The 121,792-nt window shown below is 45.7% G+C and overlaps 1 protein-coding gene across 2 annotated transcripts; it reads left to right on the top strand.

Moving 5' to 3' along the window:
• The first annotated feature begins 234 nt into the window (after positions 1–234).
• CLNS1A (chloride nucleotide-sensitive channel 1A) lies at positions 235–102,229 on the top strand. 2 transcript variants are annotated; one of them, XM_029602186.1, is made up of 7 exons: positions 235–420; positions 20,909–21,045; positions 22,570–22,665; positions 46,484–46,594; positions 85,195–85,368; positions 94,901–94,988; positions 95,223–96,745. In XM_029602186.1, the coding sequence occupies exons 1-6, from the start codon at positions 296–298 to the stop codon at positions 94,966–94,968; spliced, it is 711 nt and encodes a 236-aa protein (XP_029458046.1). In that variant the 5' UTR covers positions 235–295; the 3' UTR covers positions 94,969–94,988; positions 95,223–96,745. The 2 variants fall into 2 exon arrangements, with proteins under 2 accessions (XP_029458046.1, XP_029458044.1); XM_029602184.1 differs by lacking the exon at positions 95,223–96,745 and adding an exon at positions 101,649–102,229 and having other exon boundaries at positions 236–420.
• Positions 102,230–121,792: the final 19,563 nt, after the last annotated feature.

Raw genomic sequence — 121,792 nt, 5'->3', positions numbered from 1 at the left:
CCTTCCTGCTACCTATTTTTATTTTGTTATTAGACACGCTCGTAGCTGACGTTTATGAATACTAATGAGAAAGCTCCACCTTTCCCATACCCACCCTCCCCCCCTGCCCCTGCCCCTGCCCCTGCCCCTGCATTTTGTGCTCGCCCCGTTATCTGCAGCGGGGCGGGGCGGGGCGGGGCGGGGCGGGGGAGGGCTGGCCTTGTCATGCGTCAGAAAACGCTGCGGCTGGCGCGTGGCGTCGGCCTGGCGTCTGCGCATTGTGCACGGCGGGAGAGGTCTAGCGCGAGAGGCCGTGATGGCGCTCAGTCTCCTCAGCAGTTTCCCCCCGCCGAGCGAGGGTGTGCGGCAGCAGCAACCCGACACCGAAGCAGTGGTAGACGGGCGGGGGCTGGGCAACGGCACCCTCTACATAGCCGAAAGGTGAGACTGAGAGCGAGCAGTGGGCGCTTGACCTTACCCCCACCCCCCCCCCGCCTCCAATTTCTTCCTCCTCCGCCTTAGAAGGGGGGCTGTCCTGCCCTTTCCGTCTCTCGCACTGCTGCTTCTACGGGTTTCTCTTTCATTAGATTGGAAAGAGCTCGGTTCCCTTTGCTCGGGCCTGTAGGTGTCGGCCAGCCCTTCCCTGTTGCTTTCCCCATCCTTTCCCCGGGACAGAATTATAGAGCCGCATGCGCTAAAGAGTTTTTTTTTTTTTATTTTGTATCCTCGGGGGGAGGTGGTGGACGCTGAGTGTATCTGATGCGTAGAGAAGGAAGCTCCCATCCTAGCATTCCGCTCCACCCCGTCTCCGGTTATTGTTTATTCGTATTTATGAACAGCAGCATCCTCAATGCAATCGTCAACGTTCAGATCATTAATTACATCCTGGTTGCTAGACCCAGCCTCCCGATTAGGAGCAGCTCTGGCAAAACTTTGATTTGTGCAGAAGATACTAAAAAAAAAACAAAACAGCAGCAACAATAGTATTTCATTTTTTAAACTGTGGTAAAATAGCATATTTTATCCTGAATGACTGGGAAGTAGGGTTGGCACCCCCTATTCATTCTATTCTCCTAATCTGCTTCTGCACGTTTTTTTGTGCAAAGTATTAAAGTACAGACACATTCGGATACTTGTGTTTTTGGAACAAGAAAATATCTTATGTAACACATAATCGAATTTGCTCAGAATGAAATGGGATCCTTTGTGTGTTAAATTTTGGGGCTGATGCAATAAAAGTGCGCCGAAAGCGGGTGCTCAGTGTTCAGCATCCGCTTTCCTAACACGCATCCAGGTACCTCTCCTGGGGGTGCCATGCAATATTTAAATTAGGGGTCACACTGCCAAGGAGGCGCTAGGATCGGTTATGCACCGCTATCACCTACTTGGCAGTGGGCGCCCAGGAGAGGGCAGCTGTCAGTGGGTTGAGAAAATAGACACTGAATTTATCCGTGTCTTAACCGGTGCACAGCCATGGGTTTGGAAAACGGATGCTGGTTAATTGAGCGTCCGTTTCCCTAACCTGACCACCAGCACACACTTTTTTTTTTTGCATCTGGGGAGCGTAGCTAATAGTCTCATCAATATGCATTTTGCATGTGATGAGTGCTATTGTTGTGGGCATGCTGATCCCCTTATGCGTGTCCAACCATGGGCAAACCAGTGCACTCGGCTGAGCACACTAAGAACATGCTAGATCAGACCAAGGGTCCATCAAGCCCAGCATCCTGTCTCCAACAGAGGCCAAACCAAGCCACAAGAACCTGGCAAGTACCCAAACACCAAGAAGATCCCATGTTACTGATACCAGTACAGCAGAGGCCATTCCCTAAGTCAATTTCATTAATAGCAGTTAGTGGATTCTCCTCCAAGAACTTATCCAAAGCTTTTTTAAACCCAGCTACACTAACTGCAATAACCACATCCTCTAGCAACAAATTCCAGAGCTTAATTGTGCGTTGAGTGAAAAATAATTTTCTCCGATTAAATGAGCTACTTGCTAATTTCATAGAGTGCCCCCTTGTCCTTCTAAAAAGTGTAAATAACCGATTCACTTCTAGTTCAAGACCTCTCATGATTTTAAAGACCTCTATCATATCCCCCTCAGCCGTCTCTTCTCCAAGCTGAACAGCCCTAACCTCTTCAGCCTTTCCTCATAGGAGAGCTGTTCCATCCCCTTTTTCATTTAGGGTTGCCCTTCTCTATACTTTCTCCATCGTAACTATATCTTTTTTGAGATGCGGTGACCAGAATTGTTCACAGTATTCAAGGTGCGGTCTCACCATGGAGCGATAGAGGCATTATGACATTTTCCGTTTTATTAACCATTCCCTTCCTAATAATTTCTAACTTTGTTTGCTTTTTTTGACTGCAGCACACTGAGCTGACGATTTCAAAGTTTCCACTATGATGCCTAAATCTTTTTCCTGGGTGGTAGCTCCTAATATGGAACCTAACATCGTGTAACTACAGCAAGGGTTATTTTTCCCTATATGCAACACCTTGACCTTGTCCACATTAAATTTCATCTGCCATTTGGATGCCCAATCTTCCAGTCTCGCAAGGTCCTCCTGTAATGTATCACAATCCGCTTGTGATTTAACTACTCTGAATAATTTTGTATCATCTGCAAATTTGATAACCTCACTCGTATTCCTTTCCAGATCATTGAAAAGCACCGTTCCAAGTACAGATCCCTGAGGCACTCCACTGTTTACCCTTTTTCACTGAGAAAATTGACCATTTAATCCTACTCTGTTTCCTGTCTTTTAACCAGTTTGTAATCTACGAAAGGACCTTGCCTCCTATCCCATGACTTTTTTTAGTTTTCTTAGAAGCCTCTCATGAAGGACTTTGTCAAACGCCTTCTGAAAATCCAAATACACTACATTAACCGGTTCACTTTTATCCACATGTTTATTAACCTGTTCAAAAAAAATGAAGCAGATTTGTTAGGCAAGACTTCCCTTGGGTAAATCCATATTGACTGTGTTCCATTAAAGCATGTCTTTCTATATGCTCTATGATTCTGATCTTTAGAATAGTTTCCACTATTTTTCCCGGTATTGAAGTCAGGCTCACTGGTTTATATAGTTTCCCGGATCGCCCCTGGAGCCCTTTTTAAATATTGGTTTCATTGGCCACAAATTTTAACTAAAAGATCAGAAATTTCATTTTTGAGTTCCTTCAGTACCCTAGGATGCATACTATCCGGTCCAGGTGATTTGCTACTCTTTAGTTTAATCTGACCTACTACATCTTCCAGGTTCACAGTGATTTGGTTTAGTTCATCTGACACATCACCCTTGAAAACCATCTCCGGAACTGGTATCTCCCCCAACATCCCCATTAGTAAACACGGAAGCAAACAATTCATTTAGTCTTTCTGCAATGGTCTTACCTTCCCTAAGAGTCCTTTTAACCCCTTGGTCATCTAACGGTCCAACTGACTCTCTCACAGGTTTCTTGCTTCGGATAGATTTTAAAAAGTTTTTATGAGTTTTTGCCTCCACCGCCAATTTCAATTCAAATTCTTTCTTCGCCTGTCTTATCAATGTTTTACACTTAACTTGACAATGCTTATGGTTTATCCTATTTTCTTCAGATGGATCCTTCTTCCAATTTTTGAAGGATGTTTTTTTGGGCTAAATTAGCCTCTTTCACCTCATCTTTTAACCATGCTGGTAATTGTTTTGCCTTCCTTCCACCTTTCTTAATGCGTGGAATACATCTGGACTGCGCGTCTAGAATTGTATTTTTAAACTATGCCCATGCCTGTTGAACACTTTTTCCTGTCGATAGCAGGGCTGAATTAGCTATGCTGTCATGGGAACTGTCAATTAGGGCCTGGGAGGCGGAGCTTCCAAAGAAGAAGTCAGAGCTTTACTCTGTGCAGCTGCACATGAGTTCCCGCGCAGGAAACAAAATCTCCTCGGTCTGTTTCCGGGTGCGGGAACGCACGCGGAGCTTCTCTCCTCGCCTGTTTTTTATTACGTGAAGAAGGTGATGTCAAAAAGAGCAAACCCGAGGCCATCCGGCTTCAAACCCTGTCGCTGCGGCAAAATCATGTCCGTTACTGATGGACATGAGAGCTGCTACTGCTGCCTGGGCCCCGAGCACAATCAGGGCGTGTGCGAGCATTGCGGCCGCATGTCGCCCAGAGACAGAGTACAGAAGATCGAAGACCTGAAGGCCCGAGCTGGGCCTCTTATGCCCCACCGTCTGAGGCCCAGTCTTCGCCAGGCCCGGTAAAGCCACAGGGCCCGAAGGTAAAGTGGGCCTCGTCAATGGATCCATCGTCCTCCAGGCCTGGAGAACAAGGTCATATTAAAGAGGTCTCCAGGGGCCGAGAACATCACAAATCAAAATCAAAACCCCATCGGGACCGATCGGAGTCTACGCGTCGCTCATCTCTGGAGCAGGCGGTGCAGAGTGCAAAACACCACCCCTCTGGAGTGCTGAAGCAGAGCACGAGTCGACCAGTTGACACCAACGCAGTATCAGTCGACGCCAAAGCAGACAGCTGCGCCGACGCACAAATCAAAGCATTGCGCCAAACCAACTCCGAAGTCGACGTACGGCACGGGGCCGAAATCGGCACACAAGACATCATGCTAGACTCCTGTGATGTCACTCTCGACGCACAGGTCTAAAGAATCGAAGCACTCAACTACTGTTTCAGGACATCAAGTACCTGGACCGAAGTTCTCGGAGACGGGGACCAGTCTACCGAAAAAACATAAGTCCGATTCAAAAGCCAGAGAACCAACAAAGCACTCGGTATGAGACCGCTCGACCATATCGAGCCCTCAGTTTTCTAGGCCTTTGACCTCATCGCTAGGACAGTAAACACCAGGTCAAAGGTCTACCTCGGAAGATAATTGGATTAATGTTTCAACGCAATCCTCCTCTTCCTCTTCAGCCTCTCAGGTGTACTCGGATCTGTCTTCCGTCTCGAGGCGCAGGGAGCGAAGCCAGGTTCTTCAGGAACCGCTGGCAAAAAAGGGAATTCAGCGATGACTCACGCCCGCAACTTCAACTCGTGGGAAGGCCTCACTCAGAGATTTTAGCGGCAGCTGTGTCCCCACGACCTCATCTGGGATCATCGAAGCCTCGCATGCCACCTAAAACACAGAAAGCCTTTTTGCAACTATCAGAAGCTCTTTCGGGATTCTTTGAAACAATACAATCTAGTTTCACTCTCCCTCCTTCCCCGACAGCGAGTTTGCCACGCTCTACCCCACCATCATGGAAACAGACTCCAGAGCCCCCCACAAGAACCCCACCACTCAGTCCGCCACTACCTATGCAGGTGCTTCTGTCACCTGTCCGACCGGACTGGTCTCAGTTGTCACCAGAGACGACGGGGTACCCCTCGGACCCACCGGAGGATCTTCCAGAGCCATATTCACCACCAGAGGACTTGTCCTACCCCAAATTCTTGGAGAAGGTGGGGTCCATCCTCCAGTTAGACGTATAAAAAGTACCCGATCCATGAGCGGAGACAATAGGCCTCCTCAAGATTTTTGACTTGCTGGCTGAGCCTACTTCCTTACCATCTCACAAAGTCCTCTATGCTGTTTTAGAGAAATCGTGGGAGACCCCATTCACCACTGCTCCAGTGTCTCGCAAAGAGGACTTGAAGTTTCGGATGAAGCAATCGCCCTATTACACGCTACTGCAGCTTCCCCACACATCTATAGTGGTTGAGTCGGCAATGTAGAGGGCCAAAAAATCCAAACTGCATGCATTGGCGCCCCCGGGGAAGGACATTCGCTGCTTGGACGAATTTGCTAGAAAAACATTCCAAGCGGTGATGTCACCATGTATACATGAACACCAGTTTTACATCGTGCCATACTTGTATGAATGCATGCAGGCAGTCAAAGGGATGCTCTTTACATCAGAGCTTACTACTCTAACCACACCACAACCAATACAAGACATAGAGGAAGGCATTAGACATTTACTTCGGATGGTCTACGAAGCCTTTGAGACCTCTTTCAGATCTTCAGCAACAGCCATTGCTGCTCATTGTATGCCGTGGCTCTGAGAGGACGTGCACAGTAAATTAGCAAATCTGCCGTGTAAAGGCGAGAACCTCTTCGGTGATCGTTTTCAAGAGATGGTAGCGAGTTTGAAGGAACAGTTCGTTGCTGTGCGGTTTCTGGCTGCCCCATCCGTATATACTTCACAGCGGGACGTAGACAATCGTTCCAACGAGGACCTTTCCGGCCTTACACCTCGTACCGGCCTCCCTCCTACCAGCCGCAGCAACACACAGCAACAGTCGTCGCAGAGAGGAAGGGGATGGGCTAGATCACAGCGCAACCAGGGTCAACAACCTTCCGCCCCTACCAAAACATCTCAATCTTTTTAGGGATTCCATTGCTGCCACCACCACAACTCACACCACCAGGCAGGATAACATCACGCTTGGCGGCGTGGTCTGCAATAACGTCTGATCGTTGGGTTCTGGACATTGTACAGAATGGTTATCCACTCCCCTTCTCGACAATACCCTCGCTCCCTCACCTTACAGCAAGGAGCCCCAAAGGACACCAAACCCAGCTAGTGATGGAAATCAAGTCGCTACAACAGCAACGGGCTATTCGCCGTTTTCTCCTTTATGCCCACAAAAGGGGTTTCTATTCTCCATACTTCCTAATTCCCAAGAAATCCGGAGGCATTCGGCCGATCCTAGACCTCAGAGAATTGAACAAGTATTTGGTGAAAGAGAAATTCAAAATGTTGTTAAAAACCATATTACCTCTACTTCAACCCAATGATTGGATGTGCTCAATAGATCTGAAAGATGCTTACATGCACATTCCTATCCACAGTCTTCATGGCATTACCTTCTTTCCAATTCAAGGACAAGCATTACCAGTATGTGGTCCTTCCATTCGGCCTATTAGTGGCCCTCAGAGTATTCACAAAGTGCATGGCGGTGGTGATGACTTCCCTCTGGCAGCGAGGGATGAGGATTTTCCCATTCCTCGACGACTGGCTTCTGGTGGCATCGGCACCCTTGATTCTCTTAAATCAACTGCATCAGTTAATTGAGTGCTTGGACAAGTTGGGATTAGTAATCAACTACCAAAAGTCAAAGTTAACCCCAACTCAAATTCTGCAGTTTATAGGAGCTTGATTAGATACTACTCAGAGCAGAGCCTTCCTGCTGGAGGACAAATGGTTGGAGATGCTGCGTCTGCTACGTTCCCTCAGAGCAACGCAACAACCTTCAGCACGTCTGATGCTTACGGTGCCTGGGACACATGGCAGCAGCCATTTACACGGTACCCAACACACGATTACATATGCAACAGCTACAGTGGGGGTTAAAGAGTCAGTGGAAACAACACTCACAGCCCTTGACACACAAAGTGATCCTCACTCTGGAGATGTTAAGCGACATAGATTGGTGGCTCAACAAGACTACGCTAACCAAAGGTGCCTTTGTCAACACTTCCCCCTCACAACACAGTCCTTACAACCGATGCCTCTCGCAAGGGTTGGGGAGTGCATTTGAACCAGTTGCAAACGCAAGGTCAATGGTCTCAGCACGAACAAAATCTGCAGATCAATTTGTTGGAACTCTGGGCAATTTGACATGCGATACAAGCCTTTCTCCCTCAACTTCAAGGTTGCAGCGTGATAGTATACACCGACAACCAAATAGCGATGTTCTACATCAAGCAAGGAAGGTCAGGTTATGGTCCCTCTGCAAGGAAACACTCCTCATCTTCGATCATGCACACCGCCACTCCATCCAACTCCAAGCGACCTACTTACCGGGAATAATCAATACCTGGGCAGACAGACTCAGCAGGATATTCTACTCTCACGAATGGGCTCTCAACCATCAGGTGACTCAACATTTTTGCTCAGTGGGGAGAACCGTCCTTGGATCTCTTCGCCACGGAATACAATGCTAAGGTTCCTCGGTTCTGTTCGGTCTGGCCCAGTCATCGACGAATAGCGCAGGATGCCTTCCTACTCCGTTGGACAGAAAAGCTACTGTTTGCATTTCCCCCAATCCCTCTCATCACCAGGACCATTCAAAAGTGTATACAAGATGCAACGCAACTCACATTCGGGCCGATACAGTAAAAGTCGTGGGAGAGCGGGCGAGCACACAGGCCACTCTCCTGTGCACGTGATTTAATATTCAAATGAGGGCCCGCGGTAAAAAGAGGCGTTAGGGACAGTAGTGCATCCCTAGCGCCTCTTTTTTTGACAGGAGCGGCGGCTGTCAGCGAGTTTGACAGCCGACGCTCAATTTTGCCGGCGTCGGTTCTCAAACCTGCTGTCAGCCACGGGTTTGGAAACCGGACACCCGCAAAATTGAGCGTCCGGTTTTCGAGCCGCGGGCTGATTTTACTTTTTTTTTTTTTTTTTTTAATTTTTAATTATTTTTTACTTTTGGGACCTCCAACTTAATAGTGCCATGATATTAAGTCGGAGGGTGTACAGAAAAGCAGTTTTTACTACTTTTCTGTACACTTTCCCGATGTCGGCAGAAATTAACGCCTACCTTTGGGCAGGCGCTAATTTCTGAAAGTAAAATGTGCGGCTTGGCTGCACATTTTACTTACTGAATCGCGCGGGAATAACTAATAGGGCCATCAACGTGCATTTGCATGTTGCGGGTGCTATTAGTTTCGGGGGGCTTGGCTGCGCATTTTCAACGTGCTATTACCCCTTACTGAATAAGGGGTAAAGCTATCGCATCGAAAACGTGCGTCCAAATGCGGGTTAACAGTGTGCTCCGCCGGAGCGCACTGTACTGTATCGGCCCGATTGATAGCACCGGCTTGGCCTCATCAGCCATGGTACACTTATCTGCTAGACTTCTCCATCGAGAAACCCATCAGATTACCGGATTGACCAGATCTCTTAACTCAGGAAGAAGGCACTCTTCTACACCTGATGCACTCCTTCCTTCACTTAACAGCATGGAGGTTGAGTGGATCCTCCTGATCGAGCAGGGCATATCCTTGGAGGCACAGCAGATCATTGTGGAATCAAGGAAACCATCCACTAGAAGAAATTATCGATTCAAGTAGAATAGGTACTCGGCTTGGTGTACTTCTAAAGATCTACATCCCTTAAGACTGTTAGCCGAATCACTACTGGACTACCTTCACACATTATACAAGGCAGGCCTCGCAACTTCATCAGTAAGAGTTCATATTTATTTTTATTATTATTAATTAATTTATTTAAAATCTTTTCTATACCGTCGTTAAGTTAGATAGTCACAATGGTTTGCAATGAGGCACATAAATTAATATTGCTAACTTGATTAAATTATATCAACTAAACAGGTGCCATTAAGTTACGGTAACATAGTTTCGTAAAAAAATACTAATTGGGTGTGATAAATCATGTCCATTCCTATCTGTATCAGCTTTAAAATAGATTAATAATTGTATCTTAGCCTTTGGTGGTGAGTGAAAATAAAAATAAAATACACACATTGATTAAGGTGATGTGTGTGGGTGTTCTACTGACTGCATCCTACACTTCCCTGGAATCTACTCTCCATTCTTTTTGTGATACACTTGTTTGAATAGCCATGTTTTTAAACTTTACCTGAAGGTTTTGATGTCTCTTTGTAATCTGATTTCTAATGGCATGGTGTTCCATAGTATAGGTCCTGCTAAGGACAGTGCCCTTTCCCTTACTTGGGTTAGTCTTGCTGTTTTGACTGAAGGAATAGTTAGTAGTGCTTTGTTTGCTGATCTCAGTTTTCTGTGAGGTACATGTATGCGAAGGGCTGTATTCAGCCATTCTGTTTTTTCGTTATGTATTAATTTATGTATGGTACATAGTGTTTTGTATTGTATTCTTTGCTCAATGGGTAACCACTGTAGTTCAGCTAGGGTTTCGATGATATGGTCTCTCTTACTTTTACCGGTCAGAATTCTTGCAGCAGTGTTTTGAAGTATCTGGAGTGGTCTTAGCGTGGTGTATGGTAAACCCAGTAGAAGGGCATTACAATAGTCAGTGCTTGCAAAAATTAAAGCTTGTAACACTGATTGGAAGTTGAAGTTGTTAGTTGTGGTTTGTCTTCTAAGAGTCATGAGTTTGGTGTATCCTTCCCTTACTTTTAAAGCTATATGTTGTTTCATACTTAGTTCTTACTAATATATTAGTGTCATAGCGGCATATCATAGACCGCATCGGGGCCAACCTATTTCATTTCATCCATTGATATCCGTTTCATCAAAGGCCTAGCTCGACTTAGGCCACCTAATTCCAAACCTCCAGTACCGTGGCACCTCAACCTTATTTTGGAACAGCTTATGCTTTCGCCCTTTGAACCTCTGGACTCAGCCCACATGAAATACCTCACATGGAAGGTGGTATTTCTTGTAGCAGTGACCTCGGCATGCCGAGTTAGTGAACTACAAGCCTTGGTCCATTATAGTCCCTATCTTCAATTTTATCATCATAAGGCTGTACTTCATACTCGCCCATCGTTCCTCCCAAAGGTGGTTTCACATTTCCACTTAAATCAGTCAATAGAACTTCCAACGTGGCAAAGCCACATCTAAATGATAGGGAACGTTCACTGCACACATTGGACTGTAAACATGCCTACTACAAGAAAAGAACACATTCACAAACACGAGCATCGGAGTTATTTGTCTCCTTCAATCCAGAAACACCGGGAATCCCGGTAGTTAAGCGTACCATCTCCAGCTGGATAAGTGTATTCAATTCTGTTACAACAAACAAACTATCTCTTCCTTCACAGCCAAACGCTCATCAAGTGAGGGCGGTGATAACCTTGATAGCTCATCTGAGAAATATACAACCCATTGACACTTGCAAGGCGGCCACCTGGTCATCCCTCCATACGTTCACATCACACTACCACCTAGATCAGACTTCTGATGACGCCAAGATGGGAAAAGCGATACTTCAATCTTTAACAACTTAATGCCTTAGTCGACTTTCCACTACGGATTGATCACGCAAAAAAACCCCCCCAAAAACCATACAGAACCGTAGCGTGATTGGGAGCTACGGACTCCAATGACAGCATGGCTAATTCATCCATGCTATCGACGGGAAAAAACAAGATTGCTTACCGTAAACGGTGTTTTCGTCATAGGGTGAATTAGCCATGCTGACCCACCCGCCTCCCTGGATAATTGACAAGTCGTACCTATATTCATATACTGCTTAATTACAGACTGAGGAGATTCTGTTTCCTTCACGGGAACTCCCGCACAGAGCAAAGCTCTGACTTCTTCTTTGAAAGCTCTGCCTCCCAGGCCCTGATTGACAGTGCCTATGGCAGCATGACTAATTCATCCTGCTATCTACGGAAACACCGTTTATGGTAAGCAAACTTGCTTTTACCCTTTGCAGCTGCACCTTTCATTTTTTTTCTAACTATTTTCCTCATTTTATCAAAGTTTCCCATTTGAAAATTTAGTGTTAGAGCTATAGATTTACTTTTTGTCCCCCTTTCAGTTGTTAGTTTAAATTTGATCATGTTATGATCACTGTTGACAAGTGACCTCACCACCGTTACCTCTCTCACCAAATCCTGCGTTCCACTAAGAATTGAATCTAAAATAGCTCCCTCTCTTGTTGGTTCCTGAACCAATTGTTCCATGAAGCAGTCGTTTATTACATCCAGGAGCTTTGTCTCTAGCATGTCCTGATGTTATATTTACCCAGTCAATATTGGGGTAAATGAAATCTGCTTAATCAAAGAGACAGCGGTTACCCACAATTGAATCACAAACAAAGTGGAAACCAAAAATATATTTCAATATTAGCCTTAGAAGGTATAAGCAAGCCTGACGTTGTGTAACTTCAAAAGAAACAAACCGGTCTTCTAATCATTCACCTTAAAAAAAATCTTTAATTCAAAAAAACATTTTTATATTTTGTATTAATGTAAAAAAAAGTCCTCTGTCATTAGAGTGTATCAAAAAGACTCTTTAGTGTTATTGACACAGTTTTTTGAATTAAAAATATTTTTTGAAGGTGAATGATTAGAAGACCGGTTTGTTTCTTTTGAAGTTACATAACGTCAGGCTTGCTTATACCTTCTAAGGCTAATATTGAAATATATTTTTGGTTTCCACTTTGATTGTGGTAATTGAAATCTCCCTTTATTACTGCACTGCCAAATTGGTTAGCTTCCCTGATTTCTCTTAGCATTTCATCATCTGTCTGACCATTTTGTCCAGGTTAACTGTAGTATACTCCTGTCACTATACTCTTACCCAACACAAATGGGATTTCTACCCAAATAGGTTCTACTGAGTATTTAGTTTCTTGTATGATCTTTATCCTGTTGGATTCTATACCCTCCCGGATATAAAGTGCCACACACCCACCAAGTTGATCCTCCCTATCATTGCAATATAATTTGTACCCTGATATAGTACTGTCCTATTGGTTATCTCCTTCCACCAGGTCTCTGAGATACCAGTTATGTCAATCTCATCATTCACTGCCATATACTCTAACTCTCCCATCTTACTTCTTAGACTTCTGGCATTGGCATACAGACATTTCAAAGTGTTATTTTTTTGTGTGTATTAACAACCTGCTTTTCAGTTGATAGGGATAATTTGGAAATCTTTAGCTCAGGTGATTTTTTACATATTAGCGCATGCACTGCATTTGCTTTTATTGGAACCTCTCTGTTGGGATGCCCTAATTCTCCTGTTCCATTAGTATCCTTCAAGGATACTAATGGAACAGGAGAATTACAGACAGTCACTGCTGAGTGACTGTCTGCTTTCTCCCTTGTTCTAGTTCAAAAGGTGCTCTTTTCTCCTTTTTAAAAGCTAGTGCCAGTATTTCATCGGCCTGATTGAGTGTGGGGCAGCCATGTATGAGTTTAGCATTGCCTCTTCACAGTGTTATGACAGAGGAGTACTGTTAGTTTGAAGGGAGAGAGCCTCTGGCAGAGTGGGATGCTGTCAGAATGAATTGCTGTGAGTTGGTCTACCATCGCCAGAGGTAAAATTGCTTGAATTATCCCTTATTTATATTTCCTTATTCTATGTCTTATTGTTGGTAATTGAGTCTTCCTACCTGGAAATACAAACTAGTTTTCTTTTAAGCTTTAAATCTAAAGCTAGGGTTAAAAATAAGTTAAGTTTTTCTCTAGAGGAAGATTTAAGGTCCTCTAACTTGCTATTTAAAGGCAAGGTTTTGTTTTTCTAGCATTGGGTTTAAAAGCTAGGGTTAAAGAGAGATGGGGGCTCTCTTTAAGCCACCCTCAGTAGGCCTTATTGAACTCTACCTATCCTAAGGGGGCCAGACTGCTTCAGCAATTTATTAAACTAGTGGCCACTTCGGCTCGCTGTGAAATTGCTCTCCACTGGAAAGATAAGGCCTTACCTACACTGGTTAAGATCCAATCTCGTGTTTCTAAGCTTTTCATTTTCAGTAAGATAACAGCTCATAGACGGAAACAACTGGGGGCATGTTGATCGTATTTGGAATCCTTATTTACTCTGGAGGCAAACTCAGACAATTGCTTGAATTGCTTTTGTACTCTTATATGCTGTATCAACTTACCTTTATAGAACCTGGCATGATTTTGATACTGATTTTCCTTTTCTTTTTGCAAGATCCCAAGGGAATAGGGAGGGATTGGGGGGGGGGGGGGGGGGGAGTTAAATAAGATACACAGAGTACGATTGGTTTTATCAGTTTACTCATTTTATTGCTTTTGATTATTTGTACAATGACAGTTACATACTGTTCTTCATTGCGTTGTATATCTTGCATACTCATGTTCTAATAAAATTTAAATTACAAATAAACAAAACAAAAAAAAAAGCCAGGGCTAAAATAAAAGGTTAAACTTTGGTAGCTTGAACTAAAAAGTGGGGCTTGCTAGTTTTGAATAAAAGCTAGGGTTGAAACAAAAGCCAGACAATATACCCAACTAGGATTCTGTTTGGCTGGTTGCTGTGTGAGCTGTCTGAGGCTTCATAGGGATTGCTTAATCCCATTTAAAGAATAGGTTATTGGAGGGACTGAGTCTTAACTGGTAGTATAAATTGAGATCTTCTACAAGAGCTGCTGCTTAAGCAAAGAGCATTTGCCAAACGGCTCAATGTAATAAGGAGTGCTTTAAAACTTTGCACTGAAATTCTGTGCAAACTTTTTTTTTTATCTGCATGGAAAAACATGTATTTGTTTTATTGTATTTATTTCCCGTCCCACCATAGTTTGGATTAGGGTACAGTTTACATACACACATAATAAAACATGAAAAACAGCAATGTATACACAATCAACGTTGATCAAATAAAATAAACCACATAAAAATATCTTGGATTTTCTTAATGACTGTTGGTACAGGGATAAAAAAAAACTTGAAAACATTTTAATTGGGAGGGTTGAACTCTAGTTTGAATAAGTGTGTTTTCAGAGTTCTCTTAAAGATTTTGTGAACTTTAATGGAATGAATGGTTATTGGTAGGGAGTGTCAAACACTATGTGACTCTATAAGAGAAATCTAATCGGTGGTAGTTGGACCAGTGAATATTTCAATCGAAGTTTGACAATTTACACACCACAATTATATCTTTCTTATTATGAAGATATGACCATCATACAGGGCATATGTCATTTTGTGTGAGGACACATTCCAAATTATGCCAATGTTTAAACATAGGTCGTTTTTTGTTTTTTTGAAAATCTTTTGCTGATATAACCTTCACCAAATAAAATATTGCACCATGATATTTCAGATGTTCATTTAAATCACAAAAATGTGGAGATTCGAACGAAATCAACTACTTAGCCGGATGTCCTGCCGAAGTTGTTCGAATGGTACTTATTTTGTATTCCAACTGCAAATTTCATGAAGTTAAATCATGCCCAAACCAACGTTAGTTACTACACCCGACAAAGTTACGTAACCGAGACATGAGACTCGTAAGCTGAAGAAACGGCGCTGCTGCAAAGAATTGCCCCTTGAGGAAGGACAGCACTCCAAAACACAGGCCAGGGATTGAAAGACTGTCTGCAAAAGTGTGAGGTCAAGGATAGGTTTTAGGTGATGCAAGAGGTGCCTTTGATTCAATAAGCAAACGGTATGCTAATGCATCCAGAGTTAAGCGTGCAAACTTGAATTAAAATGTGTGTTAAGTCTTTTGCATGAGCTGAGTACACACTTTAATTCTGGTGGGGAAAAGGAACCTCTTGGATTCATGATTTATACACACAGAAAATAAGCACTTTTGTGTGTAGAAAAGTCTTTTATATGTGCAACACACAAAACATGATTATGCACACAAAAATGCTTTCAGCACAGAAAACATATTTTCTGTGTAAATCATATTTTATATGCAGAAAATCTTGACTGTAGATCCTGGCACCAGAACTCCTGTTTCTAGCCATAAACTAATATTAGGCCTAGAAACCTTACTCCACCTCTGACTAGAAGTTAAGTTTCCAGCACTAAGAAAACACGAGTTAAGCCAGTGCAGTTCTCTGCATTGGGGTAATAGCTAATGCCATCATTAGCAGGGATTTGCATGAGATGGCGCTAATCTATATGCACATTGTTGTAGACATTTTTTTTAATGTGTAAAACACTTTGCTGCATCACTAATAACATTTATGAACAAAAAATGAGCACACAACTGAGTTACTGTATGCTCTGCTTAGTGAACTTTGTTACATCAGCTCCAGAGTGAGTCACTGAAATGGATTGCTATGAGTTGAGTTACAGGGGGAGGATGCTCAGGAGCTAAGCTCTAGATGTAAAGCCCTAACAGTACCACCGTCTTGGAAGGCTAGTAGTATTAAATGCCTATTAATAAATTCCTTATCTGTAAGATCCCACAGTTTTGATGTTACAGGGATATCAAACTTAGTTTAAGCACCCAATCCCCTTTTAGAAAAAAATTAAATGGCATAACAGTCCAGCAGTTGTTCAGTTTTTTGCACTGACTGACACGTACAGATTTTTTCCAGTTTGGGAGAAATCATATATGTACAACCTGTATAAAGAGCTACTACGTTTCCTAGAGCAATAGATGTGGATCAGTTGAAGCAAAGATATACAGGGGTGGTCATTTATCTTCTTTGAAGCTTTAGAGGAGCAAGGACTCCAGGAAGGAGGATTTTGGCATGGAATAGTACAAAATAATTCTAGAGCTGAGATCTGCCTTCAAAGCAGTGTTATCTTCTCACACGAAAGACATCTTCAGGAAATTGGAAGAAGGATCCAACAGAAGAAAATATGATAAAGCATAAGCATTGGCAAGTTAAATGTGAGACATTGATAGACAGGTTAAGAGAGAATTTGAAAAGAAGTTGGCCGTAGAGGCAAAAACTCAGTAAAAACTTTTTAAAATATATCCGAAGCAGCCTGCAAGGGAGTCAGTTGGACCGTTAGATGGTAGAGGGGTTAAAGGGGCACTTAGAGAAGATAAGGCCATCACGGAAAGATTAAATGATTTATTTGCTTCAGTGTTTACTCAAGAGGATGTTTAATGGGTAATGATTCAGATGGACTGAACCAAATCACGGTAAACCTAGAAGATGTGGTAGGCCTGATCGATGAACTGAAGAGTAGTAAATCACCTGGACTGGATGGTATACACCCCAGGGTTCTGAAGGAACTAAAAAATGACATTTCTGATCTATTAGTAAAAATTTCTAACCTATCATTAAAATCATCCATTGTACCTGAAGATGGGAGGATAGCTAATGTAACCCCAATATTTAAAAAGGGCTCCAGGGGCGATCCGGGAAACTACAACCAGTTAGCCTGACTTCAGTGCCAGGAAAAATAGTGAAAAGTGTTCTAAAGATCAAAATCACAGAACATATAGAAAGACATGGTTTAATGGAACAAAGTCAGTATGGTTTTACCCAAGGCAAATCTTTTCTCACAAATCTTCACTTTTTTGAAGGAGTTAATAAACATGTGGATAAAGGTGAACCGGTAGATGTAGTGTACTTGGATTTTCAGAAGGCGTTTGACAAAGTTCCTTATGAAGAGGCTTCTAGGAAAAGTAAAAAGTCATGGGATAGGTGGCAATGTCCTTTCGTGGATTATAAACTGGCTAAAAGACAGGAAACAGAGAGTAGGATTAAATGAAACATTTTCTCAGTGGGTGTGGGCAGTGGAGTGCCTCGGGGATCTGTATTGGGACCCTTACTTTTCAGTATATTTATAAATGATCTGGAAAGAAATACGACGAGTGAGGTAGTCAAATTTGCAGATGATACAAAATTGTTCAGTGTAGTTAAATCACAAGCAGATTGTGATAAATTGCAGGAAGACCTTGTAAGACTGGAAAATTGGGCATCCAAATGGCAGATGAAATTTAATGTGGATAAGTGCAAGGTGATGCATCTAGGGAAAAATAACCCATGCTATAGTTACACAATGTTAGGTTCCATATTAGGTGCTACTACCCATGAAAGAGATCTATGCGTCATAGTGGATAACACATGAAATCGTCAGTTCAGTGTGCTGCAGCAGTCAAAAAAAAAGCAAACAGAATGTTGGGAATTATTAGGAAGGGAATGGTGAATAAAACGGAAAATGTCATAATGCCTCTGTATTGCTCCATGGTGAGACTGCACCTTGAATACTGTGTACAGTTCTGGTCACTGCATCTCAAAATAGATATAATTGAGATGGAGAAGGTACAGAGAAGGGTGACCAAAATGTCTAACTTCAGTTAGTCAGCCAGAGTGACTCACTGCTCTCTTGATTAACAAATGTTGGTACCAAATCACACTACCTCCCACTGGCATTATCTGCATTTTATAGTGGAATCATCCCACTAAAGCAGGGGTCGGGAACCCATGGCTCGCGAGCCAGATATGGCTCTTTTGAGGGCTGCATCTGGCTCGCAGACAGTCGCCACACTTTCCCGCTGACCCAGCTGCTCCCCGGTCCTCCTCCGCCCGGGCGGAACGCGGCAGGACAGCTGGAGTCAGCGGCACCGGCGTGCTCTCTTCTTCCCGCCCCCCCCCCCCCCGCGGCCCGGAAGAGGAAGTGGAGAGTATCGGGTGCGTGCGCGGCAAGAAGAGGCCACGCTGGTGCGCTCGGCATCAGCCCGAAGAAAAGAAGACTGCAGCGCGGCTCGGAGGAAAATGAAGAGGTTCAACCGCGGCCGATGGGACTCCGCCTCCGCGAGGGCTGAAAATGAAGAGGTTAGCGTTGGGAGGAGGCTGCTGCTGCCGCGAGTTCCCGGGGTGGGGGAGAGAGAGAGTGAATGAGCAAGCAAGCTGTGTTTGCTCGCTCATTCACTCTCCCCCACCCCGGGAACTCGCGGCAGCAGCAGCCTCCTCCCAACGCTAACCTCTTCATTTTCAGCCCTCGCGGAGGCGGAGTCCCATCGGCCGCGGTTGAACCTCTTCATTTTCCTCCGAGCCGCGCTGCAGTCTTCTTTTCTTCGGGCCGATGCCGAGCGCACCAGCGTGGCCTCTTCTTGCCGCGCAGGCACCCGATACTCTCCACTTCCTCTTCCGGGCCGCGGGGGGGGGGGGGGGTGCGTGTGTGTGTGTGTGTGTGTGAGAGATTGCATGTATGTGAATGATTGAGAGCCTGTACATGTGAAAGAGAGTATGTCTGTGATTGAGAGCCTGCCTGTGAGAGAGAGAGCATGAATGTAAGTTTACGATTGGGAACCTGTATGTGTAAGTTTGTGATTGAAAATCTGTTTGTGTGAAAGAGTATGTGTGTATGATTGAGATCCTTTGTGTGTGAGAGATCATGTATGATTAAGAGCCTGTGTGTATAAGTAAGGGAGAGAGCATGTGTGTCTGTGTGTGATTGAGAGCTGGTTTAGGTGATGGAGCATGTGAGTATGTGATTGAGAGCCTGTGTTTAAATGAGAGAGAGAGACCATGTGTGTCTGTGTGTGATTGAGAGCTGATTTAGGTGAGGGAGCATGTGAGTATGTGAGAGCCTGTGTGTAAAAGAGAAAGAGAGGACATGTTTGTAAGCATGTGAATGAGAGTCTGTGTGTGAGAGAAAAAGACAGCATGTATGTGTGTGATTGAAAGCCTGTGTGTGTAAGCGTGAAAAGATAGACAGCATGTGTGTAAATGTGTAATTAAGAGCCTATATAAGTGAGAGAGAAAAAGCATGTGTATATGTGAGTACTGAGAGCATGTGTGTGTATAGGTGTGTCATTGAGAGCCAGTGTGAGAGAGAGCGCTGGTATGTGACTGAGAGAGGAGAAAGTTCCAAGTAAACCACCCCACCTCCTGCTAATTCAGAACAATCTCGGGACACCTGGATATCAAACGTTCCCAGGTATGCAGAGCAAATAAATGTTTGTATCCTTATTATTTTTCATTACTGGGTCTTTGTGTCTGCTATTTTGAAATATTTTGTTGGTATCTGGAAATGTTTTATATGAGTTTTTAATTATTGGATATTCCACTCATCAGCTGTTTCAAAATATGTTCTTTTTGTTAGTACAGTTTTACTGCTGATGATTTTATATTTCTTGATTTGTTTTATAAGGATGGGTGATGTTTCTTTTTTCCTTTGTTACACTGCATACAGAGACTCTGCGTTGTTGCAGTTTCCAATTCAGTTTTTTCTGCATGCTTCTTGTTATGCGTTTTGGTCTCTTTATTCTATGTTAGGTGAGGGACAGCATGTGATTCAGGTGAGGTTTTCTGCTGGCGTGTAGTTTCTGTGTAGGACTCTATAGCAGCCTGACTTGGTCCGTTTTCCTAATAGGAGATGTATTGGTGTCTTAAGGCCTGGTGTAATATTTTCAGAGACTTATTGTACTTTAAAAGTGTGATCTTACATAAAATGCACACATTTACTTGTATTTAGTTTTAAACATATTGTATGGCTCTCATGGAATTACATTTTAAAATATGTGGCGTTTATGGCTCTCTCAGCCAAAAAGGTTCCTGACCCCTGCACTAAAGTATAGCCCTTCAGACTATCAGCAGAACAGAAGGTCTTCACCAAGTGCCCTACTGTAGTAGCAGTGCATCTGCATTGACAATTGAGCAGCAATTATGGGGTAGCGGACATTGGAGTGGGCCTCATGGCCTGATTTTCCCCCCCCCCCCACCCTCCCCTGCTGTGAAAAAATTGCTGGTCCAGCTAGCTGACTCTCTCACCCTCCAAGTATGAAATATTGCAGGCCTTTTGGGGTAGGGAAAGATAGGCTTTTCAGACCTAAAGTTGAAATATAGACCCACTCCATCAAATCCATCATAACTTCCTACTTATCCACGGCCCCAGATCTCATATGAGGATCGGAAGCTCAGAAGTAGCATCCAACTCCCGGTGTATCCAGTACTGCTGTTAAAATAATACTTGACGGTAATGCTGTCAGTGCTGGACACATTTGGAGTCAGATGCTAGTTCCGAGCTCCTGGTCTCCATATGAAGTTTGGGGGGGAGGTGCAGTTCAGGAGGGGATTAGGATGGACTTGACAAGGGTGGGCTTATGCTGCATGTCTTTCCTTTATTAATATTTGGACTTTGTTTTTGGGAGGGGAGTCAAAAGCTTTTTGGACCTAAAGACCCATAACATTTCATACTCATATTTTTTTAAGGGAGGATAACTCAATCTGCTAAACCAGCATTTTTTCACTGCAGTGGGAGATTGGGCCCTGAGGCCCACACCTGAGGTTTTTTTGTTCCCCCTGCAGTCACTGCTTTAAATATCGCTGGTTAAGTGAAAGTTATCCAGGTAAACCTACTCTGATAACTTTGCAGAGATAGCCAGTTAGGTTTCAAAGTTATCCAGGAATATTCAGCGGGATGTTTATCCCGCTGAATATTCAGGATAACTTATCTAGCTAATTTTAGCCAGATAAGTTATCCACTGACCTTCTTTTTTTTTTTTTTTAATTTTTAAATTGTTCTGCATATTCCTGTGCTCTTTAGTGAGCCCCTCAGTTTTACTTATGTTTGTTATTTCAGTCGATTGTCCTGGCTGGATGGCTCTGGAATGGGCTTCTCCTTGGAATATCCATCCATCAGTTTACATGCGGTTTCTAAGGATGTCGCTGCATATCCCCGCGAACATCTGTATGTCATGGTGAATGCTAAGCTTGGAGGTGAGAGACTTTTCTCTGCTGTTCTCAGTTTCCTCTTCTTCCCTTATACTGGCTGGTTAAAAGGCAGAAAAGAAACACTCTGAGATTCTGTAGTTGTCTCTTTTTTCCCTGCTACTCTGAAAGACAAGCATGTAGTGGTCCCATGCAGTGAAAAGAGGGGGTACAACAGCCCAGGAGACTGATTTAAAATAAGCAACATGAGAGCTGTCCTCAAAGAAACAGAGTTTGGGGAAATTCAACTCCTTTGGTTGTTGCTTTATCCTTTATTTACTTATTCATGCCTTTCTTTCTTTTGCCACCCACAGCACCGCCAATGCCTCTTTCTGTAAAGGTCAGGGTGGAGTCGTCTTCCCACTGCTGGATTTCTGGCATAGCTTTCCTCAACAAGGCCATTTTGATTACTTTAAATATTCTATTGGCAGTCAGCTACTTTGAGAAAACATGCAGTATGCTTTACATTAGAAAGGTTTGGTTAAGGGGGACAGATTGCTTTAGTCAAATTAAATAAAAGGGAGCACATTTTTGCCATGCATGTATGTGTTGCGGTTTGCTCCTTACTAAAGGAGCAAATCCTGCTAGCAAAAAAATGATTAAGCATTGTTTGGATGGAGGCTTGTCTGTTAGCCCTCAGCCAGTTGGCAATCTTAATTTGCTGAGCACAAGCAAGGGAAAATATATATATATTCCTCCCCTTCCTCTGGCACAGTGTATAGAGCTAGAAAATAGTAAGTTGAAAAAGGGAAAGGCACACCGAAGTTATTTATAAGTATAACCCTCCAAACAGAAGGCATCCCCCAGAGATAATTGCCTTTCCATCTACTGTCTCAAAGCTAGCAACCATGAAAGCTTTTATGTTTGCAATTGTCCATGCAAACTAGTGGTTTTCTGTCAGTGTTATTTTCCTGGGGAAGGGAAGCAACAATAACCACACAAGGAGTAATTAGTTGTCTTCCTGCTTTTCAAACAGCAGTTTCATTAGGGGTGTGTGTGTTTAAAAAAAAAATAAATCCCTAAAATGTTTTGTTAATTTACAGTGGACAGTGGGAATCCTGGGGTTGGTTCTTGATTCTGCACTGTTGAAATCCTAAGATTTGAGTCTAGTTCAGATCTCTGAGGAAATCTGAAATATACACACAAACACAGAAAATGATGGCAGATAAGGATTAAAAAGATTAATCTAGTTTGCTCAGCAACAATGTTTTGTTCTCTCTTGCTCCTTGTCCCACCACCCCCATAGCTGGATTTCTACTCTGAAAGACATCAAGCCAGGCAATATTGGATGTAATTTGGCCCCATTCACAATTAAACTTGCAAAAAGTATAATTCTTGGTGTTTCCTTAACCCACTGAGGATCATCTGTGTTGTACAGGATCAAGAGGTGATGCTTAGTAAAACCTGCGTTACAGCTATGGTGTAAAGTCAAGGAACTTATCCTGCTGTGTTTCAGCTCATTGTAAATTTCAAATAGTGCTAGAACTCTGTTAATAAATGTCATCCTTCTCTTTTTCTGGTGATTGAAAATAGAGAGATCCCAAGAATCCAGTATGATAGAAGATGAAGATGATGAAGATGAAGAACCAATCACTGAAATCAGATTTGTACCAAGTGATAAGTCAGCCTGTGAGTATTTCTTTTTCAAACCCTTTGTTATCTTCTGTTAATGGATAAAACTGTGGAGTTGTAGAATTTGAGTAGACATTTTCCTTCATTAATCACTTTGCAGTGAAGCCATTATTTTCTAACAGTTATTGTATTTTACTGTTAACTTATTTTTTGGGAGGGGGAGGGGAAGAGAACATTTATTTAGGGAGTCCATTGAGCCCCTGTCCAGTATTTGTGGGTTGACAGAAAAATCGCCAAAAGTGTTTTGGTGTTTTACGGTGGACAATGGGAGTCCTGAAGTTGGTTCACAACTCAGCATCATGGCTGGCGCCTTAGGGTGGACAGTGGGATTCCTGGAGTTGGTTCACAACTCAGCATCATGGCTGGCGCTTTAGGGTGGACAGTGGGATTCCTGGAGTTGGTTCACAACTCAGCATCATGGCTGGTGCTTTAGGTGGACAGTGGGAGTCCTGGAGTTGGTTCACAACTCAGCATCATGGCTGGCGCTTTAGGGTGGACAGTGGGATTCCTGGAGTTGGTTCACAACTCAGCATCATGGCTGGTGCTTTAGGTGGACAGTGGGAGTCCTGGAGTTGGTTCACAACTCAGCATCATGGCTGGCGCTTTAGGGTGGACAGTGGGATTCCTGGAGTTGGTTCACAACTCAGCATCATGGCTGGTGCTTTAGGTGGACAGTGGGAGTCCTGGAGTTGGTTCACAACTCAGCATCATGGCTGGCGCTTTAGGGTGGACAGTGGGAGTCCTGGCGTTTGTTCTAGATTCTGCTCCATGGTTAGCATTCTATACCGTAGGAATCTGATCTTGTACTGGTCTATTATGTGGTGGTGGTTGTGAAAACAGTTAACATAGACTGGTTTGTTTTTAAAAAGTTTATATCTCGCTCTCTACAAAGTTTGAGGCAGGTCACAATTTAAAACATCCATAAAAATATGAAACTAATTTATGTAAACAAAACACAAAAATATCTAATGTGCCAACAGATGAATATACCAGCAGGCAGCACCTGTGCAAAAAAATCTCTACTGAATATCTTTGAGCAACATTGCGGAAGGGATAGAAGATAAAGTTTGACTATTTGCAGATGACACTAAGATCTGCAGCAGAGTGCACAAGCCTGAAGGAGAAGAGAGAATGAAAAGTGATTTAAGAAAGCTTGAAGAGTGGTCAAACTTGGCAGCTGGGATTTAATGCCAAGACATGCAGAGTCCTGCATCTGGGGTGTGGTATGCCAAAAGAGCAGTATGTGATGGGGAGTGAAAGACTAATGTGCACGGACTGGGAGAGGGACCTTGGGGTGATAGTGTCTGGCAATGTGACAAGGCAATAGCTAAAGCCAGAAGAATGATGGGCTGCATAGAGAGAGGAATAACCAGTAGGAAAAAGGAGATAATGCCCTTGTACAGGTCCTTGGTGAGGCTTCACCTGGAATACCATGTTCTGTTCTGGAGACCGTATCTTAAAAAGGGTAGAGATAGGATGGAAACGGTCCAGAGAAGGGGACCAAAATGGTGTGGGATCTGTATCGGAAGACTTGTGAGGAGAGGCTGAAGGATCTAAATATATATACCTTAGAAGAGAGGATGTGCAGGGTTGGGGCAATATCATACAGACCTTCAGACACCTGAAACGTTTTAATGATGACTAACTTCGAATCTGTTCAGTTGGAAAGGAAACTAGAATTAGGGGGATGACTCAGAATCAACATCAGGAAATATTTCTTTATGGAGAGGGTGGTGGATGCCTGGAATGCTCTTCTGGAGCAGGTGGGGAGGACGAAAACAGTAAATAAATTCAAAAGGGCACGGGATAAACACTGGATCCCTAAAGGCTAGAGGTTAAAAGTGAAGAAAAGGGTGCATGGGGGGTAACCTGCACAGAGAGGAAAATACTACTCTTAAGAGAGCATGTGGATTACTGCGCTTAATCAATTAGCCTTGATGTTTGTGAAGCAACTACACATTGTTCTATGCTTCAGCAGGAGCAAAACACAAAAAGGGGAATTGGATTCAGACAGCCAAAGCTGAGCCCAGCTTTTACAGTCCAGGGTACAGATATGCAGACATTTAGACAAAAAGCACAGGACGACTACTTTGGCCAAGTCCAAAAGCAAAATACAGTCAAGCAGTATTATCTGAATTATCAAGAAGGCTGCTCACCCTGTAAAAATTTTGCTAGCAGTAATTTTGTTATGGGTTTGATAGTTCTTGGTTTTGATTGAAAGTATACTGTCAATGTAAGGCTTGGGGGTAACTTGCACAGAGCAGCAGTTACTACCATATGAAACTCGCTGAGTAAACTAGTTGGACCATTTGGTCTTTTTTTATTTTTATTTTTTTGCTGTTGCTATTATGCTACTATGTTTATGTTTGTGCACTAAATGTCTCCTGAAACAATTAAGTGTTCAAAGCTGCCCTACAGCTAACTTTATCTGCTGTTGAATATGTTCCAGAAGCAAATTCCAGAACAATTGTTCGGCAACTGAAAGTCGACTCTCTAGTTTCCACTAAATGGGCAAGCTTTACAGAAGATGTCTCAAGTAGGCCGCGATTTGTGGAGCGCTATGCACGTGCAGGATTGAGCCCTTCCAGGGATTACTAGGATTGTTTAATATCTTGTAAATCATAAATGCCACTTTATACACTTTATATTTCATATGCCAATAGATGGGAAGCCAGTGTGAAGAATATAGCACAAGTGTGATATAATCATGCTTGCTTACAGCAGTTAAAATATGAGTAGTAGAGTTTTGAACAATTTTCATTGCTCGGATGGAGTTACCTAGTAAACTGAGAAACAGAGTAACTTACAGTAGTCAAACATGGGAAAATCAAAGATTGTAAATCAAAGAAAGGCCAGAGTTTGAATAGTGGTTTTAATCTTCGCAGCAGGTGTAATTTTAAAGAAGGTTGACTTCACTGTGGCTCTAGTGTGATCACATAAAAAAGAGGGATCCAAGAGAACACCTAGATTGCAGATGTGTGATTTAATGGGTAAGAAATGCCCTTCAAACACTGGGACCTTGGGAATATCTATAGAGAATTGTCATGATGATATAATTCAATTTTGTTAACATTCACAACTTGTTGTGCTACATTCAGCATTTAAATGTTGACATGCAAGAGAAAACTGTAGTGAAGTATAGCTTTCCATGATTTCATGGGGACAAAAAACTGAATATCTGCATACAGTTTATAATTTACACCGAGTGTCGCCAAAAGCTTTTTAGTGGTGCAGGATAAATATTACAAAGTAGCGGGAAAACATTAAACCTTGTGGCATGCTGATAGATACTACATGCCATTCTGATGTAAATTGGCCGGTTCATACTACATGTGAACGATCTGTCAAATAAGATTTAAAGCAGGCCAGGATGATAACACCAATTCCTATTTCCACAAGTTGGGAAATCAAGATATTGTGATTTACCAAATCAGATATATATATATATATATATATATATATCTCAAGTAACACCATGATGTATAGTGTTGATATCAAGGTTTTGCCATATTGTATCAGTACAGGATAACAATACAGTTTTCATATATAGTTTTGTGCAGACACAAAATTGATTATCTAAGACAGTGCTCATCAAAAAAATCTGAGAGTTGCTGGAAAACTTTTTTAAAAAGGCAGTAACAAAATTGGGTGATAATCTAAATCCTACAGTATTATCAAGTTATCTTTTTGGAGCAATGGATAGATAGAGGCTTGTTTTAAGTAATGGTGGAAGAACAGCAGTTTGAGACAAATTGACCAAGTTTGTAATAAATGGATTGTCATCCTTTTTTGGTAATAGTTGGACAAGGATTTAGTAGACAAGATGAAGAGTACATTTTGCCAATGATCTGAACAATTTCAAAAGATGACATGGGCAAGAAATCTTTCCATCTGTGATCGACTCATTAGAGGACAACGTGTTAAATACAGTTAAAGAATTTGAAAATTGGTTACAGATGGTAATGGCCCTGTCTGAAAAAAAAAAAATTTGCAAATCTTTCACATGTCAGAATTAGGTTCTGTGACAGCTCTGGTATCCATAGTAGAGGAGGAATTTGTCAAATGCTTCACAGTACAAAACAACGCACTAGTTGTTTTAGAGTTGCTTGAATATGGGAAGAAAAATAAGCCTCCTTGGTAGTTATCACAAGAAAGCAGTATACAGTGAAAAAGGCCCTAAATGCTTTGAGATTGGAGGGTGAAGGAGGAGTCCTCCAATCTCTTCAGTTTTCAGAACTTCCTCTTGGCATTGACTAGCTGAGAATTGAACCAGGGCATAAAGTTAGATCTTCAAATTTGAATGGACTTTAATGGAGCAACAAGATCAGTGGTGGCTTGCACTGAAGCATTCCAAACATAAAGTTCTTCTTGCAGGTTTCTTGCACCAAAGTTCAAAAGGACTCACCACTTCATTTATTGTCTTAAAAACATAGAATACAAATTTGGGGTCAACTCAAGGAACTTTAAAAATGACTTTCTAACACTTTTATAATAGATTTGAATTTCTGCTTTCTTAGCATTCAGACAGCATAATCTACACAGTGGGTTATGCACCTCTACCAGTAGATGGAAACAGAGCAAAGCTGATGTCACAGGGTGTGTGTGGTGGGGGGGGGGCAACTTGATGGGATAATCAGCTTTTTGGCTAGTCCCCACTCTCAGGCTTTACTTAGATGCCGCATAGTAGGCCATAGTGGCCTTCGCGCACTTTTCTGCACAGACGTTTGCCGAGAAAGTCAGACATCGGTTCACAGGTGTGCGCTGGGATGGGCGCCTATATTTTGGATACTTATTGGACAGGCCTTTTTTTTTTTTTGGCACCCTGTCCACACTTGCTTGTGTGGACGTGCAGCTGGGCACACAATGGTCAGACGCTTTGGGAGAGTGCTGCTAGCAGGTGTTTTCCTTTGTGCTGCTTGCCATATTCAGGCATTTCGGCTTGGTGTCCCCCCACCCCACTCCCCAATTTGTGTCTGCGCTGCTTGGAGGCTCAGGGAGAGTTTTTTTTCTCTGGCTGCTTTTGCTGAGTTTGGCCTTCCCAGTATGATGTGGGAATGGAACTGGAAGGGAGGAACTGTCTGAGGTTTCATTTGGTTTTGGTGCTCCCCTAACTAGATTGTCAGCAGCAAAAGGCTTCTTAGTGGATGCAGGACTGACGCCTCCTGGTTTTGGTATGGACTGTGGTAACACTTGTGCAGTTTTCTGTGTGCAAGATAGCCTTGAAATAGCTTGACGGATTGAGCAGCCGTTTGGCTGGTCCCACTCACAGGTTTTTCTCAGTCGCCGACATGGTAGGCCTAAGAGTTCAGTATCGCAAACTGCGGATCCCCACATACCTGGTGCTGCACGTAAGTGTCAGCGTACATCTATACCTGCTGCGGGTCACGCTGATAGGAGCCCAGGTGGCATGGATGGTGAAAGCTGCCCTTATTCCCTGGAGGATGGGAAATTCTGGGGTTGGAGTTTTATAGCAGAATGTTGCATTTCTTTCATAGAAATGAGTTGCTGGCTTGGATCACCCAGGCACTGAAGATGCTGGGAGTACTGGGTCCTGAAGCCAAACAATCCCATTTAGATTCTTTTATGTAAAGTATTATGGATTATATTCAAGAAATGATTGATCTTGAATGGGACGCCTTGGAAGCTAATTTTAGAGGGGGACAAGCCTTGGTGCTGTACCTCCTGGGTTTGACAGAGAAGAGGGAGCAATTGTGCTTTCTGAAAGTGCATGTACTGGTGTGTACAGTCACCAAGTGGGCGACTATCCCTGTGGAAGGGGGAGCAGCGTGAAGAAGGTGCAGAATAGGAGAAATGAGGCTGTCCTTAAGCAGACACTCAAGGCAGTGGCAATGAATTGCAGATGACCTCTTGCTGCTCCCTTGTGAATCTCTCTTCCTTGCTCTCTCTCAGCAAGTCGATGAGTCTGGTTTGAATTCAGGGCAGTGCCCTATGGCTTCACACCTGGATGAGCCTGATCGCGTTTGATCTCTGAAGCTAAGCAGGATTGAGCGTCAGCTATGGCTGACTAATTGGTGACGAGACAATCCAAAGCTTAATCTTACAAAATGACCTTTTAATGATCACTCTGGTTTGGGAGTGGGGAAAAAAAAAGGCCAATAAGAGGGGCAAGTTCCTCAGTTACCAGAGGATTAAAAGCAGGCACCACGCTCATCCTGGATCTCAAGGGAGTCAATCGGCTTTTGCAAGTGACTCGTTCCCGCTTGGAAACCTTATGCTTGCTGATAAAGGCAGTACAGTTAGGAGAGTTTAAGTCTCTGGATTGTCCAAGGCATATCTATATATTCCCATCTGGCTGGAGTATCAATGGTTTTCTGCATTTTGCTGTTTTGGGGCGACATCAGTTTTTGAGTTCTACCCTTTGGTTTGGACACTGTGCCCAGAACAGGCTATGGTGCTGGTAGCGGCAATGTTGAGAGAGGATGGCATTCTGATCCACCCATACTTCAGTGATTCGCTAATTCACTTCCTTAGCCTACGTTCACGTTCGGCGAGTGTTTGGCTTTGGTGTGAGGAACAAGGGGTTCATCCTTGTTCGGTTAAAATCCAGCTCAGTTTGGGTTTTTGCAGGATGGATTGTTTAAGGACTTGGCTCTTAATTCCTTGAAGGTACAGGTGGCGGCTCTTGCCTTTTTCTGAGGTTACGTGAATGGTGAACCCTTGTCAGCCCATCTGGTTCTGGCCTAGTTCTTGAAAGGGTTGATGCATCCTCGCCCCCTTGCGGTTGCTGGCACCCTTGTAGAATCTTAATCTGGTTCTGGATTTCTGGTGGGTCCCACTTTTCGACCACTATGTATCCTTTTCCTAAGGCTACTTACTAGAGGACTATGTTCTGCACATAGAGTTTCTGAATTGCAGGCAATGTGTTGTCGGAAACAGCCTCTATGAGTGACTCTGGGAGCGGTCCAGATGCAACCTGTTCCATCCTTTAGGCCAAAAGTGGTCTTGGATTTTCACTTGAATCAATCTATTCCCTGCTCACTCTGGGCAGGAAGAGAGAGAGAGGTGGATGAATATAGCCTGTTACGAACCTTGGGTGTCAAGTGGCATATCATGAGGTATTGGGGATTTCGAAATCTCTCAGGAAGACAGATGGGCTGTTTATACTCCACAGTGGGAGTAAACAGGGTGAGCCAGTGTCATGGATTATGATAACCTTTTTTTAATCCAGCGGGCTATTACGGACATGTATGTGGATGCCGAGCAGCTGTTGCCTAGTAAGGCTAGCGCTCATTCCACTAGGGCTCAGGCAGTGACATGGGCGGAGATTAGGTGTTTTGTCTCCCATCGAGATTTGTCAAGCTGCAATGTGCTTTTTCTTATACAATTTTCAGGTATTATCGCCTGGATGTGCAAGCCCGGAAGGATGCAGCCTTTACGTGTGTGGTGGTGTTTGGACCTTGGACAGCCTCCCACCCTGTTCGGGAGTAGCTTTGGTACAATCCCACTGGTGTTGATTAACCTGTCTGAATGCTAAGAGAGGAGAAATAACTACCTTTACCTGATAATTTATTTTCTTTTTTTATATATCTTTATTTAAACACACAGAAAAAACATGTTCAACAATAACAATATACATAGCAGCCAAAGCAGTCTCCGGCAGAAAAACATCCATAAGAACATAAATTGCCATACTGGTTCAGACCAAAGGTCCATCAAGCCCAGCATCCTGTTTCCGAAAGTGGCCAAGCCAGGCTTCATGTACCTGGCAAGTACCCAAAAACTAAGTATATCCCATGCTACTGATGCTAGTAATAGCAGTGGCTATTTTCTAAGTCAACTTGATTAATAGTAGGTAATGGATTTCTCCAAGAACTTATCCAAACCTTTTTTAAACCCAGCTACACTAACTGCACTAACCACATCCCCTGGCAACAAATTCCAGAGTTTAATTGTGTGTTGAGTGAAAGAATTTTCTCAGATTAGTTCATGGAGTGCTCTCTAGTCCTTCTATTATCTGAAAGAATAAATAACCGATTCACATTTACCTGTTCTAGACTTCTCATGATTTTAAACACCTCTTTCCTGTATGTACCCGGATCGGTCCAGACAGTGGGTTGAGCCTCCTTTCCAGCAGGTGGAGACAGACTAAACTTGAAGGATGCCCTATATCAGGACAGAGCCTACTCTCTAACCCTTCAGTATTCGTCTGTCTCCAGCAGGTGTAGCATCTTCCCTTCGGTTCTCTGCTGTAGGCTAGTCGGCCTTTTCTTCTGTCGTCTTTTAGGCTCAAGCAAGTACTTCTAGTAGTTCTCTCGTAAAAAAAAAAAAAAAAAGTGACACTTTTACTTTTTTCCTGGTTTTTCCTTTTCCTGTGTGGGAGACGGCTCAGTCTCCCAGCTCTTGCTGGGCTCAGGGGGGCTTTGCCCCTTTTGCGCTGCATAGCCTGAGTCTGTGTACGCTTCCAGGTGTGGGGACCGAGGCTCTCGGGGTCTCGTTCCCCCCTCTGGCTGCCGAGAGGGTTTTTGACCCCGCTGCTGCGCTCAGTAAAAAAAAAAAAAAAAGAGAGAGAGAGAAAAGTTTAAACTTCAAATAAGTTGCAGGTACTCACCTACCTCTAACTTATTTGCAGCAGTTAACCAGCATTTTTTAAATTTTTCTGGTCATAGCAGGCCTAGAACCGGCAGCCAGACAGGCAGGAGGCAGCAGGTTTCCCTCCTGCTCTCTCCGGCCCTGCAGGCTGTCAATCAAAGCTTTTTTTCTACTTTTTTTTCTTCAGCCTTGGCTCTGCTATGCCCCGGCAGGCAGCCTGCCTCTTTTCTGCAGCCCCCTTCGAGTTTTTATCGAAGGGGCTCTTTCTATGCCTCCCTGCCGGGTGGGGAAGGTCCCTCCTCGGCAGGGAAGGCAAATTTAGCTTGGGGATAGAGTCCCCAGAGCTTGGCTAGGCCTTTCCCGGGTCGGGAAAGCCCGGGAACAGCCGCCATCTTGGATTTTTTAACGGCTCCGTTTTCGGAGCTCCCTGGGCTGGGGGGCCGATTTTTTGACTGCTACCCCCCAATTTGAGCCCCCCTAACCCCCAGGAAGGGATTTTTGCCACCCTCTCGCCTCCCCCTTCCCCACCCGGGTTTTTTTCTTGGCTCGTTTTGAGGTGCTGCTCCCTCCCCCTGCGTAAATACTTAGCGTGCAGGCAGGGGAAAGTGGAAGGTTCCCCCCCCCTCCCCCGGGACAAAATAGTGTTTACAAAAAAAAAAAAAGGAGAATTTATTTTCTCTGGGTAACTATTCATATATTTTAATTCTCCGCTACATGCCATTGCTAGGGTGGCCGGCTATGGAGCCCCCGGAGTCTCTTGGGGCGCGGGTGGTCGCGGGTGCTCCCCCCCCCCCCTTCCTGACTTTCCGGCGGTTCCGGTATTACCGGATCCTGCCGCTAGTCCGGTTGCATCAGTTACCCTTCCCCTCCTGGTACCGCCTTGTTGCCCACGGATATGACCCCGGTCCTGGTGGGATCCCGTGATTTTTTTTTTTAAGCGCTTTCCCCTCCTCCCACGCCCACACGTTTGTCTCTGTGGTGCTAGCAGGCTCCCCGGACGGACTGTACCCTGAACAAGTTCCTCTCCCAGGGGTATGCTTTGTTTTTTGTTTGTTTTTTTTGAAAACGAACGGTCCTCCCTCCGTGGATTATTACGCGGTCCCGTTTCAGGAGGTTTACCTGGCTTTCAAGCGGCCCTGGTACGCCTCCTCGAGGCTCATGTGCGGTGTATTTTGTTGTCCTAGGGCTGGAGGTGTGTACCACTATTTGCAGCAGTCGCCGGCTGCGGGCAGCTCTCCAGTGGGGTCCATGTTAACTTTGCCCTGTGCCCGGGACCCCCCGTGGCCAGAGGCTACGCCTGCGACCCTTCTCCACCCCCAGACAACAGCCATAGTCTCGGCTATGTCCGTCACTCGGCCCTCTAGCTGCACCACTGGTCGGCTGTCTTGCCCTCCACAGCCCGATGGAGTACATTGCAGCCCAAAGGTAAACGGTTCCTTGGCAAGGATCTTGTATAAGTAGTGCTTCCTTAGGGGAACGTAAAGCCCATCAGCTTCCGGAAGACTGTCCGAACATCTCGGTCCTTATACCTTCTTGTCCACGTTTTGGGGCCAGCAACGGTATACCCCATGCGGGCACGATGACTCCTCAGGGGGTCTTGTTTCCTCTTGATCGCGGCTTTTTTGTCACAGCCTTCTCATGGGCGCCATTCCTCTCGCAAGGATGGCCTATGCACGCAATCCTCACGCCTGCACACTCACCGGAGTTTTCCATGCCTCATTCCTCGGTCTCCTTCTTAGGCGATCGCTCTCCTTGTTTTTCGTGCTCTGGGGCCAGTTCTCCGACTTCCTCACAGACGGGTACGTCCTCGTTTTGTTCCATAATTGTCGGGATTGTTTCTGTGTTCCCCAGGGGTTCGTTTCATGCTGCGCTCGGTGGAGCATACTCCACCAAGCTCTTGTGTCTGAGCGCGGAAGCCCCGGTTCCAGTTCTCGCGGGCCAGTATCCTAGTTTTCTTATTGGTTCCTTGTCTCGCCAGAGTCATCCAGGCTCTCCAGATCCCGCTTCTCCGCACGGACACCCTGGGAGTGGTCCTCGTTCCGTTTTGCCCCAGACCGTTCCTCGTCCCACTCGTCTTTGTTGGTGGCATTTTCCATTCTTCGGTTCATCGTGGTTGCCAAAGTCTCTTCGTGTTCACGTCCTCTGGTATTTCTAGGTCTGGGCACTTCCTTTTGCTCTCGTGACAGCACCGTGCACCTTCACCATTGCCTAGGTGTTGGTGGCGGCAGTTCTTCGCCGGGAAGGACTCCTTATCTATTCTTTCTAGATGTCTGGCGCGTCAGGGCCATGGTGGAAGTTCTTGGCGGGCGGGCGGTGTGTCGCGTGCTAGCTCTTTTCGCGTTTCTCGGGTGGATACTGTTTTCCTCAGAGCAGTCCTTAACCCTTCTTGGACTTAGAGTGCTTGGGGGGTCCTCTTGTTACCCCGGTGGGCAAGGACTCCTTGCCTCCTGTGAGGGTCCTCAGGTTGTTCGACCAGTCTTTTTTGTCTGCTCTTGCTGCCTTCTTCGGCTTATGAATGCTTACAGTTCTCGGGCTCCTTGGCTCCTCCCTTGCCTGGTCCCTTGGGTTTTTGCGCATATACGTCCGTTCCAGACAACTTGCTGTCCCGTTCGATGGCGCTGGCGGCTCGGTCTCACACAGTTCTCCCGTTTCAGGCTCGGCCGTCGCAGACTTCCAGGGGTGGTTCTCCCTCCCTCACTTGCTTCCGGAAATGCCTCCCAGATCCTCAGTGGACAGTTGTAACCTCGGACGCCGGTCCCTTAGGCTGGGGGTTGGTCTGCCTTTCCCAGCATACCCGGGGGATCTGGCCAGCGGCTGTCTTGCTGTCTCAAGCGGTTGGCGGCTCGGACGTATTCCTAGTCCTTTTGGAGTTTCTCTCCCTTCTCCGCGGCTAGGCGCTCCGGCCCTTGCCCGACAACTCTACCATTGTGACTTGCATCACTCGCCCAGCTGGCGCTCGCAGCCCGCGGGTGACACTGGACATCTGTCTTCCCTCTGCCCGGGCAGGGAGATGTCTTCAGTGCCCGGCATCCTCCCGCTCCACGGGCTAGGGGCATATGCAGGCCGAATTCCAGTCGGCAGTCATTCGATCCCGGGGAGTGGGAACTCGCTGATACAGCCATGGCGCTATCTCTCATAGACAGGAGGTCTCTTACCACCTGGGTTGCCTGACAACTATTCGCGATCCCACTGGCCTATTGGTCCTTCCGCTGGAAGCTCGACGGACGTAGGTACTCTGGCTTTATCCTGGCCGGCGGATGTTCTCCCCCCCCCCCCCCCCCCCCGTGGTCCCTGGGCGGGAAAGCCTCAGAACGATAGATCTCCACCGGAGTCCCGTGGTTCTGGTAGCACCCGAGTGGTCGCGCCGTCCCGTGGTTTTGCTAACTCGAGAGGCCGCTCAGGCTCTGCTTCGCGGTTCTCTACCCTAGCGACGGCCTGACCTGCGGCTCAGGTGCCGGTATTCTTCGACTAGTCCAATCGCGCTTGTCTTGCGCCCTGTTTTTCTATGTGGCAACGTCTCCGGCGCGAGGGTTATTAGGAGTAGGTCTTCTCCGCCTTACTGCGGACCCGGCATGGTCGACTTCCTGGCATACGGCGTCTCTGGTTGTGAGTCTGTTTGTCTGGCGTTGGTTGTCTCGGCATTCTCCGCTCCAACTTATTGGTCTTTTCGTCTTCAAGTCAGTCTCCTAGGGTTCTTCCCTTTCGTGTTCGGCGCGTACAGGTCCACCCGCTCGTCTTCTCCTGGGTTGGTTGGGTGGTCATCTCTGAGCGGTCACCCATCTGCGATTCGGTGTTTCAGGGGCATTAGGCATCCATGTTCCTCTCTCGCCCACTTGCCCGTCGTAGATTTTTAATCTGGTTTTCCCTGTACGTACCAGGATCAGTCCAGACGGTGGGTTATGTCCCCCGTCCAGCAGATGGAGTCAGAACAGAGCTCGAGGGCTCCGCCTCCTATACTAGCTCACCCTCTGCTAGAGCTCAATATCTTTCTGACTCCAGCAGATGTGAGTTGGGGAAACAGTGCTTCCCCAGTCTGACAGGTTTTTGAGTCTCTTTCTACTTTGCTTTGAGTTCTACCTGTCTTTTGTTTGCTAGCTAACTATTTGGATCAAGTTAATTGAAAAAAAAAAAAAGTTTTTATTCTGTCAGTGATTTGAGGAGGCGTGCTTCTCTGTTCGGCCTCCTCCTGCAGTGTCACTTTCCTACGTTTGGGGTAAGTGTTTATTTCTGTGTGGTTTTTCTTGCAGCTTTTCTCTTCACTTGTCGGCGTTTGCCGGTACACCCGGCTCTCTCACGCGGTCCTTGACGGTCCTGTGGCCCGGCGAACGCTATCTCGGGCCTGGGCGCGCCGCTAGCGGTTTTTCCCGCCGGCGCCTACGGATCTGTCAGGCGGGTTGTGTCGGCCTTTCGGCCCCCCCCCGCGGTGTGCTTCCTTTTTGGCCCCCCCCCCCCCCCCCCCCCCCCCGAGGCGATTTCTCATAGCGGCTTCTTCATGCCGCGCTTTTCCCACTGCGAGACCTGCGGTGAGGCAGGGTCTCGTTTTTCAAAGGAGGGAGTTTGCCCGCGCTGCCTCCCTGAAGGGGAAGGTGGTTTGCGTGGCTCGGGTTCGCGCCCAGTGCCCTCCTCACCACAGCCAGGGATGAGCGGGCCGGCCACGTCCTCGCCAATGGCGGGAACGGCGGCCATTTTGGAGCGGGATTTTCCTTCAGAACACGCTCCGGAGGAAACAGACGCAGTTCGGGGTGCCCCCCGCCTGCACCGAAGCCCAGAGGAAGCTCTACCGGCCCGACCACCGCAAGGGGCCCCTGCGGCTGCGACTTCAGCCAGCCTGCCGTTTTTTCCCCCGGACTTCATTTTAAAGATGCACACGGCTTACCTGCAGGGCCTGACAGAGCCGGGGGGAGCCCCCTCGGGGCCTCCTGCTCCCAAAGATCCCAAGCTCTCGTTTCCGGCCTCCGGGCCCCTGTCCTCGGCTGGGCCAGCCACAAGCTCCTCGGCTTTGCCATCCCAGCCTCGAGTGGCGGGAGCGGCTCCCCCTTTGGGCCCTGACCCTTCGGACCCTCCGGATCCGGCGCAATTGGAGGGGCAAACGGAGGGCGACGACCCGTGAGCCTTGCGGATCTTCCATAAGGAGGAACTAGAAGACCTGCTCCACCAGACCCTTCAAGAGCTAGATCTGGATCCTCCACCGGACCCCCCGGCGCCTGTGGCTCCGGCGGTCGAAACGTGCTCCAAGAAAGGGGACCCGGTCCTGGCCGCCCTTAGGCCTAGGGCTAAAGTTTTCCCGGTCCATGAGTCTTTTCTCCAGCTCCTCACGGGGAAATGGAACGTCCCTGAAGCGGCATTGAGGGTCACCCGGGCCATGAAAAAATTATATCCCTTGCCTGAGGATTTCTTAGATCTCATCCGTTTCCCTAAGGTAGACTCGGCGGTCTCAGCGGTGACTAAGCGAACTACGATCCCGGTGACGGGCGGGACGGCCCTACGGGACACACAGGACCGCAAATTGGAGACATTTCTCAAGAGGGTGTTTGAGGTTTCGGCCCTAGGGATGCGAGCTGTCATGTGCAGTTCTTTGACCCAGAGGGCTAGTCTGCTCTGGGTCCAGCAACTCCTGACGTCGCAACAGTTGCCTCCGGAAGAAGCAGCTCAGGCCGACAGCCTGGAATCTGCCATCGCTTACGGGGCGGATGCTCTGTATGACCTTTTTCGCGTTCTGGCCCGCTCCTTGGTGTCGGTGGTGGCGGCTCGTCGCCTCCTGTGGCTCCGGAATTGGTCTGCGGACGCCTCCTCCAAATCGAGCCTGGGATCCCTTCCTTTTCGTGGGAAGTTTCTTTTTGGGAACGACCTGGATCAGATCATGAAGTCACTGGGGGAAAATGCAATGCATCGTCTACCCGAAGATCGGCAGAGGCCTTATAGGCCGTTTGCCTCCACCAGAACCAGGGCTCGAGCACAGCGACGCTATAGATCCTACCGGCAGTCCAATCCTCGCACTGCTCCCAGTAGATCCCAACCGTGGTCGCGGTCCTTTTGTGGGCGGAGGCCCGCGAGAGAGGGCTCGGGCCAGGGGAACCCCCCCGGCAAATCTACCCAATGATGCCAGACCGACCCACTCCTCCTGTCCGCCCATCGGGGGCCGACTCACAGATTTCGTCGAGGAGTGGGTGAAGATTACTTCAGATCAGTGGGTCCTGGACACCATCCAATACGGTTACGCCTTGGAATTTGTCCGTCTTCCTCGGGACAGATTTCTCTTCTCTCCGTGCGGCTCCGACCTCAAACGGATGGCGGTTCAACAGACACTAGACCGTCTGCAAGCCATAGAGGCTATCGTTCCCGTTCCTTTCGCCGAGGTGGGCTCGGGCCATTATTCCATCTACTTCGTGGTTCCCAAAAAGGACGGCTCGTTCCGGCCCATACTGGATCTGAAGGAAGTGAACCGCTCTCTGCGGGTCAACCGATTCCGCATGGAGACGCTGCGTTCAGTGATTGCTGCGGTACACCAGGGGGAGTTTCTGGCTTCCCTGGATCTGACTGAGGCGTATCTGCACATTCCGATACGTCCGGACCACAGACGCTACCTAAGTTTCAAGATCCTCGGTCAGCACTTTCAGTTTCAGGCCCTACCCTTCGGGCTCGCAACGGCTCCGCGGACCTTCACCAAGATCATGTTGGTGGTGGCGGTGGCCCTCCGGCGGGAGGGGATCTTAGTGCACCCCTACCTGGACGACTGGCTGATGCGGGCGAAGTCCTTCTCGCATGGACAGGCCTCTGTGGCCAGAGTCTTGGAGATGCTTCGCTCTCTGGGCTGGGTTGTGAATCTCCCCAAGAGTTCCCTCGTCCCATCCCAACGCTTGGATTTTCTGGGGGCGACCTTCGACACTCAGCAAGGCATGGTCTTCCTGCGGGCGGACAAGGCACTCTCCTTGAGGGAGCACGTCCGTCAGTTCGCGTCTTTGTCGGAACCCACTGCTTGGAATTATCTACAGCTTCTGGGAGTGATGGCGTCCACCATCGACATGGTGCCCTGGGCGTTTGCTCATCTACGTCCACTGCAGGCGTCCCTGCTGTCGCGATGGAAACCGGTGTCACAGGAGTATCAGGTGGTTCTACCCCTCCCCTAGTCAGCTCGAGACAGTCTGGAGTGGTGGCTGGTCCCGGCTCACCTGGCCCGAGGCGTCTCCCTCGACGTTCCCTCTTGGGTAATCGTGACCACCGACGCCAGCCTCGTGGGGTGGGGCGCGGTCTGCGAACGAAGCGCCACACGGGGACGTGGTCCCCGGAGGAGGCGAGGTGGCCGATCAATCGTCTGGAGACCAGAGCAGTACCCCTCGCACTTCGACGTTTCCTCCCCCTGATTCGGAACCGAGAGGTACGGGTTCTTTCGGACAACGCCACCACGGTGGCGTACATCAATCGTCAAGGCGGGACGAGGAGCGAACAGGTCTCCGCCGAAACCACGCTCCTGATGGACTGGGCGGAACTTCATCTGGTTCGGCTCCCGGCCTCCCACATCGCCGGCGTGGACAACGTGCAAGCGAATTACCTGAGTAGTCAGCGGTTGGACCCCGGCGAATGGTCCCTTTCCGACGAGGCGATGATGCTCCTGGTTCGCCGTTGGGGAACGCCGCGACTGGACTTGATGGCGACCGCCCTCAACGCCAAGGCCCCTCGCTTCTTCAGTCGCAGAAGGGAGCGCGGCGCGGAGGGGGTGGATGCTCTAGCGCTGCCGTGGCCGGCAGATCAACTGCTCTATGTTTTTCCTCTCTGGCCCTTAGTGGGCAAGATACTCCGCAGGATAGAAACTCACAGCGGTCCCGTGATTCTGGTAGCTCCGGAGTGGCCGCGTCGTCCTTGGTTTGCAGACCTGCTTCACATGGCAGTGGACGGACCGTTACACCTGAGTCATCTTCCTCGGCTCCTGCAGCAGGGACTGGTATTTTTTCGAGCAGGCGGCACTCTTTTGTCTTGCGGCTTGGCTTTTGAACGGCGCCGCCTCCGCCGACGAGGCTACCCGGAGGCGGTAATCTCTAAGATGCTCCGGGCCTGCAAACCTTCTACCTCTGTTGCTTATGTGCGAGTGTGGAAGGTCTTCGAGGCCTGGTGTACCGATCATGGGGCCCGACCCACGGAGGCGTCGGTACCTCTGATAGAAACATAGAAACATAGAAATGACGGCAGAAGAAGACCAAACGGCCCATCCAGTCTGCCCAGCAAGCTTCACATTTTTTTCTCATACTTATCTGTTTCTCTTAGCTCTTTGGTTCTATTTCTCTTCCACCCCCACCATGAATGTAGAGAGCAGTGATGGAGCTGCAACCAAGTGAAATATCAAGCTTGATTAGTTAGGGGTGGTAGGGGTAGTAACCGCCGCAATAAGCAAGCTACACCCATGTTTATTTGTTTTACCCAGACTGTGTTATTCAGCCCTTATTGGTTGTTTTTCTTCTCCCCTGCCGTTGAAGCAGGGAGCTATGCTGGATATGCGTGTAGTATCAGTTTTTCTTCTCCCCTGCGGTTGAAGCAGAGAGCTATGCTGGATATGCGTGAAGTATCAGTTTTTCTTCTCCCCTGCGGTTGAAGCAGGATATGCATTGAAAGTGAAGTATCAGGCTTATTTGGTTTGGGGTAGTAACCGCCGTAACAAGCCAGCTACTCCCCGCTTTGTGAGTGCGAATCCTTTTTTCTTCTCCCCTGCCGTTGAAGCAGAGAGCTATGCTGGATATGCGTGAAGTATCAGTTTTTCTTCTCCCCTGCCATTGAAGCAGAGAGCTATGCTGGATATGCGTGAAGTATCAGTTTTTCTTCTCCCCTACCGTTGAAGCAGAGAGCTATGCTGGATATGCATTGAAAGTGAAGTATCAGGCTTATTTGGTTTGGGGTAGTAACCGCCGTAACAAGCCAGCTACTCCCCACTTTGTGAGTGCGAATCCTTTTTTCCACATTTCCTCTTGCTGTTGTAGCTTAGAGTGATGTTGGAGTCACAGTAACCATGTGTATGTTTATTGAATAAGGGTATTATCTCCAGGCAGTAGCCGTCATTCTGGCGAGCCACCCACTCTTTATTGACGGCCTCTTGATTTTATGGATCCGCAGTGTTTATCCCACGCCCCTTTGAAGTCCTTCACAGTTCTGGTCTTCACCACTTCCTTCGGAAGGGCATTCCAGGCATCCACCACCCTCTCCGTGAAGAAATACTTCCTGACATTGGTTCTGAATCTTCCTCCCTGGAGCTTCAAATCGTGACCCCTGGTTCTGCTGATTTTTTTCCTATGGAAAAGGTTTGTCGTCATTGGATCATTAAAACCTTTCAAGTATCTGAAAGTCTGTATCATATCACCTCTGCTCCTCCTTTCCTCCAGGGTGTACATATTTAGATTCTTCAATCTCTCCTCATAAGTCATTTGATGAAGACCTTCCACCTTTTTGGTCACCCTTCTCTGGACCGCCTCCATCTTGTCTCTGTCTCTTCGGAGATACGGTCTCCAGAACTGAACACAATACTCCAGGTGAGGTCTCACCAAGGACCTGTACAAGGGGATAATGATCCCCTTGTACAGGTCCCCTTCCTTCAATTTTTGCAGGACGGGCTGGATAAGGGTCTTGCATACAATTCCCTACGTGTGCAGGTAGCGGCCCTGAATGTTCTGGTACAGACACCGGTCGCCCTGCCTCTCCAGGCGGATATCGCCCGATTCCTGAAGGGGGCCAAACATCTACGGCCGCCGGTCAGGGACCCTTGTCCGTCGTGGAGTCTTAACCTGGTTCTCCGGGCCCTAGCGGGCGCTTCTTTCGAACCTCTACAGGAGTCTTCGCTTAAAGATCTTACTATGAAGACAGTTTTTCTCGTGGCAATATGCTCTGCCCGTCGAATCTCGGAGCTGCAGGCTCTTTCCTGCAGGAAACCCTACCTTCGCATTTCGGAGGCGGGGATCTCGCTGCGTACAGTACCTTCCTTCCTCCCGAAGGTGGTCTCTTCGTTTCACGTGAATCAGACGGTGGAACTCCCGGCATTCTCTCCAGAGGAGTCTAGGTCTCTTCGTCACTTGGATGTCAAGCGAGTCTTACTCCACTACCTAGAGGTTACCAATGCCTTTCGGGTTTCCGATCATTTGTTTGTGCTCTGGTCGGGACCTAAGAAGGGCTCCTCGGCTTCAAAGACGACCATCGCCCGCTGGATCAAGGATGCCATCTCGTCGTCTTATATCGGGGCCGGTCGGGATCCGCCCAGGGGCGTTCGAGCTCATTCTACACGCTCTCACGCAGCGTCTTGGGCGGAGTCTCGTGCCGTCTCCCCACAGGAAATTTGCCGGGCGGCGACGTGGAAGTCGCTGCATACCTTCGCTAAGCATTATCGCCTACACCTGGCGCCCTCGGCTCATGGGCAATTTGGCGATCAGGTTCTCCGAGCAGGGCTCTCAGGGGCCCACCCATAGTAGGGAAGCTTTGGTACATCCCACCGTCTGGACTGATCCTGGTACGTACAGGGAAAAGAAAATTATTCCTTACCTGCTAATTTTCGTTCCTGTAGTACCATGGATCAGTCCAGACGCCCACCACGCTGGGATCTTGCGACCTGCTCGGATTCATTGTTATCTACTGTCTCTTCTTTCTTCTCTCTGGTTCTCTATCAGAGTTGTACAGCTCCTCACAAGTTGACGTTGGCGACCTCTTTTTGTTAGGTCATGCCTGTTTTATTGTTCTTGATGTTGACTTTCGTCAGGGTTTTGATCCAAATTGTTTTGTTATTGCTCTTTTGGGCTTTGTTATTCACGTTACTGAGCTCCAGCAGAGGGTGAGCTAGTATAGGAGGCGGAGCCCTCGAGCTCTGTTCTGACTCCATCTGCTGGACGGGGGACATAACCCACCGTCTGGACTGATCCATGGTACTGCAGGAACGAAAATTAGCAGGTAAGGAATAATTTTCTTTTTCGGGCCCTCTATGCGGCTCTGCCTGACCCCCTCCATCGCGTTCCCTTACAGGCTCTTATGCTGCAGACTTTCTTTCTGGCCTCTAGCTCCTAGGCTCGGGGTTCCAAGTGCTGTCCTGTCGGGACCCTTCTGCATCCTCCCGACTCCGGGGTATCTCCCGTACGGGCTCTTTTTTCTTGGTGACGGTTCTTCTACCTTCCCTGTCCACCAGTCGGCTGATCTCCCCGTATTCCCCTGCGACCGGTGGCGGTCTCTGTTACCTTGAGGCCATATGTGCTCCTTCTCGTCCCTCCTGGTTACCAATGACCTTCGTGTATCGGTCCATCCTTGTCCCTTGAGGGGGTCCGCTTGGTGTATGCCAGCCTCTGTATCCACTTTAGCACGCTGTGGACGGACGCATTCTCCTCTGTTTTTCTTTGTCATGGTTGGATGGTTCCCGAGGGTCTGATACCTCACTCACTGCGTTCTTGAGCTACTCCCTGGGCTCACAGTCACTGGATCTGTCCGTGGGGGATTTGCAGTGCCGACACACTTTGGACATCCTTCCTTTTCTTTGATCGACGCTATCGCCCGCATGTGCTAGCTCCGCTTTGGTTCTGTTGGGCTACGAGTGCTTCGAGCGGGTCTGTCTTGGTCCCACCCGGTTTAGGGAAGCTTTGGTACATCCCACTATCTGGACTGATCCGGGTACATACAGGAAAGGAAAATTAGTTCTTACCTGTTAATTTTCGTTCCTGTAGTACCACGGATCAGTCCAGACGCCCTTCCCTGTATGTTGTCTTTTTCTGTCCTCTCGAAGCTTGTTTCTCTTACAGACTCCTTGATTTCCACGTATCTTTTGGGCATAAATACTGAGCAAATACACCGGAAGCCTTGGTTGCAAGAGCGGTTAGTCATACCATATACCTTACATTGTTCTCCTGCTCCATTGAGCTTTCTGGTTGCTTGCTTGATCCTAATTGGTTTTGTTGTTTTCTGCTTTGACATGCGTTATACTGAAGGGTTAGAGAGTAGGCTCTGTCCTGATATAGGGCATCCTTCAAGTTTTAGTCTGTCTCCACCTGCTGGAAAGGAGGCTCAACCCACTGTCTGGACTGATCAGTGGTACTACAGGAACTAAAATTCAGGTAAGAACTAATTTTCCTATCACATCCCCCTTCAGTCATCCCTTCTCCAAATTGAACAGCCCTAACTCCTTTAGCCTTTCCTCATAGTGCAGCTGTTCCATGCCCCTTATCATTTTGGTCTCCCTTCTCTGCACTTTCTCCAGTGCAGCTATATCCCTTTTGGGATGTGGTGACCAGAATTGTACACCATATTCAAGGCACGGTCTCACCGTGGAGCGATAGAGGCATTATGACATTTTCTATTTTATTCACCATTCCCTTCCTAATAGTTCCTAACATTCAGTTTGCTTTTCTAACTGCCACAACACACTGAGCTGACAATTTCAATGTATTATCCACTATGACGCCTAGATATCTCTCCTGGGTGGTAGCTCCTAATATGGAACCTAACATGGTGTAACTACAGCAAAGGGTTATTTTTCCCTATATGCATCACCTTGCACTTATCCACATTAAATTTCATCTACCATTTGGTTGCAAAATTTTCCAGTCTCACAAGGTCCTCCTGCAATTTATCACCGTCTGCTTGTGGTTTAACTACTCTGAATAATTTTGTATCATCTGCAAATTTGATTACCTTGCTCGTCGTATTCCTTTCCAGATCATTTATAAATATGTTGAAAAGCACGGGTCCCAGTACAGATCCCTGAAGCATGCCACTACCCACCCACCTCCTCTGAGAAAATTGTCCATTTAATCCTAATCTCTGTTTCATGTTTTTAACCAATTTGTTATCCATGAAAGGACATTGCCACCTATCCCATGACTTTTTACTTTTCTTAGAAGCCTCTTATGAGGAACTTTGTCAAATGCCTTCTGAAAATCCAAGTACACTACATCTACCGGTTCACCTTTATCCATATGTTTATTAACTCCTTTGAAAAAAGTGAAGCAGATTTGTGAGGCAAGACTTGCCTTGGGTAAAGCCATGCTGACTTTTATTCCATTAAACCATGTCTTTCTATATGTTCTGTGATTTTGATCTTTAGAACACTTTTCACAATTTTTCCTGGCACTGAAGTCAGGCTTACCGGTCTATAGTTTCCCGGATCGCCCCAGGAGCCCTTTTTAAATATTGGGGTTATATTAGCCACCCTCCAGTCTTCAGGTACAATGGATAACTTTAATGATAGGTTACAAATTTTAACTAATATCTGAAATTTCATTTTTGAGTTCCTTCAGAACCCTGGGGTGTATACTATCCGGTCCAGGTGATTTACTACTCTTCAGTTTCAGTCAAGCCTACCACATCTTCTAGGTTCACTGTGATTGGTTCATCTCATCTGAATTATTACCCATGAAAACTTTCTCCGGAATGTGTATCTGTCCAACATCCTCCACCAAAGCAAAGAAATTGTTTAATCTTTCCGCCATAGCCGATCTTCTCTAACGGTCCAACTGACTCCCTCGCAGCCTTTCTGCTTCAGATATATTTTAAAAAGTTTATAGTGTGAGTTTTTGCCTCTACGGCCAACTTCTTTTCAAATTCTCTTAGCCTGTCTTATCAATGTCTTACATTTAACTTGCCAACACTTATGCTTTATTCTATTTTCTTCTGTTGGATTCTTTTTCCCATTTTTGAATGAAGATCTTTTGGTTAAAATAGCCTCTCACCTCACCTTTTAACCCTGCCGATAATCGCTTTGCCTTCTTTCCACCTTTCTTAATGTGTGGAATACATCTGGGTTGTGCTTCTAGGATGGTATTTTTTTTAACAATGTCCACGCCTTTTGCACACTTCTTACCTTTGTAGCTGCTCCTTTCAGTTTTTTCTAACTATTTTTCTCATTTTATCAGTTTCTCTTTTGAAAGTTTAGCGCTTTAGCCATGTCCCCCTTCCAGTCATTTCAAATTTGATCATCGGCCCTGGCGGCGTCATTCTCTTTAGAGGGGAAACTAGAACATATCTGCCCATAGTTTTGGTATGGAATATTTCGGCAAGCTTTAGTTTTCATTTTGAAACAAGAATTCACTGGCACATTTATAGGAAGTTGTCCAGAATTATAAGGGAGCTCAGTGAGTGTGCTGCTGCTGGCTTCAGAGCATCACATGACCCCCATAATTTCCATTTATTTAATGAGGACAGGTTAATCCACCTTTCCTGCCTTTGGCTGCTGGATGGTGGTGCTCTTGTCCTTCTGAGTTGTTGAGTTTCTGGGGATTACTGGTAAGTGTCAGATCCAGTCCCTAGATTAGTAATATTACACTCCTTGTCTGACCTCAATGTTTTTTTCTGGTAACTGATTGTTTGTTTGAATAGTTGTCTTAATGATTATAGTCATGTATTCTTTAGTTGTCCACAATTGGCTTTTGCAGAGAATTCTGACGCAGGCTGATGTCGGTGCAGGGGTATATATACCGTGATGTCAGCTTTGCTCCGTCTCCATCTGCTGATAGAGGTGTATCACCCACTGGTGTGGATTAACTTGTCCTCATTAAAGAAAAGGAAATTCAGGTACGTAGTACTTTCTCTATAATTTATGTTGGCTATGTCTGTCTATGAGAATTGCATAGTTCTTGAAGAGTACAATCTTTTCTTGTAAAGAATTCTAAAGGATTGTACATTGGAATTTGCAAGTCAGTGCACTTGAGGTAAAGATGATGAAATGTAGACCCCATATATAAATCTCTAGATAAGCAAACCTTACTCTGATAGGAAGCATCAACAGGTATAAAAACACCAGGACAATTTTATATAAGCCATTGTTGGGTATGGTACAGGTCAGTCCTGTCCTTTGCATTGTACCCAAGAATAACGGGGTCCATATTTCAAATGGAGAGTAGGAATTTTCATGTGAGTGTTTAGCTAATCTTACAGTTTGAGTGACAGCACAGAGAAATTCAACTTTATTAAAAGATTTTGTTTGTAACAGTTAGGAGCTTTAATGGGAAAAGTACGAAAACAACTTGGAAAAAAATAGTTTGGGGCATATCCCCCTGATTTGGTGACAGTACAGTTACCTAATTTTGGATGCAAGAGAATAGAAGTCCAATTGAGTGCAGCATCTTGCAGCTTGCTCATGTTTGGGCAATCATTTTTAGGGCAGAAGGTAGATGCCATAGAGCAAAAATCAATTTATTCCTCTGGTAGAAGAAAAAAATCCTTTTTGAACTGAGAGGTCTGTGCCCAGAGGTGCTGCATGTATTGCAGTTCCTACTCATCACTGATTGGATGCATCTGTTCTTCCTATTGTCCTGTATAGTGGAAGCAATGTTTTCGGCAATGTGTGAATGTCAGGCTTTACATCCAGACCCAGACGATGATGACTCGGATGATGATTTTGAAGGAGAAGAGTATGATGTGGAAGCACATGGTGAGTGAAAGTTGAATTATTTTTAAAAAAGTTTCCACGAATACTCCTTAAAGCATAGTTACTAATGAAAGCCTTTTTATAAATCAGTAGTATTTGCTAGATCTCTCAAAATACCAGCTTGTCCTTTTTGTTTTGTGTCCCTAGTTTTTTTTTATACCCTGTATAGCTGCTTTAAAACAATATCTGTGTACTGTTTTTTTTATTCTGATTTATATTTAATTTCTGAGGAGATATTAATGTTTAAAATTTTTGAAAGCTGCTCATTCTTACACTGCCTACAAACCACCACCCCTCCTCCCCACCTATACCCCTTCTCAACAAAAAACAGAAGGCGTGGTAGACAACTAAAGAAAAAAATCATTGGGGGAAAAAGATACACATGTAAGACTAAAAGATGGAAAAGCTCCTGTTTTACAGACTAGCTAGTGCTGCTGCTTTGGGAGGGTGCATTATGATCCTAGTGCAGCAAAGCTGTCACAGTGACTTAAGAACCACGAGTAGATTTGGATCTTGCTAAGCAGTCTTGGGCATTATCAATGAATTTAGTGCAGGATGAGGAATCCCAAAGAAAATTAGTCTGTATATGCAATTTTCAAGAAGAAAATACAGCAAAAATTGATAGAAGAAATGAGGCTCTGTGTACACCTCAGTCACTGAGAAAGAGCTGTCCTAGCTGAATTTCCAGCAAACCCTGAAAGTAGACTTAAGTACTTATATTGTTAGGTGCAAATTTGTAACTTAGAAATATTTGTATTCCTTTTTTCCTATAATCTGTAAGAACCGTAATTCTGTGAGATTTTTAATTTCAGTATATGTTGTTGCCTTCTCAGTACTTTCCCAGGGCAGTTAGTCAGGTGCTGCAGATTTTTGGCAAAGTACTGAAAAGGAAGCAAGAGGAATGAGGATTGTTCTTGCACTCCCTTCCCTTCCTCTTGCCACCGTCCACCTAGGCCAAGTAAGCACATTTTTAATGTATCTTTTTGCTGATCCCAACCTGGAGCCACATATTCCATAAATATTTGGGTGCAATTGTTGCCCTTTGATATTTTTGGTTTTGCATCTGACCCACACCAAATTTTCAGGACATGTTGGGGGAGGGGAACCACAAGGATCATAACATGGGTATTGTTTGGGAACTCCACATATTCCATACGCAGTCAGGGCCCCAAATACATTTTGGGAAGGGTCCACACTAAATTTTGAGCAGATGCGAAAGATCTGAGTATCTTGACAAGGGACTTTTTTTTTTTTATTGGGGGGGGGGGGGGGCACATATTCCAGAAAGAAGCATGTGTAATTATGCCACCGAATAATGTTTTGGTTTGGCATATGATCCACAAATTTTCAGCACATCTATGAGATTCATGAGAGGGGTATTTTGAAGGGAATCCACGTATTACATGAATATGCATGCACAATTAATGCCACTTAAAAATTGTGTTTTTGAATCCCATCTATTCCAAATTTTTATGAGATTTAAGGAGGTGGGCGCACCAAGAGATGTCAGACACATGTATTGTTTCTGGAATCCAAATAGGCACACACATACTTGTGCATGCATGACCTCTAGAAAGTGTGATCCATTAGTTCTGTGTGGAACTTCTGGTTTAAAATGTTTTCTCCTCAACTTTTGTTTTGTTTAGCACTTGCTTTTTAGCATATTTTATGAATAAAAGTATACTTGAACTCTGGTTTGTCCATTGTCTGTAGGGACCTTCATTTTTTATTTTTATTTTATTATTCCTGGGAATTTCAATGTTACAACAAATAAATCAGAGGAAAAATTACTTTCTCCCAGGACAAGCAGGATGGTAGCCCGCACAGATGGGTGACATCATCAGATGGAGCCCTGTCACGGAACACTTTTGTCAAAGTTTCTAGAACTTTGACTGGCACACTGAGCATGCCCAGCATGCCACTAACCCTGTGGCCACACGGGATCCCCCTTCAGTCTGGTTTGGTTTTTTTTCCGCGCAACAGTTGCCTTGCGAATCTAGGAGCTCTGAGAGATTTCTCTCTCACACTTTTCCTCACGGAATATTTGATGTTTTTCTTCATTATTTCCCCTGTCACTAGGGTCCCCCATCGAGCAGCGAACTCCTCAGTCATCGGTAAGTTATTGCCACTTTTTGAGTTCGGTTACTAATGGTGTACTTCTCGGTGTCCGGTGTCCACCGACTGCGCACCACCCATCTTTTTCAATATGGTGACCGGTTTCCACAAGTGCCCCAAGTGTCAGAGGACTGGGTCCATAATGGACCACACGAGGTTTGTGTATTATGTCTCGGGCCTTCTCACGACGTCCGTTTGTGTCCAAGTTGCGCATGGATGACCCCCAAAGGTCGGTGCGCCCAACTGGAGAAGACGGAGCACTTGTTTGGCTCCAAGCACTCGTCTCCATCGACCCCAGGTAAAGGCGTGCCGAGTCGAGGGGGCCCATCTTCTTTGGACCCCTCTCCATCGACACCCCACCAGAAGGACAAAGGAGCGGGTGACCATCCGTCACCAACGTCGATCCATTCCAAAACTTCTGCATCATAGTCCTCTGCGCCGGAGAAGGACCGGGCCAAGCACCAAGGAAAACATCGGCACCGATGTGAATCGCTGTCTGGTGCTGGCACTGACACCGGAACGGTATCTGCCTCATCCAAGCCACCTCTGAAGAGGGCCCGGGACCCCCATCTTCCTCTGGAACCAGGACCCCAGTGCTTTTCCCACCGGCACCCGAGCCTCCACATACTCAAGTGGACGTGCCAGTGAAGCCTAATTTGCCTCCTACCCCAGGCGCTGTGCCATCCACATCAGCCTTTTGGGAGGAATTGGACCGGATGTTCAAGAGGCAGTGCTGAATGCTCTTCGGGGCTTCCAGTTGCCACCAGCGCCGGAACCGGCGCCTTCGATGCTGGCTTCACTCCTTGAGCGCTTATACACCCTCATCGGTGCCTCGCCATCGATACCCGTTCCATTGGGTTCCTTTCCATCGAGCCAACCACCAATCCCTGCCCGATCTCGATACTGATTCCGGGATCTTCGGAAGAAGAGGATTCAGGCCCTTGCCCATCTCCTGTACAGGAACCACTGGAGCCATCTGTAGGGCTGCAACTTGGCGCTCTTTCCACATCTTCACAGCTCATTACTGTCTGGACAAGGCTGGTAGGCAAGACAGTATCTTTGGCCAGTCTGTCCTACGTAATTTGTTTCCAATGTAGGAACCCAACTCTTCCTACCTAGGGCCCACAGTGAATTTCAGGCTGCCCTTCATTACCAACAGCACCCCTGTTGTGCCTGTTGAACATTTTTGGTTGCTGGTTGGCCCACTATGTTCTGAGGCAGCCTGTAGCTTGCTATTCACCCATCTGTGAGGACTACTATCCTGCTTGTCCTGGGAGAAAGCAGAGTTGCTTACCTGTAACAGGTGTTCTCCCAGGCCTCTGACATTCTTGGCAGATAACACTTAATGTGAACCAAGTGCAAAGTAATGCATGTAGGGAAGAGCAAGCCAAATTATAACTACACAATGCAAGGTTTCACATTGGGAGTCAACACCCAAGAAAAGGATCTAGGTGCCATCATGGATAATCTGCTTAATATGCAAAGTCCTCTGCTCAGCATTTGGCAGTGGCCAAGAAAGCAAATAGAGTACTAGGAATTACCAAGATAGGAATGGAGAATAAAACAGAGAATATCATAATGCCTCTGTATCATTTCATGGTGCGATCGCACTTTTGAGTATTTTTTCTAATTCTGGTCACTGCATCTCAAAAAAGATATAGTAGAATTAGAGAATGGCAACCAAAATGATAAAGGGAATGGAAAAATTCCCTTATGAGAGAGGTTAAAGAGGTTAGGGCTTCAACTTGGAAAAAAGGCAATTGAGGGGAGATATGATAGAGGTCTATAAAATCAGGAGTGGAGTGGAATGGGTAAACACATTGGTTGTTTTCTCTGTCAAAATGTATAAAGACTAGGGGACACGCAATGAGGTTACTAGGAATACATGTAAGATAAATAGAACATTTTTTTTACTCAACACATAATTAAACTCTGGAATTTGTTGCTGGAAGATATGGTAAAAGCTATTAGTGCAGCTGGGTTTAAAAAGGTTGGAAGAAAAGTCCATAATCCATTATTTCCTAGCATGTAGACAGATGGACCCAGGACCAGTGCTCCCCTACCAGCAGATGGAGACTGAGCAAGCTGACGTCATAGTACAGTGATGGCGAACTCCAGTCCTTGAGTGCCACAAATAGGTTAGGTTTTCACCACAATGAATACGCATGAGAGAGATTTGCATGCACTGCCTCCATTATATGCAAATCTGTCTTCTGCATATTCATTGTAGACATCCTGAAAACCTGGCCTGTTTATGGCCCTCGCCATCACTGTCATAGTATATATACTCCTGCAATGACCCCAGCCTACCAGTATTCTGCCCCCAGCAGGTGGTGGATGTGCATCTCCCTATGGGGATTGCTTCAAAGTTTTAAGTGTGCTGGTGCATTCATGCTTTGGCGCACAAGTTGTGTGCTGGTTTTGCGGTGCTTTTGAGGCGCCTAACTTGTGTGCACAAATTTTTTAAGCGCAAACCATTTGGACACGCGTTCATTGTCTCCTGTCAATGATGGCGCCGGGAAACAAGAAACCTAAGTGCCTTTCTCTCTGTGTTGCCTCTCCTATTCGGGCTTATCAGCCTGACTTGCCCTCTAACATGTTAAGTGCTGTTTGGACGCTCAGGGAGAATTGTCTTCCTTTGACTTCGCTAAGCCTGGTTTCGGCTCTGGAGGTATGCCAGGCCTTGGTACTCCCTTGACTGGCTCTTCCGCTAGCAATGGCAGTTCAGTGGGCCCCGCTCCAGTTCCTTCTGGGTTTGGCCTGGATCCGGCTGCTTTTTCTTGGGTGAAGTTTTTTCAGGGTTTTTAAGCCTTCAGGCGCAGTTCTCAGCTTCGCCCAATCCTGTTAGGGTTGAACCCTCAGCTGGTGGCCTCTCCCTCTTCCAGTCCTATGGCTAAGCTCCAGGGCACGCCTAGGATCCATGACAGGAACCCATATGGCATGTATAAGGCAGATCCTGATGTCCTTGAAGATAGGGAAATTCCTCCGACTGGAACCATATCGCAATGATAGGGAGGATCAACTTGGTGGGGGTGTGGCACTTTATGTCCGGGAGGGTATAGAGTCCAACAGGATAAAGATCATACAAGATAGTAAATGCTCAGTAGAATCTATATGGGTAGAAATCCCATGTGTGTTGGGTAAGAGTATAGTGATAGGAGTATACTACCATCCACCTGGACAAAATGCTCAGACAGATGATGAAATGCTAAGAGAAATCAGGGAAGCAAACCAATTTGGCAGTGCAATAATAATGGGAGATTTCAATTACCCCAATATTGACTGGGTAAATGTAACATCAGGACTTGCTAGAGACATAAAGTTCCTGGATGTAATAAATGATTGCTTCATTGAGCAATTGGTTCAGGAACCAACAAGAGAGGGAGCTATTTTAGATTTAATTCTTAGTAGAACGCAAGATTTGGTGAAAGAAGTAAAGGTGGTGGGGCCACTTGGCAACAGTGATCATAACATGATCAAATTTAAACTAGTAACTGGAAGGGGGACAATAAATCTGCAGCTCTAACACTAAATTTTAGAAAGGGAAACTTTGATAAAATGAGGAAAATAGTTAGATAAAAACTGAAAGGTGCAGCTGCAAAGGTTAAAAGTGTTCAACAGGCTTGGACATTGTTTAAAAATACAATCCTAGAGATGCAGTCCATATGTATTCCATGCAGGTATCATATGTGTCGTAGTTGAAGAGACATGAGTAAGCAAGCTGAATATCAACCTGTTCTAAGAACAGATACTTTCAACCATAGATCACTATGCAGGCAGTGATATCGTAAATTCTTGGATAGAACGGCATGCAGCTACTCGCCGCCCTAGCAAATGCTGTGTAAAAGTTTGCTGCTAGCCATATTGGATCGGTTACCGGTTTGTTTTCTTGGACCATATGTATTCCGCGCATTAAAGGTGGAAGGAAGGCAAAACTATTACCGTCATGGTTAAAAGGTGAGGTGAAAGAGGCTATTTTAGCCAAAACAAATCCTTCAAAAATTGGAAGAAGGATCCATCTGAAGAAAATAGGATAAAACATAAGCATTGTCAAGGTAAGTGTAAAACATTGATAAGACAGGTGAAGAGAGAATTTGAAATGAAGTTGGCCATAGAGGCAAAAACTCATAATAAAAACTTTTAAAAATATATCCAAAGCAAGAAACCTGTGAGGGAGTCGGTTGGACCATTAGAGGACAGAGGGGTTAAAGGGGCTCTTATAGAAACATAGAAATGACGGCAGAAGAAGACCAAACGGCCCATCCAGTCTGCCCAGCAAGCTTCACACATTTTTTCTCTCATACTTATCTGTTTCTCTTAGCTCTTGGTTCTATTTCCCTTCCACCCCCACCATTAACGTAGAGAGCCGTGATGGAGCTGCATCCAAGTGAAATATGTAGCTTGATTAGTTAGGGGTAGTAGGGGTAGTAACCACCACAATAAGCAAGCTACACCCATGCTTATTTGTTTTACCCAGACTGTTATACAGCCCTTATTGGTTGTTTTTCTTCTCCCATGCCGTTGAAGCAGAGAGCCATGCTGGATATGCATCGAAAGTGAAGTATCAGGCACATTTGGTTTGGGGTAGTAACCGCCGTAACAAGCCAGCTACTCCCCGCTTTGTGACTGCGAATCCTTTTTTCTTCTCCCCTGCCGTTGAAGCTATGCTGGATATGCGTGAAGCATCAGTTTTTTTTCCCCCTGCTGTTGAAGCATAGAGCTATGCTGGAAATGCGTGATGTATCAGCCTTTCTCCCATGCCGTTGAAGCAGAGAGCCATGCTGGATGTGTGAAGTATCAGTTTTTTCTTCTCCCCTGCCGTTGAAGCAGAGAACTATGCTGTATATGCATTGAAAGTGAAGTATCAGGCTTATTTGGTTTGGGGTAGTAATCGCCGTAACAAGCCAGCTACTCCCCTCTTTGTGAGTGCAAATCCTTTTTTCCACGTTTCCTCTTGCTGTTGAAGCTTAGAGCGATGTTGGAGTCACAGTAAGCATGTATATGTTTATTGAATAAGGGTATTGTCTCCAGGCAGTAGCCATCATTCTGGTGAGTCACCCACTCTTCATTGGCGGCCTCTTGTCTTTATGGATCCACAGTGTTTATCCCACGCCTCTTTGAAGTCCTTCACAGTTCTGGTCTTCACCACATCCTCCGGAAGGGCATTCCAGGCATCCACCACCCTCTCCGTGAAGAAATACTTCCTGACATTGGTTCTGAATCTTCCTCCCTGGAGCTTCAAATCGTGACCCCTGTTTCTGCTGATTTTTTTCCTACGGAAAAGGTTTGTCGTTGTCTTTGGATCATTAAAACCTTTCAAGTATCTGAAAGTCTGTATCATATCACCTCTGCTCCTCCTTTCCTCCAGGGTGTACATATTTAGATTCTTCAATCTCTCCTCGTACGTCATCCGATGAAGATCCTCCACCTTCCTGGTCACCCTTCTCTGTACCGCTTCCATCTTGTCTTTGTCTTTTTGTAGATATGGTCTCCAGAACTGAACACAGTACTCCAGGTGAGGCCTCACCAAGGACCTATACAATGGCCTTATCTTAGGGAAGATAAGGCCATTGCAGAAAGACTAAATGAATTCTTTGCCTCCGTGTTTACTAATGAGGATGTTGGAGAGATACCAGTTCCAGAGATGGTTTTCAGGAGTGATGACTCAGACGAACTGAATGAAATCACTGTGAACCTGGAAGATGTAGTAGGCCAGATTGACAAACTAAAGAGTAGCAAATCACCTGGACCGGATGGTATGCATCCTAGGGTTCTGAAGGAACTAAAAAATGAAATTTCTGATCTATTAGTTAAAATTTGTAACCTATCATTAAAATCTTCCATTGTACCTGAAGACTGGAGGGTGGCCAATGTAAGCCCAATATTTAAAAAAGGCTCCAGGGGCGATCCGGGTAACTATAGACCAGTGAGCCTGACTTCAGTGCCGGGAAAAATAGTGGAAACTATTCTCAAGATCAAAATCGTAGAGCATATAGAAAGACATGATTTAATGGGATGCAGTCAACATGAATTTACCCAAGGGAAGTCTTGTCTAACAAATCTGCTTCATTTTTTTGAAGGGTTAATAAACGTGGATAAAGGTGAACCGGTAGGTGTAGTGTATTTGGATTTTCAGAAGGCGTTTGACAAAGTCCCTCATGAGAGGCTTCTACGAAAACTAAAAAGTCATGGAATAGGAGGCGATGTCCTTTTGTGGATTACATAAGAAAATACATAAGACTGCGCCGGAAATCCCACGGAGTGAGTCGGCGCAGACGATGGCGCCGAGTCTAGGGGCGCGGACACTCACGGCGCCGAAGATACGTCACGATGCGGCGCCAAGTTCAACGGCGCCGATCTCCAAACACCGTACGGCGCCGGGATCAGAACACCAGGCCAAGACAAAATCGGCCCACCATAGAGTTCAGAAGCAGACGGCGCCGAAAAAATCTACTCACTCGGCGCGGGAAAAAACCAGCCACGCGCCGTCTCTTACGGCGCCGACTAAAGCGCCAGCACCGACACGGGCGCAAGAGATATCGGCGCCGTCGAAAGTACATGAATCACCGGCACCCATACCAGCGCAAGAAACGACGGCGCCGACAACGGCGCAGGAGCCAATCTCCAGGGCTGATTCACCAGAAACATCAGCTCCAAAGAAGGTACCAATTCCATCGGTCTCACACAAGACAGGAGTACATAAGAAGAGAACCTCCGAGCTGGCGGCAAAAACACGTCCAAAGAAACGACCACTCCCTTCCTCACCTGACTCATCCTACAAAAGTGACAGAGTCAGGAAAGAACTTGACACGCCCAGAGGGGAGGTTTGTCACGGAACATACGGGCAGACGTCCAGAATTGTACTCCCTCTCAAAACATCATAGGGAGCATTCCCACAAACGTAGTAGGAAATCTCCTTCCAGAGAATCTAGGGACTACAAGAGACAGTCTTCCCATGACTCGACTATCTCAAAAGCAAAACATTCTACTCATGTACGGGAAACTCACCATCGACGCAGACAGGACAGGACAGTCAGCCCCTCCACCTCCAGATCATCCAAACGATCCAGGTCACGGAAATCACGCTCACCTATTTACGTGACTTCCTCCCAGGAATCCTCTCCATCCAAGACCTCCAGCACACCAAAAGGTGCGACTGGACCTAGTATTAGACAACATAGACCAGAAATGACAAAAGCCACCAAGGATGCGTTCTGGCAACTATCCCAATCCTTGGTGGGATTTTACAGCACATTGGAATCATCATTCAAGTTGGGGAAAGATCCCACGAACACAAAACCGGGATCGGAAGACACACCCCCATCGCCTGACAGGGATGATACACCAACCTCGCCTGATCTGGACACTCCACAACCCTCTCCACATCATTGGACCTCACCAGAACACTTCCAATCACCAGCTGAGTCCCCCACTTCATCCACAGGGTATCCCTCGGATGTTCCAGACACTCAACCGGAACCATACTCACCTCCGGAGGACTTGTCATATCCTCGCTTTTTAGAAAAGATGGCGAACATCCTCCATTTACAGTTCCTAAAGGAGCCTGACCCTAGAGCAGAGACCCTAGGTCTGCTGAAAATATTTGATATACCGGGGGAACCCACCACCCTTCCTCCGCATGATCTCCTGCATAAACTCATGTTAAAGTCATGGGAAACTCCCTTCTCTATACAGGCAGTATCTAGAAAATCAGATATTAAGTTTCGTATAAAGAAGGAAAATCCATACACGCTCCCTCAACTACCTCACGAATCAGTAGTGGTGGAGTCGGCAATGCAGCGATTTCGAAAACAAAAGCTTCATGCCACATATCCCCCCAATAAGGACCTTAAGTACCTAGACGAAATTGGTAGAAAAATCTATCAAAATTCAGTGCTCACTACTCGTATCATCCACCACCAATTTTACATGATTCAATACATGTACGAGTGCATACAGGCCACTAAAGGATTCCTCTCCACAACAGCGGAGAAATTACCACAAACACTTCATGATATGGAGGAATGCTCAAGGCATCTCCTACGTTCCATGTACGAGGGAATGGAGACTTCATCAAGAGTGTCGGCCACAGCCATAGCGGCGCGGAGGACCGCGTGGCTACGCTCCAGCTCTATTAGAGAGGATGTGCATGAGAAACTCGCCAACCTTCCATGCACTGGAGAACACCTTTTCGGCACCAAACTACAAGAGACTGTGGGAAAACTAAAAGAAGAAGCACTAGCGGTACAGTCGCTACAATCACACCAACCTTACCAATCTTCCAGACGAGGCTACCCATACCCTCGCAGATCGTCATATGGACGTCGTCCATATCGCTCTTATCAAGGATACCGTGCTCAACCGTATTCTACATACCATAGACCACAAAATAACCAGCACACGGCTCAAATCCCACGAAGGGGCAAACAACGTGCGCCACGCCAACAAACCCAACCACAACCGGCGGCAGCTAAGCCGGTTCAATCTTTTTGAATCTAATGCCACCACCACATCCATCACTACCGCCGGGACGAATCCAAGCTCGTCTACAGGTGTGGGAACACATAACATCGGACCAATGGGTTCTCGACATTGTACATCAGGGGTATCATCTACATTTTCAGTCAAAGCCTCACCTTCCACAATTCACCTCTCCAGGGCAGCTGCGGACTCACCCACAGCTTCAACAAGAAATATCCCTTCTTTGTCAAGCAAAGGCCATAGCACTTCTTCCCAAGAACTTTCACAACCAAGGTTTCTATTCCCCCTACTTCCTCATTCCAAAGAAATCAGGCGGCCTACGTCCTATCCTAGATCTGCGGGAACTCAACAAATTTCTGATAAAGGAAAAATTCAAGATGGTATCCCTGAAGTCCATCCTTCCACTCTTGCAGACCAACGACTGGATGTGTTTTATTTATTTTATTTATTTAAGGTTTTTATATACCGGCAATCTTGAGGACATATCTTGCTGGTTTACATGAAACGGGGTGCATTAAATACATCAAACTAAAACTGTGGTGATCGAAGGAAACAGTTACAATTAACAAGGGTCACAGAACTTGGAGAAGAAGGAAGAGATAGGAAAGAATAACTGGTTAGACAAAATACAAATTAAATTAATTAAATACTATGTACAAATGGTATTGTTAATGGTTGAATGTTTTGGGGAGTCCTTGGATTGAGTCCTTGGATTGTGTCATTAGATTGTGTCTGGGAAAGCTTGCTTGAATAACCAAGTCTTAAGTCCTTTCCTAAAAGTTAGGAGGCATGGTTCTAGTCTGAGATCTGTAGGAATGGAATTCCATAGAGAAGGGCCAGCTGTGGAGGTGGCCCGATCTCTGAGGGTAATGTGTCTGGTCGTTTTCGTGGGAGGAACTTGGAGGGCGCCTCTGTAAACTTCTCTGGTAGGTCTTGTCGAATTGTATGCTTGGAGGGGGATTTGAAGATCAAGGGAGATGCGTTGATGTATAGTTTTGAAGATGACACACATGGCTTTATACATGATACGGAAGTATACGGGTAGCCAATGTAGCTCTTTCAGGATGGGAGTTATGTGGTCTCTCTTTTTTGCGCCTGTTAGTAGTCGGGCTGCTGAATTTTGAACCATCTGTAATGGTTTGGAATAGGATGAGGGCAGACCTAGCAATAGGGAATTGCAATAGTCTAATTTTGAGAAGATGACTGCTTGGATGATCATTCTGAAGTCTTGAGCATGGAAGAGAGGTCTTATCCTTTTCAGGACATGGAGTTTATAGAAACAGTCTTTGGTTGTTTTGTTGATATGTGCTTTGAAGTTTAGCCGGTTGTCTATTATCACTCCTAAGTCTCTAACTTGTGAGGTAGGTAGGTTGGTAGGAAGAGAAGAGTTAGAGCTATTGTTCTCAGGAGAGATGAGTAGGATTTCTGTCTTGGAGGAGTTTAAGATGAGGTGAAGGCTGTTGAGTAGTTGTTTGATTTTCAGGTGGCATGATTCCCAGAAGTCAAGAGTTTTAGAGTATGTGTCTTTGATGGGGATGATGATTTGAATATCATCTGCGTATAGGAAATACTTTAGATTGAGGTCTGTGAGAAGTTGGCAGAGAGGAAGAAGGTAAATATTGAAAAGAGTCGGAGATAATGAAGAACCTTGCGGGACTCCTATGACGGCGTCAAATCTTGAAGATTCCTTGTTTTGGAGTCTAACTTTGTAGCCTCTGTTGTTGAGGAAGGTTTTGAACCAGGATAGGACAGTGCCGCTGATTCCTATGGACGACAGCTGGTTTAGGAGGATGGCGTGGTTGTCCGTGTCAAACGCTGCGGATAGGTCTAATAAGATCAATAGGAAAGAGTTTCCTTTGTCGAGGCCCAATAAGATAAGGTCTGTCAACGAGGTGAGGAGGGATTCTGTGCCTCGATTTTTTCGGAAGCCGTGTTGTGGGGTGAAGAGAAGATTGTTGTCTTCGATGAAATCTGAAAGTTGAGAGTTCACTAGTTTTTCCATGATCTTGGCAATGAATGGGAGGTTAGCGATGGGGCGGAAGTTGTTGGGGTCCTTCGGGTCAAGGTTAGGTTTCTTTAGGAGCGGTGAGATTGAAGCCATTTTGAGATCATCTGGGAAGGTTCCTTGGGCTAGGGAGCAATTGATGATATTTGTCAATGATGTGGCTATTGTGTCTGGAATAGATAGAAGTAGTTTGGAGGGGATGTGGTCTGCAGGATGAGACGAGGGTTTCATTCTTTTCAGGATGGCTTGTATCTCAATGGAAGAGACGGGTTCAAAGGTGTTTAAGCTGACGTTTTTGTAGGCAGGTTGTTGATATGTCTGGAGGGCGGCGGTGTCGGGAGGCAGTTGTGTTAGGAGATTGGTGATTTTATTTTGGAAAAACTGAGCAAGTTCTTCAGCTTTGGATTGAGCCATGTTGCCGGGGATTTCTCACGGTAAGGCTTGGGTGAGGCTGGAGACATAAGTGAAGAGGGCTTTGGCGTCAAAGACCAGGTTGTGAATCTTAGATGCATAATAGTCTTTTTTTGACTTTGAGGTGAGGGATTTGTACTGGTATAGAATAGATTTGTATGAGGAGATAGTGGAGTCGCAAGGGGTTTTACGCCAGATTGCTTCTTTTTTTTCTTAAACTTTGTTTTAGTTTTCTAAGTTCAATGGTAAACCAAGGTTGTCTGCTGACGGCATTGGTGTGAGATTTTTTTGTTGTTGAAGGACAGAGCTTATTAGCTATATTTTCTGTTATGTTGTTCCAGGAGCGAATGGCAGTGTTCGGGTCGGTGAAGTCTAATAATGGGAGCTGTGAGACCAACTGGGTGTTAAGGTCTTCTAGGGAGCATCGCCTCTTGTAGTGGAATGAAGGTGAGGGGATGTTAGGAGTGTTGGATTCTTTCAGCGCGAAGGAGGTAGAGATGAGAGTGTGGTCTGACCATGGAACCTTTTTGTTCTTCAGATTGGATGTAGTCGTAATGCCTTTATTGACGAAAATCAAGTCCAGAGTGTGACCCGCTTTGTGTGTGGGTTCGTTGACTAGTTGTTGGAATCCCATAGCAGACAGGGCTGAGAGGAGGGTTACGCAGCTGTTAGATGGAGAAGGAATGTCTATGTGCAGATTGAAATCACCTAAGATGATTGCTGGAGTATCCAAGTTGATGAGCATGGTGGTGATTTCAAGAATGGGGGAGACATCGGATTCTAGGAGCCCTGGGGGGGCGTAGACAAGAAGGATTTGAAGATTTTGTGAGGTAAAGAAGCCGACTTCCAGTTTTGAGTTAGAGCTGTACGGATGTTGGGAGAAGTTAAGGCTTGTTTTGGTGGCCAGAAGGATTCCACCTCCTCTTTTTTTCAGTCTCGGGAGTGAGAAGGCATCATAGGTCTGTGTAGGTAATTGTTTTATTAAAGCCGTATCTGAGGGCTTAAGCCATGTTTCGGTTACTGCGCAAATATCTGGTTTGGCGTCGGTGAGGTAATCATTGAAAATTAGGGATTTTTTTGTTAGGGATTGTGCATTGAAAAGAGAGAGTGAGAAGAGGGAGAGGCCTAAAAGCTGGGTGATAGGTGTAATCAAGATGGGGGTGAGGGTTTTTAAGTTATTGTGAAGGGCTTGTCTGGTAGATATTCTCTTAGATGGGAGGCGGTGTTGTAAAATTGGTATTGGAAGAACTAGAGACATTGTGGGTTGTTGGATAGCTGGCGCAGTGGGTGGGCGGATGGTAGAAGGGAGGAAAGCCTGGAATTAGGAGATAAATAATTAGTTGGTTAGGGCTCTGGATGAGTACAGGTTGGTTGCTTGGCGCAGGACGCTTTGGACGCTTGTCTGTTGAGTGGGCGCAGGACGCTTGTCTGTTGAGTGGGCGCAGGACGCTTGTGTGAGTGGGCGCTTGTCTGTTGAGTGGGCGCAGGATGCTTTGGACGCTTGTTTGTTGGGAGGGCGCAGGACGCTTGTCTGTTGAGTGGGCGCTTGTCTGTTGAGTGGGCGCAGGACGCTTGTCTGAGTGGGCGCAGGAAGCTTGTCTGTTGAGTGGGCGCAGGATGCTTTGGGCGCTTGTTTGTTGAGAGGGCGCAGGACGCTTGTCTGTTGAGTGGGCGCTTGTTTGTTGGGAGGGCGCAGGACGCTTGTCTGTTGAGTGGGCGCTTGTTTGTTGGGAGGGCGCAGGACGCTTGTCTGTTGAGTGGGCGCTTGTTTGTTGGGAGGGCGCAGGATGATCTCTTGATGGATGAGAGTTGGAAGGACGTGAGCTGGATGGATGCTAGCCGAGTTCTAGTGTGGTATTGAGTGCTGCAGCTCGGGCGAGGGTCGACAAGAAGGGGCGAAACAAAGGGGCAGGCCCCTTTGTCACGCTCCTTCGTGCGCGCGACGCCAGGGAGAGTGGTGGTTTAAATATCCCGCCGGTCGCGCCTCTGACATCACCGCCGCGACGTTTTTCGTGGGCGGTTCGGGGCAAAGGCTTGCGGCTCGGCTTGGGGCCTGCTGGAGGCGAGGGCTCGTGGTCAGAGTCGAGGCCGGCTAGATGCGGCGAATCGCGGCTCCGATCTCGGCCGGCTGGAGGCGGGGATTCGCGGCCTTGCAGGTAGGTGGAAGCTGAAGAAACAGGCCGGCGATCGGCGAGGAGGCCCGATCGGGGTGAGCGGAACAAGAGGCCTTACCCCGACGGGCTTCAGCGCCGATCGCGCAGGCCTAGTTCACCGCTGGAGCCCCGTGGAAGGTAAAGGAGGTTGGAGAGGAGAGCGGCGGTTTTAAATATCCCGCCGGTCGCGCCTCTGATGTCACCGCCGCGACGTTTTTCGTGGGCGGTTCGGGGCGAAGGCTTGCGGCTCGGCTTGGGGCCTGCTGGAGGCGAGGGCTCGTGGTCCGAGTCGAGGCCGGCTAGATGCGGCAAATCGCGGCTCCGATCTCGGCCGGCTGGAGGCGGGGATTCGCGGCCTTGCAGGTTCAATCGACCTGAAGGATCAGGTTCAATCGACCTGAAGGATGCATACACCCACATTCCAATGCACCCCTCTTCCTGGCGTTACCTATGCTTTCGTTACAAGCACAATCATTACCAGTACAGAGTACTCCCCTTTGGGTTGTCAGCTGCACCCAGAGTGTTCACCAAATGCATGGTAGTGGTGGTGGCTCACCTCAGACAACAGGGAATGACAATCTTCCCTTATTTGGACGATTGGCTAGTAGTAGCTCCGACCTGAGAACTGCTCAACTCTCACCTACATCGCATCCTACGATGCTTGCAACAATTGGGGTTAGTAGTCAACTTCCAAAAATCTCACTTACAACAGACGCAACAACTCCAATTTATAGGAGCATATCTGGACACTACGCGAACCAGAGCATATCTGCCGCAGGACAGACAACTTCAGTTACGACAGCTCTTACTGAATTTACGCACAAAGCGGAGAACATCGGCACGTCAGGTGCTAGTAGTCCTCAGCCACATGGCAGCAGCCAATTTCCTAGTTCCGAATACCAAATTACACATGAGAAGATTACAGTGGGGACTCAAACGACAGTGGAAACAGCACTCGCAGCCTCTCACTCAACCAATCCTCTTAACAAGGGAAATGCTCAGGGACATATCTTGGTGGCTCCTTCCATCCACCCTAGTGAAGGGGGCTCTCTTTCGACAGCCCATACACAACACAGTCCTCACGACAGACGCTTCCCGAAAGGGCTGGGGAGCACATCTAGAGGTATACGAGACGCAGGGATTATGGACGTTAGCAGAACAATCCCTGCAGATCAACTTGCTGGAACTGCGAGCCATTCGCCTGGCGTTGCAGGCATTCCAGACATTCTTGCGTGGCCGCAGACTCATGGTATATACGGACAATCAAGTAGCAATGTTCTATATAAACAAGCAGGGGGGCTCAGGCTCCTGGATCCTGTGCAGAGAAACACTACAGATTTTTCACCTAGCTCAAAAACAGAGCATCCATCTTCAGGCTACTTATCTTCCAGGGATAGCAAACACAAGAGCGGACAAATTAAGTCGTATATTTCATCCCCACGAATGGTCCCTCAACAGAGAGGTAACACTCCACATATTCAACAAGTGGGGAACTCCGACAATAGACCTGTTTGCTACGGAACACAACATGCAACTTCCCAAGTTTTGTTCCATCCATCCCAGCAAGCTCAGGATAGCGCAGGATGCTTTTCTGATCACGTGGTCTTCAGGCCTACTATATGCCTTTCCACCAATTCCCCTGATCACCAGGACCATACAAAAGTGCATAGCAGACAGAGCACAAATGATACTCATTGCCCCAGCCTGGCCACGCCAACCATGGTACAGTTACCTCCTTCGCCTTTCAGTGGACGATCCGATCCGACTCCCAAATCGTCCAGACCTTCTACTTCAGGAACAGGGAACCCTGCTCCATCCGCTACACTCCTCCCTCCATTTGACAGCCTGGAGGCTGACAGGTGGTTGCTAACACAACAAGAAGTTTCTCAGAGGGCACAGCTCATACTTCTAGAATCCAGAAAACCCTCCACTAGACTAAACTATAGTTACAAGTGGAAGAGATATACCTCATGGTGTCTTTTGAACCAGATATCTCCCGTGGATTGCACACCACAACAATTACTGGATTATCTGCACACCCTTTACGAAGCAGGCTTAGCAACAGCATCTATTTGAGTCCATCTGAGCGCTATTGCAGCCTACCATAAGCCAGTTAATAATGTAACAATAGCGGCTCATCCTCTTCTTGCTCGATTTCTCAAGGGCATACTCCACATTAGACCACCTTCCAAGAAACCAGCAGTTCCATGGAACATCAACATAGTATTAGAACAACTTATGCATTCTCCATTCGAACCTATGGAATCCGCACACTTAAAATACCTAACCTGGAAAGTGGTATTTCTCGTCGCAGTCACATCAACGAGGCGTGTAAGCGAACTACAGGCATTAGTTCATTATGAACCATACCTACAGTTTTTCCATCAGAAGGTAGTACTAAGGACGCATCCCTCCTTCCTGCCAAAGGTCGTGTCACATTTTCATATTAATCAAACTATTGACCTACCAACCTTTTTTCCAAAACCGCATGCCAATGAACGCGAGTCATTACTACATACCCTAGATTGTAAGAGAGCATTAGCTTATTACAGAAATAGAACGGCTGCTTCATCACGGCCATCTCAACTATTTTTGTCCTTTGACCCTAAAGGGCCTGGACTTCCGGTCACAAAGCGGACCATATCGAGCTGGATAATCCAATGCATCCAGTTCTGCTATAACAAACAGAACTTACCATCACTTCAAAAACCTAAGGCTCACCAAGTGCGGGCCGTATCCACCACGTGGGCTCACCTCAGGAATATTCAGCCCATAGATATATGCAAGGCGGCGACTTGGACATCGCTTCACACTTTCACAGCACATTACTGCTTGGATCAGCAAGCTACGGCGGATACGATGTTAGGTCAGATAATCCTACAGTCCGCTACAGCTCAGACGAAGTGATTGCCACAACCATTTCACGTTCAAAAAAAAAAAAAAAGATACACTGAACGTGGTTAGGAGCTTGGAACTCCCAGGACAGCATGGCTAATTCATCCCTGCTATCGACGGGAAAAAACAAGTTTGCTTACCGTAAACGTTGTTTCCGTAGATAGCAGGATGAATTAGCCATGCTGACCCACCCTCCTCCCTGGCAATCAACTGTTTTTCGATCGACCACTGCTTAATCACAGACTGAGGAGAATCTGTACTTCCTGCGCGGGAACCCACGCGCAGCCGCAGAGGGAACAAAGATCTATCCTCTGCTTTATCAAGCTCCGCCTCCCGGACCTGATTGACAGATCCCAGGACAGCATGGCTAATTCATCCTGCTATCTACGGAAACAACGTTTACGGTAAGCAAACTTGTTTTTACAGATAGCTTCCATGTTGCGCCCTTGTGTCACGATCTTGTCTGCTTCTCTCTCAGGAAATTGATGATACTGGAGTGAATTCCAGAGCTGTTATGGAACCTGCTGCTGCCTTTTTAGTGGATGCAGGCTGCGATTTGGTTTATACCTCGGCCAAAGGAGTGGCTTCGGTGGTAGCGGCCAGGCATCAACTATGGCTGTGAAATTGGCCAGCTGATGCAGCCTCCAAAGCTAATCTTATGAAAATGCCTTTCAAAGTCTTGCTTTTGTTTGGAAGAGAGTTGGAAAAACTGGCCAGTAAGCGGGGCAAATCGCCAGTTCCTAGGTTGCCGGAAGATAAGAAGCCATTGCAGCACTCCTTTGGTATGAGGGGTCATCTCTGGGGTTCCAAGCGGTTTCGACCCTACAAGAGGTCAACCTTCCAGAGGACTCTGCCTTTCGTCCCAGACAGCCCAAGAGAGGAGCGGACTCGGGTGATGGATCTTCCTGAGCTTCTCAATGAAGGTTTGCTGACCCTCCTTCAGGAAAAGAGAGAGGGGGCTGCCTCTCTTTTATCAGAGGTGGCTTGAGATCACATCAGATCAGTGGGTCCTGGAGGTGATTCGAGAAGGATATGGGCTGGAATTTCGCGGTATTCCTCGGCACGTGTTCAGGGTGTTACCGTGCCACTCCCCGCGGAAGAAGCAGGCGGTGGCGTCTATGCTTCTAAGGCTCCTTCGACTGAAGGTTGTGGTTCCTGTGCCCACGTCTCAAAGTATAGAGTGATATTCCATTTTTGTTGTGCCCAAGAAGGAGGGTTCCTTTCGTCCTATCTGGATCGCAATTGTCAGCTGTAATTTTAGGATGACTCATTTTCACATAGAGCGATACAGAGGTATTATGACATCCTCTGTTTTATTTTTCCATTCCCTTCCTAATAATTCCTAACATTGTTTGCTTTTTTGATCACCACAGCACACTGGGCTGATGATTTCAATGTATTATCCACTATAATGCCTAGATCACTTTCCTGGGTGGTAACTCCTAACATAGTGTAACTACATCAAAGGATATTTTTCCCTGTATGCACCACTTTGCCCTTTTCCACCTTAAATTTCATCTGCCATTTGGAAGCCCAATCTTCCAGTCTCACAAGGTCCTCCTGCAATTCATCACAATCCGCTTGAGATTTAACTACTCTGCATAATTTTGTGTCATCCGCAAATTTGATCACCTCACTCATCGTACCCCTTTCCAGATCATTTATAAATATATTAAAAAGCACCGGTCCAAGTACATATCCCTGAGGATTATTTAGTCATGGATCATTTAGTTTTAATTTTATTTTTGTTTTACTATTTTTGTTCACATTTTAACCTTCCATGATGGAGGGAGGGAGAAAAACAATTCTTTCTTTTTGAGCTGGACTAGACTTGGAATAGAAATCTTGCCATAGCTTTACTCTGAAGTTTGTTTTTTTTTCTCTTTTAGATCTTTGTTTTCCTTTCTGATTGCTGCATCCTGGCAATAGTTTATTTAAGAGACTGTTTTAGGGACTTCAGGAAGAGTCTGTCGCAGTGTGAACTGTGTTCCCCCGCCATAGATGGTGGTGATAATTAAAATCATGGGTGTGGGAGGATTTGTTTCTGAGAGATTTTTTTGGTCTGTTTAATGTTAGGTTTGTTTAATATGTACAGATGATGGGGTTTGGGGGATTTGGTAGAACCATAGTGGTGACAGTATATTTGTATGGCAATGTTTTCAAAGTACTTTCCTTACTTATTCTCATTCTTCCTGGAAGTTTAGGCTGGGAAACTCCTGGATTTTCTGTTTCATTTCACACCTTGCTCTTTCTGTATTAGTGGGACATGTCTCCTGTGCTGAAGTGCTCTATTTGGAATGTTTTAGGTATTGTTTCTGTTACAAAACGCTTTAAAATATTGCAGTACTTAAGACCCAATGTGTACATGTAGCTATGCTTCAGAAAACTAAATTGTCTGATGAAGAGCATCTTAAATTTAAGTGTTTGTGGGTTGGTAAAGTTTATTCTGTCTCTTATCCCAGGACAAGCAGGATGCTAGTCCTCACATGAGGGTGACGTCACTGACTGAGACCTAGTGCGGGAAAACTTTCTGTCAAAGTTTCTAGAAACTTTTGACTGGCCCTGTGAGGCCACTGAGTATGCCCAGCATGCCATGATATTCTCTGCCACAGGGGTCTCTCTTCAGTCTTTTTGTTTTTTCGCGCTGCTATAGGCATCGTGGGACAGGAGCCATTGTGAATTTCACAACAATTTCTGACTGAAAAGTCACAAAAATTTTCTTTATATTCTCTCTCATTGGAGTCTCTCTCGGGGTTTTTCCACTGGCTGGTGAGTACCTCGGTCTCATATTTTGCTCTTTGAGTAAAATAATTTTTTCTCACAATCTCTCATATTTTCATCGATGGCCGTCGACTTAAAAATGGCTACAGGATTCAAAAAATGCCCTGTATGCAACAGAACAATGTCTATCACCGACCCACACTTAGAGTGTCTCGTGTCTCGGTGAGAAGCATGATGTTAATACTTGTCCAAAATGCGCTGAGATGACGGCGAAGGGTAGGAAAGTGAGGCAAGAGAAAATGGAACATTTGTTCCACCCACAACTTATACTATCTCCCTCAACGTCATCAAAGTCGTCTCCGGCCGGAGCTACTAAGTGCATCTTGCTTAAAAAACCTCGCCAGGAAGGATCGGGGGATCATTCGTCCCCACCGTTGTCCACGGCATCGACAAAGTCTGCCGAACAACCTAAAATGAGACATTGACATCCGTCGATGTCCGGATCCATTCCCCAGGAGGAATCGACGGCGAAGCGGCCACGGACCCAAGAAACATCAGTTTCTTGGGTCCGTTACAACTGCTCTGGTTACAACTGCTCTGGTTCCATCAGTTGTAACGCCGGAATTGTCTGATCTAATCGGACAAGCGGTCATACAGGCTTTAAAGGATCAACAACAAATTCCGGCGGTTCCGCCGATGCACATAGCATCGATGCCGATAACTATGCCGGTGGTCCCACCGATGCCGGTGTCGATATCGACACAGACAACCATGGAATCGATGCCTGCACAGAGATTCATCACGGCATAGACATCCATCTATGCGCAAATACCATCTACCTCCTCGAGGCTGATCTCTATGCCAGCACCGTCGACGTCTTCGACACCGTTACGGACACTTCTAACAGCGCCTGCATCGATACCAACTAGTGTTCCATCGATGCAATCACCATCTGAAGATCCTGAACCCCATGATTTGGCATTTTTTCAGCGTCTTCTACAGAGATATCAAGTTGTCATCAACAAACTTCCATCAAAAACGCTGGAAAACAGTTTTTCCCTTACTCCCCTCCCACAGCCAGGCCCTTCAGGCCTTCATCACCCACCCAGGTCTTCCCCCAAGATCTCCATATAGAGATGATCCAGATGACTCCTGGGATGATCAACAGACTGATACATCTTCTGAGGACTTCATGTCTGAGCCTTCACCTCCAGACCAGAGGAAAAAGTCCCCACCAGAAGATTTGTCTTTTTCTAACTTCATACAGGATATGGCAGACGCCATTCCCTTTAAGCTGACTGCAGAACAAGATACAAGGCAACAAACTTTAGAAGTCCTTCAGTTTGTTGACCCACCAAAGCAAGTATTGGCTATTCCAATACATGAAGTACTCCTGGATCTCCAACATCGCATTTGGGAACACCCATGTTCTGTCTCAGCAGTAAACAAACATGTAGACACTACATATTTAGTACAGGCAACTCCAGGAACCCAAAAACAACTACCACATCAATCTGTGGTATTGGAATCTGCCCAGAAAAAATCTAAGCGTGTCTGCCCACACTCATCAACCCCACCAGGTAAAGAGCACCGATTTCTCGATTCCCTGGGAAGAAAGGTGTATCAGGGGGCCATCCTAAATTCCAGAATCTCTTCCTATCAACTGTATATGACACAGTATCAGAGAAATCTCTGGAAGCAGATGGAAGAATTTGTCACCTCTTTACCAACACAATTTCAAGAAGACGCACAGGCCATAGTCCATAAAGGCCTAGAAGCCGGGAAACATGAGTTGAGGGCAGCCTACGACAGTTATGAGACTGCTTCCAGGACAGCAGCTGCTGGAATCACCGCTCGTAGATGGGTATGGTCAAGGCCTCAGACCTCAGGCCTGAGGTCCAAGATAAACTTGTTGACGTGCCATGTGTGGGGGACAATTTGTTTGGCGAAAAGGTCCAAGAGGCAGTACAACAGCTTAAGGACCATACAGAAATCTTACGACAGTTGTCTCAAGTTCCACAAGAGCCCTCTACACAACCTCCTCGTCGACAACCCAGGAGGGAAACCAGATGCCCATACTACAGGCCAAGGAGATACTACCCCCAAGCCTCTAGGGGTAGGTCAACCAGACCACAACAGCGTTCCCAAGCTAGACAGACAAGAACGACTCGCCCGCAACCCCCTCCACAGACTGGCCCAGCTGCGGGTTTTTGAAATACAGGCCAGAGAACAAGTCCATCTCCTGAATCCTCGACCAGACTTGCCAGTGGGAGGAAGAGTATCCTACTTTCACACACATTGGCTAAGAATTACATCAGACCAATGGGTACTCTCCATAATTTCTTGAGGTTACAAACTCAATTTCCGGAGATCACGTGATGTGTTGAGCTGTGAGGACGCACCGACCTCCGGCTCTCAGGCCTACCCCACCCATCGCGGCGCATCGCAGCGCGTAACTCGCTTTCACGGCAATTTTTTTGTCCCCCAGGCTTCAGGTGCATGTCCTCTATCCGTACCTGGTGCAAGACGTCGCCGGCCATGACTTCTAAGGGCGGGAGGAAGGAGAAGGAAAAACCGCGGGCCCCGGAATCTAAGATGGCGGACCCCAACGCGGGTGAGTCGGCATCGGATCATCCCCCCACCCTTACCATCACGGATATTAAGGCCGCGATTAAGGAGGCCTTGGATGAAAAGTGGTCGCAGATTCACGAAGAGCTGGGGGAGGTCCGGGATTCCATTTCAGCCTTGCAGCCCCGTCTGGAACAAATCGAGTCTCGGGGGTGGAGGATGGCGCGGTGACCATGGCGGGAGATATGGCGAGCCACGTCAAACTTATAGCTGCGCTTTCCCAAAAGGTGGAAGACCTCGAAAATAGAGCCCGTAGGGACAATTTAAGGTTCCTGGGCTTCTCGGAGGATATAGCCGAAAAGACCTTCTGCTCCCTGCTCGAAACCTGGCTCCCGGAGGCTCTGGAGCTCCCCGCGCTAAGCGGTAAATTGGTGGTGGAGAGGGCCCATAGATTGGGGTCTAGGCCGGCTAATCAGGGTCTCCCCCGGCTTATCGCCAAGATATTGAATTCGGCGCATAAGGCCGAGATTTGGTGGGCCTCCCGAAGCAAAACGCCGCTAACCTACCAGGGACAGCCCATCCGAATATTTCAAGATTTTTCATCTGCTGTTTCTGAGGCCCGACGGCGCTTTTCACCATTGTGCACGACACTACATAATCGTGGGGTCAAGTTTTCCCTCATGTATCCAGCCCGATTGCGCTTGTGGCATGGCGATACTCTTCACACATTCGATTCTCCGGATCAAGCCCAGCAATTTGTAGACAAAATGGTTTGAGCGGCCCAGGAGAGAAATGGGCACACTTGATGCCTAGCTCCCGAGGGGGAACGGGAATTTTTTCTTTCTTTCTTTTTTTTTCTTTTTTATATTTTGGCTGGTGCATATTTTTATTCTCTTTCCCACTCCATACTACTGTGGCCTGGGCGCCGGGACATAGCTCACTGGACATTGGGTGCCACGACTTGACTGCTTGGCTGCCAGGACTCTTACTTCTTTTGAGCGTGAGTGGTCGCACAGTTCGGCTGGATTTTGATTTTTTCTTTTCCTTCTCTTTATTATTTTTATATATATACACTGTGGGGCCCTACTACAGACCTCCAGACGGTTTTTTTTCTGGGAGGTTCGTCTGTTGGACTGCCCAGTCGGCATTGCTAGCCACTCGGGCCTCCCTTGCAAAACTGTTGGTAATTCCTTTATGATGCCAGGTCCCCGAGATCTGGATTTCTTTGTTTTGTTTGATGTTCTTTAGCTTTCTCCCTTCCCCTTTCTCCCTTATACACCATGGTAAAATCAATGTTTTCTCATATTCAAATATCATGTTTACAACTGTGGTGGGAGGGGAAGTGTTTTGTTGATGCATGGTTTATGTTTTCAGCTTGTTGCTGCCATGTTAAGCTCATGTTATCACTCATCTTCAGGGGTAGACCTGTTCACATTTATACGGATCTCCTAGCCTTCAATTTGAAGGCACGGTTTATGGGACAGAGAGTGGTTGGGGGAAAGACACTTCCAGAGATGGAGGGAGGTAGGGGGATGGGATGGTAGGGGGGATAGGGGAAGGGGTAGAGGGGGGAGGGGGGTCCTGGGTGATCTTCGGGGTTTTTCTATAGTAGCACATACTACTGGCGGGAGTGATGTGAGGGGTAGGCGGCGGGTGGAAGCCTTCCCTCCTTATCAGACGGAGGAGGCCTTGGCTGGGAGGGCCTGCTCCTATATTCGTTCACAAGTTAACGCAATTTTAGTTCTCATAGTAGTACCTCATGAGTAACTCTACCAAATTGATCTCCTGGAATGTCTGCGGCCTCCACTCGCCTATCAAGCGCACGAAAGTGCTTTCTCTCTTGAATAGGCAATCGGCAGTGGTAGCTTTCTTACAAGAGACCCATCTTACAGACCAAGAGCATATGAAGCTTCGTAGGGCCTGGGTGGGGGAGGTGAGGTACGCTTCTGCTTCCTCCAAATCTGCTGGGGTAGCTATTCTCTTCCGCAAACAACTTCCTATTACAATTCACAAAGAAATTAAGGATCCCCAGGGGCGCTTTCTCATTCTGGTGACAGAACTGTTTCATCACAAGGTGGTCTTTTGCAACTTATATGCACCCAATGTTTATGATCCCCGATTTTATCGTACGCTGTTTAAACATTTACTGCCATTTTTGTCTGATACTTTGATTGTAGGGGGGGATTTTAATACAGTCCGCGACTCTCACCTGGATGCCTCGCAGAGCCGGGGCTGGGACGCGGGCGCGGGGCGGGGCCCGAATATGTTGGAATCCCATTTACATTTGCTTGATGTCTGGAGAACGTTACACCCCATGGAACGTGATTTTACACATCTTTCCAGGGCCCATGCTTCCTTTGCTAGGATTGACTACTTTCTTTTGAGCACACATGCTTTTCATCGGACTCTGGCGGCGGGCATTGAGAGCATAGTTATATCAGATCATGCCCCTGTGTGGGTGGAGATGCGGTTTCTGGCCTCAGTCGCTTCTTCAAGACACTGGCGCTATCCCTATTACTTGGCACAGGATGAGAAATTCAAGGACTTCCTCATACACAAGTGGACTGACTACGTGGCTAATAACCAAAATCATGTCTCCCAACCTCTTTTATTTTGGAACACTGCAAAAGCAGTATTGCGTGGTGAAATTATATCATACACGGCACAGCGTCGAAAAATGCTAGACCGACGTATTCTGGCCTTGAGCCATCACGCTCACCAAGCCAGGATCCTTTTAGTCCACTCCAAATCGGCGACGGCTAGGACAGACTATCTGGCTAAGCAGCACGCTCTCAATGCTCTGCTACACCAAAGAGCGAGGAAAAGCTATCAGTATTATCAATTTCAACTGTATCAGTACAGCAATAAGGCAGGTAAACTGATGTCTAATCTTATTAAGTCCACTAAGTCCAACCGCTATATCCCGGCCCTTAGCACTTCCCCCGGGATGGTGATACGAGACACCCCTGCAATTTTACAAAGTTTCAGGACTTACTACTCCTCGCTTTATGCCTCAGAAGGGTGGAACCCCGATGCGTGCCGCAGGTTTTGTGAGGGATTATCACTTCCCTTGCTGACCAAGGCAGATAGAGATATGCTCAATGCCCCGATTTCTTCAACAGAGGTGTTGGCAGCTATTCAATCCTCTAAGAACTTTAAGGCCCCAGGACCCGATGGTTTCACATCGGAATTCTTTAAACTCCTTAGGGATTCGGTGTCTCAACCCCTGGCAAGGGCATTTACTGAATTGGTGACCAGGGGTTCCTTTCCCGCTCATGACAACTTAGCACACATTATATTAATACCAAAGCCGGGAAAGGACCCCCTACAAGCCGAATCGTATCGCCCCATATCTTTGCTGAATTATGACCACAAATTATTAGCAAAGATCCTGGCGGAGAGATTGGCGACTTGTTTACCTTCTTTAATTGGGGACCACCAGGCGGGTTTTGTCCGTCAGCGCTATGCACTGTCCAATATTCGGAAAATTTTGGCGGCCATGACCCAGAGTCAGCGAATGTCCCTCCCATATCTTGCTATCAGTTTTGACGCCGCTAAGGCGTTTGATAGGGTGGAGTGGAGATACTTATTTTATGTGTTGCAGCGTATGGGCTTTGACGGGTTTTTTTTGCAAGCTCTACACCTTCTCTATACGGATCCCCGGGCTCGTATAGTGGCCAACGGTTCTCAGTCGGAGGAGTTTGCTGTGGCGCGGGGTACCAGACAGGGGTGCCCCCTTTCCCCCCTTTTATTTCTTTTGCAATTGGAACCTCTGTTACTTGCCATTGGTGCCACATCGGAGATTTGTGGTCTTTATATGGATTCCGGGACTTTTAAATCTGTAGCTTTTGCGGACGACCTGCTAGTGTTTATCACCAAACCAGATTCGTCTTTACCTCCATTAATGCGTTTAATAGAGATTTTTGGGTCCTTTTCGGGCTTTCAATTAAACGAGACTAAGTCCTACGCTTTGGCCTATCTGCCTACCTTACGAGCCAACTGGGTAGGACATTTCCCATTGCAATGGGCGGGAGATAGTATTCGTTACTTGGGAGTTTATCTACCCTCGGACCCTGAGTTAGTTTACCAAGTTAACATTCCACGCTTACTCCGACATACCCAAACTACCCTCCAGAATTGGAAGGCACTCCCGCTCTCGATGACGGGACGTGTGGCCCTTTTTAAGATGACCTTGCTCCCTAAGTGGCTATACCTACTACAGAATATCCCACTAATTTTACACCGCAGAGACTTAGCTCGGGCGGAGGGGGAACTGCGTAGATTTTTGTGGAGAGGGGGTCGGTCTAGACTACCCCTTCGCTGGTTACAGAATTCTTGGAGAGGGGGCGGTTTGGGGGTCCCCAACTTGGCCAACTATAATCTTGCCTGCAATTTGCGGCTTCTCCGCAATTGGTTACAGGGTTCCTCGCATTATTCCCCGCTTTCAGTTGAGCGAACTCTCTTATACCCGTTGGCTCCATCTTACGCCCTACAAAGCACAGCGGGCAGTCTCCCTTCGTTCATACTCCACTCAGCACTTACCCGGCCGATCCGGCAGTCCTGGAAACATCTTACCAGACTCCTGCACGTTCCCACTGTATGTGCTTATTTTCTACCTATTCGGGGGAATGTTGACTTCCAACCAGGCATTCAATCAGCTATGTTTCGGGTCTGGGAGGCCAGGGGGGCGAAGTATTTAGGTCATTTGTGGACCAAGGACGGGGTGTTAATGAACTTCAGTGACTTTCAAAAGCTTTATCATTTAGATTCCACACACACATTCCCATACTTGCAAGTTCAGCATTATCTTAAGTCCTTATCTCCGGAGACTAAGGAGCTCACGGGTTATCAAACCTTGGACGGGGTGTTCCACTTTGGGGCCGCCAAGGCCCCGTCTTTCTCCCAGTATTATAGAACGCTATAAAAATATACCCAGGTGGATGTCTGCACCTTTCTTGTTGCTCGTTGGAATAATGATGGTGAATTTCTCCTCACTGGTTTTATTTTGAATGTCTGTTTTCGGCGTATAGCCAGGATCTCTACCAACATGTATTACCGAGAAATGCAATACAAATTCTTGACCCAGGCGTTTATCTCCCCTCAGCGAGCGCATCAATTGTCCGTGGCCACCACGCCGTTTTGTGTCCGCTGTCCAGGGAGGGTGGGAACCCTGTCCCATGTGTTTTGGACTTGTCCCGGAGTATTGGGCTTTTGGCGTAAGATAGCGGACTATTTAATAGAACTGATTGATGTGGTGCTGCCCTTTTCCCCCTTGTGGTTTTTATTCGGGTGCATTTCCCCTCTTCGAGTTAGAGATCCTGGCTCTCGCCTGCTGATTCAGAAAGCGAGCCTGGTGGGCAAGAAAACGATTCTCCTTTTATGGAGGACTCCGGATGTTCCATCATTCTGGACTTGGAGAAATCAGCTACACACCATGATGACTATGGAAAGTATGGCGGCACGAGGCTCGCCGACTCGACGACGCCGGTTTGCTTCCATCTGGGGTCCATATCTTCAGACACTGCCTCATCGAGCGAGGAGTTTGGTTTTGAATGACTGATGGTTTTTGGGCGGCTGCTTGCTGGCTCTTCCATATGGTGCCTACACTTGGCTGCTTCTTTGAGTGCCCTTCCAGTAGTATACCTGTTTCTGAAAGGGGGGGGGATGGGGGGGCTTTCTGGGAGGGGGGTTTCATTGTAATATTGTTGGGTCAATTTGAAGGGGGAGAGATATGAACCCACTCTCTCTTGTATTGTTTCGTTCTACTTGACATTAAAACCCAATAAAAATGTTTGAACACAAACTCAATTTCCTCACAATTCCACCAGAATCTCCTTCCAAGTTTCTTCCCACAACAAGAATCTCAAATAATTCATCTGCAAACAGAATTATCCATCCTTCTGAGAGCCAGGGCTGTACAGTTAGTGCCCCGGACTCATCAGGGCAGAGGATTCTATTCCCGTTATTTCCTCATTCCAAAGAAAACCGGAGGCCTACGTCCCTTCCTAGACCTCAGAAATCTCAAATTTCTGAAGAAAGAAAAGTTCAGGATGGTTTCTCTAGGCACCATGCTTCCACTTCTTCAAACAGGAGACTGGCTTTGTTCTCTGGATCTTCAAAACGCTTACGCTCACATTCCAATATTCCCTCCTCATCGCAAGTACCTGCGCTTCATGGGGGGCCATCAACATTTCCAGTACAGAGTTCTGCCATTCGGCCTAGCCTCTGCTCCCAGAGTATTCACAAAATGTCTGGCAGTAATAGCAGGACACTTGCACAAACAAAGTGTCCATGTTTTTTCACATTTAGACTGGCTCATCAGAAGTCAATCTCAACAAGGAGCTCTCACTTCTCTGTCGAACGATTTCTCTACTTCACTCCATGGGTTTTCTCATCAACTATCAAAAATCCCATCTCACTCCGTCTCACCTACTTCAATTCATAGGTGCAGAATTGAATACTATCCTTTCAAGAGCCTTTCTACCCGTAGATCGGGCAAAGACACTTTCACTCCTGGCAAAATCCATTTACTCACAGAAACCAGCAACAGCTCATCAGATTCTAACCTTACTAGGCCACATGGCCTCCACAGTTCATGTCACTCCTATGGCACGGCTTGCCATGAGAATTACCCAATCGACTCTTAAGATCACAATGGATCCAAGCTATTCAACCGCTTCATTATCCAATTCAAGTGACCACCAACTAAGATTACTTCTACTTTGGTGGGCGAACATAGACAACCTGCGCAAAGGCCTACCTTTTCAGCAACCAGTTCCACAGATCATTCTAACTACAGATGCATCCACCTTGGGTTGGGGAGCTCACATAGACAATCTCCAAACCCAGGGTACTTGGACAAAGCTCAAAGCAACTTTTCAAATAGATTTCCTAGAGCTTCGAGCTATACGTTATGCGCTGCATGCGTTCAAGGACTGCCTTTCACACAAGACTGTTCTCATCCAAATGGACAACACAGTAGCTATGTGGTACATCAACAAACAAGGAGGTACGGGCTCGTATCTCCTTTGTCAAGAAGCTGCACAGATTTGGGCCTGGGCCCTAACACACTCAATGTTTCTCCGGGCCACTTATCTGGCAGGCATTCAAAATGTACTAGTGGATCGACTCAGTCGTCAATTCCACCCACACGAATGGTCCCTGGATCCCTCAGTAGCGACCAGGATTTTTCAACGATGGGGTCAACCAACAATAGACCTCTTTGCGTCACACCTGAATCACAAAGTGGACAGCTTCTGTGCTCTACACAAACAGAAAACCCAGCCAGCCAAGGACGCCTTTGCGCGCCCTTGGAACTCAGGCCTACTATACACGTATCCTCCGATACCGCTCATAACCAAAACTCTAGTGAAGCTACAACAGGACAAGGGGTCCATGATACTCATAGCCCCATATTGGCCTCGACAAGTATGGTTTCCCACACTTCTAGACTCTCTATCAGGGATCCCATTCGCCTGGGAGTAGCTCCCACTCTCATAACTCAGGATCAGGGTTGGTTGCGCCACCCCTTCAATCCCTATCCCTGACAGCATGGATGTTGAAAGCTTGATTTTACAACCACTCAATCTTTCCACCAATATATCTCAAGTGCTTCTAGCTTCACATAAACCTTCAACATGTAAGAACTATTCTTCGAAATGGAAAAGGTTTACTTTGTGGTGCAGGCAAAAGACTATTGATCCTTTCTCCTGCTCTACAACTTCTCTACTAGAATACTTATACCATCTTTCAGACTCTGGTCTCCAGACTTCATCTGTAAGGGTACATTTAAGTGCAATCTCAGCTTACCATAACAAGATGGGAGATGCACCAATTTCCACGCAACCTCTTGTCACTAGATTTATGAGAGGTTTAATGCACCTAAAACCACCAATTCAGCCACCAGTCATAGAATGGGACCTGAATCTGGTTTTAACAAGACTCATGCGTTCTCCTTTTGAACCCATAGATTCCTGTGATCTTAAATTTCTCACATGGAAGACTATCTTCCTAATAGCCATTACATCAGCTAGAAGGGTTAGTGAGTTACAAGCACTTGTCACATACTCACCCTATACAAAATTCCTACATGACAGAGTGGTTCTTCGTATCCATCCAACATTCCTTCCCAAGGTAGTTACAGAATTCCACTTGAACCAATCCATAGTTTTACCCACATTCTTTCCAAGGCCTTATTCTCACCAAGGAGAAACAGCCTTACATACCTTGGACTGTAAGCGTGCATTAGCATTTTACATAAACCGCACTGCCTTTCCACAGGAAATCTACTCAACTATTTGTTTCTTATGATCCAAACAAACCAGGTAAAGCAGTGGGTAAACATTCTCTATCCAATTGGCTAGCAGATTGCATACAGTTTTGCTATGAAAAAGCAGGCCTTCCGCTCAAAGGACGAGTAAAGGCACATTCAGTAAGAGCAATGCCAACCTCAGTGCCAATCCTTGACATATGTAAAGCAGCAACATGGAGTTCTCTTCACATCTTTGCAGCTCATTACTGTTTGGACAAGCAGGGACGACAAGATTCAGCCTATGGACAATCTGTCTTAAAGAACTTGTTTCCAGTTTAATCCCAACTCCTTCTACATCCAGTCTGCTATGATCTTCGGCTGACTCATTTTCAGCAACAATACTTCAATGTTGCCTCCATTCAGAATGATTCAGCCTCTAGCTTGCTAATTGCCCATATGTGAGGATTAGCATCCTGCTTGTCCTGGGATAAAGCAAAATTGCTTACCTTGTAATAGGTGTTATCCCAGGACAGCAGGATGTAGTCCTCACGAAACCCACCCGCCACCCCGCAGAGTTGGGTCTTATACCTTTTATTATTTTATTTTTGCTAAAGCTTATTGCTACACACGAGACTGAAGAGAGACCCCTGTGGCAGAGAATATCATGGCATGCTGGGCATGCTCAGTGGCCTCACAGAGCCAGTCAAAAGTTTCTAGAAACTTTGACAAAGTTTTCCCGCACTAGGGCTCCGTCAGTGACGTCACCCTTATGTGAGGACTACATCCTGCTGTCCTGGGATAACATCTATTACATGGTAAGCAATTTTGCTTTCTGGGAATCATAAAGCTGTGGTGACAATTTTAATTGATAGGCACACTCCTTTTCAGGAGATAAGGTTTACTGCAGATTCCGTGGGTCATTATATACTAGTGCAGGACCAGCTTTATAACACTTCCGTTGTATTATGTAATATATACGCCCCAAATGTTTGTTCTCACAAAATTCTTTCAAAATGTATTTCAATTGTTACAGCCTTTTTCACAATCTCTATTGCTTGTAGATGAGGATTTTAATTGTCCATGATCCTTCTTTAGATAAATCTACTTCTCATGTGATTCCTCCTGTTAGGATATTCTCTTCAGTTGTCTATCGATATAAATCCTTAAATTTAACAGACTACTGGCTACTTTACATCCCTTAGAGTGGGACTCTGCCCATGTTTCTAGAGTGCATGACTCCCAGTCCAGATTAGATTACTTATTACTTTCACAGTCTCTTTTTAATAAGGTATTAGAGGTATAGATGGAACCCATAACGGTTGCTGATCATTTTTGGTATGGTTAACCATAGAGGGATTAAGGGATGCACCCACTTGCTCAACATGGCATTTTCCTGCCCACTTATGAAAAGATCCTAACTTCTTTTGTTTTTTTACAGAACAAATGGGAAGAATATCTTTGTTTTAATCATTGTTATCAAGAATCTCCTTCCTTGTTTTGGAAAGCAGTGAAGGCAGTTCTTCATGGTCAAATCATCGTATATGTAGCGCAGAAAAGAAAACAATTAAACAGGGGCATACTTCTTTTGGAGAGGCAGGTGCAGAAGGACAGACTTATTTTTGCATCAATTCCCTAACAAATAAAAATAGATATTCTAGAACTCTGGCTTCTCTCAATTTTCTTTTTACATCAGTGAGCTAAGAAGAGCTTCCATGTTATAAGTTTAGATATTTTCAATTTGGTAATAAAACGGGGCGTACGCTAGTCAGAATTATAAAAATGTTGGGGATCATAAGTATATGACTGTGATGAAAACAACTTCTGGATTGTTGGTTAATTTCAATGGGGATATAACAAAAAATTTGCTACTTATTATGAGAAGTTATATTTCCAAACATCATGTGATATGGCTTTAATAAAATCATATCTATCTTGTTTGGATTTACCAAAGATCTCTGTCACTTGGAATTTGAGTGGACCTTGACGGTTGAAGAGGTTGGTGGAGATATTTCATGGGTGTCTTTTCAAAGCTCCTGGACCTGATGGGTTCACCAATGAATTTTATAAGTTGCTAGTGGGATGAATATCACCTACATTGGTTGCTTATTTTGGGGATCTAATCTCTCAAGGACAGTTTAACCATGGTAACAATAAAGCCCCTTTTACAGTGCTCTCTAAGTCTTTCAAGTCTCCTCTTTTTCCAACTTCCTACAGATCAACTGTGATGTTAAATTTTTGGCAAAGGTCATGGCTGATAGATTATCTAGAATATTACCACCTTTAATTTTAGATTCCTAGGTTGGCTTTGTGAGGGGCCATCATTCTGTCGTTAATGTTTACAAATCGCTTCTGTTGAACAATCCAATAATTGTAACTTGGACTCTTTATTAATCAGCTTTAATGCCGAAAAAACCTTCAACAGGATTAACTGGGAATTCCTTTTTGAAGCACTTTGGTATGAGATTGGAGGTTATTTTTTGGACGTTTTAAAAGTGCTATATTCCTCTACGGTAAGAACATAAGAACATGCCATACTGGGTCAGACCAAGGGTCCAACAAGCCCAGCATCCTGTTTCCAACAGTGGCCAATCCAGGCCATAAGAACCTGGCAAGTACCCAAAAACTAAGTCTATTCCATGTTACTGTTGCTAGTAATAGCTGTGGCTATTTTCTAAGTCAACTTAATAGCAGGTAATGGACTTCTCTTCAAAGAACTTATCCAGTCCTTTTTTAAACACAGCTATACTAACTGCACTAACCACATCTTCTGGCAACAAATTCCAGAGTTTAATTGTGCGTTGAGTGAAGAAGAACTTTCTCCGATTAGTTTTAAATGTGCCACATGCTAACTTCATAGTGCTCCCTACTCTTTCTATTATCTGAAAGAGTAAATAACCGATTCACATCTATCCGTTCTAGACCTCTCATGATTTTAAACATCTCTATCATATCCCCCCTCAGCCGTCTCTTCTCCAAGCTGAAAAGTCCTAACCTCTTTAGTCTTTCCTCATAGGGGAGCTGTTCCATCCCCTTTATCATTTTGGTTGCCCTGCTCTGTACCTTCTCCATCGCAACTATATCTTTTGTGAGATGCGGTGACCAGAATTGTACACAGTATTCAAGGTGCGGTCTCACCATGGAGCGATAGAGCATTATGATATAGAGGCATTATGACCTCTGTCTTGATCGGTGTATACCATCTAGTGAACTTACTTTGTGTCGGGGCATAGGACAGGGATGCTCTTTTTCTCCACTGCTTTTCTTAGTTTCTTTGGATCCTCTGAGAACTTTGCATAATAATTCAGACATTCCTGGTATCCCTATTGGTCGATTTTCATTTAAAATAGTTGCTTTTGCTGATGACTTGCTAGTGCATGTGCTCAATCCAAAAGATTCTTTGCCAAGGGTTTTACATGTGTTTAAAAAGTATGAGGATTTGTCAGGCTTAAGTCTCAATCTAGACAAATCTGAAGCAATGCCCTTTGGGACTTTTACACCAGACCAATGGGAGGGTGAATTTCCATTAAACTGGGCCATAAACTCCTTTAAATATTTAGGAGTTATGATTTATAGAAACCCTGCTTTAATGGTTGGGAAAAAATGTTTCCTCTTTTAAATCCCACAGGAAAAAACATTCCAGTCCTGGACTACTTTCTCTTTGTCTCTTGTAGGCAAAATTCAATTGTTTAAAATGATTCTGCTTCCTCGGTAGATATCTTTTCTATATTACCAGTTTATTTTGTCCGTAAAATTGAAAAACAGATGTTTATTCTCTAGAAATGTTTGTGGCCTAGTGGTAAACCCCGCATTTCCATTCAGACTAAGATGAAACCCTAGACATTAGGTAGCTTAGGTTTGCAACTCCATCATTGCTCTCTGCTTCAATGACAGGGGGAAAAGAGGAATTGGATTCAGACTGCAACCAACAGTCTGGGGAACAAACTTGAGTACCTTGCTGATGTGGCTTTTACTACCTTCAACCAATAAGCCAGATACTTTTGATGCAACTCCCAACATTGCGCTCTGCTTCCATGACAAGGGGTAAAAAAAAAATTGGATTTGAACAGCAACCAATGAGGTCCTTGACTTTTATGATCTGGAAAACTGATAAGTATGGGGATAACCTGCATGGCATGGCAGATACTGCCATAAGCTTGCTGGGCAGACTGGATGGATCATTTGGTCCTTTTCTGCTGTCGTTTCTATGTTTCTTAATTTTTTACATAATAAAGCCTCAAACGTGGGATTGGCTACTGTCTTCTCAATATTATACCCCTATCCCTGTGGAAGCTGCATGAATGCCTCCCTTATTTTTAAGATTTGCTTTACATACTTCCTTGAGTTGAATCCCTGCTGCCTGTAAGAATAGTATATTGGTGCTACCATTGATCGACATGGCGATGGTTTTGTAATTTATATTTATTTTATTATTGTACATCTTTTTTCAATTGTGGGTAACTGTCACTTTCCTCCAGATATTTTTCAAAAGGTGTTTGTAACTGGGAAACCAAAGGTCTGATTGTGCTGTCAGCTGCTAGAATCTGATGGATTGATTTTCAGCTTTCCTAAGGTTCAAGAGGAATTCCAACTACCCCAGATGGATTTTTTTGGATATTTGCAGTTGAGACACTACATTCATAGCTTGGACATCATTAAGTTGACCAATTACAAGGTGGTCTATCGTGGACTATTTTGATGTCCAGGATCCCATCACATTTTTATTTTTCCTTTCTCCAAAAGTTTTTGACTAAGTCGGATGACTAATTTGATTATCCATCTTTATCGAATAAGTGGAAATAGGACTTAAAGTTCACACTTTTTTTTTACAGAGTTTTAAATAAGTCAATGTAATTTCTCAAAGCGGGAAATGGAATACAAATTCCTTACTCATTTCTGTAATTCTCAGCGTCCAGCTTATCTATCCAGGATAGCAGTTACAGATTCTTGCTTGAAGTGTTCATTGGCTCCTGGAACTCTGGGGCACCAGTTTTGGTCTTGTTCCATCATTCAGATCTTTTGGCGGAGGGTGGTATCCTATGTGAACAGAATTACGGGTATTGACATTTCCTGTGATCCAGCATTAGTAGTATTTGATGATTTTTCTTCTTTTTCCCCTGGAAATAGATATGTTAAACTTTAGTTGCAAAAAGGTTTTTTAATGGGGAAAGACCACCCTTTACCTTTGGAAGGATCCAAACTCTCTAAGTTTTACTTTTTAGAGGAATATTGCTCACCATTTGGCAGTTTTTGAGAAGATTGAGGCTAAATCGGCCTCTCCCAGACGGAGGGCTTGAATACTTGCATATATAGACTGCCCCAGAGATCAGGGAGATTACTTTTAAATCACTTAAGATCTTTATTTTTTTCATATCTTGTTGGTAGTACTTGTTTATTGTGCTGGCACCAGGGGTAGTTATTGCTTTGGTGGTGGTAATTTGTTGAAATGTATTTTCATTTATATGGTATGTGAAGAATCCCAACACTGTATCCATGTTACTATTGGGATTTTACTATGGAGTGTAAAAGCATTTGACTATAAAAAGTGAATCTCACCAGCTGTTCGATGCCACTAACTTTCTCTCATTTTTTTTTCTCTCAAGTTGTCATGCAATTCTAAACTTTTTCTTTTCCATTTACTGTATAATATAAATGAATGAAGCTGTCTTTTCTGATGCCATAGTCACAGAAACACCACATGAGCTCTTGGATATTGCATTCACAAACAAGTATTCTATGTTTTGACATTTTGTAGCGGTTATATAATATGCCTGAAATAGGTCAGCTTATGCCTTTAACAAATTGCATGTTATATTATGTTGCTCTTGTTGGTATAAGGATCAACTTTTCTTTGAAAAAAGACTGTCTGGTCAGAGTATTTTCAAGGTTTGTTTTCATTGTTTTTTGCGGGTTTTGGAAGCAGGATGACTCAATTGGTGTAATGAAATAATACCTCCGCAGTACTATGCCAATTATACATGTGCCCAAACCACTTGGGGAGACAGCAAAACTTAAATATAAAGAGAGATTTACAAAAGGGACCCTAGGGATAAGGAGCTGCTTATCTCCCACCCACCCCTATAGCTTACCTCCCTCCTTTCTCTGTTTCTGTGGATAAGTTATCCTCCCAGTCCCCTCAGCTGATAACCTAGGAGTCATCTTTGACTCCCCTCTGTCCTTCTCTACACATATTCAAAACTCTGCTAAAATGCACCATTTCTTTCTGTATAACATCACCAGAATTTGTCCCTTTCTTTCTGAACAAACTATGAATCCTTATCCGCTCTATCACCTCCCGCTTAGACTACTGCAACCTGCTCCTCACAGGCGTCTCAGCGAGCCACCTCTCTTCACTACAATCTATCCTAAATTCAGCTGTGACTTATCTTTTGCCAAAGTTGCTGTAGCCATATAACTCCTCTTTTGAAGTTACTTCATTGATACCTTATCAGTTCAAGTTCTTCTTATTCACCTATAAGTGCCTTCACCCTGCAGCTCCCTTGCCACATCTCTTCTCTATCTCCCTATACCCTTCCTCGTGCACGCCACTCATCAGACAAGTCACTCCTGTCTATGTCCTTCTCTACTGCCAATTCCCGACTCATGCTTTCTACCTAGCTGCATCGTGCGCTTGGAATAGACTTCCCGAGCTGGTGCATCATGCTCTTTCTCACCTTGTTTAAATCCCATCTAAAAACTCACCTTTTTGAGGCTGCTTTTAAATCTTAAGCCTGATGGTTTGCCTTCAACCTCATTAACTAATTTGAAGGATTCTCTCTTGACCTTTGTTTTATTTTGACTAGAGTGTAAGTTCTATTGAGCACGGAATGTCTCTTGTGTGTTTTGTACAGCGCTGCATACATAGAGTAGCGCTATAAAAATGTTTAGTAGTGGTAGGAATCATTTGTACTTTTAGGGGGGTCCAATTACACAAAGAGCCCTACCATCTAAGAGACATCTACAATGCAGCTATTGTAAGGAAACACCCCTTGTTTTGTCTCTGCAGAACGAGCACAAGGGGACATCTCAACATTTTACACGTACGAAGAAGGATTGTTACGTTTAACGTCAGAAGGTCAGGCTACACTGGAAAGGCTAGAGGGCATGCTAGCCAACTCTGTGGGCAACCAGCGCACCATGGCTGGAGTCCGGACAGAAGATTCAGTCAGAGAATTTGGAGGTAATGTATGTCTAGCAAAACATCCCATGCACATTACTGGTACTATGGTAGCAAAAGAATGTTTTGTTCCCTGTACATACCAGGATCATTCCAGACTGTGGGTTATGTTCCCTGTCCAGCAGATGGAGTTAGAACCAAAAATTCCCAGGGGAGGACCTATATAACCACGCCTCCCTCACCTCAATCCTCAGTATAGTTCTAACTCCAGCAGATTGAGCAGGGGACACGGTGGTCCCCAGCACTTTCCTACATTTATTTTCTCTTTGAGGAATCAATTAAATAATATTAGATAAAGGTTTTCTTCTAAGGGATAGGTTCTGTAGTGTTCTGACAGGACCACTCCGTTCAAAGAGAGAGACTGTTTTCCAGTCAGGAACTTGCTGACAGGCTGTGTTTTTTGCCTGTCACTTTATTTCTCTCTTCCTGTCTCTTTGTTTTTTCCTCTTCCTTGCCTGGCTAGAGTGTGGTAAGTGTTATTTTTATTTCATTTACAGTTGTTGGTAGGAACAGGAATTTGAGGGGTGAAAGTCTGTAGTGCCGACCGCTCCCCCTAGCCCCGGAGTTTTCCTTTTCCCCTCCTCCCTTTCAGGGAGTGATTGGAGTTCCCGCCCTGCAGCTCTGCGACGACCCATTCCCTGGAGCTGCTCACCGTCGGGACGGCATTTTTCCCCGACGGTCTCTTGGGGACGGTGAGGGGTCCGGAGGCCGAAGAGTTTTATTAATTCGCCGCTTCAGTTGTTGCCGCGCGCCGCTGCTGCCCCTCCCCCTCCCTCCCGCCGCGATGCAAAAATCGCCGAACGGCTCTGGAGCTTGGCACGGGGTTCAGCAGACCTCAGAGGGATTTTCTTCAGCTTTTCCTGAGGGGGAGTATGGCTTACCTGGTAGGCAGCTTGGAGGAGAGTCGGACCGCGCTGGCAGGAAGCGGCATGCCCCATTTCCCCTCAGCGCGGGAATGGCGGCCATTTTCTCAGCTGACTCGGAGGCAGTTCTCTCTGAGGAGGACGTCGACGCTCCTCTCCAGGTTTCCTCTAACAGTATGGAGTTTCAGAGCGCAACGGACCAGGGCAGGCAAGGGGATGACGTCTCGGGGGGCCCCTCATCAGCACTGCCTGCTTTTTCGCCAGAATTCATTGTTTTAATGCACAAGGCATTTTTACAGAGCAGGGATCCGAATCTTGGAATTTGGGTTCCCCCTCCCCCCAAACTGGCCTGCTTGACACAGCTTTTGACGGCAGACCCTCCCTTAGGGAGGGCTTCTTTGCCCACAGGGGGTGCAGGGTCCACTCAGCCCCCCCCCGTGGTTCCTTTACCGCTGCAACAACCGTCGGGGGATCCATGGCAAGATCCAGATGCGGATGATCCCTCCCTGGCGGCCCAGGTAGAAGGTGACGACCCGAGGGTCCTCCGTATTTTTCAAGCAGCGGAATTGGATGATCTCATCCCCCACATCCTCCAGGAAATGGACATTGACCCTCCTCCGGATCCTGTGGCTCAGGATCCGAAGATTAAGAAAGGGGATCCTCTCCTAGCGGGCTTACGACCTCTAGCGAAAGCTTTTCCCATGCATCACAACATCTTGCAATTGATTTCAAGGGAGTGGGATACTCCTGAGGCCAATCTTCGAGTCGGTCGAGCCATGGAAAAGTTATACCCTCTCCCCACTGATTTCTTGGAGATTCTTAAGGTTCCTGCTGTTGATTCAGCGGTATCCGCGGTCATGAAACATACTACCATCCCGGTCACGGGCGGGACGGCGTTGAAGGATGTCCAGGATCGCAAGCTCGAGGTTTACCTCAAGCGTATCTTCGAAGTCTCAGCGTTGGGGATGAGGGCTGCTATCTGCAGTTCCCTAGCACAGCGAGCAGCTCTGCGTTGGGTACAACAGTTTCTCACTTCCCAATCTTTGCCACAGGCAGAGACTATTCAGGCTGATAGACTTGAAGCGGTGGTTGCCTTTGGAGCTGATGCTTTTTATGATCTGTTAAGGGTCCTCACTCGTTCCATGGTGGCGGCGGTGTCCGCTCGTCGTCTTTTGTGGCTACGCAACTGGGCGGCAGATGCTTCGTCTAAGACATGCCTGAGTTCCCTTCCTTTCAAGGGTAGGTGCCTATTTGGGGAAGATTTGGATCAGATCATCAAATCTCTTAATGAGAATGCGGTGCACAAGCTACCAGAAGATCATCCACGTTCTTCTAGATCTTTTTATTCCTCCAGAAATAGGCACCGGAATCAACAGAGGTCGCGTCCTACTAGACAGCAGACACCTTGGGCTCCTTCTACACGATCACACACCTGGAACCGGTCCTTTCGAGGGTGCCGCCACGGTAAGGATACTCAAGGGGCAGGTCCTTCCTCGAAGGCTTCACAATGATGCCAGAAGGACCCAAGAGGGGATCCCCCACCTGGGGGGTCACCTTACTCTCTTTTACAAGGAGTGGGCCCAAATTACGTCGGATCAATGGGTGCTGGACATCTTAAGACAAGGCTACGTATTAGATTTTGTACACGAACCCCGAGATCGTTTTCTGTTTTCTCCTTGCGGTTCCCGTCTCAAACAATTAGCAGTCCGACAGACTCTCGATCGTCTGCTACAGCTGGGGGCGATAGTACCGGTAGCGGCCTCTGAACTGGGAAAAGGTCATTATTCAATCTACTTCCTGGATCTCAAGACGGTCAACAAGTGTCTCAGAGTTCCTCGTTTTTGTATGGAAACGTTCCGTTCAGTGTTAGCAGCCGTGCATCCGGGAGAATTCTTGGCCTCTTTGGAACTTACAGAGGCAATCGATCCATCACCATCATCAGCGCTTCTTACGCTTCAAGATTTTGGGACAGCATTTTCAGTTTCGTGCTCTCCCTTTTGGTCTGGCAACGGCTCTGTGTGTCTTCACCAAGATCATGGTAGTGGTGGCGGCGCTCCGCAAGGAGGGTATCCTTGTACATCCCTATCTAGACGACTGGCTCATTCGGGCGAAGTCGAGGACGCAGGGTTACCATGCTGTAGACAGGGTAGTACAGCTTCTTCAGTCTCTGGGATGGATCGTCAATTTCTTAAAGAGCAAACTGATACTGTCCCAATCGCTGGATTTTCTGGGAGCACACTTCGACACCAGCCGAGCCAAGGTATTTCTGCACCCGGACAGAGCTCGGGCTCTGCGTGCTCAGGTAACACGGTTCATGGCACTAGTTGCTCCCACGGCGTGGGATTATCTCCAGGTACTGGGAACCATGGCCTCAACAATAGATTTGGTTCCGTGGGCCTTCGCTCATCTCAGGCCTCTCCAGAGGTCTCTGCTTTCGCGATGGAACCCAGTGTCGAGAGATTTTCAAGCAGTACTGCCCATCCCGGATGTTATTTATTTATTTATTTAAAATTTTTATATACCGGCATTCATGATACAATCACATCATGCCGGTTTACATAGAACAGGGGTGTACAAAGAACAAATGAGTAACCTATTAGTGAGGAGGAAGCAGTTACAAATAACAAGGTACTAGAACTGGGAGTAGAGAAGAAAGGGAGAGGATAACATTAGATAAAGATATTTACATTAAATTAACATTTTTACAATGGGAGGTAGTTCAACAGGCTGCAAGGGTTAATCAGTGTCCGGGAATGCTTTTTTGAACAGCCAGGTCTTAAGTCTTTTCCTGAAGATTGGGAGGCTGGGTTCTTGTCTGAGGTCTGGTGGGATGGAGTTCCATAAAAGGGGGCCGGCTGTTGAGAAGGCCCGATCTCTTAGAGTGATGTGTTTAGTAGTTTTGGCTGGGGGTACTTGGAGGGATCCTCTGAGTGCGTCTCTGGTTGGTCTGGAGGAGTTATACTTTTGGAAAGGGATTTGTAAGTCGAGTGGGGAGTGTTGATGAATGGTTTTATGTATTATGGAAAGAGATTTGTAGATGATTCTAAAATGAATCGGCAACCAATGGAGATCTTTTAGGATTGGAGTAATATGGTCCTTCCTCCTGGAATTTGTCAGTAATCTTGCCGTAGCGTTTTGTAACATCTGTAAGGGTTTAGTGTAGGAGGAGGGTAGGCCCAGAAGGATAGAGTTACAGTAGTCGATCTTAGAGAAAATGACAGCTTGAAGGATGGTTCTGAAATCTTGAGTGTGGAAGAGTGGTCTAATTCTTTTCAGAACTTGAAGTTTATAGAAACAATCTTTGGTGGTTCTGTTGATGGAAGCTTTAAGGTTCATCCGGTTGTCTATTAACACTCCTAGATCTTTCACATGTGTAGTAGTGGGGGTGGTTGGAAGATTAGAGATGGAGTTGTTGTTATCTGAGGAGATGAATAGTAGTTCTGTTTTACAGGAGTTTAGTACTAGGTTTAGGTTAGATAGGAGGCGTTTAATTTCGAAGAGACAATTTTCCCAGTGATTCAGTGTTTTTGTGTAAGACTCTTTAATGGGTATCACGATCTGGATGTCGTCAGCGTAAAGGAAATGTTTGAGGTTGAGGTTGGAGAGGAGTTGGCAGATTGGTAAGAGGTAGATGTTAAAGAGGGTAGGTGACAGGGAGGAGCCCTGAGGGACTCCTATGGGAGCGTCCATTCTTGAAGATTCTTTGTCCTGTATCTTAACCTTGAAGCCTCTGTTGGAAAGAAAAGATTTAAACCATGAGAGTGCGGTGTTTGAGATGCCTATAGAAGCCAGAATGGAAATGAGTGTAATGGTTGACCGTATCAAAGGCAGCTGATAGGTCTAGTAGAATCAGGAGGAAGGATTGGCCTTTGTCAAGACCCATTAAGATGAAATCAGACATAGAGATGAGGAGGGACTCTGTGCTCAATGATTTGCGAAATCCGTATTGTGATGGGAATAGGATTTTATTTTCTTCAATGTAGTCGGAGAGTTGAGTGTTGACAACTTTTTCTAGAATCTTGGCTATAAATGGGAGATTGGCGATGGGTCGGAAATTGTTAGGGTCTTTGGGGTCCAAGTTGGGTTTTTTAAGTAGAGGTTTGATGGAGGCCAATTTGAGGTCGTCAGGATATAGACCTTGGGTGAGTGAGCAATTTATGATGTCCGTTAAAGATTTTGCGATGGAGTCAGGGATAGCCAGGAGCAGTTTGGTGGGGATGGTATCCAAAGGATGGGAGGAAGGTTTCATTCTTCTTAAAAGAGTTTGTAACTCTAAGATAGAGATGGGTTCAAGTGTTTCTAGACCATTGTTATTGATGGATGACTGTTGAAGAGACTGGTATAAAGTGGGGTTGGTGGGGATTGTGGGTAGTTGTATTAAAAGGCTGTTGACTTTATTGTGAAAGTGAAGAGCAAGTTCTTCAGCTTTGGGTTGTGCTAGGTTGTTTGGAATCTCCTGTGGGTTGATTTTGGTGAGATTGGAGACATAGGCGAAGAGGGCTTTTGCGTCGAAGATTAAGTGATGTATCTTGGATGCATAGTAGTCCCTTTTGCATTTAGAGGTAGTAGACTTGTACTGGTGGAGTGAGGCTTTGTAGATGGATCGTGAATGGGTGCTAGGGGATTTGCGCCAGTCACTCTCTTTCTGTCTTAGACTTTGCTTTAGCTTTCTTAGTTCTTCTGTAAACCATGGTTGCCTTTTGGATGCGTTTGGCAATGGTTTTTTGGTTGCTAGTGGGCATAGCTTGTTAGCTATGGAATCAGTGATGGCGTTCCAAGAGCGGAGAGCTGTGTTCGGATTTGAAAGATCGATGGATGGTAGTTGGGAGGCTAGGTGTGAGCTAAGGTCCTCTGTAGAACAGGATCTTCTGTAAGGGAAGGATGGTAAGGGCCCCTTGGGGGTGGAGGATATTTTCAATGAGAATGAAGTTGAGATAAGTGAGTGATCAGACCAGGGGACCTTCTTGCTCTTGAGGCGCGAAGAGTGTTTGATGCTTGAATTAATAAAGATAAGATCCAGCGTGTGTCCCGCTTTGTGTGTGGGTTTGTTAACTATCTGTTTAAAACCCAGGGCTGAGAGGACACTGAAAAAGGATTCGCAGCTGGGTGAGAGGGTGGGATTGTCCACATGCAGATTAAAATCTCCTAGGATGATTGCTGGAGCGTCCAGTTTGATTAGGGTTGTGATTATTTCTACTAGGGGGGAGGGGTCCGTCTCAAGGAAGCCTGGAGGTGCGTAGACAAGTAGTATTTGTAATTGTTCCGAGGTGAAGAAACCAATTTCTAGTTTAGACTTTGAGGTGAATGGGTGTAGGGTGAGCCTGAGGTCTTTTTTAGATGCAAGTAGGAGTCCTCCTCCTCTTTTTTTCAGACGGGGGATGGAGAAGATGTCATAGTTTGAGGTGGGAAGTTGGTTTATGATTGCTGTGTCCGTGGGTTTGAGCCATGTTTCCGTTATGGCACATATATCAGGTTTGATGTCGAGGAGATAGTCGTTAAGGATTAGAGATTTCTTGGATAAAGATTGAGCATTGAATAATGACAGTGAGAATAGGGTGAGGCCTAAGAGTTGGGTGATAGATGTTATCAAAATTGGGGTGAGTGATTTAAGGTTACGATGTAGGATCTGTCATTTAGATTGTTTTGTAGATGGTAAGAATGGTATGTTAGATTTATCTATAGATGAAAGGTTATGTTGTAGTATAGGTATTGGGAAGGAAGGAGCCATTTTAGCAGGTTGTTCTTGTGTTGTGATGGTGCTGCGTTAGTGCTGACGGAGGACCGGAGGTAGAGGGCAAACGTTGTGTGCTATGGTACGTTGGAGCTGTGGCTGGTAGTAAGGTCCTCCGGGGCTGCACGAAGGGGCGCACAAAGGGGCAGGCCCCTTTGTCGCGCTCCTTAGGCGCGCGACGCCTGAGAGTAGCGGGATTTAAATCCCCGCTGTCCGCTTGCTGATTGGCTGCTGGAGGTGGTCTCGCTTTGACACGTCTGTTGTCTTGCTCAGCTTACAGTGGTGGCTGGACCCTCAACAATTAGCTCAGGGAGTGTCTCTACAGAACCCGGATTGGGTGGTCGTCACCACGGATGCCAGTCTCACCGGCTGGGGGGGCGGTCTGTCAGGACAGGTCTCTCCAAGGCCGATGGAACAGTCCACTTGGCCCATCAATCGGCTGGAGACCAGAGCAGTCCGTCTAGCGCTGCAGGGGTTCTACCCACTGGTACGCAGTCGAGCGGTTCGGATTCTTTCGGACAATGCAACCACAGTGGCGTACATCAATCGCCAGGGGGGCACCAGAAGCCATCTAGTCTCGTTGGAGACCGACGAGTTGATGACATGGGCGGAGCTACACTTACAGCGGCTAGCGGCTTCGCACATAGCGGGCGTGGACAACGTTCAGGCAGATTTTCTCAGTCGACAACACCTGGATCCTGGAGAGTGGGAACTCTCGGAGGATGCAATGCGAAGGATAGTACAGCGTTGGGGGAGACCCCATGTGGATCTAATGGCAACCGCGACAAATGCAAAGGCCGCCCGGATCTTCAGCCGCAGGCGAGAGCGCAGCGCGGAAGGAGTCGACGCGCTGGTTCTTCCCTGGCCTCGACAGTGTCTCCTGTATGTCTTTCCTCTGTGGCCTCTAGTGGGCAAGGTTATCCGATGGATAGAGACGCATCAAGGTCCGGTGATCCTAGTTGCACCAGAGTGGCCTCGTCGACCATGGTTTGCAGATCTTCTCAATCTGGTAGTAGACGGCCCTCTTCGGCTCAGTCATCTGCCACGTCTTCTTCGCCAAGGACCAATATTTTTCAAGGAGGCAGATCGCTTCTGTCTTGCGACTTGGCTTTTGAGAGGCGTCAATTGAGACGGCGCGGATATCCAGAATCTGTCATCTCCACGCTCCTGAAAGCTAGGAAGACATCCACGTCGGTTACTTATGTCAGAGTATGGAAGGTTTTTGAGGAATGGTGCGAGTCAAAATCGGTTCTACCAACGCAGGCCTTGGTGACACATGTGCTTTCCTTCCTACAGGCTGGTCTGGATTTGGGCCTTGCCTATAATTCTCTTCGTGTGCAGGTGGCGGCGTTGGGAGCCTTCCTACGTAGTAATGACAGGGAGCTCCTGGCCTCACATCCAGATATCCTACGTTTTCTAAAGGGGGTAAAACACTTGAAGCCTCCAATTAGACCACCTTGTCTTTCTTGGAATCTCAATTTGGTACTCCGGGCTCTATGTGCACCGCCTTTTGAGCCTCTGACTTCGGCCACACTCAAGGATGTCACCCTTAAGACCATCTTCCTGGTGGCGCTCAGCACGTCTGATCTCTGAACTACAAGCTCTATCATGTAGGGAGCCATACCTTCGTTTCACGCCAGGGGGGAGTATCCCTGCGGACAGTTCCATCTTTTCTGCCGAAGGTGGTCTCGACTTTCCATCTCAACCAATCGATAGAGCTTCCGTCATTTTTATCCTCTGATTCTTCTGACCTGCGTCTGTTGGATGTCCGGCGTTCTTTGATACATTATTTGGAGGTCACTAATGAATTTTGACTCTCCGATCATTTGTTTGTCCTTTGGTCGGGACCCAGGAAGGGTTGCATGGCATCCAAACAATCAATCGCTCGCTGGCTGAAAGGAGCGATTATAGCCGCATACATCGGAGTGGGTAAGTCTCCACCTTTAGCTGTTAAGGCACATTTTCTCCGCGCTCAAGCGACGTCGTGGGCGGAAAGTTCTGCAGTTTCTTCTCAGGAAATCTGTAGGGCGGCCACATGGAAGTCTCTCCACACTTTCGCAAGACATTATCGTCTAGACATTCGCGCGCTGTCTCACGGTCAGCTTGGAGACAGGGTCATACGGGCAGGGCTGTCCGCGACCCACCCATGATGGGGAAGCTTTGGTACATCCCACAGTCTGGAATGATCCTGGTACGTACAGGGAAAAGAAAATTATTCCTTACCTGCTAATTTTCGTTCCTGTAGTACCATGGATCATTCCAGACCCCTCCCTGGTTTTGGGGGTTCTTTGTGGGCCATCCCTGCTTTCCTGTCTTCACAATATTTTCACTCTGTATCTCTAGTTATTGCGAGCTGTGTCTTTGAACACAGTGCTGTTTGCAAGTTCTCAGTTACAGTTTTTTGAGTACAAGTTACTTGCTGTCACTTACAGCTGGTTTTTTCTCTATTTTTGAGATTAATTGATTCCTCTGGTTCTGTCTCTTCTCGTCTTGGCTTTGCTAGTCCAGTTACTGAGGATTGAGGTGAGGGAGGCGTGGTTATATAGGTCCTCCCCTGGGAATTTTTGGTTCTAACTCCATCTGCTGGACAGGGAACATAACCCACAGTCTGGAATGATCCATGGTACTACAGGAACGAAAATTAGCAGGTAAGGAATAATTTTCTTTTTCTTAACATAATCCTCTTAATTTATTATGAGTCATGCATTGCAAGAGCTGGGCAGCATGAACATTACTTTCTTCATCTTTGTGTGTCTCCTCCTCCCCCCCTTTTTTCAAGATATGTACTAGATGAGATGTGAAATAATACAAATACTTGCTGATTTGGGCAGCCCTTGTTGAATTTGCTATCTAGCACGATTTTCTAGTGCCATACCAGCAGTGCTGCATTTGTATGGTAATGCATTTTGAAGTACTGAAGGGGGCTTTGCTTTGCTCTCAGATGGAATGGAGGTGGACGTGGCTCCAGCAGTTGCAGGACAGTTTGATGATGCAGATGTTGATCACTGATTGAGAGACTCTTCATTAATGTAAGTTGTTTTTTTTTTCTGGTTTTTTTTTTTAATTAAACCTTGTCATCCATGTTGAGGTTATTTGATCTGGTAGATTTCTTAGTTTTGCTATTTGTTTGCAGTGCCTGAATGTTGAGATTTTGTGTTCTTTTTTGGTGTATTTTACTGCTGGGTGGGGGCTGAATTCTGATGGCAAGGGCAGTGACAAAATATGACTGGTACCTTTTTCTTTCCCATTTTTTTCTGATCTAGTCCTGATCATTCTGTCCTCTACTTCATGAACATCTGTTGTGACCATCAGGAGTCAACACACTACTGTCTTTACTATTCATATTGAGGCACCTTGAATGCATCAGTCACGATCCTTTTGGCGCCAGGCAGTAAAAGTCATGAAAATCCTGTTTGTATTTGATGCTAAATCCTGTTTGCAGTACTGTACTTACAGGAGCAGCTCTTATGATTTGGGGAATGTTAGCAAAACTTTATGGAGCATAGCTAGGTGGATATAGGTGGGTTCCAAGATTCATACAGGAGTCGGCATGCAGGGTAGCAGCTGAAACAGCAGAGTCCAAGAAACTGGAATCTAGTTCAGCATATATATCATATTTGGTCAAGTCTGCTCTGAGCTGTTAAGTAAAACAATGTTTAATCTTGTCTGTCATAATCTTCCTCTAGAGGCGTTAATGGACTTTTTCAAAGGTCAGACTCTCCGACTCCAGGATCCCTGGGATTGTTATACATGTCTACAGCCTTGCATTCTCTAATAGTCATTGAAATTTGATTAGTAAAAACATGTTATGGGTATAGCCTTTCTAAAATTACATGCTTTTTAGTTTTTCAATTGATTTTCTTCCATTTATTCAAAATAAAAAAAAAAAATGGGCTCCCATATATCCAGAGGATGTCTGTCTGTTTTTACATATGATTTACCTGTAAAAATCACTGTAGCTATCTGACACTTTCTACCAGCTGAGAGAATGCACAAATCAAAGAATAGTGTGGGCTTCACGGGTCTGTATTTTAAAACATTTATATTGCTAACACTTATAAGTGCTTAGTATAACAAAATAATTCTGTCACTATCCAAAGTACATTAAGATTCTGCATCCTGGTAAAATTGTTTAAAAAAAAAAAAAAAATTCTCCAAACCTAGCAGCCCTGAATCTGGCCTCCTGTATGTGAGCAAATTCCATTCTCAGTCCAGAGAGATGAACCATAAACAGGGCAATATTGTATCCGCCAGAAAAACTTTTCATGCAAACTACCACTTCACTGCACTACTTCCAGGCCATCTGCTGCTGTTTTTATAGATGCTTTAGAAAGAATCAACTTCTCTTAACTTGCCCATTAAGTTGCTTCTTCTGGAAATAATTGATCAACTCTGTCTCAGCACAAATGATTGTGAAAATGTGGGTTTTTTTAAATTTTTACTTTTTACTCTTACAGACTTACATAAAATCAGCCTTATAGATAGGAGGTGTATGTTAGTTGTGAGAGTGGGCAGCTGGGAGCAAAGTACTAGGACACTGCATTCCTGTTTGCTCTACATCCTACTTTTGGGCCCTTCATCTCAGTTTAACTATCTTGATAAAAAATGTATAATTATGCTGTCAGCAGTCATCCCCCCCCCCCCCCAAATAATCTGTATGTATTTGCAAGCACTGTTCATAAGAACATGCCATACTAGGTCAGACCAAGGGTCCATCAAACCCAGCATCCTGTCTCCAACAGTAGCCAATCCAGGCCATAAGAACCTGGCAAATTCCCAAAAATTAAGTCTATTCCATGTTACCATTGCTAGTAATAGCAGTGTCTATTTTCTAAGTCAGCTTAATTAATAACAGGTAATGGACTTCTCCAAGAACTTATCCAATGCTTTTTTTTAAACCCAGCTACACTAACTGCACTAACCACATCCTCTGGCAACAAATTCCAGAGTTTAATTGTGGGTTGAGTAAAAAAGAACTTTCTCCGATTAGTTTTAAATGTGCCACTTGCTAACTTCATGGAATGTCCCCTAGTCCTTCTATTATCTGAAAGAGTAAATAACTGATTTATATTCACCCATTCTAGACCTCTCTTGATTTTAAACACTTCTATCATATCCCTCCTCAGTTGTCTCTTATCCAAACTGAAAAGTCCTAACCTCTTTGGTCTTTCCTCATAGGGCAGCTGTTCCATCCCCTTAATCATTTTGGTCACCCTTCCCTGTACCTTCTCCATCGCAACTATATCTTTTGAGATGCAGCGACCAGAATTGTACACAGTATTCAAAGTTCGGTCTCACCATGGAACGATACAGAGGCATTATCACATTTTCTGTTTTATTCACCATTCCCTTTCTAATAATTCCCAACATTCTGAACAGACTATTTCAATGTGTTATCCTCAACAATGCCTAGATCTTTCTTGGGTGGTAGCTCCTAATATAGAACCTAACATTGTGTAACTATAGCATGGGTTATTTTTCCCTATATGCATCACCTTGCACTTATCCACATTAAATTTAATCTGCAATTTGGATGCCCAATTTTCCAGTCTCACAAGGTCTTCCTGCAATTTATCACAATCTGCTTGTGATTTAACTACTCTGAATAATTTTGTATCATCTGCAAATTTGATTACCTCACTTGTTGTATTTCTTTCCAGATCATTTACATATATATTTAAAAGTACAGGTCCCAATACAGATCCCTGAGGCACTCCACTGCCCACTCCCTTCCACTGAGAAAATTGTCCATTTAATCCTACTCTGTTTCCTGTCTTTTAGCCAGTTTGTAATCCACGAAAGGACATAGCCACCTATCCCATGACTTTTTACTTTTCCTAGAAGCCTCTTCATAAGGAACTTTGTCAAACGCCTTCTGAAAATCCAAATACACTACATCTACCAGTTCACCTTTATCTTCGTGTTTATTCTTCAAAAAAGTGAAGCAGATTTGTGGGTCAAGACTTGCCTTGGGTAAAGCCATGCTGCCTTTGTTCCATTAAACCATGTCTTTCTATATGTTCTGTGATTTTGATATTTAGAACACTTTCCACAATGTTTCCTGGCACTTATGTCAGGCTAACCGATCTGTAGTTTCCCGGATCGCCCCTGGAGTCCTTTTTAAATATTGGGGTTACATTAGCCACCCTCCAGTCTTCAGGTACAATGGATGATTTTAATGATAGGTTATAAATTTTTAGTAATAGGTCTGAAATTTCATTTTTGAGTTCCCTCAGAACCCTGGGGTGTATACCATCCGGTCCAGGTGATTTACTACTCTTCAGTTTGTCAATCAGGCCTACTACATCGTCTAGGTTCACTGTGATTTGGTTCAGTCCATCTGAATCATTACCCATGAAAACCTTCTCTGGTATGTGTATCTCCCCAACATCCTCTTCAATAAATACCAAAGCAAAGAAATCATTTAATCTTTCCGCGATGGCCTTATCTTCTCTAAGTGCCCCTTTAACCCCTCGATCATCTAACGGTCCAACTGATTCCTTCACAGGCTTTCTGCTTCGGATGTATTTTTTAAAGTTTTTACTGTGAGTTTTTGCCTCTACAGCCAACTCCTTTTCAAAATCTCTCTTAGCCTGTCTTATCAATGACTTAATTTTAACTTGCCAACACTTATGCATTATCCTATTTTCTTCTGTTGGATCCTTCTTCCAATTTTTGAATGAAGATCTTTTGGCTAAAATAGCTTCTTTCATCTCACCTTTTAACCATGCTGGTAATTGTTTTGCCTTCCTTCCACTTTTCTCAAATGTGTGGAATACATCTGGACTGTGCTTCTAAGATGGTATTTTTTAACAATGACCACACCTCTTGCATACTTTCTACCTTTGTAGCTGCTCCTTTCAGTTTTTTTCTATTTTTCTCATTTTATCAAAGTTTCTCTTTTGAAAGTTTAGCACGAGAGCTGTGGATTTGCTTACTGTCTCCCTTCCAGTCATTAAATCAAATTTGATCATATTATGATCACTATTGCCAAGCAGCCCTACCAGCGTTACCTCTCTCACCAAATCCTGTGCTCCACTGAGAATTAGATCTAAAATTGTTCTTCTCTTGTCGGTTCCTGAACCAATTGCTCCATAAAACTGTCATTTATTCCATCCAGGAACTTTATCTCTCTAGCATGTCCCGATGATACATTTACCCAGTCAATATTGGGGTAATTGAAATCTCTCCCATTATTACTGCACTACCAATTTGGTTAGCTTCCCTAATTTCTCTTAGCATTTCACTGTCAGTCTCATCATCTTGGCCAGGTGGACGGTAATATACTCCTAATACTATAGTCTTCCCCAACACACAAGGGATTTCTACCCATAAAGATTCAATTGTGCATTTAGTCTCATGCAGGATGTTTATCCTGTTGGACTCTATGCCATTCTGGACATAAAGCGCCACACTGCCTCCCGGGTGCTCCTCTCTGTCATTGCGATATAATTTGTACCCCGGTATAGCACTGTCCCATTGGTTATCCTCCTTCCACCATGTCTCTGAGATGCCACTTAAGTCTATGTCATCATCCACTGCTATACATTCTAATTCTCCATCTTACTACTTAGACTTCTGGCATTAGCATACAAACATTTCAACGTTTGTTTTTTGTTTGTATTTTCATTCTACTTTTTAATTTTTTTTTAGCTCAGGTGAGTTTTTAGTTACAGGCACTTGGACTATTTTTCTTATTATTGGAACCTCACTGTCAGGATGCCCTAATTCTAATGCATCATTAGTATCCTTTGAAGGTACCTCCCTCCGAACCATGCGCTGCTGAGCGACTGTCGGCTTTCCCCTTTGTTCTAGTTTAAAAGCTGCTCTATCTCCTTTTTAAAGGTTAGCGCCAGCAGTCTGGTTCCACCCTGGTTAAGGTGGAGCCCATTTCTTCGGAAGAGACTTCCCCCCCCCCCCCCCCCCCCCCCCCTTCCCCAAAAGGTTCCCCAGTTCCTTATAAATCTGAATCCCTCTTCCTTGCACCAACGTCTCATCCACGCATTGAGACTCCGGAGCTCTGCTTGCCTCTGGTGACCTGCGTGTGGAACAGGGAGCATTTCAGAGAATGCTACCCTGGAGGTTCTGGATTTAAGCTTTCTTCCTAAGAGCCTAAATTTGGCTTCCAGAACCTTCCTCCCACACTTTCCTTTGTCGTTGGTGTCCACATGTACCACGACAGCTTCCCCAGCACTGTCAAAAATCCTATCTAGGTGACGCGTGAGGTCAGCCACCTTCGCACCAGGTAGGCATGTTACCAGGCGATCCTCACGTCCACCAGCCACCCGGCTGTCTACATTCCTAATAGTCGAATCACCAACTATGACGGCCGACCTAACCCTTCCTTCCTGGACAGTAGGCCTTGGAGACACATCCTCTGTGTGAAAGGATAATGCACCACTTGGAGAGCAGGTCCTTCCTACAGGATCCTTTCCTGCTGTACCAGGTTGATGCTCTCCAATCATGAGACCACCTTCCTCCAAGGTAGCACCAGGGCTACCAGTTTGAAGTTGGGACTTGGCCACTGTGTCCCTGAGGTCTGTCTGCCTCAGCTCCTCCAGGTCTGCCATTCTAGCCTCCAGAGATCAGACTCGTTCTCTGAGAGACAGGAGCTCTTTGCATCGCCTGCACGTGTATTATTTCTCATCAGCGGGTAAAAAAATCATACATGTGCCACTCGATGCAAAAGACTGGGAAGCCCCCCCTCTTGCTGCTGGACTGTTGCCTTCATCTCAAATTTGTTCAGTTCCTAGTTAAATTTTAGGTTGCTATGGGAGTAGGAATGTGTCTAACGTCCTTTAAATGTATTGGTGAAGTCACTATATGTCTGGTAGTGGCCTACAGGGGAATGATCAAACTTTCAATAAGGTGTGGGGAATTCGTAAAGTGAAGTTAAAAGGCTGTGGTTTGGGGTTTTTTTTGTTTGGGTTTGTTTGGTTTTTTTTTAGTGTGCAAGTGCACATGGAAAAACACAATTCTCATAAGAAATCCCAATAGTATTTGCATTATACTGGCTCATAGTAGCCAAATTTGAACTCAGTATATAAATTGCACAAAAGAACATTTTTGTGCATGTAGCCTTTTAAAAATTAATGGGAACATTGGTTGAGGGTTCCATAAACAATTGCCTATACTGTGGCTTAGGAGACAGTATCCCTGGCCACTTCAAACTGGGCTCGTCATGGAAGAGAGGTCTAGGCAAAGGGCAGGCTAATCCATGCTGATTGAGTGCTTTTGTGACTGCAAGCAGGCCTTGGTAATTCTCTTTTGAAAGGGTTTCCTGCCAAAACTCACCTCTTCATGTTATGGAATTGGGTTGCAGTGTAGATACACTGATAGAGGGGGCAGGAGAATGAGATTAGGAGATAGAAAAGAGGGTAAAATCCACTTAAAGAAATGTCAGGTATAGAGTGATGACTGTTATGGTACAAAACACTTGTAGCTTTCTACAAGATGCATCCATTTAAACAAAATAAAAACTCCATTCACTTCTCACCTACCCAACAGTATTTTCAACTCTGGGTTTAAAATCCTTTTAGCTACTCCCGTGTCCTCTTTCTCTCCATTCTTTTAAATGATCCACTGTGCTACTGTTTTGATTATATTTGTAAAATGCCTTGAATAAAAATCCATGAGAAATGACCATTAATTGGTTGATTTTAACTTATCATTTTTGTTTTATTTTCCAGATGCAAGCTCATGCCACTTACCAGGATGAAGTAGAAAGTATCCTGATTTATATTCTGCAATTAATGTTTCATTATTAATAAGCATGGGCATTTAAGTCTGTAAATTCTTTCATCACAGATGTGATGAGTGCACAGTTTGAAATTTCCTTGAGTAGAATTTTTTTTTTTTTAAACACCCCAGAAAAAAAGAATGGTAGATGCCTATTCTAATCATGGCTGGCATAGTTTACAGAAAGTGTCTGGGAAATTTTGGTAAAGTATATATTGTAGGTACAAAAAATTCTAGATTGTACTAGAATTTTTGCAGTATTTTTGTAACATTGCCCTTGCAATCATTAAACAAATGTTTCTCTGTGGTTTTAATAAAAGATAATCTAGGATCAGCATCAGCTGACACTACATCTTGATTTCAAGCCCTTATAAGTAAAGTGTTGTGTACGTTAAATGCTTTGGTCTTCTGTTTTAAAGAAAAATGATAGACTGGAATGAAATCTCCAAAGGCACTGCACATCAGAACAGTTGGTCATGCCCTTGTAATAACTTTAACAGAGTTGTTGAATAAAGCTACATTTTGTAATTTATGATGCTCTTGGCTTGTCTGCAAGTTTCATCCTGTTTAAATTGGAGCAGATTTCTGAACCATCCTCTTTTGTTGCATTCAATATACTATTAACATTTGTTTTTCTTGAATTTAAAACTTCCTCAGGGATGCAAGAATGGATTTCCATTTCTTTTGTACAGGATTCTTAAAGGTTTATGAATTTTCATTTACTGAATTTTCCAAATCGGAAAGGAACTATTTGAACAGCAGGTCTGTGGAAGCCTTTCCATGCTCTGGCTTTCTCTCTGTTAGGAATTTATTTTTATTTTTTTAAAGGAGTCAGCAGCTTTTACCCTCCTCCACTTGACTTCATGTTTCATGGAGAGAGCTTCTGGTTGAGTTATTTGGAAGGACCTGTAGACTCTTTCATAAGTAATATTAATGGATCCTTAGTCCCTTATTTCCCTCACTTCCATTCTTTGGTTGTCAGCACCTAGTTCTCAGAATAAATTAGGATCAATTCTGCTGGTAAAGGAAAGCTTCTTAGCGTTCAGACAGGTGAATCCAGAACCAGTGGGTTATGCACCTTTACCGGCAGATGGAGACAGAGCAAAGCTGACATCATGGCATATATGCCCCTGCAGTGACAGCCTGCCAGCATTCTCCATCTTAGCAGATTGTGGAGGTGCATCTCCCTTCTGGAGATTGATTTAAAAAAAAAAATTAAATTTTTTTTCAAAGGAGAACAGAAGAATTATTCGCCTGCTTTCCTGTGGTGATATCTTATGGTCCCTTTCTTCATATGAGTGCCTTGGTCCAGTAGCTGGTTTTCAGCTGGTGTGGACTTAGCTGTTAAAAAAAACAAAACAAAAAACAAAAAAACCAGCTGAAAGGCGGGTGCAGGAGGCCAAGTGTGGCAGTGAAAGTCCTTAACCTCTCCCCCCGCAGCTGGAGACTGATCTTGTACTGAGCTGGGATGGGCTGAGCTCAGGGAAAGGGATAATTAAGGGATTCCTCTCCATCTCCGTGCGCCAATCCGGCCATTCCCACCTCTGGGGAGCTTAGGGAAAGTCGGCAGCTTGGCGGGTTGAGCAGCCTTTGTCTAGACCCCGCTGTTAGGCTTGTCTTGTTCTTTGTGTGGTAGGTCTCAGCGGCGTTTTTGCACGTTTTTCAACTCACAAGACTGCCCTTTTCAGTTCTGTCAGGTTGTGCATGTGTGTGCGCACAGAGTGTCCTGGAGGAGCTCAGTTTGTGTGCTTATCAAGGCACGGTGTTGGGCGCTTACCTTTTGGGCACCTAGTTTTTGCAGCAGTATGTTTAAAAAAAAAAAAAAAAAAGACAGCTGAGCATACTTTTGACAGAATAATGCCTAAGTGTCTTGTTTGTCATGATCAGGCATCCCAACCTGGTGTTCCCTCTAACTTGTCAGCATTGTTTGGAGGCTCAAGGAGAATTGCCTCCATCTGATTTTACTAAGCCCAGTTCTTCCCACCCCGGTGCAGGAATGGAGAAAAAGCTGCCAGAGGTGTCGCCTGACTTTGGCACTCCCCTTATTGCTTCGTCAGTGCGGGAAGGTAGTTCAGTGGGCGCAGGTCCAATACCTCCTGGTTTTATCATGGATCCCTCTGCCTTGTCTTGGGTAGAATTTTTTCAAGTGCAAGACTGCAGTCCTTTCTTCAGGCGCAGGCCCTGGCAGATCTTGACAAGTCAGGATCGCTGGCTGCAGATTCCCACACGCCTGGTGCTATGGATAAGTGTCTGAGTAAGCCTAGATCTGCTGCAGGCCTCCCTGGCATGGATAATGGGGAAATTCTTCCAGGTTTGGAGCTGTAGAGATGAGTTACTGACTCTGATTGCCCAGACAATGAAGGTGCTGGGAGTTCCGGCTGAATCTGTCCCATTTTGATTTCTTTGTCTAAAGCCTATCTCTCAGATTTTTATATTCCGCTTTTTGGCACTTCAAAGCAGATTACATGCAAATACTATAGTTATTTCTCTGTCCCCAAAGGGCTCACAATCAGGCCGATACAGTAAGGACGCGTAAGAAAGAGTGCGGCAGTGCCGGGCGCACCCTAGTTTGCCGCGCGCACAATTTGGTTCACATACCACTCGATATAGTATTCAAATGAGACGCAAATGCAAGCGGCGTCCAAAGCGCGTCCATGAAGCGGTAGGCGTGCGCAATCCATTTTACTGTATGGAGCGGTATACAGCGCCTATACAGTATCCTGGGTGCGCTGGTACCTGTCATTTCAAATGTCATTTGAAATATTCCACCAGGTAAGTTCTTTTCTACAGACCCCGCTGCCTTGAGCACCCGGCTGGATGTCCAAGCCGTGACCATGGACGTCCAGCCGGGCGCTCAAGGCAGCGGGAAGATCCATGAACGGACGCTGCGACTCTCGTGGAATAACATCATTCCTCCATGTATTGCTGATGTCCTTTACCAAACTGCCACTTCCTCTGAAATCTCTCCAGACAGTGAATCTACAGCTCTGCACAGGAGGCGAATGCAGACCCCTGGCTTTCCTTTCCCATTAGCTCTTATTTGTTAAGTCTTCCTCGTGTGTGTGTGTGTGTGTGTGTGTGTGTGTGTGAGTGAGACTCACGAGCTCGGGCTCTGCCTTCAGTCTCTTGCAGGTCGGAAGCCATCTCCAGGCGGGGAGGACGGAAGAAGGAGATCCCAGATCCCAAAGGTTAGCGTGACCCGAGTGCCTCCCAGGCAGTGATTCCCTCCCCATGAACGCATCCATGAACGGATGCCGCGACCTCCCGCTGCCTTGAGTGCCCAGCTGGACGCCCAAGCCGCAGCGTCCAGCTGACAATAATATCTGAAAATGTACTTTTAGAAGAAATACAGTACAGATTTCTCTGGTTGAGTTATATTACCCCGACTCGAGCACACCAAATGAAGTTTGCACAAACACCACAATGCCCAAAGTGTGCTTGTAGTGATGGCACCTTTTTTCACTGTTTCTGGGACTGTACAAAGATATCCCTTTTTTGGCGGCAGGTGAAGCGCACTTGCTCAGCCATCCTGAAACAGACTTTACCACCAAATCCTAACCTCTGGCTGTTTGGGGTGGCGGAAACGTCCCCCATCCGGCTAAAGCCCTTTGAACTCCTATTTGTGAGGAAAGCAGGTCTGGTTGGTAAACAAGCTATTTTAACTAAATGACTAGATGCGAATGCCCCCAGCCATGACCAGTGGTTTAAACAATTGGTGCATTTATGCTCCCTAGAACATGCCATCCTAACAAAAAAAATACACCAAAGAAGTCGGTACAAACTAAATCCATATGGGCAGCTTTCACAGGGTATCTGGCTCCCAAGCCGGGACACTACACAGATCCATGGTTCCAAGAGGACACTTCCTAAGTCATAGAGAGGACGGAGGACTCCACCCAGAATGGCGGTATTACTGTAGTGGTGGCAATCATCAATGGATTCATCGATTCTTAAACATGGACAAAGGTTGTACCTTTTATTTGACTGTACTTTTTCAGAGAACAATGAAAAGGAGGGTTAGGAAGGGGGGTGAGGGAAAAAAAAGTGACAGCATGCGTTTTCACAATTGGTAAGTTGTACATTGGAAAACTTTAATAAACATATTTACAAAAAAAATAAATAGACAACCAGGTAGACATGTTCTAGACCTCACAGACACAACCACAGCAACCTCCTCATGGATCAATCTCACCAATAAAATTGCAGATCAAATCTGCCCAACATCAACCAAAACCTTACAACCCGCATCGGACAACAGAAAACCTTGGTTTACCCCTGAACTTAAATTCCTCAAGCAAACACTAAGAAATAAAGAACAAAGCTGGAGAAAAAACCCAACCTCTTCGTCACACAATATTTACAAATCCCTTCTCAACACATACAGGAACGCCATCCTTAGAACCAAGAAAGATTTCTACGCAAAAAAAATCCACAACTTCATTTTTGACTCAAAGGCTCTTTTCTCCTACGTCTCCTCACTTACCAAACCATCCCCTCCCACTATCCCAGACCACCAAGCACTCAACAAAGCCAACAAACTCGCCAATTATTTCAAGACTAAAATCTCCAACCTTACCTATTCTCTCACAACCAACAGCCTCCCTCCAATACATTACCTCATAACCCTGCCTCAACAAAACGCTAGTCTCGAGTCATTTGAGCCCACCTCTTCTTTGGAGATAGAAAATACCCTCAAGAAACTCAAATCATCCTCCCACCCATCAGACCCATTACCGACAAACCTGCTCATCGCCATCCCGAACACCATCTCTAAACCAATTTCTGAAATTATTAATAAATCGCTAGCTCAAGGTCTAGTACCTAACCAGTTAAAATTGGCAATCCTCAAACCTCTGCTAAAAAAAACCAAACACCTCTCCATCGGACCCAGCTAACTTCCGTCCAATCGCAAACCTACCTTTCATTGCCAAATTGATGGAAAAAATTGTCAACAAGCAACTGTCAGAATATCTGGAAGACCATAACATTCTATCTCCGGCTCAGTACGGCTTTCGCAAATCCCTAAACACCGAATCTCTCCTACTATCACTCATGGACTCCATCCTCATAAACCTGGAGAAAAAACAATCCTACCTGCTTGTTCTATTAGATTTGTCTGCAGCTTTTGACACGGTAAAACACACAATACTTATAGACCAACTAGCCAACATAGGCATCAAAGGCTCAGCTCTCAGTTAGCTTTGATCCTTTCTGAACAATAGGTTCTATAAAGTCAGGATAAACAAGAAGGAATCTCATCCCATCCTTACAGACCAAGGAGTCCCTCAAGGATCTTCACTTTCACCCACCCTCTTCAATATCTACCTCCTCCCTCTCTGCCACCTACTCGCAAACCTTAAGCTTACCCACTACCTCTATGCGGATGACATACAAATCCTTATCCCGATCACGGAATCCCTTCAAAAAACTATTTCCTACTGGTATGACTGCCTTCAGCCAATTAAAGACCTACTCTCTAGTCTGTGAAAAACGGAAATGCTCATTATCTCCCAGGACCCTTCCACCATCTCATCAAGCTCCTCTCAGTCAACAAATTCAAATATCAATTTCTCTCCTGACATCAGGGATCTAGGAGCTTGGCTAGACAGTCTTTTGTGGTAGTGTTTATAAACACTATCACAAAAGACTGCTTTTACAAATTGCAAGTCCTCAGAAAGTTAAAACCCCTCCTACACTTCAATGACTTCGGGCTAGTACTCCAATCCATCATACTATCTAAGCTAGATTACTGTAACTCCCTTCTACTCGGTCTCCCCACAAATACTATCAAACCCTTACAGATGGTACAGAACGCGGCTGCCAGAATCCTCACAAACTCCAACAAAAGAGAACATATCACTCCAATCCTCCGTAACCTTCACTGGCTTCCTATCAAACATAGGATCCTCTTCAAAGTTCTTACAATCGTTCACAAATCGACTCACAAACTCGCGCCCATCATGTTAAGCACACAACTTCAACCTCATACATCTTCCAGACCCATCAGAAGCGCTTACAAAGGCACACTGTATGCCCCGCCTGCAAAAAACATTACTAAGGAAACGAGCACTATCTTCAGCAGGCCCCCACCAATGGAACGCGCTCCCCCCAGATCTAAGACTTGAACCAAGTCATCAGGAGTTCAAAAAAAAACTTAAAACCTGGCTCTTCCGCCAAGCCTTTCCAGACACTTAACACTACCAAGATGCTCGCATACTCCCATACTATATATTCAATAGTCACGCACGTCAACCCATTCACTTGTTCCCTATTAAGATACTGCGCTTTATTGTATACTGTGTTCATATATACTTTATTTCCTAGCGTGTAGCAGATGGACTCAAAACAAGTGGGTATAGTGTGCTCGTGCTAGCAGTTGAAGACGGATCTGACGTCAGCACGGGTACATATACCCCCACAGGAAGTGCAGCAATTCAGTAATTTCTGTCTCCAAAGCAGTTTGGAGCTACCTCACGCTCGCTGAGCGTGTTTCCAAATTCTAATGACTAAATTAATAGAAGAAACCTACCTGAAGACGAGCCCCGCACTCCTGCGGTGATACCATTCGGTCCCTCCCTCAGTTGAGTTTCCCGAGGCGATTTCCGTGGTCCCTCGGAGGTAAGAGCCTCGGTCTGGTGGCCGACTCGTGGCAGGGACCTAGCCCCCGAGTGAGAAGGGCTCGCGAGTGGCATAGAGGCAGCCTCGGTCCCGGCGTGGACTTGGCCCCCGAGCGAGACGAGTTCGGGCACGGCCTAGAGGCAGCGGGTGCACCTCCTTGAGCGCGGCGGTGACGGTAATCACCCTCTCCCCCCGCAGCCGGAGACCGCCCGGGTCGCAGCCGGGAATCGCCGATGACAAGGTAAGGCGTACATCTTTACTTGGTCTTCGAGGAAGCGAGGAGTAGCAGAGTCTGCCTACGTGGCAACCCGCCAAGGGGGTCGCCATTTTGCCTGTCTGCTCGCCGACGCCTTCTGGCCTGGTTCATCACCGCGCAATAGGCGCATGTTGCTACGCATACTGTTAGGCGCCCGTGGCTAAGCGCACGTCCATAGGCGCCCGCTGATAGGCGCACGTTCATAGGTGCACGTCCATAGGCGCACATTGATAAGCGCACGTGGACAGGGGCACGTGGATAAGCGCATATTGGTAGGCGCACATCTTTCGCGCATATTACAAAGCGCAGACCAGCTGAGTTAACAGACGAGATGGAGCGTAAGAGAGCCCATGCGTCAGCGGAGCCGGCACCTCCAGAATCAGGCTTAAGCCTCTGCTCTGCATGCAACCTCAGAGCCACACAGAGCGAGGAAGCAGACTCCCTATGTGCCCAATGTGAAGAGGCCCTGGGAGTTCCAGGGCCGGTCGCAGCCCAGCGTACTTGCCGGTTCCTCAGGGAACACCCTGGACCTAGCAGGCAGCAGTGAGCAGCCAGGGAACTCGAGAGACCTGGTGCCCCTAAGGCCAGATCCTGCTTCGCTCTCCTGGGTGGAACTATTCAAGGGGATTCATGCCTTTGTCACAATGCAGGCTGCTCCCCGAACGGATCCATACGTACCAGATGACCCGGCCCCTGGATCCTCAAGGTCTAGGCACGGCCACTCGCCGCCCGGAACCCCCACTTATGGGGATTCAGATTGCCCTGAGGAAGAGGACGAGCCCCCCGAGGAGGGAGAACTTCCCTCGGGGATTGAACCATATCGCACCATGAGGTGCTTCTTTCTGAAAGAGGATCTCCCAGGCCTGATCGCTCAATGCCTGTCGGAACTGGCTCTCCCGGGCCATGACACCCCAGGGGAACCTAGAATGAACCCCCTGTTAGAGGGCCTGCACCAAACGACTCACCATTTTCCCCTCCTACAAGCAGCACAACAGCTAATCGATCTGGAATGGAATGCGCCGGAGGCCTCATTCAAAGGGGGTCGGGCCTTGGCTGGCATGTACCCCTTAGACCCGGCAACCAAGGAGCTGCTGGCGTGCCCCCGGGTAGACGCTATGGTTAGCGCAATTGTGAAGCGCACCACCATTCCGGTGGAAGGGGGGACGGCCCTCAAGGATACACATGACCGGCGCATGGACGCCATTCTGAAACAAGCCTTTGAGGTGGCAGCCATGTCCCTACGAATTGCGACCTGCTGCACCGTGGTGACGCGTTCCTGTTTATCACGGGCTAGGAACAACACCCCGGGAGAAGAGATGGAATCAGCTCTCTCGTTCCTCACTGACGCAGCCTCCGACCTAGTCCGTACGGCAGCCAAGGGAGTGGCATCCTCAGTGGCAGCCAGGAGACATCTCTGGCTATGTAATTGGTCGGCCGACTCCTCCTCCAAGACACGTCTCACGAGAATGCCCTTTAAGGGATCCCTCCTGTTCGGCAGCGACCTCGAGAAACTGGCCAATAAATGGGGCGCCTCTCCATTGCCCCGTCTACCAGAAGACAGGTCAAGGAGGAGCCATCGCCCTTTTCCTAGACCATCCAGAGGTAGAAACTCGCAGCGCTTCAACCCTTACAGGACTTGCTACCAAGCACCTCGTCCGCAGGCCAGGAACCAGTCCTTTCGGACTAAGCACAACAAGAGGGGAACCGGCCCGGGTTTGGGTCCTGGCCGTACCCCGCAATGACAATCGGCCGACCCATCTGGGGGTAGCAGCCATAGGGGGCAGGCTAACCCTCTTCTACTGCAGGTGGGTCGAGATCACCTTGGACCAGTGGGTCCTCGCCATCATCCGAGAAGGGTATTACCTGGACTTTCTTCGGCTCCCGCCGGACAAGTTTGTGGAATCTCCTTGTTCACCCCTCAAGAGGACGGCACTAGAAGTTACCTTGCGGAGGCTCCTGTTCCTAAAAGCCATAATCCCAGTGCCTGCAGAGGAGATACATTTTGGGCATTATTCCATTTATTTCATAGTGCCCAAGAAGGAGGGCACTTCCAGGCCCGTCCTGGACCTCAAGTCAATCAACAGACACTTACGGGTCCCCAGCTTTCACATGGAAACTCTGCGGTCTGTCAAATTCAGTACAGCCAGGGGAGTTTCTCACATCCCTAGATCTGTCGGAAGCCTACTTGCATATCCCAATCCATTGGGATCACCAGTGCTACTTACGCTTCAAAGTCCTGAACCAACACTTCCAGTTCCGAGCTTTACCCTTTGGGTTCGCCACCGCGCCGCAGACTTTTACCCAAGGTCATAGTAGTAGTGGCGGCGTCCCTCCGGAAGGAAGGAATCCTCGTCCATCCCTACCTGGACGATTGGCTGATCAGGGCAAAATCACCGGAGGAGAGCCAACAGGCAAACAACAGAGTTATAGCTCTTCTGGAGAGCCTAGGATGGGTAGTAAACTTGAACAAGAGTTCCCTACAGCCTTCTCAGTCACTGGAATACCTAGGAGTCTGATTCGACACCCAGGAAGACAAGGTCAATCTGACATCCAAGAGGAGGTCAAAGCTCCGGAATCATCTGCAGGCCCTGCTGAGCGCCACCTGGCCCACAGCTTGGGATTACCTACAGGTCCTCGGCCTTATGGCATCCACTCTGGAGGTGATACCATGGGCGCATATGAGACCATTACAACGTGCCCTCCTATCTCGGTGGAGCCCACGATCACAGAACTACACCGTACACTTACCTCTACCAGCCAGAGTGCGGATTCAGATACGGTGGTGGTTGCAGCCCGGCCATATGAGCCGAGGGTCAAGAATGTCCTCCCCAACCTGAACCCTGCTCACTACAGATGCCAGCCTGAACGGATGGGGAGCACACTGCGAAGAACTCACCGCCCAAGAGCGGTGGAACAGAGAAGAGTCGGGGTGGAACATCAACCGACTAGAGGCACGGGCAGTCAGGATAGCATGCCTGCGATTTGCCCACAGACTTCGAAATAGAGCGGTCAGAGTGATGTCGGACAACGCCACCACAGTGGCATACATCAACCGACAAGGCGGAACCAGAAGCTGACAGGTATCCCTAGAAATAGCCTCCCTGATGACTTGGGCAGAAGCAAATCTCCAGGACATCTCCGCCGTCCACAGCGCCGGGAAGGACAACACCACGGCAGACTTCCTCAGCAGAGAAAGCCTAAGTCCGGGGGAATGGCAGCTGTCGCCCACAGCTTTCCAGATGATTGTGGATCAGTGGGGGACACCGGGCATGGACCTACTAGCAGACAGGTCCAACTCTCAAGTATCCAGATATTTCAGCCGCAGGCGGGATCCTCTATCCCAGGGGATCGATGCCCTGGTACAGCCATGGCCTCAGGGGATCCTGCTATATGCCTTTCTTCCATGGCCCCTGCTGGGCGCCATTATACACAAGATTCAGCGGCACAGAGGCCTAGTTCTTCTAGTGGCCCCGGACTGGCCCAGAAGACCCTGGTATGCAGACATGAGAAGACTACTGGCAGGGAATCCATTACCCCTGCCTCCACACAGGGACCTGCTGCGGCAAGGTCCCATCCTCCACGAGGATCCAGCTCAATTCTCTCTTATGGTCTGGCCATTGAGAGGGCTAGACTGAAGAAAAGAGGATACTCTGGGCCGGTTATAGATACACTCCTCAGAGCACACAAGTTCTCCATATCACTAACATATATAAGGATCTGGAGAGTATTTGAAGCCTGGTGCGACACTCACAGCACCAATCCACATGCCACTAAGATCCCTATCATTTTGGATTTCCTGCAAGATGGACTTCAGAAGGGTCTGTCCCTCAATTCCATCAAGGTTCAAGCGGCAGCACTGTCCTGCTACGGTCCCCGGAGTGACTGCAACAGCATCGCCACACACCCAGATGTTTCACGTTTCCTGAAAGGAGTCAAACACATTCGTCCGCCACTGAAGTGGCCAGTGCCCCTGTGGAACCTCAACCTAGTTTTGGAATTTCTAGCGGGACCCGCCTTCAGACCCCTTTGAGGCCTGTCCCTCCGTTTGTTAACCTTGAAGATGGTGTTCCTGCTGGCCGTATGCTCAGCATGCCGCATCTCAGAACTACAAGCGCTGTCCTGCCGTGATCCGTTTCCCAGAATCACTCCAGAGGCTATCCATCTTTGCATGGTTCCTTCCTTCTTACCCAAAGTGGTCTCACACTTCCACCTCAACCAAACCATATCCTTGCCTACCATGGAAGGTTTGAAGAAGTCGGAAGAAGGTCGAATTCTACGCCATCTCGACATTGGCAGGCTGCTGTCCAGATACCTGGACATGTCGGAAGCAGTACGAAAGACGACCACCTGTTTGTCCTCCACAGCGGGAAGAAGCAAGGGGAAGCGGCCTCACGGGCAACCATCGCCCGCTAGATCAAAGAAGTTATCAAGGCAGCCTACGTAGAAGCGGGAAAACCACCACCTCTATGGGTCAAGGCTCACTCTACCAGAGCGCAAGCGGCCTCTTGGGCAGAAACTAGGATGCTGTCGCCTGCAGAGATATGTAAAGCGGCGACGTGGTCCTCCCTCCATACCTTCTCCAGATTCTACCGTCTGGATGTCCAGGCCAGGGAGGACACAGCATTTGCGAGGGCAATCCTAAACGGTCCTCGGGCAGCCTCCCACCCAGTCCGGGAGTAGCTTTTGTACATCCCACTTGTTTTGAGTCCATCTGCTACACGCTAGGAAATGTAGAGATTACTTACCTGATAATCTCCTTTTCCTTAGTGTATGCAGATGGACTCAGCATCCTGTCCGGCTGCCGGCGTACATAGGGATTCACAGACTCATGGTAAGCCATGTTTTCTTATGATAGGGCATCCACCCTGCCGGGTGTCGACGCCTTCCGGTTGAGAACACTGGCGGTCTCCAGCTACTGTCAATCGGTCAGGGTAATCCTGTTCATTTAATCGATCGTTCAGTTACACATATATCCATAAAGCTTTTGCAAGGAAGATTACTGAATTGCTGCACTTCCTGCGGGGGTATATGTACCTGTGCTGACGTCAGATCCGTCTCCAACTGCTAGCACGAGCACACTATACCCACTTGTTTTGAGTCCATCTGCATACACTAAGGAAAAGGAGATTATCAGGTAAGTAATCTCTACATTGTATATACTGTGCATTATTGTTTTATTTGTCACTATACTATGATACTTATTGTTTTAGTTGTTATCCCAGGACAAGCAGGATGCTAGTCCTCACATATGGGTGACATCAGTAATGGAGCCCTATGTGGCTCCATTACCGATGTCACCCATATGTGAGGACTACATCCTGCTGTCCTGGGATAACACCTATTACAAGGTAAGCAATTTTGCTTTATCCCAGGACAAGCAGGATGCTAGTCCTCACATATGGATGTCACCCATATGTGAGGACTACATCCTGCTGTCCTGGGATAACACCTATTACAAGGTAAGCAATTTTGCTTTACTATACTTTGATACTGAGTTCAAACGTTTCTTGTAACTATACTTTTCTAGGTTCAATTTGTACATTGTTCTATTGTTATATGTAAAGCCCCTCCCTTTTTTGGGCATCTCATTGTTTTATGTAAACCGGACGGATTTGTATTTGATACAAGAACCTCGGTATATAAAAATTAAAAATAAATAAAATAAATATAGAAGCAAACGGGGAGGAACAGGATCCTACCTACTCTGCAAAGCGTCCATTAACGTTCGGAACTGGGCAACTAAAAGGAAAATTCAGATCTCCGCAATCTACCTACCATGAAAGAACAACATAATAGCTAACTGATTAAACCATCAGTTGCAAACCACATGAATGGTCTCTCACTAATTGCATACTACTAAACAGTGTACCTTCTCAGCTGTACGTGCACACACCTGCATACAGCCTTACCCCCCCCCATCCCATTCAGGAAAGCTGGTAGGGCTGTGCTGGAGCCCATCCTGGCTCAGCCTGAAGAGAGGAAGATGACTTGAGTGTGTATCTGCACATGCATGTGTATGTGTGTGTGCATACATATGAGAGCCTGCATCACATATAAGATCTCACAGACACACACGCATGGCTACTTCATCTTGCCATCTACGGAAATACCGTTTACGGTAAGCAAACTTTATTTCAGATCATGCTCCTGTTTCTTTTCAATTACAACTTGAACCTTATATATCTCAAGCATTCAAATGGAAACTTAATTCTTATCTTTATTATGATCCTGCATTAAAAGATTTCTAATTAAGAAATGGAAAGAATATTTGGATTTTAATTCTTCTGACTCACTTTCCCCTGCTGTGGTGTGGGAAGTGGGTGAGGCCAAGGGGAAATTATTTCTAATGTGGCTAGAGACTAATAAAGTTAGAGATGGAGAGATCATGCATTTTACCAAACAATTGACATCCCTTAAATCACTTCAGATAGGGTATTTGAATCTTGAGACTAAATCACAACTGTTGGATGTCAGGAACACTTTGCCTACCCAGCTACGCCTTGAGACCTGCCCTAAGAAATTCAGACAGAATCTTAAGACTTGGCTGTTCACACATGCCTACGCATGAGCCCTCCTCCACCCACTGTCCTGCCTATTCTCCCATGCCCTTTTTGCCCACTCCCCTCTTCCTCCCCCTGCCCTCCTTTTCACCCCCTCCCTCCTTTCCTAGCCCCTTCCCCTCCAGATCCATGACCCTTAGTTATTGTATTTAATGCACCCCTCCCTCCTTGTATTCTTATTGTATATATTTTATACATTTGTACTTATTTGTGTTTCGCGTTTACTGAATGTACAGCAAAAGTCCCTGGTTACCCTCCCCCAGTTCTATTATCAGTTACACTGTAACGCCCTGTTGGCTATTTTCATGTTGTATGGAAACCGATGTGATGTTTTCTTAACGAATGTCGGTATACAAAAACTTTAAATAAATAAAAAAAATAAGCTCTTACATCAACAGGCAATTAGAGCACAATATAGATTTCATAGTAGACTATTTTGGTTCGGTAATAAGCCCAGTAAATTTTAGCTAGGCTGATTCAGGATACAAAACCATGATAATATGGTTTCTTAGGCATTCTTTCTACTTAGTTTTAGAAAGGAAGAATAGAGGGGAAGGGGTTGCCTTGCTGTAGTGTCTTTTTGTTTCTGCCTTTGGATTTAGTAGTTCAAAGGGACAGCTTTTTCTTTGAAGTTTGGCAGTGAAAGGAGCTCATTGCCTGTATTAATTGTTCCTCCAATCAAAGTTGTGCACCACTCAAGCATCAGAGACCGGACATTCTCTATCAAAGGTCCCTCCATCTGGAACGCCATGCCTCCGGACCTCAGGCAGGAAACTTGTCTACTAACTTTTAAAAAGAAACTCAAGACATGGCTGTTCTGCCGAGCCTTCCCCACTACTAGCCCAACAGCTTGACTTAGAATTATTCCATCACTTATGTAAATAAACAAACTCTAAATCACGCTTACAAGTTATCATGAGGTTGGCTCCTTGCCTCCCACCCATACCCTCTTGTATATAGTACTTTATCTTCGTTCTCCCTCCTCTATTTCCTACTCCCAGTTAAGGCATCCTTGTTATAATGTAACTTTATGCTCCTTCAAATTGTCTCTTGTTGTTTGGTTGGTTATAGTTACCGCTTAGTTCGATGTAAACTGAGTTGATTTGATTTGTATCAAGAAAATTGGTATATAAAAGCCATTAATTAATTAATTAATTAATTAATGGATGGATGGATGGATGGATGGATCAGGATCTGAGCTCTGCATATAGGTCACTACAGCTAAGAACTAATCTGCCTTATTTCAGGAGCTAAACTACAACAGGTAAGTTTTTCTGGCTGAATTCAACTGCAGATGCCTTACTTTAAAAGGGATAGATTTATTAATAACTTTTTGTTCATTTAATTTTTTAAAAAAGGGATTTTTTTTGCATTGCTTTTTTGTTTCTTAGGCATTATTTCTATTTAGTTTTAGAAAGAAGAGTAGAAGGAAGGAGCACCCTCCCCCACCCCTATCTTCACTTCTAACTTTATAGACTAACCCACTAGTTAGGGAGGTGGACATTGGATGACAGAGTATCACAAGGAAGTAATTTAGATAAATCAAATTATTGTGGAATCAAAGTTTCAGGAGGAGATTACCTGAAATATCTACTATGATATTACTAATTAATTAATTTTCAGGACAGAGAAAAATACTGATTGGTATCAGAAAAAGGTGTGAAAGCAAGTGAATTAGATCATTTTATGTTTTCTGTAAATAGAACAAATTAAGTACATTTCTTGTGAGCTGATTGGTAGTTTTGGGGAGAAGTAAACTATTGGGTCATATTCTTTAATGTGTTTGTGAGTCTGTATTAAATAGCTACTCAGAAGGCAGGCAGAAACCAGGAGTTTGGGTGTTTTGAATTTCCTCCCCCCCCCCCCCCCCCCGCTCAACCTTTGATTTATAGGTAAAAGACACTTTCACATAAATAATAATAATAAAACATTCAGCCTTTTAACTTAAACACGGGATTGCCCCAGGTCTTATCAAGAGTTTAATCATCCCCTTGTAGGTCACTACCAGATAAACAGTGAATACACTAATAAATTTAAAGGACTGAAATTGTACACATCCCTATTCCCATAGCAACCTAAACTTAACTAGGATCTGAACAAAATTAAGATGAAGGCATCAGTCTAGCAGCAAGAGGGGGGCCTTCCAGTCTTTTGCATTGAGTGTCACATGTATGATGTTTTACCTGCTGGTGAAGGGTTGTGTGTGTGCACCCCGGTGCAAAGAGCTCCTGGCTCTCAGAGAATGAGTCCTATCTCTGGAGGCTAGAGTGGCAGACCTGGAGAAGTTAAGGCAGACAGAGGTATATAGATGCGACCTTCAGGGACATAGTAGCCAAGTCCCAACTCCAGTCTCGCATCCCTGGTGCTGCCTTGGAGGAGGAAGGTCTCCTTGTTAGACAGCATCAACCTGGTGTGGCAAGAAATAATCCTATAGCAAGGACCTACTCTCCAGGTGATGCATTGTCCTCTCACACACAGGATGTCTCCCAGGGTTACTGTCCAGGATGGAAGGGTTAGGTCAGCTGTCATAGTTGGTGATTTGATTATTAGGAATGTAGATAGCGGGGTGGCTAGTGGGTGTGAGGATCGCCTGGTAACATGCCTATCTGGTGCAAAGGTGGCAGACCTCATGTATCACCTAGATAGGATTTTAGATAGTGCTGGGGAGGAGCTGGCTGTTGTTGTACATATGTGCACCAATGACATAGGAAAATGTGAGAGGGATGTTCTGGGAGCCATATTTAGGCTCTTAGGTAGAAAGCTGAAAACCAGAAACTCCAGGGTAACATTCTCTGAAATGCTCTGTTCCATGTTCAGGTCCCCAAAGGCAGGCAGAGCTCCGGAGTCTCAATGCATGGATAGTGCAAGGAAGAGGGATTCAGTTTTGTAGGGAAAGGGGAGTCTTTTCCAAAGGGATTGGGGTGGAACCAGGCTGCTGGCGCTAATCTTTAAAAAGGAGATAGAGCAGCTTTTAAACCAGAACAAAGGGGAAAGCTGACAGTTGCTCAGCAGTGCATGATTCGGAGGGAGGTATCTTGAAAAATACTAATCAAGCATTAGAGTTAGGGCATCATAACAGAGGTTCCAATAATGTGAAAAGTAGTCCATTTGCCTATATGTAAAGCATCACCTGAGCTAAAAGATTGCAAATTATTCCTGATAACTGAAAATCAGACTGTTAATACAAACAAAAAACACACTTTGAAATGTTTGTATGCTAATCCCAGAAGTCTAAAGTAAGATGAGAGAGTTAGAGTGTATAGCAGTGAATGATGACATAGATTTCATTGGCATCTCAGAGACAATGTGGAATTTTAGTACCTCATTTCTTGGTGCATGTATTCACATAGTGTATATATATATCCTACATAATGTAAAAGAGTATTTCACATAATGTATAAGAGTTCCTCAATTTGTTCAGCCATTTGTATGAAGTTGAGCGCAGTGCCTTCCCCGGAAAGCACTGTATACCACTTTATATTGTAACCCTTCGGTGGCTCCCTTTCAGTGACTGGTTCTTTTCCTTCCCTGCCTATGTTTCCATCCTTTCCTCGTCCCTCTTTTTCTAACTGCTCCCTCTTCCCTCCCCCTGGTTTTATGTATTTTCCTCCTTTCTATTACATTGTAAACAGACATGATCCCATGAATGTCAGTATATTAAAAACCAATAAATAAATAAATAAGGAGGATAACCAATGGGATAGTGCTATACCAGGGTACAAATTATATCGCAATCATAGAGAGGAGCAACTTGGTGGAGGGATGGTGTTTTATGTCCGGGATGGCATCCTGCAAGAGACTAAATGCACAATCGAATTTTTATGGTTAGAAATACTTTGTATGTTGGGAAAGAGTGTAGCGATAGGAGTATACTACCTTCCACCTGGCCAAAATGATGATGCTAAGAGAAATTAGGGAAGCTAACCAAATTAGTAGTGCGGTAATAATGGGAGATTTCAATTACCCCAGTATTGACTGGGTAAATGTAAATCAGGACATGCTAGAGAGATACATTTCCTAGATGAGATAAATGACAGTTTTATGGAGCAATTGATTCAGGCACCAACAAGAGAGGATCAGGTGAGAGAGGTAATGGTGGTGGGGCCGCTTGGCAATAGTGATCATAACATGATCAAATTTGAATTAATGATAAGGTGGACAGTAAGTAAATTCATGGCTCTAGTACTAAACTTTCAAAAGGGAAACTGACAAAATGAGGAAAATAGTTAAAAAAAACAAAACAAAAAAAACCACAACAAAGCCCCCCCCCTGCCAAAACAAAAAACAAAGGTGCAGCTACAAAGGTAAAGAGTGTACAACAGGCTTGGACACTGTTTAAAAATACCATCTTAGAAGCGCAGTCCAGATGTATTCCACACATTATGAAGATGGAAGAATGGCCAAATGATTGCCGGCATTGTTAAAAAGTGAGGTGAAAGAGGATATTTTAGCCAAAAGACCTTCATTAAAAAATTAGAAGAATCCATCAGAGGAAAGCAGGATAAAGCATAAGCATTGGCAAGTCAAATGTAAGACACTGATAAGACAGGCTAAGAGAGATTTTGAAAAGAAGTTGGCTGTAGAGGCAAAAATTCATAATAAAACCTTTAAATATATCCGAAGCAGAAAGCCTGTGAGGGAGTCGGCTGGACCATTAGATGTTCCAGGGGTTAAAGGGCATTTAGGGAAGATAAGGTCATTGCAGAAAAACTATACAACTTCTTTGCTTCAATGTTTACTGAAGAGGATGTTGGGGAGATACCCGTTCCGAAGACAGTTTTCAAGGGTGATGATTCAGCTGAACTGAACTAAATTATGGTGAACTGGAAGATGCAGTAGGCCAGATTTACAAACTGAAGAGTAGTAAATTGCCTAGACTGGATGGTATACACCCCAGGGTTCTGAAAGAACTAAAAAATGAAACTTATTAGTAAAAATTTGTAACCTATCATTAAAATCGTCCATTGTACCTAAAGACTGGAAGGTAGCCAGTGAAACCCTGATATTTAAAAAGGGCTCCAGTGGTGATCTGTGAAATTATAGACTGGTGAGCCTGACTTCAATTCAGGGAAAAATCGTGGAAACAGTTATAAAGAATAAAATCACAGTACATTTAGATAGACATGGTTTAATGGGACACAGCCAGCATGGATTTACCCAAGGGAAGTCTTGGCTCATAAATTTACATTTTTATGAAGGGGTGAATAAACATGGACAAAGTTGAACCGGTAGATGTGGTGTATTTGGATTTTCAGAAGGCGTTCAACAAAGTCCCTCATGAGAGACTTCTAAGAAAACTTAAAATTCATGGGATAAGAGGCGATGTCCTTTTGTGGCTTGCAAGCTTATTAAAAGACAGGAAACAGGGAGTAGGATTAAATGGTCTATTTTCACAGTGGAAAAAGGTAACAGTGCAGTGCCTCAGGGATCTGATCTAGGATTGGTGTTTTTCATATATTTATAAATGATCTGGAAAGGGGCATGATGCGTGAAGTGCTTAAATTTGCAATGACACAAAATTATGCAGTGTAGTTAAATCTCAAGCAGATTGTGATAAATTGCAGGAGGATTTTGTAAGACTGGAAGATTGGGCTTCCAAATGGCAGATGAAATTTAATGTGGACAAGTGCAAGGTGATGCATATAGGGAAAAATAAACTTACTGTAGGTTTTGATGTTAGGTTCCACATTAGGAATTATCACTCAGGAAAGAGATCTAGGTGTCATAGTGGATAACATGTTGAAATCATCCGCCTAGTGTGCTGTGGCAGTCAAGAAAGCAAACAGAATATTAGGAATTAATAGGAAGGGAATGGTGAATAAAATGGTGGCTGTCATAATGCCTCTATCGCTCCATGGTGAGACAGCACCTTGAATATTGTGAGCAGTTCTGGTCATCGCATTTTAAAAAATATATAGTTGTAGTGGCAAAAGTACAGAGAAGGGCAACCAAAATGATAAAGGGCATAGAATGGCTCCCCTATGAGGAAATGCTAAAGAGGTTAGGGCTGTTCAGCTTGGAGAAGAAACGGCTGAGAGGGGATATGATAGAGTTCTTCAAAATCATGAAAGGACTTGATCATGTAAATGTGAATCAGTTATTTACTCTTTCGGATGATACAAGGACTAGGGGGCACTCCATGAAGTTAGGAAGTAGCTCATTTAAAACAAATTAGAGAAAATTCTTTTTCACGCAACAAATAATTAAGCTCTGGAATTAATTGCCAGAGGATGTGGTTATGGTAGTTGGTATAACTGGGTTTAAATAAGGTTTGGACAAATTCCTAGAGCACAGTCCATAAACTGCTATTAATCAATAAGGATTAGTAGCCTGGGATCTATTCATTAACGCCCTAATTTTCAATGGCAGGTGCGTGTAAAATCCGGGGGTTATGCACGTGGTTGGGCTGTGTGCACGCCAAGCGCATTTTGGACAAGTCCCCAGCCACATGCGTAACCTCCGATACATGCAGAAATGCTGGGCCATTGAAAAGGGGCAGGGAGGGGGCTGGTTGGGACAGCATGCACCGGTAGCCAGCCAGTGCATGGATGTTACTTCTGCTCCAAAGGAGCAGCAAGTATAAAAACAAAAAAGGTGGGGATAGCTAGGGTTAGTTTAGGGGTCGGGGAGGAGAAGGGAAAAGGGAGGAAGTGTAGGTAGG

The sequence above is a fragment of the Rhinatrema bivittatum genome, chromosome 5 (assembly GCF_901001135.1).
Source record: "Rhinatrema bivittatum chromosome 5, aRhiBiv1.1, whole genome shotgun sequence".
Classification (NCBI taxonomy): Eukaryota; Metazoa; Chordata; class Amphibia; order Gymnophiona; family Rhinatrematidae; genus Rhinatrema; species Rhinatrema bivittatum.
The sequence above is the reverse complement of the archived record's forward strand: the minus strand, read 5'-3'. Positions and strand labels throughout refer to the sequence as shown.

What these genes read in the sequence shown, in the direction of transcription:
- CLNS1A (XM_029602184.1), top strand. Translation starts at nt 296, where the DNA reads ATGGCGCTCAGTCTCCTCAGCAGTTTCCCCCCGCCGAGCGAGGGTGTG. An exon ending in GGTGAATGCTAAGCTTGGAG is followed by an intron (nt 21,046 to 22,569) that starts GTGAGAGACTTT and finishes GATTGAAAATAG; the next exon opens with AGAGATCCCAAGAATCCAGT. An exon ending in GTATGATGTGGAAGCACATG is followed by an intron (nt 46,595 to 85,194) that starts GTGAGTGAAAGT and finishes TTGTCTCTGCAG; the next exon opens with AACGAGCACAAGGGGACATC.